General features: G+C 36.4%; 3 protein-coding genes and 1 long non-coding RNA gene across 6 annotated transcripts; 2 read left to right on the plus strand and 2 right to left on the minus strand.

The window, feature by feature from the left end:
* The first annotated feature begins 2007 nt into the window (after window positions 1-2007).
* Window positions 2008-69165, plus strand: LOC114361335 (coiled-coil domain-containing protein AGAP005037). 3 transcript variants are annotated; one of them, XM_028316331.1, is made up of 16 exons: window positions 2008-2155; window positions 4669-4737; window positions 48306-48435; window positions 51470-51586; window positions 52037-52193; window positions 52346-52438; window positions 52830-53008; window positions 53792-53848; window positions 57053-57142; window positions 58288-58448; window positions 58585-58704; window positions 58776-58885; window positions 59164-59305; window positions 60076-60176; window positions 61869-62019; window positions 67273-69165. In XM_028316331.1, the coding sequence occupies exons 1-16, from the start codon at window positions 2108-2110 to the stop codon at window positions 67993-67995; spliced, it is 2448 nt and encodes an 815-aa protein (XP_028172132.1). In that variant the 5' UTR covers window positions 2008-2107; the 3' UTR covers window positions 67996-69165. The 3 variants fall into 3 exon arrangements, with proteins under 3 accessions (XP_028172132.1, XP_028172133.1, XP_028172134.1); XM_028316332.1 differs by lacking the exon at window positions 51470-51586 and adding an exon at window positions 57867-57929; XM_028316333.1 differs by lacking the exon at window positions 53792-53848.
* LOC114361337 (pentraxin-related protein b6) lies at window positions 5531-29402 on the minus strand. Its single transcript, XM_028316334.1, has 9 exons — window positions 29363-29402; window positions 17274-17407; window positions 16154-16401; window positions 13325-13445; window positions 7626-7719; window positions 6961-7057; window positions 6229-6855; window positions 5966-6144; window positions 5531-5879 (listed from the first exon to the last, which is right to left on the minus strand). Exons 2-9 carry the CDS (start codon window positions 17402-17404, stop codon window positions 5706-5708), a joined length of 1671 nt encoding a protein of 556 aa, XP_028172135.1. The 5' UTR covers window positions 17405-17407; window positions 29363-29402; the 3' UTR covers window positions 5531-5705.
* LOC114361339 (uncharacterized) lies at window positions 53858-55839 on the plus strand. Its single transcript, XR_003656585.1, has 2 exons — window positions 53858-55310; window positions 55679-55839. It is a non-coding gene; the product is annotated as an uncharacterized LOC114361339 (long non-coding RNA).
* A 1269-nt stretch (window positions 69166-70434) lies between the features above and the next one.
* LOC114361338 (tyrosine-protein phosphatase corkscrew) lies at window positions 70435-101089 on the minus strand. The gene is made up of 12 exons (XM_028316336.1): window positions 100841-101089; window positions 91517-91679; window positions 81186-81362; window positions 77186-77339; window positions 76014-76151; window positions 74993-75124; window positions 74756-74883; window positions 74213-74377; window positions 72653-72763; window positions 72306-72396; window positions 71427-71575; window positions 70435-71028 (listed from the first exon to the last, which is right to left on the minus strand). Exons 1-12 carry the CDS (start codon window positions 100993-100995, stop codon window positions 71008-71010), a joined length of 1584 nt encoding a protein of 527 aa, XP_028172137.1. The 5' UTR covers window positions 100996-101089; the 3' UTR covers window positions 70435-71007.
* Window positions 101090-105064: the final 3975 nt, after the last annotated feature.

The raw sequence follows: 105064 nt of genomic DNA on the forward strand, positions 1-105064 counted from the left end.
TTCACCTATTATTGAATGTCTCTAGTATAGTATGTTATAGTTTAAGCAACAAGATTGTGTTTGTATTAAGAATACCATTAGTTTCTCCGAGAGAATTTAACTTGTACCATAGTATAGCATTGCCTACACCACACGATAAGTTAAAACATAATTCTTTTACTTATATAATACCTAGCAACAGATACATNATAATATTCTTCTTTAATAGATGCTGTATCAGTAAGGTCATCAGGATAAGATATCACCAAAATTGGATTAAAGATCCTACATTCCTTTCTAACAAAAAAAAATTAAATCAAAGAGTACTTTTTATGCGCTTGGCTGCGCAAAATCTCTTTGACAGGACGGTAAAACGTTTGCGCACCAAATACATATGTGAGTATGTATGAATATGTTTTAAATATTACCCAATCAACGATACATACGATGTGTATTGATGTTCCACAAAAAATACAGGATACATTTCATACGTGTTAGTCAATATGTGTATTCGTTTTATAAATAACAGCCGTAAAAACTGTTACCTGTACGCGACACATCGTCTAAAATCACGTTAGAGTTTGCACCGATAAATGTATTACAACATCCTGGCGCTGTGTGTGCTCACACCGGAAGCCGTAGCTGCCTATCGACGATGCAAGGCTTTCAAAGGCACCGTCTCATATTTGTAACGAGTAAATAACGACGTAAAGCACCTATAAATGCCACAGCTATTAATACTGTACTATAAGTCCATACAATATTCCTGCTTAGTCCGACAACTTGATTACGAATCAAATTAATGTTTCATAATTGACAATTGTTAAGCTCTAAATGGACGATAAATTCGTGAACTCAATTCTTGATCGACACTTGATGAGGGATTTTCGTTACAAGCAATAAAATATAAACAATGTTTTAGACTTTTAGAGTGATCTTTTCTTTAGGGATTAAAAAGATATTAAATTAATAGAACGGCAATTTTATTCTGTTGTATCTTTTTAAGTATGCCAAGAACAAATCACAAAATTGAATTGCGTTTCAAATTGAGTTATATCAGTCTTTTCTGTTCGTTTACCTTTGAGTCATCTGCAACAATATTTCAGGGACATCGATGTATTATGCATAGTGGTGATTACTTTCTGTGTAGGTCTGCAGAATTCCCCTGTCGTCTCTTTGGCTCGGCCAAATATGAATACGAATCGCGGGTACCTGCTGAAGTAAAAACTCAATGAGTTTCGACAGCCCCACAAACAACAATTAATTTAATTGAAGCTGTTCATTTCATTAGATTCCTACCACTAATTGATAACACCGTGAAGCTTTGGTTTATTTGGCCTGATTTCGCTCGAAACATAGTACATAAACAGTTAATGTTTTTCAACAAGCAATAAATAACAGAATCTACACATTAACTGTAGAGAGCATTGTTGTCTTTCATTAAAAGACCTTGTGACCTTGATCTGAATGTGAAAATCTGATAATCACTTTAATCTATGCTTGAGATTGAATCTCGTTTTGAGCGTCGGGTTATTCAGCCACGAGCTGTTTGATCAGAAAAGAGCAAGTTGAATGACTGCGGCATGGGAATATGGTGTCATATTGAGATCAATTATTAATCGTAGACCAAAACTACCTCGACCTCTCGATCCTACCACTGTAACTTCTAGTAAAATATGTTTGTCTCAAAGCGCTGGTAGGACCTAAAAGATAAGGAGACGTTTAAAATGCCCCTTGGCACTGAATTTAATATTGTGTTAATTTGATTTGCGCAGTCAGAATCTACAGGTTGATCGCCAATAAAAACGAAACTAGTGAAGGCCAAGTTTTTCGAGAGAAAAGTAAACTGTCCTTGCATCAGTAACGAAATTGATCAGAACAAAAGTAGTTCTATGTTAATAAGACTATGTATTACCAAAACTACTTAAAAACAGTTTGATATTCCTAACCAGTTCAATACTGGTTTGTACAATTTTAGGCACTGGTGTAGGTAGCTTTTTTTAACTCAAGTCCTTTTTTCAGGTCTCACCTACGGGATATCCGGGACCGTTCAGTGCTGCGTCTATTTGAGTCGACAGACATCGGGGGTGGCGCGTTCCCGGGAGTCGTGGGTGTAGGTTCTGTGCCCATGCCTGCCGGAGCGGCCACCTGTTCTGGCCCTTCGAGCTGGGATCAGGTAACTATTACTATTGTGCTTTTAGTATCTCCTCACAGATGATGGAGATGTGCCTGTGTTCTGAACATTATTTAGGAGCAGGTAACACCGTGCCTACGTATAGAGTTGGCCTCAGCAGATATGAAGGCTTATAGTATATTATTATAACATCTGACAATGACAATAAAGTTGAGACACATGACAACTTTTTCATCAATCCACACTTGTCGACTGGTGCAGCCATATCACCTCACAGATGCTACAGACACATATCCCCACGCTCTACAGTTTAAATACATAAGTGAAGTCTTAATATAGGTTTCAGATTCAAATTTAGGTACTCGTACAAATATACACAAATGACCATTATAATTTATGTATAACCATCTGTCTCAAGCATTCCTAAATACAAGTACATTATTACAGGACTTTACAATGAGATTTAATTAGGATGAATGAGCGTGACAAATTCAGTGGGTGGATAATTTAGTTGCATCCTACTTTGCAGAACTGGTGTGTAATTTATAAGCAATATATTTTTTTAGAAGAAAACTACGAGTGTGATTACATATGAGTACCGTCTTACTCGTAGTGCTTTTTTGTCACCGAAACCGTCTTCATGAACTGCTGTTCTCTTGGAATTCATAAAATAATAGAAGTTCTTCTGCATGGAACTACTTAACTAATCGGAACAGAGCTCATTTACGTCTTAGTTATAAAGTTTATTGAGTAGAAATATTTAAAATTGAGTGTACTGAAAGGTAACTTGATATTAAAGATAAGATCAGTGCTTGAGCTGAGCGAAAACAAAACAGGGCAGCGCTGAGTACCTGCCTTTGAACGACTTGGCATTTGTCCGGCTGCTTCTTCAATTTCTCAAACGACGTTTATATTATGCACCGAGTACTAGGCAATTTCCCGAGAAAAACTAAGTTGATCATCCTTTCAAACTCGCTGTATAACTTTATTGTTTGGTAACCTGGATAAAAGATGGGTCACCAGGGACGTTGCAACCACACGATAGATAAGGACCTACAAATATTATAAATTTTTGTACAAAGTTAAAATATTTTACATAAAGATTAGCGACGTATTTCGAAATCACAAAGGTCCATCACTCAAAAGCATAGCTGCAACTTGACTTATACGAGCTGAAACATTTTGTGACTAAAGTTTTGCACAAAATACCATTTGCACTATTCCTTTTTACTTTATCTGTGATAAGTAAAAGATCACAAATTTAGATTTACTGAACCTGGATAGTATTTTGAAGAATATTAATGCTTAATCACTTATGAAATAATATTCAAATGGCAGAGGTAATATTGTGTACTTTGCATGGAAGTACTCCATTTTGTGTAACCGATAGAATGTTATTTTTAGGTACCAATCGAATTGAGTGCCTGTCAACATATAAGCCCTCATAAATTGTCCTTCAGCAGGCGTTACATGAAACCTAGTTTTTACCTACCATCCTACTTAAATTAAAGTGCCATGCAATTTACAACTCATTACAGTTGGAACATTTTGTTTAAATTTACTGCCAAATATGTCCTCAATTTCCAGTGATGGCGCTTGTTTGACTCCCTTTGTGCCTTTGCGATAGCGTCCTCGCACATCTCAGATGCAAGCTAACAAACAGTAGCTAGTTTCGAGATTAATTAACTCCGCCGTTTAATAGACAGTTTTCAGAAACGCGCAATATTAAGGCTGGGTTGCACCATCTTACTTTAACTTTGACAAACGTCAAAAATCTGTCAAACTCCATACAAAAAGCACCGGTTATCGTCATAGTTACCATTAAAGTTAGGTGGTGCAACTCACCGTAACACTTTATTTATTTTAAAACATTTGTTTGACTTATATTATAATTTTCGTTTGGTTGATGAATTGATGACATATAAGTAAACTCAATGGCAGGTAGGTATTATGCTAGGTGCTATTTTGACATAAATATTTGTAACTATGTATTTCGTACTGAGGATCACGATTTCATGTACCTAATTGTTTTAAAGTCAAGTTTTTCAGTTTCTAGTTGTCTAGTTTTTCTTATCGAAACTACGTTACAACGACTTTAACACCGTCGCAAAGTGGCTTCTTTGAAGGTATTACAACATCTAATATGAGTATAATATTTTTGCTTCTTATAACTATTAAAAATCAGACATCTCATATTTCTGAGCATTTAAAGTCATCTTCAGAATGAGAAGTGCTGCTTAATTTACGGTTTCAGTGGAATCTAAATGTCTTAACTATCAATTAAGCCACTTATGAATTTCTGAGCCTCTTAACTCGGTCGGTGTACCTACGAGTAACAGGTTGTAATTTAATATAGCCACTTGAAAACTTTTCTGTTAAAATCTTGTTAGATATCAACATGATGCTTATGATAGATTCTGCTTAAGCTGATAGACATGCTGTGTTGATAGCACGTCATCAGTCTTAAATTTCGTTGTAAAAAGTACCTATTGCAAGTACATAAGGTCCCTAAATTGATGTGTCGTCCTTTTCTAATGTTTATTATCCTCTTACAGGACCAGAACTACTTCAGCGAGCCCGAAATGGATTCCGAGTACCATCACCAACATGTACACAAGTCGAAGGTAAGTCTTGCTGAGTGGCGAAAATACAGGTAAGTAACTTCCTTATTTAATCTTGTATGTGAAGATCCTGCGCTGTCTTCGAAGCAGGTGACATTTCCAGATCAAATCTTCTTACAACTTTGATTGGTACAAGGTATAAAAAAGAGCAGTGTCTTGACATATAAAACAAGATTATTTATTTATTTTGGCTGATGTAAATATCGTATCATATTTTCTGTCGTATACATGTAGATAGACGTTTTAGCATGCGTGTATATCAATCAACCATCTTCCATGTAAGTTACATCTGTTCATATTGAAATAAAGAACTCGAAAAATTTTCAAGGGTTTATTTAAAAAAATATAAAAATGGTAACAAATGGTATTATCGTTACAATTCTAGGTCTTAAAGTGAAAAAGTAAGAATAAAAAGCGGCATTTAAAACATATCTTAGTTACTATAATAAATAACAACTAACTCGAATTACTCGCAATGGCAAGTTCCAAATCGAATGATAAAATGACTAATTTTACAAATAATGAGTGAAGTGAAGCATGCGCTTTAAAACTACCAGCCTGAACTTATTATAATTGTAATTCTAAAATACTTGTAATTTTCATCTATATGATAATGTTACAGTGGTAAAGTTAACAATTGGAGTTTGTCAACAAGTAAAGCTTGTGCTTATGGTCTAGCGGCTTAGTGGTCAGGTATTCCCTTAAGGGAAAACACCACTGCCTTTGTTCATTAAACTGCGCCACAATGAGGCGTTTGTACATCTAGAAATGGGACTATTCCATTTGCAGTTAAATGAGTATCTATTTATGTTTGTATGTCTGTACTTAACAAATTTTCTTTTGGAAAAATTCTAAAAAATACTAAATTACAATTTCACCAGTATCGTCAGTTATTGTGATCGTCCATGGAATAATCCCGATAATGTATCATGATAATTTTCTATTTTAAAACTACCCGTGCACAGACTAAACTAAAATGCCCTACAAATGGGTAGGCCCTTGTAGTAGTGAGCACCGCTGTACAACTTTTTTGGTGCAGTCCTCCAGGAGAGCACCAATGCTTTCTTGAAAGGCTCGGGGGCGCAGCCACTGCACACTTGCATAACTGCCTTTACTTCGGCTTCAGCTGGTTCTCTCTCGTCCACCTGAAATGATATTGTTTGTTTTAATTTTTTAACCTCGTCAGTTTTTAATTTTAGACTTTAGTTCGTGTTACAGTTTAGTCACTTACAGTTTGTTTCTGCAAATTCTGCACCGGCAGGTTTCCTACGACTCCGGCAAGACCATGCAGCAGAGATTCTTGGAACATAATATCTTCCTCTTGATCTTCCACCAGACCCGGGCTTAGAAGTGCTTCATCGACTATTGAACCATCTGATAGAGCTACTAAACCACGTTTGTCTTTTTTCCCTGAAAAGTAATGATTCAATTATTTTAGGATGATATAAAGAAGGATGACGTCTAGGTAATATTTTGTCGTAGTTATTTCCATACCTGCTTTTGTTCCATCGGCAAGCTCCTTTTCGGGGTTATCTCTTTTGTCTCTTTTCTTGGAGTCTCGTTTGAACAAGTTATGTGACACAGTGTCATCAATGTATTGGACGTTAGCAGGGTTCAGCAGAGATCCTGATAGCACGACACTAGTGCCTTTGGATGGTCCTATGGGCCGGGAAGGGAAGGTCTGCGGCTGTCTCATTTGCTGTACGGGCACCGGTATTTGTTGTGGAAGGTTCAGAGAGTTGTATTGATCTGCAGGAATCTGTTGCACACTGTTGACCAGTTGCTCGGACACTATTCTGTTTCCTAATTGACCGTTCACGTACTCTTGTTGAATTTGAAGACCGTTGGGTAGTTGTATAGGGATCATTTGCTGAGGTCCAACAAGGTTGAGGTTCTGAGGTCTTTGCAGCTGGCCACCCACGAGGAAGTTTCCATTACCCAGAGGAGTTGCCATCGGCGGCGGCGGCTCGGTCACAGGTTCGGTGGCAGCCTCAATGGGAGTGCCGTCGTGCTTGAAGTGGTGAGCATGGTGATGTTTGTGGTCTTTGTGTGCTTTTCCAGCGGTTAGGGCCACATGGTATATTTGCAGCATGGTTACTTCACCGATCAAACCAGGTTGTCCTGAAAAATTTGGTATAGATTGTAAATATCGGGAGAAGTCACAAGTTTCATAATAATATACCTTTTAAAATCTGGTGAGAGATTATAAAACGTTACGATACTTACTAGGTTTTGGCTCCAGTGGTGGATCTCTGTTGAACAGCTGTGACTGGTCCTGTCCGGTCACGGCTACTCCTCCGCCTTTGATTACATGTCCTACAAGCTGCAAATGAAAAACATAAATTACAAACGTGGCTTGCCTGTCCAAGTCTGTACAGAAGTATTTATTTTATGTGAAACAGCGACTGCAGCATACCTTGTAAAATTAACGTCACCGTGTCATGTAGCTTTTAATAAATATAACATTATTAATTATGAATACTCGACACTTATGAGGTAATACATCGAAGGGATGAAATTAAATTATGACATTTCTGCGACGCAAATAACTTTGTTACTGAAAATGTAAATACAATTTTAATTGGCAATATTTAATTACTTTTGAATAATTTATTATGAAATGCCATCTTTCCTGGATATATGCCTACATTTAAAATAAGATAATGTTTTTTTCATTTCCTGGTAGAGCGAGGGCTACAAATTCCAAAGATATAGTGTAAAGTTACTGTCAGGCGCTCAGCAAGACTATTTTAGCGTACACGTCAACCAATGCGAGGTTTTTCGAATTATGTTCGGAAGGACCTTTGCTTTCAATTTTATTTTACCTAATTGCCACCCCTTAACAGTTGTGAAATTAAATTTATCTTTGCATATAAATATCTTCATCTTACCCTATTATGGAAACCTCTGCCGACTCTCTCTGCGTTCACCCAAATCTGCCATTCGCCGGTCTTGCCGTTCCACGATTGGCAGGAGTGGTACCATCTGAAAGAATTCGTTTTCAATTAAAAGTTTGAATGGATTAGCCCTTCTGAACATGTTGTTATCTACGGCCACACTCAATTGGAACAAAACAGTAGGTAATTTAATTAAATCTGTTTTCTACGAAAGACGGGTGGGAGCGAGCTTAATAAACATTTAAATCGGTCATTGTGAAAGATGTAAGTACCTGTACTGTAAGTTTAATGTGTTTAGTTAGCTAATATAAAGATAATGTTCCCTAATATAATGAGATGCTTTATTATGTCCATAGAAAATAAGGCTGGGTTGCACCATCTTACTTTGACTTTAACAAACGTCAAAAATCTGTCAAACTCCATTCAAAATACACCGTTTATCGTTATAGTCACGGTTAAAGTTAGATGGTGCAACTCAGACTTAGTCTGTATTAACAGTGAAAGGATCTGTCAAATTACATAAATATTTTATATTAAATATCAGTCAATCAATACCCCCTCACGTGCATGCTATTTTACGGCAAGATGCGCCGCGTCAGCGTGACGTCGCTAATCACTTGAGGGGATTGATACTTTAATTTAGCTACGTATAATGTATTTTAAATGCAGCTGGAGTAGGAACTCGCTAAGACTGAAGATGCCACAAGCTGCAAAGCTAGCGGTTCTTCCTGTTAGAGTCAATCTATAAATGCATCGCCTTGATTGAATTGAATAACGGAAGTTTTACACGGAACTTCACTTTGATACATTATTCGCCTGAAAATCTTGGACGGTTGGGGTGGTTAATGTACTTATGTCTTATTGATCACTGCCTTTCTGAGCATTTGTGGGACGCTAATCAAATTTAAGCCCATCGACTTTGAAATTATAATAGAAAAGCAAAAGTTGTGTTTATTTGAACACCAATTTTACATTAACAATTGCAAATTGATCTTTCTTAGGCTGAGTTGCACCACCTAACTTTAACGGTAACTGTGAAGTTTAACCGGTCGTTTTTGTATAGAGTTTAACAGATTTTTGACGCATGTCAAAGTAAAAGTAAGATGGTGCAACCCAGCCTTAAAAGGCATAAGTTAATTGTCACGGCAAATTTAACTTTGGTGACCTAGCTGGACACAGGCCAGTTAGTCAATGTTCCATGAACAATATTAACGCTTTGTCACTAATTTGATTGAGTGAAACTGTATGAATTCATTTTCGTGCCGCTATATTTGCAACGCGCGTAACGTTAGGCAACGATACAATATGAAATGCAACACTTACAAAAACGTCGATTTACGCAAATCGTGCGCATTTGCTATTATGAATACATTTCTAGTCAATGAAGCGGTGTAAAAACGAAAGGCGTGGCTTCGTAGCTATTATTGCGTAAACATAATCTAAATGATGATTACTTTGTTTTCTGAATACATAAATATTAGGAAATCACCCATCCTATTGATTGTTTATTTAAAATAAACATTATGTGCCCGCATACAAGGTTGGAAATCCCATTAATGCACAGTCTATCTGTACCTGAGGGAAAATCCGTGAGACGTAATGTAGGTATTGAATATTCGGGACAGAAATAGAATATGCGGTTATTTGGGATGTACGTGAATCGGTGTGCATGCCTATTAGCAAGCCACATATGCTCAGGCATGGCATCAAGCAATGCTATTAGGAGTTAGATAATGTTCAGGATTACAAAATCGACAAGTATTTTTAAATATATTTTTATTTTTTAAGTACATACCTAGTACATCGATTTTAAGTTTCTCTAGTCGAGTCTTTTTCTCATAATATTATCATGCTAAGGAAGTCGAAGAGTAGGTTGCTCTTAAAATTGCCTACACTACATAGGTAGTCTATACTCAACACGTTACGCGTAGACATATCCATAGAAAGCGAAATGGCATGATCCGTTGCGCTTTGCCTCGTAATTTGACACTTTAGTGTTACAGTTCTCGTAATACAAAAGCAAGATATGTTGCTTGCTTGAATATCTTCTGTTGTAAAAAGAAAACACTAGGCGTGTGGACGACCTGTTTTGTTGTTGAAAATACTGTCATAACCCAGTGGCCGAGTTATAGAATTATAGGCGACAAAAATGTTCGCGACTCATAGTTTATTCGCACACGTGATGGCAGGCACAATTTGTCCAGAATTCTCGAGACGCTCGCACCACGTTCGTGTGGGTCTTAAAATGTAAAGAACGATATAAATAAATAGAAGAACCACTGGTTTCCCACATACATTTTACTATTTAATAGCCTCATGTATCATGATTGGATTTATCCGATATAATTTTCGTGATACTCCATCTAAATCAATGATTTAATGATTAGGATGAATTGGTCTACCAATTAGATATTACAAAGCTTAGTTTATACATAGTGACCGCATTCATAATCATTTCCGCAAAATGTGCCTCAATCTGCAGCCAGCGCGGTTAAAGCGACGTATAAAGTTACATAAACTGAATTAAGTAGAGTAGCTATTAATTCGACCTACGCGAGATTCTTTACTCATTAACGATTATGTATAAATACCTACTTAGTTAAAGTTAATTGATTGATATTATCTTCATTAATACATAATTTTGTGTAAACATGTAATTACATATGTATTTAGCTGTAATCAGCGAGCTCGAGTTCCAATTTTGTTTCTGTTAGCTAAGAAATTAGCCGAATTAATTTTATAATTCTGGTGGGATTTGTATGATAATAATTATAATTTAGATTTTATATATTTTCATTAGACATACTCGTAGTTAAATATTATTACTATTATCCTTTTTTTATAAAATTACGAAATGCCTACTTCAGTTAATATCCAATAACTTGTTTATTAATCAAAGCAGCAATTTCATAGGTAAGCACGTATTACGTATGTTGAAGTTGATAAATGTTTAAATTGCGGGCATATACATATTTCACCAACTCAATGAAGTTTGACATGCAAGGTGCTTAATTAATTACAGACCTGGATATTCACTATAAATCTTTAAAAAGTTTGCGTTTATTTTGTTATATATTTTTATTATATAAACAGCGGCGATCACAATAGATCGATAACGGTCGCAGTGATACTAGGACTTTATTGAACTAGAATAGCCGCTCAACACAAATAAAAATAATAATAATAGTATTTTAGTTTTTTTTTTTATAATTTACATTGTAAAAAAAATATTAAAAATAAGAAGGAAAATGAATAAAGAGATAATAATAATATATATTTTTCCATTTTAACCTATGGGGTCCAATGAATCACGATGAATGAATGCATTTTGAAGCGTAAATATGGGTGATGAATCGCGAAAATGTCAATAGCTTTTAATTGATGGATGGGTAACGGTATCCATCTTGCTAACGAACTATTGAATAAGAGAATAAAAATTGTATATTCAGGTATTGGTTTTCTTCGACTTTAGTTTTCAACTTTCACTTGAGTCTTAAAATATTGTAGTTACTTTAGATTCCCTGTAGAAGAAGACATACCAAAAATTAATTTAATCGATACCCTTTCAAATACTGATATGCTCTAATTTCAATTTACAAGTTGCCGATCTGTAATCCATTTATGGTCCTGAACTCCCGATGCAGTGGTAGGGTTAAGTGCTTAAAAGCCTTTTTGCAAAAATAAATGAGTTTTATGAGTTTTTAATCTCACTTGCAAAATTTAAAATTTCAGCTGATAGCTATCGGTGACAGCATAGCAAAAACTCGTACACGAATGTTACAATATAGGCCAGAGTTCGAGGATATATATCAAGATATATATCGGATATATATCCGATATATATCAAGCCGGTTTTGATGATATATATCAACTTTTAAAATTTGTTACTGTATTTGTACTTTTTGACATAAGATTTTTATTTTTTTAGTTGATTTTGCCGTATTTCAAAGATATTTTATGTTTTTGCTTTATTTGTCTGATTTTAAGTTTTAAAATCATTAAAAACATGTTTATGTAACACATATGCAATAGTATTAATGAATAATACAATAAAATAATACTATGGCTTTCATACAAAATTGATATATATCAAAGTTGATATATATCGGATATATATCATAAATATCCGATATTTTGATATTTATAATAAATATCGGATATTTTCGAACCCTGATATAGGCACAGCTAAACACATAGAGCGGTTACATTTCCTAGTGCATGTAATGTTTGATTGCATTACACGAATCATGATTTGTTGGATATTAAACCTCTGGGTCTCGAAGCTCGTGGCTTATTAAGATTGGTTGGTCTAAAATTAAAATTTGCAATCGCATGCAACTAGTTCGTACGATTGCATAAAACTGTGAAGAGATAATAATACCACGCTTCGTTTGACTCGCTCCGGCAATAAAATGTTTAATTTTATATACTTATAGGTACATTGCCTTCTTACTTTATACTCAATGGTACGAACTTTCAAAATGTATTTGTCTGGAGATCATTCACATTGATATTACAAAAGCCAAACAAAGTAAGTACCCACATACTTCTAAGATATTCGGAATTACCTTCGCTTTTCAGCATCAAAGGCTAATGATACCGAATAAGCTCAAGAACCCCCGTATGCTAGGAAAATATTTGTATTGGAAAGAGCTTTTCAGTATTTATTGGTTATTCCGGGAAAGTACTCGGGCTCGATGTAAACGTGTAATTAAAATTGTTTGATCGATTAGATCGGACGACGTCAATTCTTAGAAGTCTTGAAAGGGAGCTGGAAATTTAAAAATTATTCTCTTGTTTACATTCGTAATTTGGTTTGGTTAAAAAAGCTTGAATGAACCCTAGCTGAATGGGTGAGTTTAGATTTAGAATGTTTGTTTTGAGAAATAAAAAAAATGTCTTAAACCGTAATCAAAGAGAACTAAAATTCTATCAGTTCAACCAAAACGATGTTTTTTGTAATTATTTCGTATAATAAGTGCTCATGAGTATTCACACTAACCAAACAAACAAATTGAGATTCCGAGAAACATTAGTTTAAATTCAAGTAAATTATTATTATTTCTAAATACAATGTTAAATGTTATATTCCCTTGTTACATACAAGTTAATAGAAATATATATTTCAGGGTATTTGCTATAAGCCTCTGTTAAATTTTGCGTATTTATGAATGTGGTTATGAAAAATAAACCAATAAAAATAAAATGTTAACGTACTCGTATTCAAGTAAGGGAATATCAGACCTGCATCCATTGTATGCTTCGAAATTGATTTCAATATTGACCGTAACACTTTAATCCTCTTATTCATTTATGAAATAGCTTTTATTTAAATAATTTTGAGTACTCTTCATTTGTTTGATTGTTCGATACTTACCTATACATATTATGTATACTAGCTGTGCCTCTATGACTTCGTACGATCGCATTAGATATTAATTTCTCTCTATGCGTCTCTCAGTCAGCAGAGTATAGATTTGGAAAAGACACATAAGATGCCTACGTCATACAACTTCTTATGAGTTCACATTAGGTACATTAATTATAGTCTAATAGTCCACTCCAATCCACTGGTAAACATTATTTAATTACACATTTTTCTTATTCTAATCATTGTAAAGAATCACACTTTCTCGTCACTTTTTAAATGTGGTAGCTTATTGTTTACGGTACGACCGTACAATTACACTTACTTGTTTAATTTCAACGGGTAGTTAAGCCTGAAGAACGTTTGTCCGTGTACAGCCATGCTGAAGTAACTCGCTTCGTTCGTGTTCGAAATCCAAGCCAAAATCTCTTTAGGGTTGTCACTCACTGTGGAAAGAAAAAAAACAAGTTACTTATGGCCGTGTAAATTTTTGAAAGTTATAAATCGGTGTGATAAATCTGCTTACCATAAAAAAAAATATCAAAACTAGTATTTTTATCAACATTATATCTATTTAAAAAAAACAATAACCCTCCTTCTGGCGCAGTCGGGTAAAAGTAGTGAAATCAAATGTTAGATTTTTTCAAGATTATCACGATCAAAAGTCTAAAAGTTTGCTAGTTGATAACATAAATGAGTTCACATGTCCAATTTTCTAAAATAATGTTGCCTACCCTAACAATTCGATATCCTGTTCAGTGTGCCTACCATGAGTTTACGTTAGGTGTGCTCGCTAGCGACTGCGTAAAAAAATGACATTTAAATGTATGACATATTGTGCAGCGCCCCTAGCGGCTACTTTCAAGAAATAAAATCTTCATATAATTTTTTGACGTATTCGCTAGCGAGCTCACCTAACGTAAACTCATGGTAGGCACACAGGGCTACATAACGACTTATTTACGTATTTACGAAAAATACGCCGCGCCTATGCCCGAATAGTCAGGCGCCTGTTCATTTGTTTTTCCTGTTTTATGGCTTTCTGTCGTGCACAGCTCGCCGCAGTTCTCTTACTACCCTGAAAATTCACCTTTCTGTCCCCACCCAGTCACGAACCGCCTCTGCCATATGACTCAGCCCTCTTTTATATCTTTATAAATACTTTAAACGCGTTTTACATCTTTTGTATCGCTGTGCGAGCTATTGGTACGGCTTTCTGACCACGCTAGTCACCAACTTAGGTCCTTTAGGTCAGTTATGTAATAAGTATATCACGATCACGAATGTGTTTCACTCTCATTTCGTAAGTCGTGCGTGTCAATAAGTAGGGTAACGGAGCAGTAAGAACACCTCAGCCAGTTATCGTTCTGTGCTAAGTATAGATATTCAGAACTCACATGAGTTAGCAATATTATCTACGCTACATACGAGTACAGTACAAATCTGTGAGATTTAATTTCGATTAAATATCAATACCAAAATAATATCTCTTATTTATTTATTCACTAACATTTTCATTTTCTTAAGAAACATTTAAGTGTGTGAAAGCTAATTTACTATGCGCACAGGTAGGTATAATGCCTTGTAACACGACAATCAAGCCGCAAAGTTCAACAGTTTCGTACAATTAGTGTCACTTAGTGGGCAAGATTGGCACCTCGCCGAGTAAGAGCTTGAATGGTTGCTGAAGTTTTCGTAACTCTTAGTGGTATGTATAATATACATTGTACACACAATCAGTTTTATGGCTAAGTTTTAATGCCTATCCTAAAAACAACACGACCTATTCATACACCGCATACTAAACAATTTATTTTACGAGAATGTGTGTTCACACTATTATCTTTCAGATGCGTTTCCCATAAAAATGTCGTCAATGGGATAAAATCCGCTTCGAGTTCATCAATTCGGCCCAACACGATCAGTTAATTGGTCGGATACGTATTTTCCGACTGCGAGTAATAACGAAGTACCATACCAGAAAAAGCTGGCTACATGATATTCCAGTACGGTTCGAGAATGGTTGCATGAAGTTTTAAAACAATTATTTCAGTAACCTTAACACGTTTTCTTTCAAAACAAAGTATGATTCACTTTCAATATACAATTATAATTCAAGATTACCAAAATTGCAAACGCACTGAGCTTAGCGATATTAATCAAAATTATGAAAACCTTGCAACTACAAATATGTAAATAAATTACATTTACATGATCATTACACGTTTATCCTGTACAATGACGGGTTCTCATAAATAATAAGTAACTGATGTATTTCGATGTATCAGTCATCATCCCTCGTACAATTCTGTTTAAATCAGGCCATGGTGGCGTGTATTTAGTAACTAGAATATAAACATGCATATTTATCTATATTCTCGCAAAGATTTCATCAAAAATTCGCCAAAATGTCTGTATTAAATTCCCTAACAATTTATAATTAAGTGAAAACCACGAAGTATTCATTGTTTTAACTCTCAAAGTTAACTAAGTTTACCTGCCCGGTAGTTGCAAAGCTTGGAAGTTGCTCGTCTGACAGATAAGTCTGAGTTCGACTGGAAGCGCTGTAATACTTTAGGTTACTTAGCTGTACAACTTCCAAAGAAATTGCTGCGTCTGAGACAGGCATTTAAGGGCGTGAATAATTAACGTAGTCTTAGCCGTGTAGTTCAGGCGGAGTAGAATATTACAGGACCACACCTGCTGCTAGGTATTTCTTTACGAGATCGAATCAGAAATGAGGAGATCCGTAAAAGAACTAAGGTCGCTGACATAGCTCAACGGATTAGCAAGCTGAAGTGGCAATGGGCAGGGCATATAGTACGCAGAACTGACGGCCGATGGGGCAGCAAGGTTCTGGAATGGAGGCCACGTACGACGTCCACCACAAGGTGGACCGACGACCTCATAAAGGTAGCGGGAAGGCGCTGGATGCAGGCCGCCACCAACCGGCCATTGTGAAAATCATTGAGGGAGGCCTGTGTTCAGCAATGGACGTCCTATAGCTGAAATGATGATGATGATGACACCTGCTCTTCCCGTGGACCACTAAGAACAGGCCACCTCATGCATGAGGAGTATAGGGCAATTGCTCCTAGAGAGAAAGGACCGTTTTCCTGCAGTGGAGACTAAATGACCTGTGATGACGACTAACCTGCATACGAGAACAGCGGATGATCTGTGGAGTGATTATGGAACTTAGTCCACATGCACAGAGTAAACTCCTTGAGGTCGGGCAGGCTCTTCTCGTACTCCATGTACTGGTAATGCAACTCCTGGTTCATGGACACCTTGTACACACTGCAGGAGTCCGAGCCCTGGGACGGCGGAGCCATGTTGATCAGAGACAACTTGTTGCCGCCATACGGACTGGGTCGTCGGTTCAATATCTTGAGACTGCCACTGCAATGAATATTAATCGGTCAAGCCCTTAACGGACATTTTTCATTGTTTATAGACCTGAAGGTTTGGAATTGAATATGGTTCGAACTATATGCCCACTGCAATAAAAAGGGTTAACTAGATTTAGCATACACAGTTATTATATGTAGTACCTAAGTTAAATGTCCGCCGTTGCAATCGATCAGTGCGAACAAAGGATCGCTAAGTGTACATAATAATCTTCGGGCAGTGCAACATGTCAGGTGCCGGCCATTTGCAATATCAAGTTGACATGATATTAATAATAAGAAAGCAAAGTATTTAAAAATGCTTTTTAATAATTTCATGCTGTGCTATAAAATATTATTATAATTATTGAATTTACTGTGGGTCCAGTAAGAGTTATTGAGCTCACGATGTTTTAACAATTTATTGCTCTGTGCGTAAAATTCTCAGTATCGCAATACTTTATGACCGTAATTAATGTTGTCTAAATGAATCTGAACTAAGCCAATGGGTACCTGACAGGCATTATTTTACAGTACTTTGTGGGGCCACTTCAAATGTAATTGTGAGACGCAATTATTTTAAATCAAGCCCTTCGTCTGAAGTCATATATCTCAAACTAGCGTAGGTACGTTAAATTGCGGTATACTGTCACCGCACGATTTCAGAGAATTTAGCTATTCATTGTTTACATTCCTGTTTAATTCATATTGAGGTGTATTTGCGTTCAAACGAACCTTTGAAGCTGTAGTGCTTTGACGAAGGGAGTTTAACAGGTGGAATAGAAAACGCAAACACACATTATTTGGCGTGGGTTCATATCCTCTGTGGCTGTGTTGCCTCAGTGCAAAATCGCACGTAGTGTCGCTACACGTTCCAATATTTACCTTGGTTCTAAAGAGCGCTCAGCTGGTTTTACATAGGACGTGAATGATACACTGGACTCGGGGTGGATGGGTTGCCAGTCGTCTTCCCCCACGGCGAACCCTAGCAGGGCACACAACAATAGTATCCGCATATTCTGCAACAAACAAATCATACAAGCATTTAATTAATACGTCAGATATAATTGAAAAGCTTTCATAAAACCTCTATAAACAATAGCGCAAAAACATCAGTTAATTACATTGAGAGCTCAATCAGCAGAACAGCAACAAAGCATTTTATTTGAAAGTATAAATTCATTTATTTAAAATAATCTGTATCACGAATACCGGGTAAAAGGGAAATTTAACCCGATTCTGCCAATTATATAATTAATACAAGAAACTTCACAGGAAGTAAAAAACATAATAATTGAACTAAAAGCATTTCATTGCAACATTGCAAAAAGTTAACATGAAATACTGGTATCTATCGCTAATGGTTCCATTTCATTATAATTAATTGTGCTTGAGGTATTGATGCGATATCTGATTTGAGTTACGACCATTGTAAGTACACACTAACACTTTTAACACCGAATCTTAGTTTTGCCGACTTTAATAGCCAATCAATAACGCAACTAAGTACTCGTAGTAGTTTTATCGATTTTTTATTACAGTTACAAGTATATGTTAGTAAAATAACTTCGATACACTTTTACACAATTTTAACGTTTGCTAAAGTTCAAACTACTCGTATATTCTAATTTTACGCAACATTTTGGAAGCAAATGCCGAGCGTATTTGGCATACCTAGACATTCGTATATCGATTCTCTCAATTTTGGTATTGGTTTTGATACTGATGCATTTTATGCGTCGGTTTTAACTACTGTTCCTTTAGGGTAAACATTGTCTATAATTGAACTTGATGGTGCAACACCAGAAGACGTATTGCGAGAGATTCAACGTTTCCAAACGAACGTGAAAGTGGTTGATTTATTTTGAATACCACACTGTATAGTTGATTGCGTCTAACAGACATAGGCGTGGAAGAGAAAAGTGGTTAGTGTATAGGAAACTCCTCGGTTCCTGTGGCTGGTCGGACCGCTTATTACCACGGCAGTTCGGTCGGTTGTAAAAATAATAGTACGGCTGTGAAAAGAGGCGTCGGTATGTACTAGCAAAACTGCTAGAGGTACAAACAACGTAAATAATTGTCTTTGGTTGGTACTGCACTAGTTTAATGCTTGCTTAATGCTCAACGAGCTTACATTAATTGATACTGATGTAAGTTTTAATTGATTTTACATTTAAGAGTGTCAAGGAGAAATTGGAAAAGTACTACAGAACTCGATGAAATCCCCTTTAATGAATAGGAAAATTCCCGATGTCTCCTTCATTTACTATTCAGTGAATTGCTTGCGTACGTTTGTGAATAGCGATATTACAGATATTTTTATGGTACTATATTTATAAGGCAAACTCCATTTTTTCAATTAAGGTATTTGTATTTTCTTACTCTCTTAATATTGAGACATTGAACCAAATCAGAAACTGATTCTATATTTAACATTGAAAAATACTGTTAGGAATATTAGGATATTTATAGATAAGGCGAGAATAGATCTTGGTGTACAAAAAATCTGACAGCCTGTATTGTTACACGAGAGCGCAATGTCACTACAGGTATAATTATTGCGAATAAACAATACAATGACATGTTAAAGTAATTGAAATTGCTTGTTTTTGAATGTTTTTTATATTCATTCACACGCTAATTGATTCCTGCCTGTAACGTACAAAGTACAATACACATTATTCAAGTGCCCCAGTAATGTCGCCTGCTATTAGGGAATTAACATCAGCTGCCTTAATGAGGTACTTACATAAGAGTGCTTCATATCTCCTAACGGTCAGAATTATGGAATGAACATACGAGTAATATCTGGTATATTATTTATGCCGAGCATATTCTAGAAGCAAATGAACACGTCGTTATTACAAGCTTTTTATTACTTTCACATGTCTGGTGTCTGTCGTCAAATCTTGCAACTTAAAATTGACCCGCTTCCCGGTTTCCTATTGAGCTGAAATTTTGCATACATGTGTAAGTCTGATGACAATGCAATATTATGGTACCATTGAGCTGGTCTGATGATGGAGTCGGGAGGTGGCCATAGGAACTCCTAAACAAAACGGCGGAAACTCATCGAGTTTGGGTTCGTTGGATTTGTCTTTTCGAGCACTTTAGTGTTAGATAACGTCCAGGGTCCTGAGATTAAGATATAACTAAAAAGTGTAAAATAAAATTATAATAAAAATAAACTTTTTTAAAAACAAGCTTTTATTCTGAATTTCGAAAGCTTGTAGCGCAAACAGAGAAAAAGAGGAATAAATTCCATGCGCGATACAAACTTTCGAAATTCAGAATAAAAGCTTGTTTTTAAAAAAGTTTATTTTTATTATAATTTTATTTATTTGCCTGTCTGTAACTAATAATTTCTGAATTGTAAAGCAATATTTTAGGTGGTTAATAATTATATTATTTCCCGTGATTAGAATTGATGCTTCGTGTAATGGTCGCTTTACGTTCCGCTTCATCGAACGAAACCAATCCGAGGCCAAATTAGGGGCGGTATTCGAAAATTGTTTCCAATGTTGGATTAGTGCTGAACACCACTCCACCCCGGCTTTGTATTTTCTCTCCACAGTGTCATCGTGAACGTTTCAATGGCTGTGCGTAATTTCATTTTGAATAAATATTGATACCTACATAATGAATAGGGATGATGACTGAGTAATGAAATCGAAATTCTATTTAGTCCGTCAGACAGATAATAAAAAAAACTTGGACACATATTTTTTAATTTTTATTCATAATCGAGTCATTTTTGAGTAAAAAATCTACTCAAGCGTGACGTAACGCACAATTTCATCTCGATGTAGCATTGTTATTATTTAATTATGAAAGAAAATAAAAAATATAAGTCTAATATTTTCTAATTATCTGTCTGACGGACAAATAATTGAAATTTTGTCATCTAGCCTAATTAAATATTAGGAACGTATTCCCATTTGTCATCATTGACTGTTAAATTAAGTACCTACATGCGAACTCCACTATTTAAAGTATCACTCACACTTGTAGGCTTTTGTCCGATGTTTTTGATCAAATTGTCAATTACAAGTAGGTATATAATTAAATTATAATTGGATTTAAATTTTTTTTATATTCCACGTTATCATATTCATGTCGTATTCGTACAACGAATTGTATTTACATATTTAGTAACAAACAACTTATTGCTAGCTCTACTAAATTACAGGAGTCACCCACATTCTAGACCTGTATTGTGATGCCCACAAAACTTTATACATATCTATACTCTCACAGAATGTTGATACAATGGAAATAGTTTTATAACCAACTTCAGTAATAATATATTATAAATCAGTGGGCTAACTTGTATCTTTGTTAGAACACAGTTAGTGTAGGTAGGATATTATGGCCTCCGCAATTTATTGGAACATTGTATCCATAAATCAGTTCCGTAGTAAGCAAATAATTAATCCTGTAATTTGAAATTATTTGCTATTTAATTGATGTGTTTTATCGTAACTTCCTTTGTTAGGGAGCTTAGGATTTAGGATCTATCGTGGTAATAAACCTGTCGACGGCGGTACCCATGCCTCAGAACTAGATGTGAATGTTGCAAGAGTGCCTATTGCGGATATTATACTGACGGAATCATGTGTATACTGACGTAATCCATCGAGATGCTAGTAGTAGGGTACTCGACTATTTACCATACGGAATACAGCGCATACACATTGTTCTGCCCCTAAGCTAGGCGAATATCCTGTAGGTACGCGTACAAACGAAAGCCAATCTAAGCCAATCGATATCACTGGTCAACAGTGGTTTTAGTGCCAAGGAACTGTATATATTTTTTGATTGAGGACCTTATGCTGGTTGCTTTAGTAGCAAATTTGTTGATTTCCTACGTGTGGTTTTCTAGATGTTGACGTGTATAGAAAAATACAAAATTTCACCAAAATCAGCGTTTATAATATTTTGAAATGCTTAAAAACTTTATTTTCCACGACTTTTGTGAATGAGGTGTAATGGAACTATCACGTTACATCCTCTAGCAGTAATCAGCCATCATATACCGATCCCATCTGCCTTGGTACCTCTCTTTCAATGGTTTTTAGGTCTTGATAGCATCGCTCTCCCTATTCTTAGCTATAGCATGCTATAGTGACCCAAGATTCTCTGGGAATTGGTCAAGATGACTGTGGAGGTAGTGCTCTTTGATAAAAATTATGACATCCTGAGTCTTTAAGGCATGTCTCACAATTTCAGAGTAGTTACTGGACTAGTGATTTCCGAAAAAAAAAATTGTAATTTCAATTAACAAAATCTATGCAAATCGTTCCAAATAGTCCATCGAACTTAAGAAATCAGTATCTTTGATTAATATTGTTATTTATGGACCGTTAAAAATTACTTAATAAATTAAATAAAAAAAAAAATATGCTCAAACTAGGACTTTTTTTTGTTCTTTCCTCACTTTCTCCACTCTGAAATTCATGTTACGGCTTCTTTGACCATTGTAACATTGCCTTAAATGTTCACAGAAGATTATAAAAACAATTTTGGGTATCCACGGCTTAAATGCAACCACAATTTCCGACTTAAAGTAAGAAAAATAAGCACTTTTAATAAAATTTGCCTGAATTTTTGAACTTTTTAACTGTGTACACACCACCAATGTAACAGAAATACATTTTGATTATTGAGACAACTTTTTGGCAATGTAGACATGATATTAAAATAAATGCATTTATAAAAATGTACCGAGAACACTACAAACTGTGCAACCAAAGTACCAATTAAAGCTAAATTTTAAAATTGAGGGTAGATCCAAAACTACACGTAGGAAAAAAAAAGAAAAATATTTTTATTATTACTAATACACACCTAATAATAAACTATCAACAGAATCTCGGCACCATTTTCATTTTGATTTTTTGTTGACCAGTGTATTACTCAAACATACCCTGATTCAGAATCCGCTCGCCTATTCCGGCGATGGATGAAGGGAGTAATCAAGCAAACAAAAATATCACAGCGGCCCGAATATTTACCGAACTGGAGCGGTCAGACGCTGAAGTGAGCCCAACTTTTTAACGTAGACCGCTTAACCGTCGGTGTTTGAGAAATGTTTCGCAAATTAATTAAAACTTCATTTATACGTCTATAGGTCTACTTCACAAGTATGCAAATAACACCTCAATATTCCCATCAAGTTGGCAGCTGAGTACACAACTGATTTCGTATTATATGTCGTCGATTGTTTGAAATAATAATCTGAAATACAACTATTTTAATCATCAATCTCCAATATCGGTATTACGACTTGAAGATTATTGAAGCAGACTAGATAGCGATTCCCTGAAGACCAAATATTAAAATACATGCTACAATGTAACGATGTGACGGTATTAATTATTATGTTCTCTAGATGATTCTCTATATTTTGCAGGTGTTTAAATACATGGTGCATTCATTATTTTATTGACGCTCTGTTTACTTTCAATTACAGCAATAAGTCAATTCACATTTGGTAACATTTTTATTATGCCAGCTTTTATTCTTAACATCGTATACGTTAAGAAACGACGTATGCGTATTGCTTGTACAATTGTACAATCCACATACAGAGAGTTCCCAATTAGTTGTCTTCGCAAATTGTCCTCAATTAATTGTGATTAATATATTTTAAAATAAAATATTTGTTTTGGATATTCATAATTGCTAATGCGGAAAAGACTAGCACTTGGTAAGCTCATATTAAACTTAGAAAATGGCATAAGATATAACAGAAAACCGGCATCGACTTCCTTATTATTGAAGAATCTTTACATGGATAAACTCGTTGGTCGGAAATAATCCAGCAGAGATATTAAATTACCATTTTGTACATGATCAGCTATTATGATGAGAGAGTTTTGAGCTAATACTGTTAATGAATGATACTGATAATGATCAATCCTAGTTTCAACACGGTCAGCGCATTGGAATTCGACAAATGTTCATTGATCAGTCTGTTCATCATACGCGAATCGCTTGGCCGAATTTGGCACGCAATTCGCGCGGCTGTTTGTAATCTGCACCAGGTCTGTTCATCTCCGCGAGTTTACATTGAAAACAAAACACGCACGATGGCCCACCTACAGGATACTATTCGACAAGGCCTCACATACGAGCGAACATGACTCACGCACGAGTATTCTTGTGTATGATGGAAGAAAATAAAGAAAATGGTGTACTAAATACTGTGCAGTATTTAACTGCCTAAACAATAATAAAAACACAGTACTTTTTAGGTTGCCTTAAGACACTGAAAGGTAAATAAATAGTTAATATTATTCATGATAATTCATGCTAAATCATGTATTTCCTCCGCCATTTTCCGCAGTTTGGCACCTCACGTCTCATCATTTTACCGAAGTCAGCCCTATAGCTTCGGCGCAGTGCCGATCACTGACGTTTGTCAACAAAATGGTGCTTGACTCTTGAGACAGGCTAAATTACACCATATTGTTAATGACATTGAGCATTCATTTTTTTAAATACCTTCGCGAAGTAAAACTTCTGTACGTAGTACTTATTATTATTCTGTGTCTGCACAATAGCTGTAGCTCATCAAAGCATTTTACGGCGAAAAAATTTGATGAAACGGCTGAAACGATTGCGCTTTTCAGCTCATATTATACCCAATTGTATGGTTAGCAAGCCATAAATAAATATTTTATTACAAAATACATATTGAATATTTTAAAATTAAATACTTATATCGGATCTGATCAATTTAACCAGACTGATGGGATAGATTACATTGACAATATACTTGGCGGGCGTGATTAAATCTGCGAATACAATAGCTTTATCCAATCCTGTGCTTGTATGTACAGGACATTAAGGTATTGTACCGGCGATGTAATCCGAGGACCGCTCCGGTGTAATCATGAAGTGAACAGGGTTCCTGATTTACCTACGAAATCTGAAACGTTAATGGTTAAGACGAAGTCTGTTGTGATGGGTACGATAGGACGTGACTGAGAATTTGTATTTCCGTTACAGCTAAACTGTATTTGCCTGAGAATTTTCAAGAATCAGAGTCGGAGAACAGACTAATTTGCGGTTCTTTTTCTCGATACGGATTAAAATCTGGTGTAAGAAATATGAATATTTATAAGAAACAATCTTCTAATGGGTTTATTGATAAGAAATAAGGAAAGGTTCGCTTCAGTAACCCCAAGAGTTCTGAGAGTGGCATCTGGCTGTACCTCCTAGTAATAAGTTATGAGCTGGGAAATTATGTGGTTCACGTAGCATGGGCAAACTAGAGGCGTCGCAAAACTTTGGCCAAATGTGGATTATGGCCGGGGCGTTGGGCGTGGTCCGCACCTTGCTACGTTTTGCACACTTCGTTCCACTCTGTAATTGAATGGACACTATGTCCTAACTAATCAACACTTTGAAACACCTTTACCTATGCAAAAGGGCATATAATATATTCTTGAGGCCGTAACTTCACAGGAGTTCTGAGAGCGACGATGTGGCGTCTAAATTAGATTCCTGATAGGTTTATGTGAATTTGTAATAATGTTTTCTTGTAACGAAATATCAAGTAAATGTGCTTCATAAACAGAGTAGCTACTTTTTCAAAGGTGCTCTTAGTCATTGTGTAACAACAGTTACGTAAGTGAGGCATTATAATATCCGTAATTATTTCATGAAAACGGACAGTATTATTCAATCATATCTAGTTGTTCACTTAATTTATTTTACTGTATACAATTATATAGGAAGTAATAGAGATAAAATAAAGCATAACACATTTCGGTACTGCAGCGGCCATTAACAGATTAAGGATTAACGGACACCACGGACTGTGACGAACATTTAGCTACTCGTATTAACGCGGTAAAAGGTATCAAGTGTCTTTAGACACTGTACCTAATAGTAGAATTACGAACTTAAAAAGGTTTCATTAAATTATTGGAACTGAATTGTACTTTTATAGATAGTTACGAGTATACGGTATTCTGCTGGAATTTTTTCACACGGGTCGCTCTACTATTCAAATCTAACATCAAAAATGCATCCCTGATACGACTCTATCGTGACATTTGCTGACAAGACAATAATTAATTAACTCTTAATTACTACCTACGTAATTGACACTATTATCCTGGAACTGGACTTAATACACAGGTGCATTAATAACCGGGAACAATTAATTGATTCCCGGTAAACTAACTGTTGTCCCTCAGAAGACATGCAATAATTGGATGGTCTGCCATACATAGATATCTACGATAATAATATGCATTTGAGGGTAGTGTGACAATCGTTACTCAATAATACCTGTTATAATACTATGTAATTTTATAAAGATGATATATAATATAGGTAATAACTTCGGACTTCAGAATATTAATGCTCATTACATTAATTTCTGCTCAGGATTTGAACCCACAGGAGTGTTGTAGTAAAACACTTGAGCAAGCAGCTGTCAACCAAATTAGATGTAACAGCTAATGTATGAACGGTAATCAGTAAGTCACGCAACTGGCAATAAAACGCGACGTTCACGTAAATGTAAATAGCTTATGAGCCAAAGCACACGATACGCTGCGTCGTCTTACATAGAAAAATCTGAGGCATACACGAGCGTTGCGGCGCCGCAACGCATCGTGTGCTTTGGCTCTAAGTAGAGTAACTGAAATGTGGGCTACTGGGATAGCGGACGCCTTTCCATCGGCCGTTCAACTAACACGCAATGACAGACGTGTTACGTGATTCGGCATCGCCGGTAGCTAATATCGTATGCATCGAAATTGTAATACCATTTGATTGTTAGGTTGTAGATCATTGTTTGTTGTAAGTGTGTATAAGATAATATACATAGAGGTATTTGTGTAGTTTTAATAAGTGCTATACGATTCTCATAATGAGGCTATTTATATGCAAAATCAAGATAAAAAAAGAATCGTAATCAAACAAACGATTACTTTTCCAAGCAATATAATGTTTCTTAGTTCATTAAAATTGAAACAACAAACATTTTCTTATTGTTCCAATTCTCGCTATTGGTAAGTATGCGCAAGAGCGCCTGTGATTAAGTGAAATTATTATGTGCGCTCGCGCGCCTTACGTAACGACTCGTCTTCCGGCTGCACTGGGTGGCCACGATGAAACCGTTCGCACTTTCCATATAGGTACCGTTTTTACACCTTTGCTCACTTTTGATTTCCATCTACCGTTTATTTAGAGCTGAGTTCACGCTTTAAAATTTTACCTGCAGAATCCACATCAGAGTCCATTAGACTTGTTTGCTTCGGAGTGCCTAATCTAATTCGCTCGGTCCGTCTCTGTTCGCAAATCAAATCGCAGTAGGTGCCCATCCGGTTATCCGCTGGCTACATCCTATCTGTTACCCTGCACTGCCGGGTATAATTACGGCTATCCGAGCCGATAATCATTAGGGTCCCCTTTCGACCCAACAGGCATCCAATATAATTAGTATTTAATGTACAACTTGGTGACATGTACAGTTATTAGCTTCACTATTCGAGCTTTGGACTATCGGAAATACTGTCACACTGGAACTAGTAATTACTGACGCCTCGTTAGAATTTTGGTTGGTAATTGAATAGTAAACAAAGCTTTGATTTTATAGTTTGAATAAATACTTAATAAAGGTTTATAAATAGAAAATATGAGGAGTGTCTGGGGAAGGTAAGGAAAATTCCAGAAACATCTTACACTGGAAAATGGGACTGTAGGTGTGACGACACTCGTAATAATGTATGCTACGTATTTTTGCCAAAACAAACAAGACGAAAAGCGCAAATGATAAAAGCCTTCTGACGTCTGTTGATACAGTTATTAATGCATCTCAACTGCGTCTCTACATCTCTAAGGCCTTTTTAAAAATAGCTTCTACTATATCAGTTTCTTGAAAACGTTAATTATGTGCACTTCGTAGCTTTATTGCTAATTAGTTCAGCGTTGAAAAGTATTGAGAGTTTATTATTTAAAAATAGAACGCAAAAGTATTCTACTTTTTATTTTCATCTAGGATGATGGTATTCCTAAATAAAGGTCTATCAATAAGTAGATTGTCTTTTGAAAGAAAGAAAATATATTTATTTGGTACTAAAAATAGAATGATACACATTGACAATATAAAGCAAAAATAATAAAATTGTTGTTACTAAATTTGTCTCTGCTCAGTTTTCGAGATGTTATTAATAATACAGACTAGTAAACGTGTCTCTTGAGATTTACCTTTGAGAAATTGAAACCTTGCTATTATCGCATCGTTTTCGTCCATTATTATTATATTATTCTTTTACAAGTTTCTTTTTAAGAAAGAAATACGTGATATTTTTGCCAATAAAATAACATCTATTAATAGCTTAACGTCAATTAAGGATTAATGTTTATTGTTTTCTAAAATGACACCCACAATGTTGTTTAGTCTATCGAAGACGTCTATCGAAATGTGTTTTTGAAAAGCTTTCGCCTGAGAAGTCTTCTGCCAACTTGAATTAATAGAGCTGTAACCGATTCGACGCGCTTCAGTTTCGCGGAGTTGTTCAAACAACCTTTGCGCGTGTCAAAGCCAGTAATTAACTCTCGGGTGTTGCTCCTTTTTGTCCAGGATGTTATGAATGCAATTAAAAAGTATTCCAATCACATGTGAATCTCCATCAAATGAAGACAACTTAGATGAGTTTACTTTGAAATTCCAAACATAGACACTTGTCAACATTGAAGACATTTTCCCAAAAGATAAACAGAACGTGTAGCAGTGATATTGATTTCGGATATTCGTGTATGTTTTGCAATGATAATCGCAGTTAAAAACTACTAGTGTTGCGATGCAATGAAATCATTTAGATTACAAAATTACTCAATGTGTTTATGTAAGAAGTGTGAACACGGTTTATTTATTTAAAATTATGTACTTATGAATAAAACGAAGGCAACGAAACTAGTATTGAACTATAAGGTAATATAAATCTATGCGTGCATAAGCCTACTTGTGATTAATTAAAAGTAGACAGTTTAATATGCCTACATTCTTCTTGACGCAAAGTGTTGTATTAATTAATAATCTGATTAACTGCGAGTACTTATTTCATAATGTGCGCAAAATGCTTTTCGCTCTTTTATGTTTACTTAATCAATAACATGAAACCGAAAAATTATGATCATGTCATCATCAAACAATTTTTTATTTGACCTTTGTACGTGTTATAACCAATACTTACTACTAGAGCCTTTTAAGATATTCTCTAAAAAACTTTAGCCGATTATTAGATCAAAGACTAGTTTTGTTTAAAATACTTGCGAGAAGATGTAATAAAAGTATTAACCGTGAATCAAAGATAATCTGATTTTATTCTGCAATCTTGATAATGAATTCAAAAGGACTTAAAGCATTTACATTTTTTCCTGGCGGCTCTTGATGAATGCTTAACTCGTTCAAAGCCGGTTTCGTTGATATCAGATTCAATTAAATGTTGAACTCACTTTCGTTTGAGTTGCGAGATACTTTTTCTAGGTTTATTTTATGTTTTCCGCTGTTATTTCTGTTTGCGCGGATTTTTTTCCGACGCGAACTGTAACTGAAATGTCAATTCATTGTTTGGTCCAGGATGTGATCGGGAGCTTTGTGCTTGGCGTTTTGTTACTAAAATAGCGTGAATTGTAAATCGGTTCAGTGCAAAAAAAAAGATCAGCCGCAACAAAAAGTGTTAGCGTTTATTTTTGAGTTGATTCATAATACGTACGGTATGAATAGAAGAATTTAAAATAAGCACTTTTGTTTGTTGAACTGCTTTTCTTCAATTAATGAGAAATATTTCTTCCTATGTAACTATTGTTAATCCTACTAATTGTTTTATATATCTACCACTATTGCTTTGACACTTATTTACAATTCGCCAAGCCAAATTGAAATCGCGATGCGTACGTTTAACATGCAGCAAGCACAACTATACTTAGCACATGTTCACAACACTTACTATGTAAGAAGCGTCTTCAGACGGCGCGCGCACAGACACAGACTGCGCTGGCGCACAGCGGGCTGCGCTCAGGCGGCACCCCACTCGCGACCCTCCCATCCTACCACCAAACTGACGTGTCCACAAACAAGAATGATACACATTCTTTACCTCCACACTTACGATACACACAGTGGAGCCGTGAACCAAATTACTTTCGTTTTCATGTCCAGCTCAGATTCGATGACAGTGAAAGTTAGGTCAGGGACATACGTCAGATCAAACTGTGAGATAACAAACATGCGTAATTTGACATTTTTAGGAAACATTTGGTTCTATTTAAATATCGTACAAGCATGTCCTGTTGATAGGCTTATATTATAATTAATTAGTTGTCATACGCGTCGGACATAGCTCTATCGGTGGTCCGATAGAGTCCGTAGTTGGTTCTACGTATTACAAAATCAAGTGTTGTTGAACAGGTAGATTCTGCCTAAGGGCTCTTTCAAATAAGACGTCTTGAGCCGGATATTAAGTAGTCCGTTTGCAGCATTTGCAGGGCCTTGGAAATACAAATGATAATAACCAACAGTTAGTGTGTGGTCTTACAAACGCACGACGGATCCTGCTCCAAACGTAGTATACTTAGAATTATTTGAATTTAATTAAAAAAAAAATTCATTTTTTCACAAATAACGATTGTTCCGTTAGTCCCTTGTGCTAAGCTAAGTAAACATGCGTGTTTTACAAGTGGACTCGCCACAATATCGAGCGCGGTGGGATTCGAACCTGCGTTCCTCGGATCTCAAGTCGGCCAGTCCAACCCCTTCACCGTTCGGCTATCGTGTCTATATTCTGAGAATTAATCCCATGTAATCCGTCGAGAATAGGTAAATTTTATTCAAAGTGACTCTTCTTTGAATTATTTTCGGAGATAAGTAACTTAGCCGTGTATCAAAGAATCTCTTTGTATAAATTATTAATGAAATATGTTTATCCTAAATATCATAAGTTTAAGAGGCTTTCAGTTTTAACATTGGAAATGTAAAGAGCATAAACGACGTCATTTTAGTAAACAGCGACACCAAGAAGCACTTAATAAAACTCTTTATACTGTAATGTCATTGCCGTCTTGGTAAAATGCTAAGAACAATTTTATAAAGTGCCCAGTATTACTTATACTTAAAAACCAACAAGACACTGCTACCTTTGTCATTCATTGCGTGTAGCTTTCTTATGTAGTCTTTAGTGCGTTAAAAGAATTTAAAACATGAAACTTCAAACATTAATAATAAACGCCCAAGGCTGCGTGGTGACGATGCGTCATTCCGTGACCGAGCTCAAGCCTTACTTAATAAAGCTGAGCTGAACGCAGACTGTGATAATGATAAGCCAAAATTAGGGGCGAAGAAGGCGACTCATCGCACAATGTAGTGTTACGTGAAACATGCAAAGCTACTTTCAACCCTTCTACATCTTGATATCCATTACGCAAGAGACGAAAAAATGTGGTTCAAAATGACGTCACTAAACCCCACACACCTAAAATCCAAAAGATTGATTACAAGACAACAGTAGCTAATAGCAAACAGGAAATATGTCGTCTATCGAAGGAATAAATCAAGATAATGTACTCGCAATTATTATGTCATGTAGGTACATCGGTTCTGCTGACAGTCTTCCTACACCATGATGGAGTGTAGGACGAAGGAATCCGGTATCATTTATAATAAAATTTATTACGCTCATTACATAACTAATTTGATGAGAAACTTATCAAGGATTATTTTTTGTTTTTGGAAACCCACTGACACTGATGGACAATGAAAGCAATCTATTTAATATGAAATCATTTGAAAAACTTTTGTGACATTAATAGTTGTTCCAATTCACGAAGGCGTTTGAGCTTTACATGTGTGGTGGCTCGCTAGTGTCCGTTTTTCAAAAGTTTTGATAGACATTAACACTATAGTTATGTCAATTTTGTGCATGTACACGTACCTACACACACAAGTAAAGCTCACTCGCCTTAGTGAGTTGCAAGAACTATGTGCCTACCATGAGTTTACGTTAGGTGAGCTCGCTAGCGAATACGTCAAAAAATTATATGAAGATTTTATTTCTTGAAAGTAGCCGCTAGGGGCGCTGCACAATATGTCATACATCTAAATGTCATTTTTTTACGCAGTCGCTAGCGAGCACACCTAACGTAAACTCATGGTAGGCACACTATACCTACTAATTACTATCTGACGAGCAGAAGTAAAAGGGAGTGATAAAATAGATTAAAGTAATAAAACTGAGTTATGTTGTGTGTCCTGATTAGGTCTATTTAAATTAGTGTGTGCCAGACGACCATAAACTGCTACGGTATGAGGCATGACCTACAAACCTCATGTATTCAAACTCAAACGTGTCCAGCGATCTGTCTTGAAAATAGCATAAGCGGCCTAGATAATATATTGAATATAATAATAAATAACACGGTACAACAGTTCAGAATATCTCCTGCCTATAGGTCACCGGTAGACTGTGGTGGATCGGGATCTTCTTCATACTAAAACAAACATAGTAAACAAACACCTCATAATATTCGGCCTAATAATCACTTTCCATCAGGTGAGGCCAGGCACCTCTAGAAGAAAATTTTCCTCATGAAAATTGAGAAGAGTGGTCACCACTACACATGGAATTCTAGTGTGATGTCAAGAGAAGTTGTTAGTTATTCCAAAAGTGTGAAAAATATGCCCCATAATGCTTACGGAATGGTAAAATTGTCATTCACGCTTATTTACTATAAAAATAGTCCAAAAACAATACGTAACTTTCATACACGGCAATGACTGACACAATCAGTAGTTGGGTAGTATTGTTAACACGATTGTGCAACTTCAATTTTATTGTTTTCGGGTTATTTATGTCTTCTTAATGAACTAACTTAATTAGTTGATGAATATAGTATTGCGAAAGTTAAATACACAACATCTACAGGGTGGAAACGATAAGTGATCTCACTCGATTATTTCTAAACTATACATGTATTATTTGTATAGTAGAGATTAATTTAAATTGTGTTCAATTATTAAATGTGCGTTGGAATATTAATATTTTGTTGTGGAACTTTCGAGCAATAAGCTTTCATTAGAGACGGCGACCAGCCACGTGGAAACTTATGCGCTTCAATGAAGACGAATGATATTTACAACGCGAATATCGCATCTCTATGACTTTTATATCACTTAAGATTTCTGTATTCATATTACAGACACCCTCAACATATTACATTTTAATATATTTTGTAAAGAAATGTAAGAAGATTTTCAATTTGATTAAACATTTCTATTTGATTTGTTGGAGCGGAATAATCGTATTGACATGTCTAAAAAAGGAATATAAGATTAGAAATAAATTCTATTTAACTAGGCATAAAATCGAGGGCGAAAGAAAGTCACCTTAACTTTAAAAGTACTTTCGGTGTGTCAATAATGTTAGAAAATGTGTGTTTAAAAAATATACTATGGTCGAACCTACGACCGCTGGTTTTGTGTTCAGGGTCAGTAACCAGACGTCCGTTTTTAACGGTCTAGTGAATTGTACTCGTTTAATTTTAAACTAATAACGCCCTTGTCGATTCAAATTGATGTTTACCTTGCCAAATAGTTCAAAATTGTTACCATCCGGCGGGTAAAGGATTTTTTGTTCGAGTTGTGAGTAATGATGATTGTTTATGTGGGTCTACTAATTCTTCTAAAAAAATTAAGGTGAGCCCAATCACTTCCAGTAATAATTACCTACTAGAAATGTTAATCCCTAGATTTTAGATCTGTTAGATCTAGAATTATAGTAGAGCTTAATTATTTTTATCTAATTGGTTTCATTTTATTTTGTAAATTGATGTTTATTCCCAAAATGTATAATGTATAATGCTAATAGAAGTTTATAAATATTTAACTTAGCTCTACACCAACTTCCCTATTACAAATCCATCTCTATCCAAATTTTAAATACCGTGACGATATTAATATAAACTTTGCATAACTTAACTTGCTCTGTTACGAAACCGTTGCCTACCAACTCTAATTATGTCACTTTTATCATAATGATAACGTTTTTGTTTTGGGCAATTTTCATCTGTGTGCTAATAGAAATAGAGTTTTATTTTTCGTATCGATTTCGGTCATGTTTAGTTGTATTGATATTTTGGACGTTTTTTTAGGTACTAAGTATTCGACTACACACTACGGCTTTCTCTTCCGGCAGTTTGGGAACAATTAGGCTGCTCACGTTATTCCTTTTTTTACGTCCAACATATTATTTGAATTTGCGACACATTGTCGGATGCGTTTCGCAACTCGCTCTAGAACTCGATACTTTTTCGAAAGTAGTTTAGTAACTTTTCTGAAATTCCAGTAGACACAAGTACGATAAAGAATTACTAGGCTTAAAATTGTAAGCTCATTAAGATGTGTTTGCAACCTATGCCCTTAATCAAAAACTTTTATAACCGTAGGTTAAGTGAAAGATCTAACATGTTAAGTATTGTCAAAAGTAATAATTAGTTTTATTTCGAGTGCAATGCTTACGTAACTGTTTTCTAATCTTGCATGCTGTGTCGCTAGGCATACGGCTTATGAGAGTTTATAATACAAAAAAGTACTCATTTGTTTTAGTCAAATCGAGATGAGTAGTAACTAGGTATAACATGTAATTTGTTATGCATTAACAATTTCTTTTACGTTAAAGCGCTAAAAATGGAAACTTTACAAATGTACTGGATACTTATACCATAGTGTAATAATGAGTAGGTATCGCATACTTACTTATACCATATTACACATTTTATTTCAAGAAAGATTGTTTTTATCCTGTTTCTAACTAATCCTACTAATATTATAAATGCGAAAGTTTGTATGGATATCTGGATGTCAGGATATTTGTTACTCTTTCACGCAAAAACTACTCAACGGATTTTGATAAACTTTACAGTATTATTGTTTATAACCCAGAATAACATATAGGCTATAATGTATGACGATCTGTGGCAAACTAAATTTCACGCGGGACAAGCCGCGGGCAAGAGCTAGTAAATATTTTTCAAAATTTAACCAATTTTGGTTTATATTTATCAGCAAATCTGGCTGTTGTAGGTAGGTACTCATATTACAAATTAATTAGACAGGCAGGCACGCGTAACTAAATCGCCGTTTATACAGTGTGAGTCACGTTAAAGTGTACATATGAAAATAGATGAAACTAGACCTATTTTTATCGACAAAAAAGTGGTCAAAATTTTTTTGTCATTTTTTTTAAAATTTTTATAGATTTTTTTTCTTTCAAGTACTTATTGTAAAGAAAACGTAATAACTTTTAAACTAAGAGGTATATCCTGATAAAATAAAAACATTAATAATGCTAAATAACAGACGATACTAAAAAAATACATAAAATACTCAGAAAATGCCAACAAATAATAAAAAATGATACTTTTTGAAAAAAATCTGCTTAAAAATTCGTGTTTTTTTGGTTATTTGATAAATTTCTCCAAAAAATGTCCTCATAAAAGGTGGTTTTTATTACTTTGAATTATTTTCTATCGTATTACCTTTGTAAAACCAAAAATCGCATGTCCCTATCCCTATCACAACATTTGCTATGATCGTTTGAACTAAGCCTCTCCGGGCGCGCCATTCAACGCTTCGTTAACAACGAAACTGAAAATGGCTCTAGATTTGTAATTTTGATAAAGACAAGTTAGATTTCAAGTAAAAACAAAAGATTTTAAAGTAAAATAAGCATTTTAGTTAAAATTAAAATTGTCCTTACCTGTAGAGGAGAATAATGTTGTGGTAGGCCTTTGTTCAAACTATCATATCAAATGTTTTGATAGGGATAAAGACATGCAATTTTTGGTTTTACAAAGGTAATACGATAGAAAATAATACAAAACAATAAAAATCACCTGTTATAGGGGCATTTTTTGGAGAAATTTATCAAATAATCAAAAAAACACGAATTTTTAAGCAGATTTTTTTCAAAAAGTATCATTTTTTATTATTTGTTGGCATTTTTTGTGTATTTTATGTATTTTTTTAGTATCGCCTGTTATTTAGCATTATTATTGTTTTTATTTTATCAGGATATACCTCTTAGTTTAAAAGTTATTACGTTTTCTTTACAATAAGTAATTGGAAGAAAAAAAATTCTTTAAAAAATTAAAAAAAAATCTCAAAAATTTTTTGACCTCTTTTTTGTCGATAAAAATAGGTCTAGTTTCATCTATTTTCATATGTACACTTTAACGTGACTCACACTGTATANCTATTAAGTACATGTTTTTTTGTGTTATTATGAAAGTTTAAAAAACTGCGCAGTTTTTAAAATTATTTTGGACCTATGGAAATTCTTTTTTTTTCTCATACATTTCAATTGAAAATTTTAGAATGTTCTGCTAAAAGCATATTTTTTATGTTTCTAGCAAAAATTTTGTGTCTTGCATCAAAGATAGGAAGGTGATTATTTTATTCAAATATCTGCAACTAATAGGGAATCTGTCAAAAAAAAGAAATCTGAGAAAAGTCAACCCAAAAAAAAAGATAAAAAAAAATTAAGCCACTAGGTCCTGAAATTTGAAAGAATCACAAAATTAACGATAACTTCTAAACTACGAAAAATCGTAGAACATACATGGGGGTGAAATCGATAGGTCTAGTCCTCACCTATCACCTGCCTTCGGCTTGACACCTTACAAGAAACACCCTGTATTAATAGAGCTTATTTAGTAATCAATTAACCCGCAAAGTATAAATAATTACTATTATAGTTTCAGGTATATTAATTTCGAGTCGTAAAGGTCTGTTAGCGGTTCGTATAACTGATGGTTTCCGGATACTTACACTAAACGTAATGGTGCATCAAGTAATAATAGTTGATGGATTTGTAAAACGCTGGTTTTCTTATGTTGTAATACAAACATCAATTTATGTGAAAAAACAAGGAATGAGTTCAATAAAATTTTGACAGCTCAAAAACAATTAAAGTCTGTCTTTTAAAAATTCCTTTTTAGCCAGGAGTCACAAAAGGTTTTCGCTAATTGCGTTGCCAACATCAATAAAGGTTCTTGCTAATCGCTTCGCTATAAAATATACCTGTATTATAGCATAATTTGCGCATTACTCGGCCATAACGAACAGTTGCGTTGTTGGTTCGTTTTTATGGAAAGAGTTTGTAGTGATGAGACCGTAAATTATACACTGATTTAATTAAGTTGTGTTTAAAATAAATAAATCTATTTATATGGAGCACTTAAATATTTCCAAACACACTAATGTCTTCTGTGACACACTTTGAACGCGAATGTACAAAACGAATGATCAATTTTTGTGAAATGTGTGATGAATACACGTGCATAAATTATATCACAGTTTAAACTGAGATCCAAGTGAAAGACCAAAGAATAATGTGTTATTATTCTTTTAATAATTCCGGTTAAGGTTACAAAGTAAATTAACCGGTCAGCATTTGTAAAGTTGATTTTAATGTTTTACACTCACTGTATGTAACTGGTAACTGGGCACACACACATAGTTCGTAATACTCGTAAGTAGAAACGTAAACAATGTTTAAGGACCGGAAAGTTAATTTTGAACTTGTGAATTTAGATCATCCCCTGTGACTGCCCCTGAATGGATGGCGATCCTCTGCCGCTGGGTTAACCCTTAGTAATAAACAAAACACGATCGTAATAATAACAATAGAACTCCGCCGAACATCAGACTATTGGTTGGTTCCAAAAAGGAAGGTAAAATTCTTAATTTGCTGTTTACTTTTTATTGTTACTTAGTATTCAAAAGAAATCACAGCTTTTTACAAAACGCGCAGATTAACGTAGTTTTTATCAGTGAAATTGAAATTCCATGCCCACCAGACCAAGATGGTAAAACATTTTAGGTTTTTTTTTCAGTTTTGCTAGACAGCTAGAGGTATTAGGTATCTAGGTAGGTCTATAGATTTCCAATAAGTACTACTTGCCTTTCCGAAAGTAATATTAAAGAAAATAATTTATCTTATATTGTATTGTAATTTAAAAATATACATATTTCTATTTCGATAAATAGATCATAAAATAAATGTAAAAAAATATTCATGAAGTCGTTGACCTCCTAAAATGCAACAGAAATACACTGGATGTTATCGCTAGACGAACGTATAACATCGCAAATTATGAATGTTATTTTTAATTCCATCTGCCCGATAAGAGTAATGACTCGGCATTGCGTCAGGTGCCAATCAGACTGAAGAGTTAAGCGGAATCATTTTCCTCGCCAGGACTATTTTGCAAACCGACGTAATTCGTGCTTTTGACATAAATCACGATAAAGAGGTCCTTCGCAATGAGGGCTATCGTTTTAGCGCTCACCAGTTAGCGCCACTGTAGAGTAAGGTCCTGTTACTTGCTAGTAGCGAAGACAGTGGCACCAACTGGTGAGCGCGAAAGTGGTAGGAGGACTATCGCATTTGCACTCATAAAGAGGCGCCACTGTAGAGTAAGGTCCTGTCAATCGCCAGGGGTGGCAACTGTTAAGTATAAAAACGATAGCCCTCATTGCTAAAACCATTAAAAGGCGTGAAGACCGCACAACAGTAATGGCAATTTCGCAACAATTAACTAACTGAAACTGACCTGAATATCTGTATTTGTATGAGGATTAATTAAAATTTTATAGTATAGTAACTTAACGTCAGACCTAAAAATTACCTTTTAGCAAGCTTTTACTGAAAAAGAAGTATACGAAATTGGATATTAGTATTCATGAATGCATCAGAATACTGAATGATCCTGTAATTACACCCATACTGTCTCCAAATAATATTCAAAGCCCTAATTTAAATTCTCAATCACGATTTTGCGGGCCCTTCTCAAGTGGCCACAAATGAGGAAACAATGCAAGACAATTTCGCAAGAACCCGATGCAATTAGTGGAAAAATAGAGTGCCATCGGAAGAGCGCCCTGGAATATAAAATCAGTCGCCCTCGCCCTGCTTGCGTTTTTTCATTTTTTACACGAGCTTACAGATCCCCTATTGCTTTTTAATAATAGCAAAAAATACAAGTAATGCGCTTACAATGCAAATTAAGGAAATAAAGTTGCAACTAAAATGTGTATTTGTCAAACAAGCCAGCAAGTAAATAATAGAAGTAAAGTATTGCTCCTATTTCTTTTGAATCATTTTTGATTTGGTAACTTAAATACCACAATACTTTATTATACAGGAATACACGTAATTTTAACTAACTATAGAAAACACAGCAATGTTAAAATAAATTAGGTACACGTATTTTTTCACTTATCAATTTATTACATTTAATAAAACGACAATGAAATTTTAATTTTTCCAATACATTACTTTTTATAAATTAAAATATAGTCAAGAAATATAACTTGTAATTAACAGTTTTTTATAATAATACAGTAAGATCAGGAGTACTATAATTTGTTTTTTTTTTCTTATTGGTAAAGTGAATACATAATAGGTATGCCATCGTTCGTTCGTTCGTTTCAGCCAAATGACGTCCACTGCCAGGTATGCCATACATAACAATAAATAAATAATTAGCAATGATGAGATAAGATTTGCATATTTTATAAACGGACAAAAGCTAAAATATGATAGGGTAAACCAGAGAGTGATTACCCACTGGTAGTGATTGCCCGCTTTAAGAATAATATTGTCAGGTGCTGACTTTGAATCACTCTAGTTAGATTTGAATTTACTAAGTAGATGGCTCCGAGATCAATGTACAGTAGATTTAAAATTTACAATAGGAAACACTAAAAAAAAACAGTTATGGCGGATTTTGTCAAGACGGGTGAAAATGTTACTCAAACAGGTAAAGACTTTAACAATTTTACTAAGGAATTACTTTCGTAGAGGTTAAATTTTTTTTGCAAGTTATTTAATATTCAACTAATGGTGTATAGTCATGATAAAATTATAAGTGTTTTCTCCATTATCAATGAAAATAACTGATAAAATTTGATTTCTAACGGTCATTTTAACGGTGGGTAATCACTGCACGTAAATCTGTATATTTTTAGTTATTGCCCACCATCATTTCAGTAATTGCCATATGTTAATGTATAGTTATTGCCCAGGGCAATTATTATTAGATTGTTGCCACCATGCAGTAGGAGTGTTTAAGTTGCTCATTGTTAGACTTGTTTTGCAATTTACAGGCATAAATATTGAAATGGCTTTTAATGTTTCATTTTCAGTATGCCAAAGACTCCAAAAGTTCAATATAGCATGGAAAATTTGCAAAAAGCGATCGAAGCTGTACAAGATGTATCCAACAATTTATCTACAAGATAAATTGCTGAAAAATATGGTTTGACTTGAAAAAATTGATAAAAATTCAAACGCAAATACAAAAAATTAAAATCCTACGTTAAATCTACTAGTGAAAATGTTAAATGGTAAGGAAATAGATACAACTTTAGGGAAGAATAACCAACTGCTAATTGAACATTCTGAGCAACCACTAGAACCGATATCAAAGAAGATAAAAAAATAAATACATATAAAATTTTCATATAAAATTCAAATTTTTGCGTTTTGAAGTAAATGATTCTGTCTCTACCGATTCTGACTCATCAACATCAGCTCAAGAAATATTTGATAATATGTTAATAAGGCCAAACGCAATTTATTTTGAAATTTTGAAGACTGTACTACTAGAATTTAAGTTTAATGTTTTGTTTTGTTTATTTAAAGCCTATTTTGTCATTTTAAAATTGATTATTTTGTTGTAAGATACTGGGCAATTACTGTGCTTTGATGTGGGCAATTAGTGTAAGTAATGGGCAATGACTGTACTTTTTGGAGGATATTAAATTTATTTCAATATTTTCTAAGTAACATAAGTTTTAACTAAAAACTGTTAATATTCTGTTTAATAGTTTATTGAGTTATAAGAAAAAAGTCATAAATGGTCGATAATTAAAATACTTTCTTTAATTTTTCATCTCAATGTGTTTGAAATCTTTAAGTGGGCAATAGCTATACGGTTTACCCTACCTTTTCTAATTACATTGCATCTGTACTAGATTAAACAAGAGAATATAAATTTCTTACTTCTTAAAAAATCCACAAAGATCTGTTGTTGTTTTAGGATACGCTCCACCGAACAATCTGACTGGCGTCTTACTCCAATCGATGAATAGTAAATAACTTTCAGCAAAGTCCGAACCATCCAGAGAACATTTTTTATAATTTTGCTGAATGAATTCAATGCCAATATTTTTCATTTTAACTGGCGATAGTATGTGACTCGTATCGATACTCTGATCAGGTTGGACGTATAAAGCATGATCATCTAAATCTACATCCCTACAAACTCTAGGGCCTAATGAAGATGGCACATTAAAATTTTCATTATCCAAATCAGATCTGTATCTATTGATATCTGGTATTTTATCATTACCGCCCAAGAAACTTTGCTTTTTGTCCTCTTCATTATAACCTATTACATCACGTTCGTTCAAAGCATTTCCTAACTTAACATGTTTATTAAAATTATTCTTTCCTTCTAAACGCTTGTTTTTCCTGGGTATTTTAATTACGGAATTTATTTTTTCAGAATTTTTCAACTTTGTGTCATGGGAAGGTAAAAATCCGTGATTGTATTTAACAATTGATATTGTATCTCTATTAGCGTTAGACTGGTTTGACACACTCATTGCAAGTTCTCTTCCTTTCAAAATAGTAGGATCGTCATTATTTTTCACAACTTTATGGTTTTCATGCTTATATTTAAGTCTAATAGAGGGATGTTTTAAATTTGCTTCTGCTATCTTAGCGTCAATGTAGCTCTTTCCTTCATCGGAATCTATATTCATACGACGAGGTGTATAATCATTGTTGTATGATTTCACATTATGCCATTTATTACCATTCGATAAACTTTTAGAGTACATGTCGCTACTGCGTACAAAATTATCAGATTTTGCATTTTGTGAATCTTCAACAAAATATTCCAATGACTTCAAAAATGGTAATATAGTCATCAAATTATTGTTTCGGTGGAGATCAAAATCCGATAATGCGTTGATCTTCTTTTTTCCAATAGACTTAACCTTAAATGGTCTTGGTTTATAAATATTTTCAATACTTTCAGAACTTTCTACGGATACTTGACTATCAACATTTCTGTAAAATCTGTTACTCAAAACAGTTTGACCTCGACTCGATACTTCAACATTTTTCGCTTTGGTTTCTGCATGTTGTTTTAAAATCGTACTTCTCAAATCATCTTCCAGAATTTGCACATTTATTTGAGGCTGATCCTTAATTCCTCGTTTCTTTATTTTGATTTTATGATCAATTAAATTTTTCCTTTGGAATTGCACTGGCGGCCGTAGTTTAGTTAATTTGAAGTCGGATGCATATGGATAGTTGTCAGAAATTTTATTTAAAGGGATTGTCGATGGCGCTTTTTTCTCCCTGTTGTAATTAAAATTTATGCTCTTAAGATAATTTAACACGCTACCTGCAAATTTAGAACTTGTCCATTGGCCGTAAACTTTTGTGTCTTTTTCAGGAAGAGGAGGAGGAGTATCAACGTCAGGTAATAGAACTGTTGCTTTATTCTTATTTTGTAAATTTTGTGTGTTATATCCGTCAATTTCAGGACTAATATTATAAATTGACTTAGGTGGTTTTGTAACTTTTTTATTTCTGTTAAAATTTGCATCTTTCACTGATGGTACCGGTGGTGGTGGAGGTGTTTCGTATTCAGAAATCATTGCCAAATCTTGCGTACTAGAACCAGATAATTCATCCAATTTTGTTTTCTTTTGTACTTTGAATTTTCCTTCATGGCCTGCCTTGTTCACTAAATTCCAGAAATTTATTTTATTTTTATCAGTTGTTGTATGATCGATATGGTCAGTAACTGAAAAATCAAAAATCTCTTTCTCATTTGATGTATCAAACACATCGTGTGTTTTTTTAGAAGATAATTCTAATCCAACATTGTGTTCAAAATTACTATGGGGTGTCCGAAACTTAACGTAACTTTTTGTTTTGTTTTGAATTGGTGTCCCTTGAGCTTTTTCAAAGTTGTTATGTATTTCATCAGTTCGCAAATCACTTAATATGACATATTTAATATTTTTGTCGGAACTTTTGACCTTATTTCTTTTAAATGCTTTTTGATCATACAAGTGATTTAGTTTGGTTGTGTGATTTCTTTCTATAGTTGACGTCAATATCATATTTGCTCCAAATATTTCTCCTTCCAAACCGCTTGGTCCGCCTGAAAATATATAAACATAAATATTGCAAACAAACAATGTATTTGAAGCAAAGCGATTGAGAGTAATTTTATAAATGTACCATTATCTGCTGTCCCATATCCAATGATTAGGCTGCCACCTTTTGGCAGTAGAAACCCTTGTAACTGAAACAAACAATCCTCATATTAGGCATAGCTGGGCATTAACTCGTTAATCCGTTAATCGTTAATTAACGAAGTTAACATTTCTATTAACGGATTAACTTATAAGTTAACTTTAAAAAATGTTAACGGACTCGTTAACTTCCGTTAAATTATCCTAAGTCCGTTAATCGTTAATCCAGTACCTACTATTTACCAAAAAGATACAGCAGGCATGCTGAAAAATGCGTTCTGAGAAGTACCTTCGGGCTTCCAGAACTTCGAGAACCCAAAACAACAGTTTTTGTAACCACATCACCAACGCAACGATATAAAAAAATGCATTTTTTTTATTTATTTACAACTTAATTTAAGACCAGTTCTTCTCAACCGATTGAGCTGATATTTGGTATACTTACCTATGTAAGTACGATGACAATGCAATATTATGGTAGGTACCATTGAGCTGGTCTGATGATGGAGTCAGGAGGTGGTCATAGAAACTTCTAAATGAAACGGCGGAATAGAATCGAATTTGGGTTCGTTGGATTTGTCTTTTTAAGCACTTTAGTACTAGATGATGTCCAGGGTCCTGATGATGGAGTCAGGAGGTGGCCATAGGAAATTCCTAAACGAAACTTTGGAAACTTATCGAGTTTGGGTTTGTTGGATTTGTCTTTTCGAGCACTTTGGTGATAAATTGTATTGTAATTTGTACCAAGGCTCTGAGATTGAGATGTCAACTAAAAAGTGTATTATAAAATTATAAAAAAAAAAACACTTTTTTTTAAAACAAGCTTTTATTCTGAAATGCAGTTGTACTAAAACGAAAAAAAAATGTACTTATGCAAGGTTCAAATAATTTCGAAAGCTTGTAGCGCAAACATAAAAGCTTTCGAAATTATTTGAACCTTGCGTACAATTTTTTTTTTTCGTTTTATTATTACGTGTTAACGGATTAACGATTAACGTTAACTTGCGTTAAATCTTCCGAAATGTAGCGTTTTAACGTTTAACGAAGTTAATTTTTTTAGTAACGGTTTAACGATTAACGAAGTTAACTATTTGATTAACGGTGCCCAGCTATGATATTAGGTGACTCAGCCTCTTAAGTATTCAATTTTGATTACATTTGTCATCAGTTTCGGTTTTTATTATCGATTAAAGTCGTTATTTTCACCAAGATTAATCAATTGTTGTAATAAAAATTGTTTTATTTTTGTTTAATTTGTTAACAGCCTATACTGTGGTTGCGATTAATTTAAGAAGTTTATCAAGGCATCATGTCCCCTCAGGTGACAATAATACTTGAAAGGTATGCTGTATTTGGATATTCATGCATAGAACAACCTTGTCATACGATCTTATTTTGTAATAATGACTGTCCGAATCAATTTATCACGTCATAATCATTGTGTTTAAAATCGTGAACCAACTGACCTCACAGCGAGTCAAGTTATGCTTGCGGTCATTTATCTTCTTAAACGTGTGCACAATGCTCCATTTAGGTGTTAGTCATGATTGGAGTGCCTACATCGGATCGAGGTGAAAGGTTAAACATTAGGTATTACAGCTCAATACTTACACTCTGCGCAACTCCGCATAATACAAGTTTAGCGTCGATGTATATTGCCCAAGCGCCGTAGTCCGACTGGTAGGACAGACAGACGTGACGCCAGACATCCTTCACTATTTCCACCGGAATGCTCGAAATCACTCTTCCATTTATGGACACTTTCATGTTACGCCCTCCCGAGTCCAACCAGAGCCTGACGACGCGGTTATTGCCATTTGCTGCAAAACATGTAATTAAATGAACCAAAAAATAAGTGATCTAATAAGTTGCAGTTCTAATACATATTAATGTCACCTTATTAGGTCTAATCGTATGTAACTAGAAGATAAGAAGGTTAAAAAGTTGAAACTTGATATTTTGTAATAATATTATGCGGCGTCCTTGAACGCTCGAAAGTGTAACAGTGTGGAGTTGGGCAACGTCATTTTTGGCTAGGGTGGAGTGAGATGAGAACATTAATGGCTCGGAGGCGACCCCATCTTGCTCAGCGATCCGCATGACGTGCAGGTGAAGTCCGGGCCTCGTCCCCTGTCAGTGCTTTATTTATATTCAAAGTGATCGGTGGTAGTAAAAGTTCAGGCAGAATTTGCACAGTATTTATCTTCTCAGCTTAAGGGCATTTGTGATAATGTTTTAGATAGTGTATTTGCTTTACAACCCTGTCTTTACTTCGCGCAAGGTAACTGCCGTTTGTTTCATGCTCATGTCTATCGAAATGTCGCGTAGGTAACATTAAAAAGTCGTCCTATTGAGCAATTCTGGGCCTACACGAAACTGGTAAAAAATAAGGGGGTCATATTGTACAACGCAATGACTTTACTCAATATTTTGGTGTACTTTGTGCGATCCAGTTTTAGGTAATGTTAATTAACGTATGAACTTTTCCATTCCCTACAATTCTTCAGTACCTGAAATAGCAAGCAATAAAAATGTGTCATGTAATGTGTGTAAGGGAGGGCATCTCTCGAATGATTTCTTTCTCATGTGTACCTACCTAAAACCCTTTTTAACATTATTTACAAAATATTGTTATATATCTTTCATTCTTCTAAGATGGTTGAATTTTTTTAAACAGTGCAATTGTAATGCTTTTAGAGAACCTTAGAAATGACAAATACAACTCACCTACATACGTGAAAATACTCTGGTCACCGCCAAGGTCGTATAATCGAATCCAAGTACAAAACGTGAACTCTCTCAAAGGTGGAGTCTCTACGTCATACTGGAGAAACTGCAAAGAAAAATTATCTCTCTCAGTCTTGATTAAGGAGAAATGTAAAGTGCCCCATAAGGGCTACCTTTTCTTTTTTTATTATTTTCTATTGACGTTCATAAGTGCCACTTGTGGTCTAAACTGAATAAATATTTTTGATTTTGATTTTTGATGAAAATTCTAAAAAGATGGTAAATTAAAGTTATTGTTTGTTGTACATTAAAAGTTACGCTACTGGGAATATTTCTATTCTCGTCATTACATCAGCTACAGCAAACCCACAAACCTATTTTATCCTACTGCTCTAGTAAGGTTTCATTAATTATATTCCAACAGGTATGTTATTTGTTAAATTAAGTTTGTAATTAACAGGATTCAGGGATTAAGATTATTTGAAATTTGTTCTACTGGACTGTATTTTGTTTAAGACATGATAATTAATACAATTGTTTCGTATTGAATTTAGGATTTGTTCAATTTTGGAACAAAAACATTAGAAGTAAAGTTTGATAATATATTAGATTGGTACCTGTGTGAATCCTTTCTGTGTCAAAACGACTTTGTAGACTGGTCGGTTGATGGCCACGGTGGCTGACGCCAACAAACACACCAGGCCAATTTCTGGCCACATTCCTAATCTCTTGCAATATTAATCGGAACTATAAAATTTATATTACTCTCTAAACGAGCGTGTCAAATGCTTTCTACAGCATATCACAACGATAACTGACAATTCTTTCCCGTTGCTTCAATGATTGTTGTTGCTGTAAATAATTGTTTGTAAACCACAAGCCATTTCTAGCAATACATTGTTGCGCCCTGAGTGTGCGTTTGAAATGACTTTTCTTTTATAATAATATTACACTCATTGCCTGATGTGGTGATCGTTCACTTCATGTAAACTATCTCTTGTTCCTCGCCTACTCATCCACAGTCCTCATCTTGATATTATTTGTTTTCATTAACAATGTTGTCTGTTATTCTTATTCTAATCAAATTAATCACGATACATATACTTCCTTTGCTTGGCAACATCTTAAAATGACATTTCTATTTATAATTATTATTCTGTTTAATGACTTCAATGGTGTGTATTTGAAGCACACTGGTTTCGCCATGTTTCTATTAATTACAACTAAATCAGAGCGGTAATATATTTTAGCAAATGAGTTTTCTCTCTATTTGTGAGGTTTCGTTATGTTTTATGAGGCGGCACTCGTGTGTGTTACAGGCAACTAAACGAATTCTTAGAATCTAAACTTAGTTGCTGCAAATTATTTAGCTGACGGGTTTCACATGTAGGAAAACTTTTCTGTTCAGGGAGTAAATTAGGAGAATTACTGATAATATCTGATTTGTAACATTCACGTCTGAAAACAAAATTATGTACGAGTATATCCCATGACAACTTAGGTGACTTTCGCACAAACATGAATATTTCAATTCTGAAATAAATTACGTTAGCCTAATGGATGGAAATTACACAATGAAGTTTTAAGATTAGGTACATTACATTATTCATCTTCCTAAATCAAATCCCAAACGCTTCACATGTCTCGATCGGACGATCCTCGGTGTCCATTCCATTGTTGGTTGAATGCCCATTAACAAATGATTGTCTAAAGAGTATGGGGACATCGCTGCCGATCTCGGGACAGCAGTGCGATTCATCAGCAGGGAATTGAATTCCATTCAGAAGGGAATGGATTTAGAGAGTTACACCATTTAAAACTACACAATGGAAATGTGTTACGAGTAATGCAAAAAATACGTTTCGTTTACCTAATTACATAAAAAAATGTACAACTAATCATAACGTAGTATGTAATTTTTAACTAACTCATTACTTTTTTAGGTGCCTCAAGCGGTAATTTTCCTTATTCATAAAATCTGATAATCGCCAACACTTTATTTTCTTTATATTTTTTCGTTTATTGTTATCAATATCACGTCCCATAACTTAACCAACAGACACGACTACATGTCAAACTTTTAATTGATTAATTATATCTATGTCAGTACGAGTAGGTGTTTATTTAACATTAAAAACTCTTTAAAACTCATTAAAACTAATTTATTTCTGTAAATAGGCTTAAAAAAGCACTTTTACACGTCCCCGTATTAACCCTACCCAATACTAACAAGTCGTTAAGTTTTTCCAAACTCAGGAGCCCGGAGATAAACTGCAAATTCTGCATTTAACCATTACATAGATCACTAGTTATACTGTAACTACCAATTTGTAGCTTGCATGCCCGTATTGCCCGTAGCCGTAGCTTAGCACTAGACTCATAAATCACCGCCAATCATTTCCCCCTTTTTACTTCACTAATGACATCGTTCAATCTTGCCATCTGTTCAACATTTTGGGCTGATGTATTCATTCAATAGTTCACTTCATTCAGCGTGATATTATTTGTTTTCAAATATAATTTTGTCTAGAACTGGTTTCCATTGGAAGAGCATATGCTGCTGAATACACGATAGGATTTAAATTATTATGAACTCGTTTAGTTCGAAGTCAAATAGACCACTGCATTGCAGACCATTGCTAAAGCCGCCGGAGAAACTTGACCTTCATTGGTTGGGTTTTTATGGCGGTCAAGCAGATCCTGGCTACACAGGAAACGAGAGGTGGGAATAGTCCCGTTCTAAATCCGCCGGAGATCTGAAGACAGATTACTAGTTTAGAGTTACTTGTGAATGAGACTTGCAGGTTAAAGGTGCCGTTCTCTTGCAGGTGAAGGCGCCTGCTTACTACATCGGCACGCAGGCCCCGAGCACGCTGCCCCGCGGTGGCTCCCTGATGCGCGCCTTTTCGCCGGCGGCGCCGCCGGTGCCCGCCGACCGCGTCAAGAACCTACCTGCCGGTAAGCGAGCCTTAAAAACTCTAGCCTTAGTAGGTACCGTGCCAGGGTCATGCCATATCAGCAACGCGTTCTCTATTCCCTGGAAGACGCAGTAGAAATCTCTAGAAAAGAGACTTCTGCACAGGCTGGAGTCAGATTAATGTATCTAAATCGAAATATAAAAGGAGAAACTGACTGACTGACATATCAACGCACAGCCTAAACGGCTAAACGTAGGCACTTGGAATTTGGAAGGGACGTAGCTTAGGTACCGTAGAGGTGCACTAAGAAAGGAATTCCCAAAATTCCCACGGGAACGGGAACTAACGGGAAAATCCTTTTGTATGAAAAATCTAAACCGCTTAAGTTAGACGCTTGAAATTTGGCATGCAGGTACCTTAGTAAACTTAAAGCTTAGCTACAACAAGATATTGCAAAATTCCCACGGGAACGGGCGTTAACGGGAAAAACATTTGTATGAAAAAATCTAAACCGCGTTAGATAGATAAAGGGGGTAAAACGGGATCCACGTGTACGAAGGCGCCGGCGGCCGCTAGTCACTTATAACCAAGCTACAAGTATGTCCATATACAGTGTGTCCGGGCTTGTAGTGATCAAACTTTAAGGGCGTAATCTATGGACAATTTTATCGATGAAAATACTTCAAATTTGGGGCCTGACCCATTTCTCGAAAAACTACATCGATTTAAGTTTTTAATTTTTAGTTTACACCTCTTCTTTAAAAAACAAGTGAAAGCGTAGGTATCTTAACATTAATAGGCAAATATTTTATATCATGCGATAGCCAATAAAATTATCTATTAGTAGAAGAAGAAAACAGACACAAGTTTCATACATTTTATGGGAGTAAGAATGGATTTAATGACAAAAATACATTACTTTTTTCACTTCTTTTTCAGTTATTTTCCAACACAAGAAAAACCAGGTCGTTAAGGTATGTTTTATTTGCATTGTATTATTAGTATTTGAGCTATTCTACAAAACAAATGTGAATTTATTAGTCTACGTTTATTAGTTTCGACGTAATTGTTGAACAAAGATACCCCTTCCCAGCGGTTTCCATAGCGCACGCGACATGCGAAAATACACTGCCTGAAAGAATCACACAACCTATTCCGATTACTATGGAAACCGCTGGGAAGGGGTATCTTTGTTCAACAATTACGTCGAAACTAATAGACGTAGACTAATAAATTTACATTCGTTTTGTAGAATAGCTCAAATACTAAAAATACAATGCAAATAATACATACCTTAACGACCTGGTTTTTCTTGTGTTGGAAAATAACTGAAAAAGAAGTGAAAAAAGTAATGTATTTTTCTAATTAAATCCATTCTTACTCCCATAAAATGTATGAAACTTGTGTCTGTTTTCTTCTTCTACTAATAGATAATTTTATTGGCTATCGCATGATATAAAATATTTGCCTATTAATGTTAAGCTACCCACGCTTTCACTTGTTTTTTAAAGAAGAAGTGAAAACTAAAAATTAAAAACTTAAATCGATGTAATTTTTCGAGAAATGGGTCAGGCACCAAATTTGAAGTATTTTCATCGATAAAATTGTACATAGATTACGCCTTTAAAGTTTGATCACTACATGCCCGGACACACTGTATAGGAGTATGTTGCAAAGCTCTATTAGAAGGCGATATTATGACACACATTGAGTATGTACACAATATGCAGTGAACGAGTATTGTTGTGTGTTGCACGAATATTCTCGTAGTACGTGTTAAACCGGGCTTTGACGGGAACTATTTGCTAAGGCGATTCAGAAATAGCCTGCTGTTACAAATACGCAAAGTTTTCCGCGCAGTACCAGGGCCGCTCCACAACGTAACGTCACATTAATGTTAAGACGATTAGTCTCAATCAAGACACCTTTAAAGGAAAAGCTTACTCAGCATGAACGGAAATTTAATTGTAACTTTAAAAATATGTTCTCATATCATCATCACACAACAAAATAAGTTCAAGTTGTACCGTTAACCCAACTGGAACAATTCGAGAAGTCAGTATTATCAGTCTAGATCCGGTAAATCAAATAAGTGGGTAGAGTTAGAGCGGCACACGGCAAATTGTTATGCTCCGTATCAATCAACAAAGATGTTTGTACTTTGTACACAGTAAAATATTTAGCTCTATTTGCCGACGGGGATATTATATAAAGCGATCGAGTCGAGCAACTCGTGGCGATGTTAGTAAAATTGTTGCACTATAGTGTGTATTTGACGATTACTTGAGACTTGCCTTACGTAAACTCCTGATTGGTAGATCAAGTACGCGGCGGCAGGATACTCAACATGTTAGTGGCTTTTTAGATACTATCGCAGAAAATGCTCTACACATTGAAGCCCGGATAAACGAGTGTTCTATATGCCACGCTTTGGTCAACGTAAAAAATTAAAGTCTGTTGCAATGATTAATAGGAAAAAAAAATCTATCACTGTAGAAAAAGTTAAATGAACAGCGAAAGCCTGTAGCAGCTTAGACATTAAATCATATTTTCTAATAATTTAAGCAGAGTAAACAAAGAATACGAAACATTGAAATCTGAGAATATCTATTCCTGATCCTATCCTATTGTCTGCATATCACTGTCGATGTCTATTGTTTACTTGGAAGTATGGATTGCTAATGTTATTTTCCTGAAATAAGGGGATCAAAGTAGCGATGAGTAATGGATTTGGCGCTTTGATTGAAGTTTGACGAGTTTGACATTAGTGAAGTAGTTGTTTGTATGTATAATAACATGGTTACAACTTAACATAAATAAATAAATAAATAATAAATATCCTTGGACATTTTACACTGCGCTTCTAGTCCCAAACTAAGCAAAGCTTGTACTATGGGTACTAGACAACGGATATAAACATACTTAAATACTTTTTTTTTTGTAAATACATACTTATTATACATAGAAAACACCATAACACCAATAACAAGATGGGCGTAGAGGTCATTGTGTTAGTTTATATTAGCCATTTGAGGGTTAGAACAGTACAGAGGTACAAAGTAGTATATGTTTAGGTCCCCCAGCGCCAGCCAAGCCATTGCGTTCATACATCCCGGGCAGCGGGTCCGAACGATGTTTTCCGTTCGCCGCGGAGTGCCCGCGGGGCCCCGACCAACTCTACACCATCCCTGGTAACCTAGACCTCCTCCTACCAACTTTCTTTCGCTTTCGAATTACTTTGCTTAACGCTTGCTATCTCAAACTCTTAATGTTGTGCTAACGCACGTTTATTTTACTAAGGGAATGATTCATTCTACTTATCCTGGAACTTTCGGGCGTTGTTCCTTTCGACGGCACATTTGTCTTATCACGACCGATAGTATCCACGCTCGATAATAACACCGTTTCCTACACGTTTTATATTAAAATGCATATAACACAGCGAAAATTCGATGCAGGTATTGTATAAGAAAGTCACGCAATTGATTTTGTAGTACCTATTTAATCGATTTGGTGATTATGAGATTTATGGTCTGCATGCTTTGTCTATTTATCTAATGGTGTAGCTTTTATTGACATCTTTTGTAAAGTTGAATTGTGATAGTTTTAAATATGAACTGGTGGTTCGGTTGGTTGTTAAGGATCGAATGGTGGTACAGGGCACGCCGGCGAGGGCTACATGTCGTCGCCGGAGCGCGGCGGGCCGCGCGCGCCCTACGAGGACCCGTACTACACCCAATACCTGGGCCCGGCTGCCGTCAGGCCCAACATCACGCCCATCATCGACGAGGAAGCTGGGTGCGTAAAACTTTTTATTTTAAAGCTGCAAAGCAAAAATTCCAGTTCAATACTTAGGTCAACTGATAGACAGTGTGACAGGCTGATGTTTCTTACGTTTTTAAAAATTTAATTACAAGAAATGAAGAACATTCCTTATTTTCTTCTTTCAGGGATGGGATCATAGATGATGCCTATCAAATGTACGGAGTCAACCCCATCACCACCGCTCCGAGGCCGATGCCTCGTCCGCCATACGACGCCAGGTAACTCGCAAAGAAACTTCAAACTTGTTTGCGTTTGAACGTTTCTTTAATCAATGCAGTTAAATCTTACAGCTGGCAGACTTTACAGTTAAAGACGTTACTTTTTAACAGTCAGCTGAAAGGTATAGCCAATATACTTCGTCTGAGCTGAGCTATATTGTGGCCACAATAAACCTGATAGGCAGAACAAACCATTTTTAAAACCAATATCTGGTAATAAATTCTGAAAACAATCTGTTTCTGACTTATTTGATTACTAAGCTAATGCGAAATGTTGCCTGCAGCGAAGTCTATCATTGGTCACTGCTTCAGAAAAACGATTTAAATGATTTAGCTCAGTGGCCGATGATTGTTCACCAACTTTGATTAGACTTAGCATGCGGTGTTCTAGGCTGACCACACAAGTTGATGATATGCAACGCCTCCGCGTTGAAAAGATGGAGCGGCAGCTTGCCAATTTGACGGGCCTGGTGCAGAAGGCACTGCAGGTGCCAGGCCCCGCCGCCCCGCCGGCCGCTGCGCCGCGCCAAGACTTCCCCGCCACCTTCTCAGCTCGACCACCAACCACTGGTACGTACCATTCCCCACAGCCCGCCAAGGCAGCCTCCCGATGATTAACTAACCAGGCCAATTACCTCCCGATACTCCCATAACTAGATTCACGGTGTTGATGTCACCCCGATGCCATCTACGGCCCGGATTTTCGACAAGGGTATGTGTTGTCACGAAAAAAATACGTCATTCAATGTTGTGTTGTTATGTTGAACAAAATTGTGTTTTTCATTTTAACGATGTCAATCATATGCCTATATTTGCCCTTAAAGGTTTAATTATACAAAAATGTTAATGAATGCGTTATCTTACGTTATGAAAGCAACGTCACATCGCATTCCATTGAACTAATGCGATTCGCATTACAACAGATTTACGAGTGGTTAACCTACTACTCAAAAATTGCTAAACACATGCATATACTTATTGTAATACACATTAATGACTGTTAATAAGTAATGTGTGGTGGATAGTCGAACTAATCATATTTTCAGTCTGAAACATCAATTACGCGACGGGTAATTCGAGTATAACATGAATTGTTACGATTTCGCAAGTTTATTACTTGTATTTCGTAAAACTGTTTGGTACAGTCTTGGTTCTGGAGATCGGGCAGTAGATGCATCAGCGGTATAACATAATTATAGTCATAAATAAAATAAAATAAAATTAAATGGAAAAATTTTTTAAGGAATGCATTAAATTCGACGGTTCAACCAATTGGCTTAAATAATCACCTTGTCCTCCTGCTGGCTTGTATGGAAGGCTTGATTCGTTAATGTCGCTGCCTTTTCCACTCAGATGCCGCGAGATTTGCCAGCAACGAGAGACCCCCTAAATTAGGGAGAGATAAATTTCGTAAGTTAAAATTGGATCGCGGCCGATTTTGCGATAATGCATTGCTAATGTCCAAAGCTGCTTATAGGAGACTTACTGAGCCATATGTTCCGAGTGCTACGTGTCAAATGTGAAGAGGGCTTGGAATGGTTTTAGTTAAGTAAACAAAGACTACTGTGATATATCTCAAAATGAATGTGCGTGATGAGGCACTTGAAAACTCTTTGCAGTTTATCTGTACAGTGGCACGAAACCGCAAATTGTTTTCCGCTGCATTCTATTAACGAGCAACTGATGTACCTGTTAGGAGCTTCCGTGCGTTGTGGTGTGCCGTGAAAGCGGCACTTTCACTCTGCCGCCCAGCCGCTGCAGCGAAGCGCTGCAACGCTACCTAGATGGACACGAGTACGCGACATTCGCAATGCATTCCGCCGACTCCATCCATTATCATGCCAATGCTTGCTTGCTGAATCGAGTGATTTTTTTCTTATTTTTCAGCTTTATTACAGCAGAATAGGTTTTGAGTCTGTTTTATCATGATCTGTAATTACCGAGTCATTCCATCCTTTCTGAGATTCATAATACACATACGCGCAAATCAATTGTAAAAATTGCTATTCGATTGTTGAAGTTCATTTAGGAGTCATTAGGCCAGTTTGAAGGCTTTGTACCTATAGTCTGCCATCGCTGAAATATCAGAGTAGTGTGAGAATGATCATCTTCCAACATTTGGTTCGTCATTACGACATCAATAGATTACAATATTTCTGTTGAAACAAGCAAGTATTTATTTAAATAGTAATGTTGATTGCGCTAGTAAGCCACCCAAACCACGATACTTCTTTTTGCTCTTCTTGAGCCTGTCTTTTTTAAGAACCTGACACCCTGGAGCGTTGGTCATTACTGCAAGTTTATATTAGCACTAATGTCCTGAATTAACACAATTCGTTTAATGGCTTGATGCTGAAAACTTAAATATCCTGTCTCTTTCGAGCACCAAATGAATAATCATTTATCTTTGTTTGTTCATGGTCTTGTTTAACTATTTCCCACGACCCTATTCCAAAATTTTCAAGTTACTACACCAGATGCAACTTCTTATTCACAAGTCTGAATTCCAATACCTATTTTGTGCACCTATTTTTATTACACGGCACTTTAGCCACATACCTACCTTTCGGTCGAATCAAATGTTATTTTGTGATAGTTTACGTAAAGATATCGTGACGTCTCGTAGGGTGACGGCACCAGTAATGGACATGGCACCAATTATGGACATTTTTTTCGTTGATCGAATTTATTAAGCAACTGTCGCAACATTTTGAACTGGCAACACTAAAATCACAATCAATAGATGTTTGGGCTATCATTTTGACACACGTCACCAAAATCGGCCACTTTGTTTTAAGACAGCTGCGAAGTGAAATCTCGTTGCGCGCGGTGGTAATGAAAATCCGTTTTTACTATTGAAATCGTTAAGGAAGTGAGTACATATTTGTGCTTGGTGCTATCTTGTGTTGTGTTATAATGAGATTTGATGTTATTTTTACTGAATAATAATAAATAGCAAGTAAATTGAGCTAAGTTAAAAATGTCTTATCACAGCCATAAGTTTTTTCTGGGGTTTGTTCATTACTGGATTCGATATTTTATGAAATTCAGTAATGGACAAGTGTCCATGCTTAAGTTTTTAATTGGTTTTTTAGTTTATTGTATTAAATTATTTAATTTGATGCACTAAACATTTGGGTTGAGTTGATTTTGTAATTGCTCTTTATTTTCCAATGTTGGACGATGTCCATAACTGGGTATTTTTAGTTGTCCATAATTGGGTTCTTTGTTTTGTCTTAGATGGCACCAAAACAAAATTACATCCCCAAACAAATGGGGAGAGCATTGGATGCTGTAAGGATGGGGGAAAAGATAAGCATGGCTGCCCTCCGGTTTGATGTTCCTCGAATAACCTGGGTTACCTCCGCCATATCGAATAACAAATGATCGAAAGTAAAAATGTCCAACACGTTTCATCGAAAACTCAAAACATCGAACGATTAAAATATAGAATTTACAAAATGATCGAAATAATCTTCAAAAGATCTAAGGATTAAATTATCGAAAATCGATCTAATTGTATAGTTTAATAGGAAGATGGAGGTAAGGGTTCCTTGTTGACTATGGTACCCTAGAAATATAAAAAAAGTTTTATTTATACAGGGTGTTAGGTAAATGGGTATATGAGCCGACACTAGCCCATGTTAACATGGGCATATAAATGGTATAGTGAAGTCAGAAAATTGATATCTTCATTTTAATTATTTAAATTTTCATACAAATCGGATGTTATAAAAATTATTTTGTATGAAAATTAAAAAAAAAATGATGTTATCAAATTTCTGACTTCGCCATACCATTTATTTATATGCCCATGTTAACATGGGCTAGTGTCGGCTCATATACCCATTTACCTAACACCCTGTATTCATCATAATAATATGACATTTAGTTTAAACTTCTTTACTGATTTTCGATATTTTAATTATTCGATATTTTGAACATTTGATCATTTGTAAATTCGATATTTTGATCGTTTAAAGTCGAGGGATGACGGGATGATGTTACCGAAGAAGGCATTCGCAAATGGTTCGATAAAATAACGAGATACATAGAAGTTATAGGTTTAAAAGATGTTTTAGATGAACCCAGCCGGATATTTAATACCGACGGAAGCGCATTTTATCACCAGATGGTTGATTGAAAGTCTGATACTTGAAAATCGAAGACTGATCAAGTTGAAAGTTCAAATAGCAGTAATAAAAGTTGATTTGTGACATCATTTGTTTCATTCATGTGTTCAATACAAAAGTGTCCATTAATGGATGTTCATAATTGGGTCCATGTCCATGACTGGGTGTCCATTACTGAATTTTTGATGTCCATCAATGGTGATTTCGTAAATTTCAATTTATAATTTTTTTATTAATTATCTATTAAGCATACAGGATTTTTGGTTTTGTTTAAATGTTCCTCATGTATTTAAGTGCCGAAAAAAAAAATCACCACTTTTGTATCGTCAAAAAACATCCCCTTTTTAAACGAAATTCGAATTTAGTGCGCTTAACATGTCCATGATTGGTTCCGTCACCCTAGTTTGTTTGCTATTTCATAGTTTGCAAACCCCGGGAGTGACTCAGTGGAGTGATTGACTATGAACATTTGTTATTTCAGAGAAGTCAGTGTCATTTGAGAAATCGGTATCATTTAGCGATGACCCACCTGACATGAACTCCCCCAAACAACATTCGCCACAGCATTCAGGTATGCATACAATTGAAACTTACCTATCAATCGAGATTAACGTTTGCAACCCTTGTGCCTGTATAAGTTATAGAATAGTTAACTGTAATGAATGAACATACTTATATTATGCATATATTTTAAATATAAGTTCTATGGTGATGGGTCTTGTATGTTAAATTTAATATGATAGTGTTAATAAATTGTTTATAAGTCGCTCGCGTATAGACCGTGTAACGATATGTTTCCTACACGAATATACAGAGCATAAATCAGAAATATCTAACATATATTAAGAACCAGTAAAGGTATCTTGTTATTTAATTGATCGATGTAATTAGTGTCTTGATACCCCCTTGAGATAGATTTAACGAATTCCTTATCATATGACGATTCCTGCAAGAAAATATTAATGAGTAAGAGCAACCGCTCGTCACGTTGATGCCGACAATGTTCACTCTTAGATAGTTAACTAACCTGAACATTCAAGTACATCCATAGTTCACCTTCGACATGAGTTTATTGATTTCGTTTCATGTTAAGTTGGCATTTTCATGTGATATAGAATAGTCATAACATCTTCCGAGGGTGAGCTGAACTAGCAAACGTTGGATCACCTCACTTTCGGAAAAAAGAGATCCTTTTTCAAAGTCTATCTATCTAGCCACTATCGTAGTTATTGCCATAACCATGATCATAATTCTTGTATTTGATTTCTTTCCGCTTACTTCTTTGCCATAACAAGCTGATACAAAACCAACCAAACCGGCAATCAAATCATCGACTTTGCCGCGGACCTCGTCGCAAGGTAACTGTTTGATATCAATTGATTTGGTCTTCTGTACATACTAAATGATGCTTACTAACTTAATAATACTGCAATCTATCTGGGTGTGTTAAATGCTTCGGGATATTCACTTCTTTGTTACAAGATATTAACATATTCTTAAGTACTGTAAATGCATTTTAACTTTGCACACTTGTGGGATATTATGGCTTTGAATCTTACATCTATGTGCATAAGAATTGTGAAATATGAATTTGAAACCGCTTACTTAGCCATTAAAATTAGCTGGATAAACTTAAGACCTTGATGGCTTAACCTTTGAATGGGTAGCATGTGTATTGATTAGATGAGGCGCTTACATGTGTTTGTTGGTCTTCAGAGCGCGACCGCCTGAAGCCCGCTCCTCCGCCGAAGCCGGCCGGCCTGGTGGGCCAGCAGCTGGCCCTCGTGTCTCCCAGGACGTACACCATCAACGTTACTCCTGATTTCTTCAACCAGCTCCGCGTTCTGCAGAAGCAGAGCCGGGACCTGAGGATCGAGGTAATACTGTAGATCTCGCGAATATGTCCATTGACTGCTTCGGGCGAACTGTCTTTGCTGATTGCACTCGCGAGTTCCCGAGCTTTAATCAATTTAAAATGTTCGTACACAGCTATAAGTGTGATTTGATTCGCAGACACGAAATTTGCGTCGGTCAACGCTGACCCATGCCATCCAGATGCGCCAGCTGATGGCTGAAACCATCGTGAAGATTGGTGCCATTGCTGCTAGTTTCTGCGAGCAGGACCCTGACTCGGTACGTATAAAGATCATTTTCGTACAATATTTCAGTTTGTTTTCGAGACTAATTTGTTGATATCATTTCAGCAACTGACCCGCGAGGAAGAGATCTACCGCCAAGACATGCTTCTGCTCGAGAACGACTTGTACGAGCTGGAAGCTACGGTGGAGCGTCTGCGCGGGCAGGCTGCTAACAGGTAATTATTGAATCTTAAAGGTTAAGATACCCGTGTGATTTCGCCAGAATAGAATAAAAGCACCCCTTCTCTTCTCAAAGACGTCGTTTCAAGAATTATGCTACAATCAGTCCTCCTTAACCCATCATGCTAGCGTGAAGAGTGGCTAAATTTTCCACTAGCCTCTGGTAATTGGAGAGGATCGTTTTTCTAGTTTCATTAAGGATACTTTCTAACGCTTCTAACAGTTTTAAAAGCGGCACTCCAAATCTTATACATTTGGTGCGTTGGTGTTCTAGGGAGACCCGCGTGAACATGGCGGACATCGAGCGCATCGCTATGGTGCTCTCCAAGAGCAGCAAGACGGTGGCCGACTGGAAGCTGAAGTTCCCCATCCTACAGGAGACCATGAAGGTCAAGCTCGCCGCTGAGATGGAGAAGGTAAATATTTTTTAAATAGCTATAGGTTAAGTAGTCGTATTATGTCATGCCGTGTGGGGACGGCCATAAAGAATACTCTTCCCCACCGCAAACAGGAGGCGTGTCGTAAGAGGCGACAAAATCCCTGCAGCACCGGACGGGCAGCAGCGTCTGCGTGCGAAACCTTATAAAAAACTGCGATCGCCAACCCGCCTGCCAAGCGTGGCGATTAAGGCAAATCCCCCCCATGGAGAGGAAATCCTTGGCCTTTGTCCAGCAGTGGACGACTTTCGGCTGATACGACGACGACGATTATGTCAATGTCAGTCCTCCCGGCACTGGACTGACATTGACATAATACGACGCGACAGCATATAAATCTGAAGGAGATTTGAAGCGTGTTTGAAGTCTTTCTAACGTTTGACGTTAAAAAACACCCTCCCGTGCCGCTCCCATACCACAAGCACTGAAGACTGAGTTAAACTGTACCTGTAGTATGAGTAGTGCTAGTTTGTCCGTTCGTTCGTTTCAGCCAAAAGACGTCCACTGCTAGACATAGGCCTAGGAGCTGATGCTAGTAACCGTCATTAGTTCATGAGTTGATAATTTCTAGGCACATTATATGACGCTGTATTAAACCAAGGATATCTGTCTTCATATCAGAGAAACTTTATGATAAGGTGCTTCTATGTTCTTCCTTGTATATTTATCTAAACACTGTCATCATGGACACTTGGACAGTGCTATTTCGCAACAAAATAGTCTGATATACTACCTGCTGAACCTTCCAGGTGGTCCGCAAAGAGAAGATGCTGGAGGAAGAACCAGAGCGCCTGGAGCTGGCTCTGCGTCGCTGCAAGAAGCTGACCGGAACCCTGGTCACTCTAAAGAGGTATTTACTTATATTTTATCACCCTAGGTCACTTTTAAGAGGTATATACTTATATTTTATCACCCCAGGTCACTTTGAAGAAGGATATACGTATATTTTATCACCCTAGGTCACTTTGAAGAGGTATTTACTTATATTTTATCATCCTAGGTCACTCTGAAGAGGTATTTACTTATATTTTATCACCCTAGGTTACTTTGAAGAGGTATATACTTATATTTTATCACCCTAGGTCACTTTGAAGAGGTATATACTTATATTTTATCACCCTGGGTCACTTTGAAGAGGTATTTACTCATATTTTATCACCCTAGGTCACTTCGAAAAGTTTGGATAATATTTCCCGTCTTTGCAACATATTTCTTTACTACTCCACCCCTATTAGCTGTAGAGTGATGCTGTATAGCCTAAAGCCTTCCTCAATAAATGGATACAAAAATAATTTATCAAATCGGACCAGTAGTTCCTGAGATTAGCGCGTTCAAGCAAAGAAACAAACTCTTCAGCTTTACTCTTTAGCTTTTTTATTATTAGCATTGATATCACCTTTGGTCTCTCTGAAGAGGTAATACTTATTTATATCATCTTTGGTAACTGAAGAGGTATTTCCTTACAACTTTATCACCGGAACAGTAACGAGGTTACGGCTGTTTAGAAACTTGTTAAATGGACCAGTTCGTCCAGTTACCTTAACCTGTTTTGTGTAAAAATAAAATTTTATGTTATGACGCTTCCGAATTGATTTCCCTTTTTTTAGTCATTAAACAAACATACTCCTTTATTTTAGATAATTTAATGTCTTTGAAATGGATGTAGGTTTAAAGTCATTTTGAAATAAATGTTTTCCATAAGTGACAGTTACTTTGTTAGCTCATATAGGGTCCTTATAGCTTTAAAGGTACTTACTACCTTCTGCCTGCAGCTTGACTCGCCTAGATTTTGGTCGATAAAAAAGACATTGATTGGGTGCCTGTCCCCATAGAGTTTTCATAAAAAATAATGTGCCGCATGTCCAAATTATACCAGAGCGTATTCAGGATTCACCGACTTAGAGGTTTAGGCATGAAATCGTAAAGCGGGTTTTCCACCGCAAGCGAATCGAGCCAATTTATGATTTCGTTTACTTCGCAATACAAAGATGCATACATCTGTTTCCACCAACAAAAATCCGAGCGTAAATGACAAAAAATTAGCTCGCTCATCAAATCAATACTCTTGAACTCTTTCTTGGTGGAAAAGCAATCCTATCTATCTATATTCTACACATATAAAAGCGAAAGATATAGACTGACTCACTCATCACGAAATCTCACAAACTACAAGTTCTAGGAGTCTCTTTCTTGCATGGGTTCCTTTTAGAACGTAGGTGCTCACTAAAACGGGAATTGCCAAAATTCAACCCTAAGGGGGTAAAACGGGATCCACTCGTTCGAAGTCGCAGGCGGCCGCTAGTATTATACAGTGTCCCAGAATGGGTAATTTTTTATTAAATATTTTTTAGGGATAGTATATTAGTAGAGCCCCCTAGCAGTTTGATTCACCCATTCTGGGACACCCTGTATACACGAAGACCGCTCCGCTAGAGAGACACCCTATTTTATTCCTCTGGCATTGAAAAACGGGCTTAATAGACTGACAGACAAACTAGCATGTATGCATTCGACTGGGCATGACGAGGGTATGCTTGGGCAGGCTGGCCTGCGTGCAAGAGCAGCGCCTGCCGATGGCCGACGGCCGCTCGTCCCCGGGCTCCTCCCAAAGCTCCACCACCTTCACCCCGGGGCCTTCATCCGACGAGTTCGCCTCCGATAGCACCTGCCAACTGCCGCAGGTCCATAACAAGGTAACAGACCTCATGATGTATCCCCCTCCCCCACATCCCCATTCTCCTCTTAACCCATCCTGATTACCCCCAACGCCGGTAACACACCTCCAATCATCCCAGCGTTCACTTCGACACGTAAGAGAAGTGAGTGCTGGGACTCGAATAAAAATGCATTGAAGTCGATTTCAATCGAATTGAATTCTTGACTTTGTGAGCTGGACTGACGTCATTCGAATCTATTGTGATTCGAATCCATTTCAGAAACCAATCCTTTGTCATGCCTTCGCGCGGCGGAGGTTTGCTGCCGACGTTAGGATCTGCCACACTGAATGCGGTCGGCGGTCAGGTCAGAATAATCATACATTAAGCGGGCTGCGTTTACTTTTACCTGACCGCGCACCACATCCAGTGTGACAAATCCTTATATTTCATTTTTGATACCACTAACAATGCAACGACTGCTACTTAGGGTCACATCGCGGTCAATTATTATCTGTCTTTAACTACCATAGAGAGAATATTTCTCTTCTCATATGTTTTGAATCCTATTTCACGTCATTCAAGCCCCGAATATAGTGACAAAACCTGTGGTGGCAACAATCAATCCATTTTCAGGCAAAGGGTTTGATCTATGCTAGAGTAGTTAGTACCTATGTATTCTAGAGTTGTTCTAATGAAAACAGCAGTCGATGGATTGTGCGTGTCATTATAAGAAGAAAAAGTTTTCAGTGACAAAAAAAAATGCAAAATAACTAAAACACATACCTACTAGGGAAACTATTTTCTTCTATTTAAACAACACTTGTAGAGATATAAGATGTATTTTACTGATCCCTTTATTTACAGAACGGTATCGCCGACATCTTCATTTAGAATTATTTATTGAATCGTGTTTACTATAATGTATTCACTTAACAATTGCAGGTTTGCCAAAGGTTTAAAATTTGCATTTTTTTCCATATACTTCGTTTGATTTGCGGAGTGTTTGTCTGTAGTATCCGTTCTATATGATTTGCGCCCCGACGCCCTCGTTTAGTAGAGCCCTCGAGTTACGACGCGTTCGTACGCTTCCCTTACACCTGTAAGCATGCGCCCCCTTTATTTTCATTCACCAGCATGAAACTGCATTAATTTGAAAGTAGACCTTATGAATTATTTTTGAAATCACCAATTCGATAGTGCCTTATTATAGTAGCGGCTTATTTTGACTCATTTGTCTTTTATTCAAGATTCTGTCCAACACTTCAGTGGACGTAATACATTGTAAGGAATGGTCCGGTTTGTATGTAGTATTGTCCTATGTATTCTGGATTGAACCACGAATTGGCATCAAAATTTTTGTGTACTCATGAAACGTCATTCGTTCCGTCAGTACATTACATTGTTTATAAAAACAAAATTGGCATACAAAAATTCTAAATTTTACCAGCGACTAACATCACACTCTGTCAGACAAGATACTGGCTTTGGCACGGTAAGTGGCACAAATGATTTTGGTTTATACATTAATTATTTAAAAATAAATTGCACTTATAACGATGCAATGTTTTTGAATTTGTAATGTTTAGAACAGGCACTGCACATCTGAGCACTTTTGTTATAATCTTGCCCGCATGAGAAGCAACGCCGAGCTAACAGAGGTAATATGCAGCCTCCAGGCCGGTTCCGAACTTCAAAGCCAGCGATTGAGGGTTCAAATCTCGCATGAGCCCAAGTAACAAACAGCACAAGCAATTCGTCCTTTATCTAGTTACCATAGTAAGTACACATTTTGCCATGTTTGAGACTAAGTAATAAATTAAAGTAAAAAAAAAAGACACAGTCCTTACAAGGAACAACGTAAGATGTAGTTTTTGATATCAAATAAAATATATTAATTTAACATAATAAGTATTACAAATGACAGAGTGTGATGAAAAGGAAACAGAATACAAATAAATTTGTAATTCTTTTGCACATATCCCTGCAACCAATGCACTATCCGTAAACGTTGCATTTTTAATCCTTGCTTTAGGAAAACAATGCCAATTTTAATGACAGTTGAAGCACCAACCAGTGATGTGAAACTTGAGTTAGGACCTGCCACTAGAACCTAATCCGATCATGTGGTCACTGTGAGTTTGTTTCTATAATAACAGTCGAGCGAAGCCCTTGTAAGCGTCCCCACTGTAACCACACCTAGTGACGTCACATACCATTTAGTCACTTCATTTCGAGTTGTAATGGATGCGTTCACAATAACATTTACAGTGAATTCAGATCATGCTTCCTAGTTGAAAAAAATTTAAACGTAATTTCGGAAAATTCACTTCACCTACTTTCCACAGTCGAAATTTTATTATCTGATAAGATAACGTATCACAAAGTCTGTAAAATTCTAGTAAATTGCAGAATTTACTCACGAAAAAACGTAATACTGGCCCCTACAATGAAAATACCTAGAAAAGGGGCTTGTTTTCCTTTACGATATTAGAACCTGTGGCCTAAGTTCACTGTTGGAGTTACTGCGAACGGGTCCTCTCTAATACTTTGCCATATTATCATGAATTATCAAATGAAGTGGCTATCCGATGAAGTTAAGGTTGTCAAGATGATTTCAAGAGGTGTATGATCCTTTTTAAATTTCAGTTATGCTATCTTCACCAGCCAGCATCTCCCGATATATTTATACTATTTGAGTTGTCATGGCAATCGATTAATTTGTTTTAACGATTTTCATGGTCTTCTTTCGTCAGTTCGCATGGAGACAGAGCCTAAACTTCAAGGAGGCTATCGTTATTAACGAGTAATAAATCTCTTCATAATATATCCATTATTATTATTATTCATAAATACGTTTATATATATATTTGTTTCAATTCAATATTTTATATCACATTTCTTATTTTCTTTCGGTATTACCATAATATCTTGTTTTTTGTGAATTAACACAGATTTTGCTATTTTTATGTAGGCATGTTGGTGCACTAACAAGTACATGATGCTTTAGCGATTCTGTAAAATATAAGCTTTATTCCATTGGAAATAAGTAAATGATTTATTAATTAAATTTAAGGATGTTTTTCTTACAGTTCAGACAGTATTGAAAAAATCGGTACGCATGCTTACATTCCAAGTTTTCCTGTATTAATGTAAAGTGGATCATGTCTGGGCATAGTCCATCGTACGATACGTCAAGTTTCCGAAACAGTTAACATTTCCCTTTATGGTACTGTAGGTACGTGTTGTTACGTACGTCTTCTAGAGTTTCATCAAATTTCATCTGAAATATTAATTGAGTAGCCAAAATAAACTGTTAAAGTATGGTATGCCATTAAGTTGAATTTAAGATAAAGCTTTTGAAAAGCATAATTATATCCAGTATTCATAGAATTATTGATGAATCATACGTACTACATTAACCATTGCGCATAACATAACTTTATAGTGTTGCATGACCAATTGATAGGTAATAGATTCAAGCAAATTTTAATTTTTATACTTAGTTACGATATTAGATTATAATGCCTAGACTGACAGTCATACAAGAACTTCGTCTAAAATGAGACAAAAATCATAATTATGCCATCTAATGTCATAAAAATGTCCACTAGTTTAATAAATTTTGGGAGGCTCAATGTACTGACCCGATTGTCGATCTTGTTTGAGGTGTCTTACTTTTCTTGCGTGTTCCTAAATTCTAGTTTTTTATTCTAGGCATTATGATTCTACGCTAATCATATTCACAAAGCTTGACCAGAAATATAAAATTATGTCACCGTAGTTTAGCAGTCAGAACAGTTACTAGCCCAGCAAGCGAAACTTGTGGGTTCATTGCCACCAGAGGCAATCGGTTTTTAAAAACATCATTTGTTTGCGTGTCGTCGTGATATTTTGTCTTTCTGGTCGGCTTTAGTTAACTAAATATTTTAAAATAATAATTACTTTGTTTCCGATTTATTTAATTTGAATTGTTAATGACTGCACGACATTTTCAGATGACTACGTCACTATAGAGTAGTTGGATCGACTAATGAGCATGGAGTTCGGAATAGTTGCTTTGTGATGGTTTGCATTTGCCTGTCTTTTTGTTGCAGCGCGTTCTCGATATCAGGAGGCACCCGCGCTAGACCTGGAATGAATGACATGCATTAAACCCCTACTTCGTTCTGGTATACTCAGTTTAATTTTTCCAGTGATGTCTACACCTCATCCGCTACCCCTTCGATGTCGATATCTATTTCTGCTCTATCGACTGCATATCACAACACGCACTATAATGTTCATACCATTTTTAATGAAGAATGATAAATATAACATCCCCCTAGATTTGCTATTTTATACCCACCCTCTTATTGGCTGTTCACGATAGGTATTAAACCGTTCGTAATCTAAGAAACGCATCAGGATATGCACAGGTAATTTCAGTTTTTATTAAAATTTTATACTTATCGCTTTCAAATACTTTTGACTTAGAACTTAACAGCACTCACATATTATTAACAACTGAAGTAAACTAGTCATATTTGCGATTCACTTGAGCTTTCATTAGATTAGTTATTTTGAAATTGTCACTCCGACGTTAGCTTCCTTTATTCAGTAGTCAGTTGTTAAAATTAATTATTTAAACTTAACACACTTAAATTTTTGACTAATGGCAAAATCATCACAATTGTTAAGAGATAATATTTCTATTATATTTTATGCATTATATCCATCACAAAATTTGAATTGGTTATATTTACATTTTTCACATCACATCGATCAAGCGCTCCTCGTTGTTCAACATGTTTGTTCATCTCCTTCGCCTGTCGCCCTGTCCGAGCTACATCGGCCCGCTCACCCGCGTCATAGGCCGCTCCAATTCACTTTTGTTTGTTTCTGTCGTGGAACTCTTTGCGGGCAGTGTTGTATGTAGACACCTATATTTATGATTGTTATTGTCATTATAGTAATATTTTTTTGCTTATGGTCATGCCTACCAATATTCCACCGCAGAAATAAATTGCCTTTGATCTATTTTTTTGATTTTTGAATGATTGTGATCGCATCGAGACATTTAGTTATATGAATCATTGTGATAAGTGTTTACGGATTCTTTTAATTGAATGTGTGTCATAAATGTTTTTTATATGTGTTTTCATTATCCAAAAAATGCATTTACAAATTCCCGTTGCACAACAAACACATCGTTTGTACAATAAAGACGATCCACAAAAGATCGGGCGGAATTTGTAACTGCGTTTTGATTATGCATTCCCGGGCACAGCTAGAAGTTGAAATGGTGCGCAGGGTCCCGTCGGGTGCAACGGGCGAGGCTCGGGCCGAGACGTGCGGCCGGAGAACGCCCTCGACGCTCTACTAGACGAGCTGCAGACGTTCGCCAAGCCGGGCGAGCGCGCGCGCGGCGACGGGCCGCTGCGGCGCCTGCACTCGTACCCGAGCGGCAGCGACACCGACGCGTCGCCGCCCGTGCGCGCGCGCGGCCAGCACGCGCCCAAGCCGCCCGTGCCCGAGCGCCACCCCGAGCTGCTGGCGCTGGCCGCGCGCCGCCCGCCCCCGCCCCCGCCGCGCACCTCCTCGCGCTCGCCGCTCGCCTCGCCGCCCTCCCCCGCCTCGCCCGCCTCCCCCCAGCGCTCCGACTCCGCCAACTCCGAGCCCGACGACAAGTCCGCCTGCCGCCAGGCGCTGCTCGAGCACCGCCACCAGGAGCTGCTGAAGAAGCAGAAGGCGCTGCAGGAGCAGTACGCCCGCCTGCAGATGATCCAGCGCAGCGGGCCCGCGCTGCCGCCGGCCGCGCAGCCCGACCTCAAGAAGACGGGCAGCGAGTCCAACCTGCTCACCAAGATGAGCCTCAACCTGGCGGCCGCCGCCACCTCGGGCAGCATGACGCACCTGGCCGGCGACTGCGAGCGCGCCAAGGACCCGCTGCTGGCGGACAAGCCCACGCTGGGCCCCAAGCCGGTGGAATCGGTCGCCACTACCAATAAAGTTTACGAGACTGACATACTGTGACCTAGTTACCGCTTTATGGCATCCGTATTAGTTCTAGTTTCATTCGCGATAACGAAACGAGTAGATGCGATAGCCACACCTAAATACCCCCCCAAAAGTCACGCTTCATAGTATAGGCTTTGTCTTTTCTGTTTATCTCATTTTTCCGCGTTAGCTGATCCAAAATCCTCAACACTAATAATTGACCGTTTAAAAATGATGAAATATGGACCGCCGATTACATATTTTCAATATAATAATATAGTACTGTTGCAAAGAACAAAAAAAAATCCAAAAAAATCGATAAATGTTTAGCACTTCAGATGTCAATATTGGCATAATGTCGTAAGTCTGTAATCTACTTTAATTAGAAAATTTTGAAAGATTTTAAGCCATTTCGGCTTTTATTTCACCATCAGTCCCGTTTTGTACATAGGTAACATTTGTTGTAACCTAGCTCCTTTTCTATAATTATACTATCGAGTAACCTATAATCTAAGCATTTTCTTAAATTAAGTGCCAAACTATTTCCGATGTCCTCTTCAAAAGTGAAACTTTAAGCAACGACTTCTCGCCCCTGCGCCAGCGCCGCCGCGGGCTTATTCTCTTAAGTTCAACTTCAACAAATTTACTTTCTGTACAACGAAAATTAAGTTGTATAACTATAAAAAAGTACTAGCAAAATTCTTCTATAGTCATTGAGTTATAATGTACGAGTAATATTACTTCAATGTCTATAGTAAACTATTTAATATTTTTGACGGCTCGTTTTATGAATATTTAATCATTACTCGACTGTGATACGAAGTTACCTAATTAAAATGCGTAAGAATTGAATTCATTTTTTAACTCTACTATTTATATTTTAGTGCCCTTCCCCATATAAGTTCGTCATCAACTGTGTTTATTTTTATTACGAATTATGTCAATTTGACATAATATAAAAAAATACTTAGTTGTAAAATTAAATGTTGTGGCATCAATCTGTACTCGCGCATGAAAACCGTCATAAATATTAGCATAGTTAAAATCGATCATTAAAAAATTATAAATGTGGATTATGTGGACAAATTGATGAAATCGAGTGATATTATATATGAAATTATTCATTAAAATATCCTTATTTTTAGACTCGAAATATATCTGCATTAGAGCGTGTATAATAGAGTCTAGTATAAAGAAAATCCCTAGTAAGTATAAAGAAAAAAAGTAAATGTTTGCGCTTTTTCATGTTTGTTGCAAGTGACACGTAAAATTTATCATTATGCACAAATATTTCCAGCACATTAGATTATATTATTTGTGAGAGTTTATGAAAAGTTTTAATAACAGAGATAACAACTTCTATTGAGTTATCGAGCTTTTTCATGCTTGTACCTACTCTGTGCTCAGAATGTAACAAAAATATATTTTCACACGACTTAAGTTACACTACCATTTATCTTTATTGTTGTACTCTATGCTGCTACCATAGTAACTGTAAGGAATTGTGACTATTATTTTTGACATTCCTCTATCTATTATTCAGTTGCCGATGTGTCCCCCAAGTGGATAATAATTATATGTATAAGTATACGTTTATTTTTATTTAACCACGTTTATAATGCATACTGTAATTTTAGTTCACACACATCTATACGAAAGTACCTACTTATATACATAGGTAAGATACAGTAAGATATCATGTAACTAAGATCCGATGTGTGTGTTTTTTTTAAAGTTGTTAACGACTTGAGTACATTTTATTTAATTAACATTGTACTTAATGTTTCCTTCAAATGTATATTTTGCCATCAATTAATGTATATTTATTGAAATAAGTTTATACAAATGCATTGATAAGGTCGATATTGCGAAACCGGACATGTTCATTTTATTATTATTTAAAAAAGTGCCAAAATTAAAAAAAAAGATTTGTTTTACATTAAGTAAAATGATAATGTTTGTGATGATTTTAATGTTTGTATTATTATTTATAATATACATAAATATCGTTGTTACTTAATTGTTTTGAAAAGGATGGCTCGGCGAGCAGTATGAGCAGAGATTTTCACCATTTTAGATTTACTTATAAAAAAAACTATTCAAACTCGAAAGCAAATATTTTTAAATTATCTTTATGCCATACAGACCTGGTTCTGATAAGGATCAAAGGACTGTCAGACCAACTGGGGTTAGAGCACCAGAAATGTCAGCTTGATTATAATAATTATATTTTATTTTAATAGACAATAAGACGAAATTGTATTATATGGCTGGCCGCTATAAATTATTCAATCATCTTTAGTTTATTTTATTTTATTTTGAATTTTTTTTTGTTTTTGTAGTGGCCAGTACATCAACATTTCTAGAACTCTAGTCTTATATGGTATAGGACTAAAAGGTCGTGCCTGTTTGTCTGATATTCTTTTGATGCCTACCACAACCGAAAGGCTGTCTGGTGATTTGTTAAATTGCTCCGTATGATAATTTCTGCTCTTTTTATCCAAATTCGCAGCTGCAGAATAAAAAAGCACTTAAAGTACCTGCTCTTACAGCTCCGTCTCCAAAATCCATGTATTACAGAGTAATCATTTTAGCTTAAAGCTTTTAATAGTTATGTTGTATTTTATTAAATGTTAAGTTAATACTATTGTAATTCTTATTTAGTTGTAATAGTTCATGTTAATTGTATAGTTATAAAACAGAAATAGCTTCAGAATATTTTAATTGTAAAATTAAATATAATAAATATATACACGTGAAGTTAATTGGTATATTATTTTAATCGGTTTTCCCTTGCTTATAATTAGATAGGAAATCAAAACTAGGAAGTAAATTATATTATTCAAGTTTTATTTAAAATATTAATCTTTAACTTATTATTATAATTATTATGACTGAATCTATACCGGGTATGCATTTCAGCGACTCTGGTCTGCATACTCAAACTTATAAATATGTATGACGAAGTCATGTAGGTAATAATGATAATTATAGGTAATTATTAACTGCAGTCTCATTGCACTTTGGTTCACTGGCGACGACGATGTGTTAGGCTTCCGACGTGTACACCTGAAACCAAAATCATCATTTTATTCATTCATTCGATGAAGATTGCGGTTTAAAGTAAAATAGGGCTCAAAACTAAGTAAGTTGGTAAGTGTCTTTTTTTCACAGATTTAATGTTTTCAGAAGTAGGTATATGACCAGTGTTGGGAAACGATAGGTGGACCAACCTTTTTTGATATATTGTCTATGCTTTTATTCTTTTTGATACCTTTTGTTTTTTAAGTTTGAGTTTATGTTTATGATAACCATCTGGGCATTTTAAGCAAGATTATCTATATAATTTAACCAAGGTTTTCGTTATTTATGCCCGCCCGAGCGGGTGTCCACCACAACCAGACTTAAAAGTTTATCTCATAAAACTAGTCAATATTAGTAGAGAGTAGTTTCTAGAATCTTCTAACCTTCTTCTTGATCTTCAAGTTCTTGTTCTCCATGTAGTCCTGCAGCGCGAGGTAGATGAACCTGTACTGCTGTTTGTTCTGCACCATCCCGCTACGCTGCGCGCGCGCCAGTCGCACCGCGTCGTGCACGTCGATGTCGCAGTTGAAACCTGGAAAACAACTTGTTGCAGCTTGCTGGGACTTGGCCATGAAGTTCTCTGCCAGCGTATTTAATGGGAAAAGCAATTGCGCAGCCTCGTACTGAGTATCGATAATCGAATACCTAGTACGTACAACACTAATCCGCCAATAGGCCAACGATTCGGCATCGGACTGCCGATTTAAGATTCAATGAACACTAGTCTAGTTCAGACCAGCAGCGCTTAGACAAGTTTTAAAACGTGACGGCTGTAATTCCGAAATCGCTTGGCACTTTTTAAGTTAGGGGCCGAACCAAATAGGTAAGCAGTGTGCTTACCTACCATGAGTTTACGTTAGGTGTGTTCGCTAGCGAGTACGTAAAAAAAATCTATGAAGATTTTATTTCTTGAAAGTAGCCGCTAGGGGCGCTTCACAATATGTCATACATTTAATGTCAATTTTTTACGCAGTCGCTAGCGAGCACACCTAACGTATAGGTACTCATGGTAAGCACACTGGTAGGTAATTTACTTCTTGCTCCGTGAAGCGATTTCTAAATGAAAACTGTCAAGGGGGCAGGTCATATAATTTGCTCTATAAAAACAGTTCGCATAATGCCTACATTTCGCAATAGCGGATAGCCAGGCATAAAAAAATAAGATTCGCAAGCAAAATAAAAAAAAAAACAAAAATACCTATTACATAAGCTAGAACTAGAATTATACATTAGACATCTTTTAATTACTAGCAATATCTTACCAGAGGTCTTAATTTTGTCGATCAACATATCCAAGACTATGAAGGTGCCTGTTCTGCCCACACCCGCTGAACAGTGCACGCATAATATATTCTGAAAATAGAAACAAAATTTTTATTCATATGACCTGATTGAAATTAAATTGACCTGACTGAATTGAATGAAAATAGAAACAAAATTTTTATTCATATGACTATCATCAGGACTTATAGAACAGGTTGTCATAACATATGAATGCTGAATATGACCTCAGCATCGAAAAACAAAAGCATCTAAGTACCGAAAACTTCTTTTACGTTTGTTTGTCAACGATATCCAGAACTTAGCAAAAAGCTTTCCAAAAGCTCACCTGCTCTGGTGGATTTTTATCCTGTCTGATTTGGTACATTCTTCTGTTGATGTCTCGAATGAAGTTGAGAACCCCGTCGGGCTCCGACGGCGTGCCGTGGTCGGGCCATGCCTTAAACATAATAATGCACTCGTTATAACTCTAATAAGTATAATTTCTAATAACCTTAACCTTTAACCGACGACGTGATTTTTTTGTCACGCCGTCTGCGAGGTGCGGTCTGTGGGACCGCTATACTGTTTACTCAAAAAGTAATATTTTTTTGTATAAAAGTATTTAAAAGTCAGAGCCTAGAATAGATGTCACTGTTTGCTTTACCACCCGTTTCGCGGTAATTTTTTACAGACTACCATCTTTTACATAATATTATGTCCTAATATCAATATATCATTAGGAAATATCTTTTGCTAGGTTGTGGTGGCCCAGGAACCATCAATTTTACAAAAAATGAGTCGTCTAAAACAAAAACGCATGTTTTAGTATGGTACAAAAAAGTCACGTAGTCTGCGACGTGCGGTCCCACAGACCGCTGTTGAACTTTAAATCGAATTATCTTATCAAAACTGCCATTATCGATGTAACCACTACCTGTAATCGCGTATGGGCAACTAAACTCGAAGGTACTGAGACGCTCGGGACACGGGAGTAAGTAGAACATTGCAATCCAGAAATTTCAAAAACCGGAGCGGTCTGTGAGACCGCACGTCGTCGGTTAAAGGTTAAAGGTAATAAAACCTTTAAGGTTCGGATACATTGTCCTAAGCTTCAATAAAGTATTTTATATATTCTTTCCATAATAATGAGCGGGAAAATCCAACGCTTCTTCACACAATCCGCTAGTGTTACTTTACACGTGCAGGCATTTCAGATAAAAAGTTTTTGGAGGCCTCTCGGCCGTGTCATGGCACAAGAATAGTTCAAAGTAAAGCTCCGTTTATTTTTCTCGATCTTTTTCAATACACTGACAATTTACAATCTAAATATATAAAAAGAGAAACTGACTGACTGACTGACAGATCAACGCACAGCCTAAACGGCTAAACGTAGGCACTTGAAATTTGGAAGGGACGTAGCTTAGGTAGGTACCGTAGAGGTGCACTAAGAAAGGAATTCCCGAAATTCCCACGGGAACGGGAATTAGCGGGAAAAACGGGATTCACGCGTACGAAGTCGCGGGCGGCCGCTAGTTTTAACTAAAATATTAGTAGGTAGGTATTCACATAATTAAGTAATTTATGTTATCTAGTTTCCTGCAAGACTATCTACTCGTATAGTATTAGGTATATTTTCTTGCTGGTATAAAAGTGTACACAAACAAAGTCTCAAAGTTTGACGCCCGTATCGTAGTACTTATTATTATTCTGTGCCCGTATTTACAAACGATGCTTGCTTTTTTAAGTGATGCAGCATATCGAACGTACAGCGTAAATAGAGCTCTGTGATTGGTTCTTGTGTGACCCTGTGCGTGCACGCGCACTGTGAGACCTCATAGTAATGTTTGTGAATACGGGCGTGAGTCAAAGTTCTAAGTGACTATTCTCTTTGTTACAAAGTACCCACCGTGAACTGGTACTGGTAGATGGTCCTGCAGGCCTGGCCGTCTGCGCAGGCGTCCCACTCGCGAAGCAGGTAGTCCTCGTACTGCGTCTCCGAGATGGACTTCACGGTCAGGTGGCCGTAGCGCTCCTCCTGCCCCGACATAGGCCAGTAGCGCTCGCACTTTTTCTATAGAACACATTTTCCGTTAGTTTCAATAAATCGGTTGAAAAGTAAAGTATCTTTCAACGTTTCTACCTATTTAGGAAGAGATCATCATAAAAGTTTACAATACCGGGAGTCTCTTATTTTTTCTACGAGTAAAATGTGACTCGTCTTTAGGTTGCGAATTATTTGTAAAGCAAGTAGTAGGAAGTAATATGTTATTATTTCTTATAATAACGTTAAAATTTTTTACAGGCCATTTCCTGTAAATTTAATTAAAACTATAAAAATGACTGTACAAAAGGAAAACTTAATACCATGTGGCATTATCTACCAAACAATCTTTGAGTCTAATATATTAAGCAGGTACATTTCTATCATTGTTAAGTTTAAATCACAAACCTTGCCCTTTTCCATCTCATTGGTGATCATGGCGATGATTCTCACGTCCTCCTGCCAAATCATTCGCCAGAAATCATCCTTCGTATTTGGTAGGCAGCCTTGAGCAGCGATGTACACTTTGTCTTTCACTACAAAAAGATACGTATCTTTAAACTCGATGTTACCACAACGTCTGTTTTGCATTTTAAGCATTTTATAAACAAGTAAGAGTCAGGTAGCTATTTGTAAAAAACAAACCTATGTCACCGGTAAAATTTCCATTGAGTTTGTCCATTTTGATGCCCATTTTGACCTCTCTCAGAGCATCATCTGAGAGGGACTTGGAGACGAGAGGGGTAGGCTTCTTTGTCTCACTTCTTAAAATTAATGCTAAAACAAAAAAATTGCGTTAACAAGTTTGTGGTCCACATAATATTAAGTCAAAAAGTTGGGAAAGGTAAGTTTTATGCGTGTAATCAAATTGCTTGATATCCTACTTATTTTAATATTGAAACGATTTTGAAAATAATTGTAATAAAGGTCGCAAATGTAACACTTGCACCGTTCAATTCAATATTAAATCCATAATATGACTCTAGTATTTAAGCTATCCGTAAAGACGCATTGCTACTTTAAACATCTACGCATAAAGAGGTCATTTAAGTTAATGCGATGCAAATAATCTGCAAACGATTTTAGCCTTTAATATTGAAATCACAAGACTGATGATTTCTCTAAAATCACAAACATTTGTAATGCAAACAGGCTGCTGTTAATCTTAGATTCAATCCGTGTCCTGTGAGGACATTAGTATGGAATCCGAGTGTGAAGTGACGCATATAAGGGGATTTTCCTTAATATTTGTCTGTTATTACCAAAAGTTAGCGTGATCAAGCGTAAGATGTTGTGACTGAGGTTTGACCCTGAACTTATTATTTTTATTTGTCATAGTTTCATAATAAATACAATTAAATAGTCATTAAACATCATTAACAGTTCGTTTGGAGGTTAACAGAGGTTATTAATAAAATCATTGTAATTTTTTACGACTAACACTGTAACAATCCTGACTGTCATAAGCTATTGGTAAAAAAATCTCTGGCAAAATAAGTACTTCGTTCTAGGTATACCAATTAAGGTTTATAGGTAATTTAATGACGCATTCAAGGTGTTCTAAGATGGGTGTTAACTGTCAAAGCGATACTAAAGTCTGATCATGACCTAACGAGGTTTGTATAAATTATAACTTCGTAATGTATCAAGTATTACATGGTCTTACATTGCACACTATGGAGGCTCTCGTTGGACGACTGCACCGAGCTGGAGGAGTCGCTGATCCTCGAAGCTCTGATGAAGTTCGCGTTGATGTAGTCCGACTCTTTGTCGGAGTCACGTAGCACTACGCGGGTTTGGTCATCTAGAACAAACAACAGATGATACTCGTACCTTCATCATCATCATCATATCAGCCATTGGACGTCCACTGCTGAACATAGGCCTCCCCCAATGATTTCTATGTTGTATAAATATTAATATGCACCGGAAATATAGTTAGTTATCCATTATAGAAATAACTACAGGTTTTCTAAAATAATCTGACTTTCTGCCACACCCGGGGAATATTGGAAAAACATCCTGGAGTTTAAGGTAAACCAATCTGGCACTGTGCCAACATCGTATCTTAGTTCAATACATTTTGGTTACTGTAAGATAAATCATAATAATCAATCATTTACGACAATCTTGATAACGCAAACTAGGAAGGAAACCTTAAGGGCAGTAATAACATCGTTTATCAAAGACTACCGCTAACGCAAGAACTTATCGTGACGTTCTGAGCGATCGCGTCGTAATCGTCACGGGTTTGCGTAATAACCAGGTTATCTAAGCTGTGGCCATTAATTGAGGGATAAAGTTCTTTAAGTTAGCACTGTATACTTATCGGCCGCGATCAGAGCCCATCGACTTACATTAGATAGATGCTTAGTATGACGTAAGCTAAAACTTTTTGCTGCCCTCAACTGAAATCGTTCTGAAATAAATAAAAGTAATACGAGTAGCTTTAGACCTTATCTAGTTATTCCCAGTCAGCAAATGAGCTTTCGGATAAGATTTTGAAATGTAAAGTAAGTAGTTATATAATTTTTAAATGAGAATTTTTCTTGAGAAATAACATTCAAAGCTGTTGTTTATAATTTAATTTACTAGCGGCCCGCCTCGGCTTCGCACGGGTGCAATGAATTCATCGTTTTTTCTCTTCTATAAACCTTCCCCTTGAATCACTCTAAGTATTAAAAAACCGTTGCGTATTTCTAAGGATCTAAGCATACAGCGGAAAGCTACTTTGTTTTAGTATAAAAGTGACTAGTCCAGATGAAATACCTAAGCAAAAGTAGTAGGTAAGGAGTAAAGTATAATCTGAAACTACAACAGTATTAATGTAGCACTTACAAGGTAATATGTTTCTATATCTATTCTTCAGCGCGTTCTCGGGCCGCAGACCCTCGTGCGTGGTGAACACGTGCCGCTCCTCCAGCATCTTCAGCGTCAGGAACTCGCTCTCGAAACTGTTCTTGCTTTCCAACTTCGGACAATCCTCTACCTCCTGTGGGAAAAATATAAAAATTAGACACGCAAATTATCAATTTATTTTTTCTCTTAGCCTTTAGTCAGCTGGTATTCCGGATGGCACGGGCCAAAGCCAAGTGCTATCTGTATTGTTATTAGCTTACTTGCTTACATGTGTTTACAAACATCTTGGTGCCTGTCTAGTAATACTATCTGCAGCCCGCGACTTCGAGCTAGTAAACAGTCTTTCAACGAACGATTAAATTATTTAAATCGGTTCAGTGGTTTATAATCGTAAAAAGGTAATAGAGTTACCTTGCATTGGTTATAAATACAAAATAATTCAATTGCATTACAGAATTCCAAATTAGGTTGGCGACGAATCGAAATATATGAAGCAAATCTAGAGTTTGCAGGGCGACTCTAGAAATAACTGGAAGAACTTTTACATTCAAACATACGAGTTGGTAGGTATATTGATCCCAAAATAGCCACTGTCATAGTTGCTAATGTGTCTTCAGTATTATTCTTTATGTATTTTAATTACTGATAAGTAGCACCATTAGCGTAGCATAAAGCCACAATACATTTGCATATTGTTTTTGGCATAGTATTATTCATTTTCATATAAGTATTTCTATGCAACTTTTTCCATCCACCTATTACGTTCAATAATTTGGGCATGTTGTGTGTATTATCTATCTATCTATCTATCTATGTCAGCCTTTGGGTTCGCCTTCGAACATAGGCCTCCTCTTCAACCCTCCACCGTTTTCTGTCCCTGGCCACACGCATCCAGTTCACTCCAGCGAACGAGTGGATCAGAGAAAAGACGAGGATCAGCGACGTGGTGGAAGAGATAGAGAGCCGTAAATGGAGATGGGCAGGACACATTGCACGGATGAACCAGGATCGCTGGGCCAGAAAGACCCTGGAGTGGAGACCCCGCAACAACACCCGCGGCAGGGGAAGACCGCCTAAACGATGGACAGACGATATCCGGCAGCAGGCTGGAGTGTATTATCATTACTAGTTAATTTTAAATATTTAATTCCTGCTGCTCTACATTATTGCAAAAATGCTATGACTTTGCTCTGGAATGTATCACGTTAGCGTTGACATCAGTTCACGTGGTCAGCAAGTTTCCATCCATTCCAATCCAAGATGATTTCATTTGAATAATCATTATTGTCTGCTCGAGACAATAATAAGCCGTCTTTGTCCCGTTTATCAATTACTTTAAACAAGTCCTTTTTCTTGATTTATTTGTAAACAACAGCGGAGTTTTCTATTATTTTAGCAGGCAAATTGTGTTAGATGCCCGATTCGTTTGATCATCCACTTCAGTAACATGTAAAGTGGATAGTAACAAAGTGGTTGGTCAATAATCTCAACGACTTATTGATCTAATTAAAGTAAAGCCGACATAACAGATAACCTTTTATCAAGTACTTTAATGCAGTAGGTAATTATGCCGGTGCATGGGTGCCCACGTGAAGGGACCACGCCGGCTCATGTTTAATGCACTCGGCAAATAGCTGGACCCATTTATCATACTGATGTGATAATTAAATTTACCGACGACAATTATAACAAATTACATGAGAACAAGACGTAAAAATATTGCGAAATCATTACGAACAACAATACGAAATCTTATTTAAAAATTAATGAATTTTACTTTTATTTTGTTTCATAAAGTTGGTATCATTAACCCATTTACGAATGATATGTTTCTGGCCGATCGGGAGATAATTAGGCCTCTACATCAATATTATCATCATTATCTTCGATATATCGCTAATTTGTACATTTCTTTCTTGTGTGTATGGGGAAGGCCCTAAAATGTAGAAGTGACTCATTAAAGTACTTTAAGTGAAGCAAGATTATTTTATAATCATAGGTATTAAGAGATTATGAGTAAATACTACATGTACTATATTATGATAAAAGTTTTTGTTGAAAAGGGTGACCATACTATCACTCGTATCATCACATAGATAACAAATAGTAAGTTGTAACACCGCGTAAATCAAAACTATCAACTTTTCAGGAGAGCGAGAAAACTTGTACTCTTCCATAAGTTAAAAGTTCAGTAAGCTGAAACTCAATTTATGTGTCACATTTGGACTTTTTTATTAGCTCATGAATTGACTAGTCTAGCAAATGGCATTAATATCTCAAGACCGCCCAAATCTTACTTGATAGGATACTACTTACTTAAACTTCTACGAGGAAACCTTGACAGTGAAATGAAAAGTAATTAAGATTAACTCCTTATTCAGATTCTCACTTTCTCAACCCGTGATTACCCTTAGGATGTGTCTAAATACACTACTCTGCGTTCACAGACCATAGAAAGAGGTTTATAGGGGAGAGTTCGGTATATTGTACCGCCGGGTAAATTGTACCACCCTCATATTTCGTAAAGTATTTATTAAATGTCTGTAATTGCAACACTCAGCGATACACAACTAAATTCAATTAATATCGGCCATGTGGTTTTTGCCGTGACAACAAACACGTGTGTTTTATTTTGAAAAGTATTTTTTCATTGTTTTCAAGTAACTTTTGACAATACATGTTTAGTTTGTAATTTTGTTAAATTTAATTACCGGGTGTTTCTAATATATTACTTAGAAGCGTAAATTAGTGTGGATTACAATTATTTGAAACATTTTTCGGTATTTATAAGCTATATTTTTAACCGATTTTTTAAAAGCACTATCACCTAGTCGGCTAAATTGTACCACATCAAGTTGTATGGAACTTTACCAAAGGATTTTGAAATTTTTTTTAGTAAGTCATATTTTGAAGTTATAATAGCGTAGTTATGTTTGACTAACAATAAATGAAAGCAAAATACTGGCAAAGTAGATTAGACACACAATATCGATTGTCTATGTTATTAACTACTGTTCCTTTTCGTTTCCTAATTTGTTAAGAATGTATCGTATAATATTTTGCCATAGTTTTTTTATAGGCTTGAAATTTATTGAAATCCAATTTAGTAACCCTGTGGTACAAATTATCGAACCGGTTGGCTAAATTGGACCGAAGCTCTGAACTCGTACTTTGTTGATTTGTGCTAAATATACAACAATCATGTTAATTAATACTTATGAAATAGTAAGTTGAATAATGTATCTTTTATTATATACCATAGACATTAGCAAAAACAAAAGAAAACTATGTGTAAAATGGGATTGAAAAAAATTGGTCCAAATTAGCGGACTCTCCCTTATATTCTGTGTCTGCGTTATTTTGTGAATTGCAAATAATTTTACTGTCTTAGTTTCTCGATGTATCTGCCACCAATAGAGTTTACTTAACTGTCATGGTTTCTAGGTGGATCTGTGTTACCGGCATTCTACAGCGTGGTACAATACTCGGCGCAAAAACTCATGGCAGGCGGTGTAATAAAACAGTGCATATCACGTTTTCTGTCGTATTTACACAGGCAGGCATAGTTGTTAATATTACGTAATATTGAATTGCATCTCTGTTTCAAAAATTACTAATGTCCCCGCCTGCCACGAGTCTGCGTGGAATATGCGTGTTTTTTTTTAATCCTCAACGAGGAAGCTCTTGGCCTGTATCTCACGTGATGGTAAGTGATGATCAGGCCGGAGGTGGAAGCGAGCTTCACCCGGAATCCTCAACCACGGAGGAACTGGCTATCTTAACTAATTCTATCTTATTGTTGTTATGGCGACAGACTTAGATAAGATGGTGGTAGCTAGCCAGGCGGGCGTTAGAACAAGTCCTGCCACCAACTAAACCGAACCAAAAAATCTGTCCCCACCGGGAATCGAACCCGGGACCTCTGCGTCTGAAGCAGGTGGTCTTACTAGACCACAGAGGCGGTTAAGTGTGCGCATACCTGCATCTCGTGCACCTTCCTGTCGATGCGGTGCGCACGCAGCCGCGTCCCGCTGACGGGCTGCAGCAGGCGCAGCACGTCGCCCGACGTCTCCGTCATCGGAAACGAGCGGAAGTGCTCGATCAGCCCCACCAGGTCGTCAAACTGTTCTCCGCTGCCCACGTCATATTTGTTGTGCTGGAAACGACAAAATGCATTGTTAAGGTTTGCGCCCGTTTGGTGTAGTGGTTCAGAACGGAGTACTACGAGTATGCCGAGAAGTCCTGGGTTTGATTCCCGGCCGGGCAGAAACGATGATGAATTTTAAATTTTAATTTCTGTAACGGGTCTGGGTGTTCCTATGTAGGTATAATATGTACCTATGTGTATTTACAAAATAAGTAGGTATCTAAGTATGTTTATTTATATCCGTTGTGTAGTACCCTTAGGTGCTTTAATCTTTGCGATTGATATCTATCTATTGCGACCCAAACTCATAAAACTCATTTATTTATGCAAGTCAAGTAGGCTTTTAAAAAGCACTTTAACACGGCCCAGTATTAACCCTACCACTGCTTCAGGACAATAAATGGGTCAGTCGTCACTATTGTTAGCCTCAACCTTAAGATGGTTTTGAATATGGGACTATTCAATCTCAAGTTATTATTTTCAGCTCTTGTGTAGTCATCTACAACTTACAGAAGTTGTCTTGAATGCGGATATACATAATTCGATTTTCTAACGAATGGAATGGACTGATTGATTTCAAGTTTCATTGGACTGAAAGCACATAAGTACGCAAGCAACTTAAGAATCGTACTCAGCTAGTTCTGTAGAAAAACATAATTTAAGACTTTTTTGATTTCTAAAATATTAACTCTAGCATCATGCCACATTTAAACTAAACAGAGTAAGCAAAACAAGAAAGATTTCCTTAAAAAAATACTTATAGTTTCTCATTATGTAATATGTAAGTTTTATGAGCTTACTTTCAGTCTTTTCTTGGAATCAATCTGAACATGTGCCTTACCGTACCTATTACCGTCATGTACGGACTACGGCACTAGAGTAGTTGTAATAGATTTGATTTTCCAACAAACATGTCTAAAGTAGTCGGATGTGCTTTGTTACATAGAACTTCACAGGTAACTAATAAACCATAAAATACATGGTTTATCATTTTAATAGTTACATAATCATGAAAATTAATGGCTTTTGCTGATTTAATGTAGAGAAGTCCATACACGCGTAAGTTCATAGAAGAGTCTAGTAAATGCTTGTAGGTGCATATCATTATTTTATCATAAAACTATTGTTGCATAACTGGTTTAGAATTAGCATAAGTACCATTATTTAATCCCAATGATTGTGTGAGTAAACCACAACTGCTTATTTAATAATTACATCACGAGATTCATATAAACTTCGCGTCATGTAATAGAGGGTCCCAACCAGGTATTTACTCTGAGTATAGCATTAGTAACTTTCCATAATAGAATTAATTTTTGTGATCTTACAAAATTAGTTGGTAATCATAAAAGACAAAGACAAATTAAGAAGAGTATTAAGGTGAAGTTTTCTTGCCCTATGGATTTCAAAGGAATGAGTAGTATTGCCTCGAAGAAATGCCAGAGATTATGTGGGGCTTAGCAAGTGTCAGGGACCCGTTGTCGATCGCTAAGCCTCACACTAGAACCCCGACAATCCGGTGGGGGATCGTCACTCCAGGATAATGGCGATTTCTTCGGCGGTGTACTTGTATGGACTTCGACCTCACATGGAAACGCTAAGCTAACTCTAAGAACGCGTTCATAATAAGAGACTTTATAAACCGGCACAGGGTTTAAATGTTCAGGCTCTTATGACTCAAATAACGTTGTTGTTATCTAAATTACCAAATTTTAAACCACCGTCTCCAAGGGCACACCATGACGGCGGTCACGTAGGCTTTGATTGTCATTTGTTCTTTTATTCCACTTTGTTTCCTCATGGAGTGACGCAGGACGGAGTCACAGGCACATAAAACTGATTTGGATTCACGTCGTGGACTCCAAACGACATGTATATTTTTTTGCCGGGTTTAATCAGCGGTTAACAAGACAAGTGGCGTGCTCTGGGTCAAATTGCCATTTTTTTTCATTGTTCTACTGCTAATAAAGCTTTTGAGAGTTTTATCAAGAGTTACCTTGTTTTGTAATCCAAGCTTGTAAATCATGCAAATTATAATACAGATAACAAGTAAGGAGATGCTGGAATATTCAGATACAGATTTATTAAAAACAAAAAAGTAACATCATATTCTATCAATGCGTACAGTTTCTGTAGACACATTTACCAGTAAGGATACTCTTATAAAAAAAATCTAACCGAAACTAGTTTTCTGATTCAATGTTAAAAACCCTATAAACTCGAAGATAAACCCTTTGTCAGAACAGATCACTAATATTCTGTATCACAGGAATTACCTGTTGTTTATTAGTAGCCTACTCACATCAATTAAAGAAACGGGTAATTATAAATAACGTAAGATTGTTGTAAACGTCTTTGATCTAGTAAAGACAAAAGACTGACGTGATATTTTTTTAATCGTCTCGGTTCTCGGCACTCTTTACAGCCAGGGTAAATTTAAAGTTTATGGATCTTGAAAAGCACTAGTTTTAGAATAGAATAACCTTAAAGCAGCTTGACTCTATCAATCATGAAAATGCCGCTGCCGGAGACAACTGATTGTATTTTGTCTTTGTTATTGTTAAATATGTTAATTTTCGTGTCACTGCAGACCTAAGCAGGTTATGTTCACACAGTTCAGTAAGAACCTCAGAATTTCATTAGAAGTTTGCACGCATAGCGCGTGCACTCGGTCACTTTGCATTTTCCCAGCGCACGTCACCAATGGGTAATTGTTGCCTATCTGGGCTAATCACTTTAGTAATTAGAAATGCGTTTGTAGATCAGTCTCATCGAGCCACTCGCGGCACGCCATTTATTGCGAATATGAAGCTACACGTAGAAAATTATGTCACGGTTTGATTTCACAGCACAAATGACTACATAATTTATGTTATTGGATCACAAGTAAGTACAGGTTTCATAAAATAACCTACACTTTTCAAACAGAACACAGGAAACTAAAACCAACAATTAAGAATAGGAATATAAAAATTAAAAGCAATCCTCACCTTTGAAGTCATGGTTATTTTTCACTATTGGGTCACACTAAATATTATTTTTCAGAGAGATGCAGTCCTTTCATCAAAATTAATTGCCAGCCGACCACGCACGGCGCAGATGCAACAGCTAGCCTCCTCATTCGTCAACAGAACACTCACTCGAATTACTCCTACAATTCTATGCTCGCCTAGTACCGGCAATATACACTGAACTGTATGTACTTAAGTAGGTATGTATATTTGGGCTAAAGTCACGTTCCGTGTATCAACACCATCAATATGCTTCAATGTGTGCGTTATATCAATATGCTTCTGAATTGTCCGGTCAATGTGAGAAAGGCCTAATCCAAGCTTTGCTCCCGGTTTCTAGGGACGCCACGCATGCCCTGTGCCCTAGACTCCTGGTAGCGCGTGCTAGCAACCGACCGATCGAAGCGTTGCAACGGAAACTTCAGTGCAATGCGCAGTGTGCAGCACGCAACTATTACCGGGGATCGTAATTAGTAAGATAGGGACAAAAACTTCAGAACTTTCAATACAAGTAATGGTAAAATGTTAGAGCTAGGATTGTAGCTAGTTCTTACACGATATCTAAAATCTTGAAGTCTGGAATGCAAAAATGAATCAAAGACCAATGTTTGCTCCTTGATAACTTACAATAGAAGCCACAATGACAGATAAAAGTAATGATCTTCCCGCTTAAATTCGACTCGACATACTTCGTGATAATCGAGTTACCTATATCAAGCCATCTCCTCGCTTATTCTGCTAGCCTAGTACCAAATTGCACTATTATATGCAGTTATTGTTTATTAATCTGTTTTAAACATTTATAATAATATAAATATTTTATTATTGAAAGCAGTGTTGCTTGTAATAAATATTTCAAAGCTTATAGTACATTTTGGTACAAATTTGGATATTAACGAAGTATGTACCTCGTACTCGACCATTCGAAAACTGAATTCATAGCCAAGAATAATTGGTCGTTATTAAGTTTTGCGCCTGTCATTGAGTTACTTATTCATTTTTATTTGTAAAGTGAGTAACAAAATCTTAAAAGGATTTGTTAGATTTTTGGATTCGCAGTATGTCTATTCATACAATGCACTCATAAACAGACATGCCTCAAAAAGGGCATGGCCGAGGTTCGTGAGTCACGCGGGATACGGAGAACAGTCACTCCTCGCCCCTCGGATTTAGATCGCTGATGATTCACACGCGGGTTATGTGGCTCCATATGAAGGCTGGATCTAACGGGTTACATGCTTCTTCATCTGATTGTACCTAAAGCTAACCGAGATTGAAAGTTTCTTGGCAAAGTGCTTACGTAGACGTACAATGAATTGAAGTCATCGAATGATAATTCCATCCTCACACCACAGGAATTGCAACTGTAACTGTAAACTAGATCTGGAAGGTGGTCGATGGTCATAAAACTTGAAACGACTTTTTCATAAATGTTTTAGTGCATTTTAAAAGAAAGAAGCTATAAGAATAATATTTAAAGATATGATTAGTTAATATATGTAATCTACACAACACAAAACTAACAGAAGAAAAACAAAACATTGGAATGTTATTGTAATTGTGTTGTCGAACAATTTATTGTTTTAGAATACAACCTCATTTCCATATTCTAGCGCAGCATACGCAGTTCTAGTTCGTTGCAGCGAGCGTTCCTTGAGAGCAAGCGCACGCACTCCACTTTAATTACTTGGCCTGATGTAATTACGAATGATTAAAATGTGCGAATCGATCACAGAAAGCATTTGACACACTTTCTGTGATCGAATAGTCAGAAGTTCGACCTCACCGCAGGCGCCGTATGGCCTTGCGGCTCGTAGGTGCCTTCGACTATTTAAAATTTAAAGCTATACTTAACATATACATGAGAAAATAACACTGCATTTATGTTTTAATGCCAAAACAACACCAATAAATTTTTGTAGAGTTAGATTGGAATTTGGAGGACGGGTTATGTCTTGTGTTCTCGTAAAAAGAATCTAGGTTATATAAAATTTTATAGGTATACAGCTCTTTTTAAGTTGAGAAATAAAAATATTCTCTGACTCGACTGTTTGGTCACGTTAGGCCATACTAAACTTTTTATGAAAAAATACCCTCATGTTTTGAGTGAAAGGTGAAGCCACAGGCAGAAGCTAGTGTAGCATACACTGCCAAACCAAGGAAATCGATGTATGACCATCTACCGGTAAAACAACACTTTAAATTGTAAAAACTTGATAATAACCTTGCCTACAAGAATCATGACAGACAATCAATATTTCTTAAAAGTCTTAATTTAATATAAAATCACTGTGTTGAAAAATAAAGAGATTTTTTATAAAAATGAATTTACAATTTTATTAATGTACATCTTTGGGAGGTCGGAAGCTATCTTGGGTAGAGTAGTGAAAATTATTATTATCGTACTATTAGTGTCTCAATTATTTGCTGTCCAGGGTCTGTTTGTAATTATAAATGCTTGATAACTTTAGTGCTGCTCCTTTACTCAAGGCAATACTGGTGAGTCTGGATGTACTACTCACATCTCGCATACACGGTATGGTGGATTAGATCACTATCATAAGTTTCATTAATGCTTTTCAAATGTGACAAACTAATGAAGCAACACTTAAATTCGTCAAATGTCTACCACTTCATGAAACAAGACATGTTTATTCAAATTAAAATTATTTATTTCTCATTATTGTAGATAAAGATTTTACCACGTGTTAATCGTACCTATGTTTTTACAAGTGTATCCCATTTATAAGAATTCACTGTTTTCTATAAGTTGGAACACATTATCATGTATCTGTATACATACATCTTGGATTATTTCACTGAGATGGCAGTAAATATACTTTTCTTTGTTGTCACGTCCACTAAATGTACAGAAGTAAATGTATATAAGTACTTTCACCAACGTATAATATATAAAACAATGACACAGTCACTTTGACTTTATCATTCATCATTATCGTTCAGTTTCATAAAGTCCAGCATTAAAATTCTTCTCATTTAAATGAATTACGACTTGTTGTATCCTTTGCAACTTAATTATTTATGTATGAATTTCATATACATAATGTTCCGATAATGTTCTATCACAATAACTACCCTGGAGCCTGGAGTCGGTCATTTGAAATGTTCGTAAACATCTGTGTCCACAGTTCCACACTTGTATCGACTTCCATGGACAAATTTTTCATATGTGGCCAATTAATTATTACATTATCAACATTATCATCTTCAACTTTTCATTATCTTATGCTATTAAATTCAGTTACGGTCTCATTACATTAGATTTTCGGTATAATGTCATTATCTTCAGATTTTAAAAGAGGGAATCAAATAAGTATGCGTTATAACCCTTGTGAACTGGGTCGATCGTTGCAGAATTCAGTAAATACTTACTAACTCTTCCACCAATGAACTTGAATCATTGTGAACTTTATCGCGCAAAATAAAAGCGCATAAAATAAGGACTCAATGTTATTTTCTGCCAGTCAACTATTGATTGAGCGGTCACTTCCAGAAAACTCACTTGTTGTTTCATGCAACTGCATCAATAATAATAAAAATAATTTACATACCAATGGGCGTCGGACTCACTTCTGATATGTTAAATTCGTACACATACTCACTCACAAATTGGATATTAAATACAAATAGTCTGAAACCAACTTATTCACCAATACCATAATTTGCCAATTCAAGCCATCAATCATAGGTACACAACACACTCATATCTTAGAAGGCTCTCGGGTCATGGCGTTCTAGCCCGCGGTCAACGTTCGAATGCCACAAGGAATATCTTTTTGTTATCCCGTACGACTCCCCGCGTTCCTCAGGTGTAATTTGATAGCCAAATCAGCGTTAATCCTTTCGTTGCTAACAATTTCCATGTTAATTAAAATTGGTAACAAATTGTAAGTGAAACGTTTGTTATAAAATGAAACCTAAAATATTGTGTTACTTAAAACCTACAATACTTCATGTATTTTGTTATTTTGTTCATAGATCTCAAAAAAACATGAGTGTAGGTAGTTAGTATAGTGTACGGTGTACAGAATTACGTCGTCATAATAATACATCTTTGGGTGTAATCAACTTCGCCCACGCCGTATTTGAGACACAATAAATCATTAAAAACAATACGATTAAACTTTATAGAATAGAACATGCACAAAAAAGCTCTTGATATTTCTATTATTAAAGTTGGATTTGGATACCTATTTATTTGAATTAGAAAATGTAGAGTCAAAACGCGCTGTTTTGATTCAGTTACATGTTTCGTTAAAAAAGTCTACGACATCTTTCAATATTTTTATTTAAGGAGATTATTGATACGTCGTAAAAGAAGAACCTTATAAATAAGCATACTTTCAATAAAAAATTGTTTTATCACGGAATATGGATGAAGATTTGATGAACACGAGTCATTTATAAACTATTGCGGTGTGGTTAACTGAAAGGTATTTCCGAACACAAAAAAAAATTTAGACTTCAGAAGCGATGGAAAAAAACAACGCGGTTTCTTGGTAAAAGCATCGATTAGAAAGCTACGGGAAATTCCATGCATCGGTCTTGCACCTGCGTATTACTGCAACTGGAAATGTAATTTGCACGGATGACTTTGCATCAACCATAGCATCTTATACACTTGCAATAGGGCCACTTTTGCAAGAAAGAAATAAGTGCTGGCGACTGTACAAAATGAATCCGACCACATAAGCGACCTTGCATCAAATATTTATTACCACACAGTTTGCATTAACAAACAATAACTCGACATGCAACTATAGATATTGAAAACTTCTATTAAGTTGTACCTACGCTATGCTCACATAATTGCTCGCATAATGAGTAATGACGGATACTTATGTGTGCTTAGAAATGTAATACCTACTTGGAATGTGTTCAGCGAGAAAAGAAGTCATCACGCCTTTTATGGAAAGTCTGTTATGGAAATCCAGAAAATTATTTACATGGAAAACCGTGTTTGAACTTACCTAGGTACTTGTAACGTAAATAAAACTTGGACTATGGAAAATAACGAAAATTATGAATATGACAAATAATACATTAAAACCATTAAAAAAAATAAACCACCAAGCATTGCAACAACTTTATCATATTATCAAATCGCTGGACGGTTCCGTACAACAACGCCATAGTTGAAAACATCAATGGCACGTATGATGTTTTCCTCTCGACCCGAGGAACGTGGGTGGCACTTCGCGAGCTTATTATAACAAGCAAAAAACCGTGATTGTCCTCGTACTTCCAAAAACATTTTTTGTTTATTAGAGACGATTGTTTGGAAGCACAAATTGTACGGCCAAAGGCGGAGCAAATGTCATCTCAAAATAAGTGGTTCATTGCGCCTACGCACGAATCCGAGCTAATTACTAGCACTGTAATGTGTTCCGAGTTACTTGTCACTGCGTAGGTACACCATTTTAATTTGGTGCCTGAAATGAGATTGATAGTTCATTAGTAATTTCTATAAATTATGTGATGAAAATAAATAAGACGAGGAACCTCTTATTTCCACAAAATAATGGAAACTTCTAAAACATCATATTATTAACATAATATGAAATTGATTACTAATTGGGGTACAGCGAGCTGGCCCTCCATTAAAACAAAAAATAAAGTTCTCTCCTTCAAGATTACGGATGCTGCTGGTCGTAATTTGACGTTTCATGGAATCTCTCCAGACCAGTTTGGAGTAATTTGGAATTCCCCATGAAATTCCCACCTATTGAGGTGGCAATTTTGATTCGTAATTTCAATTAACCCTAAATTGAGATTATTGTCATAAATTAAAAATAAAAACTTGGTATTAACTACGATGATAAATTAATTGGACCAATCTCCAAAATACACGACCTTGCATTTAAATTTTATAGCATTGTTTGTAGGACGTCGCAATTTTCTATGTATATTATAAAGCCAGACTTTGGCGCAGTCAAAGACAAGTTTGGGATTCGTTTTACATTAAAAGGCTTTTATTGCCCCATAATGTTTTGGCAAGGTTATGTCAAGTGACACGATTCACAAAAAATAAACAAGTAGGTAGGTAGATATTTAAAATACTTTCCTGCTACGTTTTAATTATAACATGTTCTAAGTCTAAGTAGTCATAACAAGGTTATTTTCAGACGAAGAAGTCCAATAAATTGGTTGAAGTCTGCAAGTTTTAATCAAGTTTCTGAGAAAACTTTAATCACTGTTAAAAACCAAATACGTATTTTGGACCCGATAGGCATTTTGAAACCTGATATGAGAATACCCAAGGAATACATGGAAAACCAGTAGAACCTTGGAAAAAATAAACCAAACAGAGGTGACCCAACGCTGTCAGTGTCGTATGCGATCCGAGAGGGTCGGGAGTTCGAATTCCATCGTCCGCGCTGGCTGCGTTGTATAGATGGAACTATTAGTATAAGTACCTAATATATGCAATATAAATTGAGGAGCGCCGCGCCTGTTCTAAAACCCATGAGGGAATCTGAAATTCCAAAACAGGTTCGAAACAAACATTGTGCGAAAATCAAAGTGGATATAGCCCCTTTTGAGCAGACACTCCTCTCTATACATATTATAAAAATGAATCGCAAAATGTGTTGGTAAGAGCATAACTCAACAACGCCTGGACCAATATTACCAATTCTCTTTTTTTAATTTTCGTTGAAGTCCAAGGATGGTTTTTACGGCGAGATTTGCAAAATTCACCCCCTAAGGGGTTAAGACGGGATCCACGCGTACAAAGTCACGGTCGGCCGCTAGTTTTTTTTTTTTTTTATCCACAACGAGGAAGCTCTTGACCTGTATCTCACCTGATGGTAAGTGACGATCAGGCCGAAGGTGGAAGCGAGCTTCACCCGGAATCCTCAACCACGGAGGAACTGGCTATCTTACCTCTAACTGTCGGAACACAATAATGCTGTTAACATTGTTGTTATGGCGACAGACTTAGGTAAGATGGTGGTAGCTAGCCAGGCGGACTTAGAACAAGCCCTACCACCAACCAAACCGAACAGAAAAATCTGCCCCCACTGGGAATCGAACCCGGGACCTCTGCGTCTGAAGCAGGTGGTCTAACCACTAGACCACAGAGGCGGTTGAAGTTACTAATATTGTTTAAAGAAGCCGCTCAGTGCTCACCTGTCTCCTGATCATGACGTGGCTGACGCGGCCGCGCACGCGCACCGACAGCACGAACTCGCCGGGGTGCGCGCGCGACTCGCGCACCAGGAACGAGCCGTTCTTGCCCTTCTCCATGATCAGGTGCTCCGCCTCCTTCGCCGACATTATGCCGTGGAACCACCTGGAACAACAACCTGATTAGTTACTAATACCTACGAGGAATTGTTTTAGAAATGTTCTAAAAGGTTCTACTAATTGACTGAAACTGAAAACCAGGGTCGTGGCCTTCCCCACCGTGGGCCACGGCATATGCTGAGTAGAGTCCCATTACGATGGGCATCGCTGTTGCGACAGGATAGCACTGCTCAGTTCACTTTTTATTTCCTGTAATATTTATGTGCGATTTCTGTCTTTTTTTTTGTATACGTTCTCTGTCATGAAATGTATAAGTGATGTTCATCGTAATAAATATTTCTTTCTTTCTAATTGAAGTGGCCGACACTATTAGATCGTTTCATCCACGAAGACGCGCCCCGCAAATTTTGGTGGGAAGCGCGGGGTGCGAATAGTTTGATCCGATCAATCCGAGCGTCATTATTGTAGTGTGCGGTGTACCTACCGATCACACTCAAACATTCGCGGAAGAATGGTGGGGCGCGTCTTCGTGGATGAAACGATCTATATCTGCAAGAATAGCCTGATTGCCCAAGATTCATACGTAAGGGATCGCTTATTGCTCGTTGAAAGACTAAAGAGGCTTATTCAATAGAGGTTAACAGAACCGCACAATGCTTAGCAAGTTAAAAAGCCTAGATACTCGTAGAGAGTAAGCGCAAGAAAAGTTATTACTACTCGTATGGAAACTAGAAAATGAAATTTTTTTTTACTGTCCACAATGGAAAGGTCTTAAATCAACATGAAACCGAATTCCATGACTTCCAAGTTCTATGCAGGAGTCACGCATGGTAATCAACCGTTAAGATATCAAAGAGGTGTGTGTCGTGATTCAGAATCGAGTCTAAACAGACCACTTGACATTCCATAGCAACCTATCATGTGTAAATAAGGCATATTACGTATTTGGTACAGGTATGCATAGAAATCCCCATCATGCAAGATCGATTCCCGTATGAGACAAATATTAGTATGACGAGCACGATGCTAAGGCACCACCTACCTTTAACCGTAACTATGACGCTAATCGGTGTTTTTTGTATGGAGTCTGACAGATTTTTGACGTTTGCTAAAGATAAAGAAAGATTGTGCAACCCAACCTAAATATTTTCATGCGTTGACAATTATTGTCCATGGGGTATCGAGTGTACCATGTACTGAGTTATTAAAGTAGGTAATACCAGTAATACCAGTTGATAAACAACAATATGACAAGAAAAGAAATAAATGTAGACACCATAGTGCCGTATTAGGATAATTGTTGTAATAGTTGGAACAATTTGCTATTATTAAAGTAGAAAGGTATAGATACGAAGCTACTTATTTATACCGTGTCAAGTCCAGCTAATGTTCGAATCCTTTTAAGTGTACACAGATAGTGTGGCGCAGATAAGTAGATGAAATGCAGTTATTATTGCTGTGATAAGGTTAATCCCCAAGTCCCAGCCGCTGGGGCGCGGCGGCAAACAGGTCTTTTCTTTGCGCGTGGAAAACTCTGTAACCGAATGTAGGTACAGTCGAAAGCACATCAACCTGTACATTTTTATTGCAAAATAGCCTGTATTGCAACGAAATAAGACGCCACTGTGTTTAGCTTTATGTGCTGTCGTCCGCACTATGCGGTTACAACACAAGAAGGCAGAAAGGTATCAGGCTCGTCATATACGATGGCCAGGCTTTCATTAAAGATTAAGAACTATCTTCGACTAATCTTTCGATTACTCACGATTTGTTTTGTTGCACCGTTTTTGAGCAATAAAGGAAGCTTCATATAGATAACGCTCCAGATTTGTTTTGTCTGGGCTGATTGCACCAACATAAAATATGATTAATTTATTTATGTAGTTTTGTTTACAATCTGATATGAATTGAAAGATTTTCTACCTACGATAGTAACATTAGATACGTACATGTAAAGATTATTAACTGCATATATCAAGTGCCTTACTAGGTTTTAATTGTACTCTTGATAATCAACGCAGCATTGGGTCTTGGCTGCCTATTGTGAGTCGAAAGCATTGTTAACTTATGGTATCATTTTCCAACATATATTTTTCATCTTTGTGAGCGTAAGTAATTATCACAGGAAGTATTTATTACGTTTTAATATAATTAAATATCTATTCTTCTTCCCTCAACAGCTGCCAATTAAGTATTGATTTTGTAATAAGCCTATGTAAGGTAGTCGTAGCTAACATTTCCTAACATTCGCTGTGGGAATCACTCAACAATGATTAACGCTCAGATTGTGTTTGCGAGCTCGTATACATTAATGTCGCTGACTTGATTGTTCCGACAAAAACAAATACCATTTTACTCAGTAGGTACAGCTTAGCTTTTTTAGGGTACCTATAGAAGTTCTATAGCCTTCTGAATTTTCTACCCGCAACCGCATGTATCGCATGAACTTGAAATACCCGCTCGAAAATGAAACGCAAATAAATACTTAGTCTCATTTATTTTTATAATAACGCTAACTCTTGAGTATGGAAATCGCCAAATTACGTGACCAAAACACACGTTTTCGAGTACTGCCGCAAATGAACGTTAATTTTCACACTAATGTTTTTAAAGTTAAATAAAGAGAATAAAGAAATAGTATTTTGTTTGACAATAAACTTATCTTGTCACTTTAATTGATATCTACAGCTACTTATCTAGTTTCCTGTCAGAAGAAACGTTTGAAAAAATAGTACAAGAAAACCAATAAAGATTTTAGTAGAAAAACCAATCAATAGATTTACTTGAAACAATCGGTATTTCCAAAGAGCACAGACTTTACGTAACGTTCCGAATATTAGTTTGAAAAAGACAAGTAGATACGGAATCAATGAATACGTAGAGTATCTAAAAACTTAATGATCATACAAGAAATAATTACAAAAATCATAATCCTCCAATTTTTTCTTACTAAGCATAAAAGTATTTGAATGTCCATGTCCATTATTGGTAAAATTTTAAAAATTATCTCTCGTACCTAGTCGAATATTAAAATATGTGTTTATCGTCAGACTTATCAATAATTTTTATGAGGTATTTTATGGGGTTTTATCATCAAGTTACCATTCAACAATCTCGCTTTAAAAACTCTTACCGGACCCACATTCTCTTTAAGCAGGATGTATCGCCGACTGAAAATAATACCTACACTCCACATGGTGAACTACGTTCTTTAACTACTTTTTAAACCCACAAGTATATTCTTCCGCATTGTTTCACCGTTCTTGAAATGATCTTCAATTAACAAGAGTTAACAAACAACTTGAAAATAGCGAAAGTCTCAATATGCTCTGACACTTTATTGTTTTGTTATGAATTATGTGTTTAACATTATTATTCTGTGGTTTACTAACGATTTAAACGCTAACACGCAACACTATATAATACTTACCTATTGTTGGCAACTTCCTAAAGAAAATCATCAACAACCAGGTCTTATCCTCAACTACATCCCTGATTTGCAAATAAAACTAAAACGTACCTACTCACATAATGCAATTCAAAAGAGATTTCCTTATAGAGCCCTCATTAACTTAATCACCGATGTTATAATGAAGGGCATGAATTGAAAGACTATTGAGAAAGATTGATAATAATGGACATTGATCATTAATACTACTATGGCCCGCCCAAGACAAATATGAAAGTGCTAAAGTATAATAATTTATGAATTAGGAATTACCACGAGAAGTCGAGTTTTTATAATACATTATCAACTTTAAACCTTTTCCCCTTTACAGAGGGGATTTACAAAAATACACACGTGTATTCCTTCTAATAATTTTTCGAAATTCCAGTTTTCAAGTGTCATCCATGACCTTATTTTTTATTAGGTTTCTGTTTTTATTTACTTATATTAATAATGGAATTATCCAATGTTGATAATGATCTTGTTTATTTTGTTCGTTATCATTATTGTTGTCTTTGAAAATAGCATTAGCACTTTGTATGGTACCTACTGCAGCAACAAAGCATGACAGTTGTTTTTTTTAGTTTTATTTAATTTGAAATCATGATTCATAGCAAATGTGTAACTGTGACTAGGCAGGAAACAAAGTGAATTATCATTTTATCCTAAAAACAAAATGATTTATGTGTATGTTGATCACAATGGTAAGGGAAAATGATCCCTTGGCGGACCTTATGACAATGTGTAGGTACCGGTAAAATGTACCTGTATTAATTTCATCATTTCGTCGGGCGCCTCCCATGTGCCTTCATTTCGCTTTTTAAGTAAATATATTTTCTCATAATTTTGTAAATTATTTACATTATTTTTTCAGGAAAGTACCTATTAGTTATTTATTAGACAATAAATAATGAAAAGTGTAACAAGTTACGCGAATCTAATATAATAATATGCTCGTCACTTGAAGGTCAGAAGAGAAATGCGGATGATTGATTACTTTGTAAAACTGACTCGGTATCAAGTCACTGTCAGTGCGGGCGCAGTATTTTTTGTAGAGTCGACAGCACATCATACAATACATTTTCGTTATTTAAATAGCAGATATTGCAACTGCATAAAATGTCACAGAGTTAAGCTTGATTTGCCGTCGTCTATACCTACACACTCGTATAGGAATGCAATAAATAAATGCATCGACGGAGGCACATGTGGGCACGTCGCGTCGCCGACAAACAAGTGCCGGAACCGCGATTTACGACTGTTCTTTACTCTGTCATCGCTCATTAACATTAAATGGGTAGAGAGTGCTCAAGAAGCGACACATTATTAATCCTTTGTAAAGTACCTAATTACCCGCATACAAGACATAAATACAAAAGTAATCTCACCGTCCGTTCTTTCTGACATCATAAAGGAAATAATACTGCCTACTGAACTTTTTGAGTTCAATGTTAAAAAAAAAGAAACAGTTAAAGAAAAACATATCATGCCTTCCCCAATCAATTGACTTTAGCCACACTATGTAGACGCTAAGCTTAACTGGGGTCCCAAGGATAGAGCATGACGGGAGTCAGAGCTCACCTAAAAATACAAGTGGAAACCGAAATGAGATGTAGGTACGCAAGAAAGATACGATAAGGTATTTCAGTTGTTATAAGATATTGACGAACATACATACTCATTCGATGGTTGAAAGCAAAGACAATGAATCCTACAGCACAGGCTCTACCAGATACCAAACAAATTGAACACATTGGTGACTCGTTTGATTTTTATCCACTTGCCTATAACGTTCTTCACGAACGCTCCACTCGTCTCATGATAAAGTTTGCGTACACAATTTCAAGCACAAACACCATTTTCAAGATCAATTGATCGTATCGTCGCTATTTGTGTTTACAGTACACATACAAGGAAGAACCTCATAAGGCGCATTAAAATATTATGAAAATACACAAATAAATTACGTAGATCACTTTGTTTAGTGAGTTATTGGTGATTGTCCTCCATGAAAGCTAATGTTGGCCGCTAAATACGAGGCAGGCTTTATTGGAACAATGAGCGATACATCTGCACATTAGACCCATTGCTACTGAATAATACATATTGTTGTTGTTCAGCGATTTTTCGTCTGCGCCGGTGAACTAAGCGGCATAATGGAAACTAACGAAAGCTTAAACTTCAAACTTGCGATAAGTAATGGAGATCTTTCTGTAATAAATCAAGAATCTGCAATGCTCAAGTTTTCAGAAAAACTAATAAGTATTTGAGTCTTACGCTTTATGTTGATAGTTTGCCAGAACTGATATCGCACCGACCTTTTACTGGTGTATCTTTTGTGGTATTAGGTACCTACTTTTGAAGCAATTCACTGAGAGGAATTACCTACTCAAGTTCCAACTTAACGCGTAACACAGTCAGTGTCAAATAGTTCGTGACATGCAAAGTGACCAATAAGTTGATAACAACCTTATTCCAAATGTAACAAAGAAAGACGTGTTGCGAACTTATTGGCTGCTTTGGGTGGCACGAACTTTTTGAAGCTGACTGTACATATTGGCCGGAAATGGACACAAAATAGTGGACGCAGGTTTCGACTCGTGCACGGCCGCCGGCGACCTCTGGTGTGGGCCGCTGGCATCGATCCAATGGCGGTTACTTAACGACCCGAAAATGTGGCGCGCGCGCAGCCCACGGCCCGGCCAAGTTCAATCACCGCACTTTGATTTACGAGTCAAGCCTCATTATGATACAGTATTGGCAAAGATAAATACAAAGCCTGCTTAGGAGAATATGAAATCAATACTCGAACAATAGAATATTCTACTGAAATGTAGGTACGAACAAGATTGAAAATGTTATCTACTTACTAAGATAACAAGTTCGTTTACATAACTCTCACTTCCCTACGAAAACTCATCAAGAAGGGAACATAGGCCTCCCTCAATGCTTTTCATGTTGCCTGTTTGGTAGCGGGCTGCGTCCAGCGCCTTTCTGCTCCCTTTACGATCGTCCAATTATGAAATAAGTACAAACAAATTACCTAGTCCGCTAGGGAACACTGTTTTAGATCAGCATGAACGAAAAAGTATAGTAGGTAATATAAACATGCATACGAATTACAAAGTCCACTTTATAGTAACAAGCTATGCGTGACGTCCCTCTACCCATTCAAATATGTTCTCTTTTGTAAAATGAATCTCATGTTTTTTGTTTGTTTAGGTACATACCTACTTCAGTTTAGTATTATCTTTTAGAAGAAAGACGACTGCAAAGATTTGAAAAAAAAGAGTGCTGTCCCTATAAAGAGCACCCCTGCGCTCTACCTAATAGGCTAGGCTTCACGAATACTATAATAGCTAAAATTAAGTGTCCTCGCAATTATCAAAATACTTGTGATTTCAACTTTTGCTGTTAAACTTGCCTTGTTTACCTTAACGAAAACACTGCCAATGATTTGTATCATGATTTGTGGGGGTCTACTCCGCAAGACGATGTTTAACGGCTCTATACTATTTTGTCACTCAACCAGCAACGAAGTGAGTGAGAGGAGTATCCTAGTCGAATCGAATTCGCTGAGCAAAGTAGAGCCTGTGACCTAGACGAGCCGCAGCCGCCGCCCACCACCGCACCGGCGGATAAGGCGTTCGGCGCAACACATCTTTTTCGGAGGTATTTATGTAATCATTGGAGTGGAAGTGGTTCGGAAATATCAACAGTACTGTGATCGATTGGGCGTAACTCGTTTGAGTTGTTGTCTTTTGTCTTGTCAATGTTTTGGATAGGCCTTCATAAATACGAGCCGTTGTAAATACACAAAATTACGGTTTCCTGTCATGTTATTCATTAGTGATTAGCTTTAGTGTGCTATATTTTATTGACTTTAGGTTTTTCCGTCATTTTGTGTACCTAATTACCTTCCATTTTTTGAGATCTCATTTCTTGCAAAAGCAGGCTTGCTTGTCTGACTTTGAGCTCACTTAAAATATTATTAAGGATTGCTGCAGAGTGCAGAGGCACTTTAAATGTCAATAGAACTGCGATGTCAGTCAAGAATCATCTTACTATAAAAACTGGGATGATCTATCTATTCTTATTTTAAGCGTATTTTATTTATTTGCGTCGAAGAACCTGCCATCCGTCTCTCAAGATGACTTCTTCAAAACAAATTCACAAAGTAAACGGTGGACATTATGTTAATGAGCTTAAATTATGGCCACCGTCGTGTCACTGCGCAGCGCGCACGTCGAATGAGATACATTAATTACGCCAAATAAAGAACTGAATAGCAAGTTAAAATACATTTTTAGTAAGGGTAGTAGGTAGCTGCGTTCACGAATTTTGTTATCCTTATACCGAGAAGCGCCCATGTTTACAAAACAAACACCCACTAACATACGTTTGCATATTAATGAGAATTAATGTGTTATGAAGTGCATCAAAGAGCGCAACATGCATGTAATAATGTTTTATTGTTTCTTGTAAAACTAAGCAAAACAAATATGAAACAGAAACTGTTCATATGTAACCACATAGAGCTATACCTATGTGTTTTGTGTTCACATGCGCAACTTTGCATAGAGTAAAAGTGACTGTGTTGGCGAGCTCATACATGTCATCCAGTAATTATGTTGTGCGTGCATATGGAATTTTCTCACACATTGCGTTAGAACTCGTTTGTGATACGCAGTAGACTGGGTTATGTAAGACCGGGGGCGCAGGCACTCTGGAGGCGACATTGAACAAGCGCGGCGCAGCGGTGTCCTGTTTCACTGACGCAGGCGCCGGCTTACGCATGGCGCCCGCTAGCCACCATGAAGGCTGTTGTTCAATCTTGAGGGCATCGTTATTATAATAGCATACCATCATTAAGCGCTTGCAGTATTTACATGGACGTTTATACGTTAGCTCTATGCTTCAGATCGAAAAATACAAAGTTGTTAATTTTACTAAGGGGAAAACTATCCACCCAGGTACAGAGGAATATTCTTTTTGTTTTAGGTACTTTGGTTTTGGAAAATTGGTAAACTTTAATCATTGTAGGTGACTAACAATAAATTTGAAATACACGTACGAGTAAATCTATGATTGGTAGCGCAAGTATAGGTAAGTAATGAGTGAATCTAGAACAAAACATTGCATTAATATTGAATACCCTGACTTCCATCGGTATCTATAATCAATTGAAGTAGACACCCATTAAACAAACATGTCAACATAATAGTGGTTCACCAATAATTGGCATGGTGTAATATGCATTCGCTTTGCATCTATTTTACGGGTTATAAATATGCATCAAAAATGCACGCGTGTAGCGCGCGCTCATCATTATTCATCAAAGTGTGTTCTGCATACATTTTGGTACTGCCGCCGGTATTTAAAAACAAAATAATATTTGTTAGCAATAAATTACTGAGTAGATAGTCAACAAATTTATAATTAAAAATAAAAATATAGGTCATTATATTAAAAAAACTAAATATTATCTACTTTACCCCAACTCTTAAAAACTAAGAAAATTATAAAAGTACCCACATTTATTATCTTTTAGATAAACTAAACAAAACCACACTCTGTAGGTAGGTAGGTATTTTTTTTATTATATAAATTGTTGGTATCTCCAATAAATAAATAAACATGGTCAATTAATAATCTTGGTTCCAGTCGCGTATTAAATTGAATTAACGACCTGCCTACTTACTGCGTTCGACTTAACAGCAGGTACATAATTTAATTAGCAACATTGATTGAGTACTCACTTTTTAAGCATGAAAGCTTTGCTGAGCTCCTTGAGGACTGTGGAGACGATGGCGCCGGCGGCGGGCACGGCGAGCACGGATGCGTCCATGCAGGCCGACAGCGCCGCCGGGGCCAGCACGCCCAGCCTGCTGAACCGAGAGCTGTCCTTCGACATCACGGGTATCAGGCACGCGCACGCAACACTCGCACGACCGCTACCGCAGGGCGATCCGCTTCGCGCGATGTTTCGGACACGAATGCGCGAGCGCGCGCGCGCCGTCCACAGCCTGCGCCGGTGACGCAGCCCTTACGCGCATTCCACCACCTTTTTCGCACTAGCGACTGCAACGCTTCCCGGCGTATAAGGGATTATCCAGCTGCTCTTACCAGATTAGTTGCGGCATTGCGAAACATCTTAAGTTTGCCAACAAACCGGCTGGAAAAACTTGGCTTGTAAAGTTTGTGCCGGTGCCTACATAATTTTCTTGATTGAAGGATCAGCTAAAAGTGTGGAATTTTCGACAGCCCTTAAGAAGAAGCTTTTATTGGAACTTAGATACGATTAGACGCTTAGGTAGGTATGCAATTTGCATACGAAGTTCAATTTTCGAAATATGTAAGTAATTCGCTAACAATAGGTAAAAATGTAGCTCTATGTGCTCAAACAAAATACCAAATGATGCGAGCCAGAAGTTAATGGGTAAATATTATTAAATTTTAAAACCGACTCTACCTATGCTTTCAGTGTTATAGTTTTGTTGCTCTTGTTTCAAGTATTTGACGCAATAGTTATTAAAATACATTTTCTGTACTTTTGGAACCTAAGCGAGGATGTCGTCTAGAAAGATACTTGAAATCCTATCTTTTGAGTACCTACCTTCCTTAATGGCTGCCTACGTAATAAGGTAAGTATTTAAAGGAAAATAATAACGTGGTTAACCGGTCGTTAGCAAGAATACGATGATATTTACAAGAGGATATAAATAAAACCATTACCAATCACAAGGACCTCATAAATAAACTTACATAACTGTTCTAAAAATATACTTACATTACCTATTGGTGTTACCTATATGAATGTATGAGCAGATGCAACAATGTGTTATCCGGTCACTATGAAAAATACCTTAAGGCTGACTCTATCAAAGTATCAACCGTGCCTAATGTCTTTTCTTTAGATAAACTATAAAATACTTTAACTTTTAATAAAATACACGACTATATTGTTTAACTTCCTGTCACGAGGTGATTTTCGTGAATTACAGACGTATCTACATTTCTTGGGACCACCAAAAAATATAACAAAACTACCGTGACAAAACATAATAAGCACTTTAAATACGAGTGTAAGTACCTACATATTTATGAAAATTTACGATTATTTTAAGACAGATTTTGATTTCCATGAATATTAGATTAACGCTGTTAATGTGTCAGCTATGAAGAATTGTTTTCTTAGCAAAAGCGTTGTTTGTTTAACTGTGTAGGTACTTGTTATTGAGCTCAGTCGATATCAGATAATTGCGTAAGTAAACTGAAGCACTTACCGCCACGCTACGCGCATTAGAGGCGTTCATGTACTCCGCTTCAGTCTTCCACAAGTGGCCAATTTGCATATACAATATACACGTACTTGGGCCAATACGTCAGTCTACTTCCCTACATCAATGTCTTTAAATCCTGCAGAAATGCATAAGATTTGTAAACAGATGCACTTACAATATATTTTTCTAGCAATTTCCCATCACCATAACTTACACCACAATATTTCCACTTATAAAATCGCACTCTACAATAAAGACACCCTCTCTCTACTTTTTTGTTATAAGAGTTTCCTTAGGATTTTCTTTCATAGATGAATTAATCTAAACGGATCCGCAGCATATGGCACGGAACTAAAAATAAAAGAGTCTACTTTTGAGCATCCATTTTTAAGGCAGGTAAAAAAAATCTCATGAGCGAATACCAATACTGGCAAGTACTTATCTTGTAGTTTCATGTAAAAATAAACTAGGCTTACTAATAGTTTGCCTGCACGATGGGGTGTGCATTTTTTAAGGTTTCCTTAATAAAATCGGTGGTTAAAATATTAAGTTTCAAAATAAAACATGAAAATCATGAGGTTTCAGCTATTCCTATCAAATAGAGCCAAGTACACAGTATTTTTATTACTTTGTAAAGATTTATCGACATCGTCACTATTGATATCTTTACCGTCCAGTGGAATGACTAAAATAACGCTGTTTCAATAAGGTCGGTCGACTTGAGCTAGTGGCTAGTGTAAAAAGTAGGTAAGTGCGGGCAAAGTGGCCCGTTAGGCACAGATCGGGGAGACGGTGAACGACGATGGCATCAATCATGCTCATCGAGACTAGTGATCTGGGTGATCTTGAAAATGGGAATAGGTGTGGGCCTTTATGAAAAGTAAAAGTGTTCGGGAAATCAAATAATTTAAAATTAAGTTACAATTAATATTACTTTGCTTAGTTAAAACACGTTTAAACTTTCTGTTGAAAGTCTATGACAGATATTATAGACTCTGCTGAAAAAAATAATAATGAGGATAGCTCCAGGAGAGGAGGAGAGATGTGACTTTGAAACTCACGATAATATTTATAATATTTGTATAGACGATAGCTTGCATACGGATAATAACGGCACATTTTGACCGAAGGCCAAAATTCACTTCGGGTCGCTGAGCAATCAAGTACGAACAACAAAGCAAGTTCCAAGACAAGGCTGACGCGGAGGATTTATACAAATTACCCGATATCGGTTTCAATGACTTATAAATAGCAATAGACAGTCAAGGTGTAAGATAGTTTTTATCCGGAAGTTAGTTTTTGCGGTTGTTGAAATCCGCGGAAGATCTCCGCCCGACCGATGAGACCGCGTGGCTCGCCAGCCGGTCGCGCTAAACCTGTTCACGCCGAGCGAAACCGCGGAAGTTGGTTGCGAACGAGTTAACACAAGCCAGCTACCAGCACTGCTGCGAGGACGATATTGTCAACAGAAGTCTTAATTATACGGCAACGAAATTACCCAACTTTGTGACGATTGACTGTAAGTAAAGACCAACCAAGAAGGTTCCGATATTTTGTAAATTACTTACATTTCACGAAGGCAAATGAACTTTACTTGTGTTTGTATGTTTACATGCACATTACGAGAGAACTATAACTAACTATACACTCTATATTTTTAAGCAAGAATAAGAAATTAGAGCACAATGGTGCAGCAACCAATAATAATGATTATTACAAAGTATTGGTTACAAGTACCTAGGTAGCTACTTCATTCATCAACAATAAATTGTGTAATATATTGTTCGTACCTACAAGGAACAATGAAACAATAAAAATTAAACAGACCTCTTCGTCAAAAACGTTGGGCTATACACCCAGAGATTTGCGATACTTTGAGTAAGTCAGTAGGTAGGTAAGGTAACTTTGAACACTACCTTTAAGTTACCATACCAATCAAAGACTAATAATATCCATCAGTATAACAAACCATTCATAAACATCAAGATTCCTATTAAAGTTTTTAGTTACAACAGTAATAAATGAATGTACTTAGTTATTTATAATTATGTGGAGTGATTGCTAAATTGGATGCAGTGCGGAAATTATTGACTTAGTAATGCCAAGTGCCCTGCTCAGTAGGGAGAGCACGGCATTATCGAATCGTGAGCGCCCTTCGGATGTCAGCAGATCTTCGCTTGAGTCACGCTGCTGCCGACATGAAGGTTGCTCAGCTGATAGAACACAAAAAGTGATCGCTTTTTGTCCAACCCTACGCAAGTGAATTACAGAACGTCGAACTGTCTCGACTTTAATTTTCAACAAATGGCTTTAATTTTCACTGCTGGATTAACGTCAAGGAGCGCTATTAAACATAATCTCCCGCATTTTACTAAATAATATGTTTTTCATCAGTCCATCGAGCAGGAGGAGCCTTATCAAGGCGTTTTATATCCTAACGCTAGTTATGTTACAGATGAGATACGGGATTATTCCCACCTCTCGTTCCCACCATTGCAACTCCTGTGCAGCCAGGATCTACAGCTTGACCGCCAACAACAAAGATAAAAACCCAACCAATGAAGATGAGACAGATGAGATACGCAAACAGTTTGGCATCGCAGCTGTCGCCCTTTTATGATCACTGACACTACTTGTGACTTGACAACTCACTGTTGCGAGCGGTAGAGCGGTCACTTGGTCGCTATTCGTAGCTACTGG

The sequence above is a fragment of the Ostrinia furnacalis genome, unplaced genomic scaffold, assembly GCF_004193835.3.
Source record: "Ostrinia furnacalis isolate ACB-3 unplaced genomic scaffold, ASM419383v2 OfSCF5588, whole genome shotgun sequence".
Lineage (NCBI taxonomy): Eukaryota > Metazoa > Arthropoda > Insecta > Lepidoptera > Crambidae > Ostrinia > Ostrinia furnacalis.

What these genes read in the sequence shown, in the direction of transcription:
- LOC114361338 (XM_028316336.1), bottom strand. Translation starts at nt 100,995, where the DNA reads ATGTCGAAGGACAGCTCTCGGTTCAGCAGGCTGGGCGTGCTGGCCCCG. An exon ending in ATGAGATGGAAAAGGGCAAG is followed by an intron (nt 74,378 to 74,755) that starts GTTTGTGATTTA and finishes TGTGTTCTATAG; the next exon opens with AAAAAGTGCGAGCGCTACTG. An exon ending in TCTACCAGTACCAGTTCACG is followed by an intron (nt 72,764 to 74,212) that starts GTGGGTACTTTG and finishes ATTATGTTTAAG; the next exon opens with GCATGGCCCGACCACGGCAC.
- LOC114361337 (XM_028316334.1), bottom strand. Translation starts at nt 17,404, where the DNA reads ATGCGGATACTATTGTTGTGTGCCCTGCTAGGGTTCGCCGTGGGGGAA. An exon ending in TCCGCTGTTCTCGTATGCAG is followed by an intron (nt 13,446 to 16,153) that starts GTTAGTCGTCAT and finishes TTCTTTCCACAG; the next exon opens with TGAGTGACAACCCTAAAGAG. An exon ending in TACCCGTTGAAATTAAACAA is followed by an intron (nt 7,720 to 13,324) that starts GTAAGTGTAATT and finishes GAATTCTTTCAG; the next exon opens with ATGGTACCACTCCTGCCAAT.
- LOC114361335 (XM_028316331.1), top strand. Translation starts at nt 2,108, where the DNA reads ATGCCTGCCGGAGCGGCCACCTGTTCTGGCCCTTCGAGCTGGGATCAG. An exon ending in ATCATCGACGAGGAAGCTGG is followed by an intron (nt 52,194 to 52,345) that starts GTGCGTAAAACT and finishes TTCTTCTTTCAG; the next exon opens with GGATGGGATCATAGATGATG. An exon ending in TGCCGCAGGTCCATAACAAG is followed by an intron (nt 62,020 to 67,272) that starts GTAACAGACCTC and finishes AATGGTGCGCAG; the next exon opens with GGTCCCGTCGGGTGCAACGG.